The sequence below is a fragment of the Mus musculus genome, chromosome 12 (assembly GCF_000001635.26).
Source record: "Mus musculus strain C57BL/6J chromosome 12, GRCm38.p6 C57BL/6J".
Lineage (NCBI taxonomy): Eukaryota > Metazoa > Chordata > Mammalia > Rodentia > Muridae > Mus > Mus musculus.
The window spans coordinates 116,030,398-116,170,943 of record NC_000078.6 but is presented as its reverse complement, the minus strand read 5'-3'; the positions used below and the strand labels follow the sequence as shown (position 1 = coordinate 116,170,943).

At 43.5% G+C, this 140,546-nt stretch overlaps 2 protein-coding genes and 2 long non-coding RNA genes across 14 annotated transcripts; 2 read left to right on the top strand and 2 right to left on the bottom strand.

The window, feature by feature from the left end:
• Positions 1–22,306: 22,306 nt before the first annotated feature.
• On the bottom strand, positions 22,307–93,524 carry Vipr2 (vasoactive intestinal peptide receptor 2). 6 transcript variants are annotated; one of them, XM_011244102.2, is made up of 14 exons: positions 93,051–93,524; positions 90,812–90,911; positions 78,192–78,299; positions 76,126–76,223; positions 48,136–48,233; positions 40,702–40,843; positions 34,685–34,835; positions 33,571–33,631; positions 32,200–32,269; positions 31,705–31,796; positions 28,061–28,190; positions 27,953–27,994; positions 23,262–23,330; positions 22,307–22,327 (listed from the first exon to the last, which is right to left on the bottom strand). In XM_011244102.2, exons 1-14 carry the CDS (start codon positions 93,096–93,098, stop codon positions 22,322–22,324), a joined length of 1,215 nt encoding a protein of 404 aa, XP_011242404.1. In that variant the 5' UTR covers positions 93,099–93,524; the 3' UTR covers positions 22,307–22,321. The 6 variants fall into 6 exon arrangements, with proteins under 6 accessions (XP_011242404.1, XP_017170532.1, XP_006515869.1 ...); XM_017315043.2 differs by lacking the exon at positions 22,307–22,327 and having other exon boundaries at positions 23,027–23,330; XM_006515806.4 differs by lacking the exons at positions 22,307–22,327; positions 23,262–23,330 and adding an exon at positions 24,683–27,275.
• On the top strand, positions 59,231–68,162 carry Gm20658. Of its 2 annotated transcripts, none has more exons than XR_001780736.2 (3): positions 59,231–60,618; positions 67,358–67,468; positions 67,873–68,162. It is a non-coding gene; the product is annotated as a predicted gene 20658 (long non-coding RNA). The 2 variants fall into 2 exon arrangements; XR_001780735.2 differs by having other exon boundaries at positions 59,231–61,300.
• Positions 92,713–95,792, top strand: Gm46383. Its single transcript, XR_001780734.2, has 3 exons — positions 92,713–92,909; positions 93,440–93,573; positions 95,095–95,792. It is a non-coding gene; the product is annotated as a predicted gene, 46383 (long non-coding RNA).
• An 11,920-nt stretch (positions 95,793–107,712) lies between these two features.
• Positions 107,713–123,230, bottom strand: Zfp386 (zinc finger protein 386 (Kruppel-like)). Of its 5 annotated transcripts, none has more exons than XM_011244150.3 (3): positions 123,078–123,230; positions 116,127–116,222; positions 107,713–112,039 (listed from the first exon to the last, which is right to left on the bottom strand). In XM_011244150.3, the coding sequence occupies exon 3, from the start codon at positions 111,462–111,464 to the stop codon at positions 110,400–110,402; it is 1,065 nt and encodes a 354-aa protein (XP_011242452.1). In that variant the 5' UTR covers positions 111,465–112,039; positions 116,127–116,222; positions 123,078–123,230; the 3' UTR covers positions 107,713–110,399. The 5 variants fall into 5 exon arrangements, with proteins under 5 accessions (XP_011242452.1, XP_011242451.1, NP_001004066.1 ...); XM_011244149.3 differs by lacking the exon at positions 123,078–123,230 and adding an exon at positions 122,721–123,045 and having other exon boundaries at positions 116,096–116,222; NM_001004066.3 differs by having other exon boundaries at positions 107,735–112,039; positions 115,991–116,222; positions 123,078–123,220.
• Positions 123,231–140,546: the final 17,316 nt, after the last annotated feature.

Here is a 140,546-nt window from a genome sequence, read left to right as displayed (position 1 = left end):
AGGAGTGTGTAGTTTCATTTACCCCATCACTCTGGGGGGGGATAAACAAAGAATTGACAATTATGTTGTGCCTAGCTGACATTTCCTAAGCTACAAGGCCCATGATAAAAGCAGGTTCCCCGAATCTCTATCTAAATACATATTACTGGATGGATAGCCACCAGTGGGTGACAGGTTGGAAAGTGTCTTAGTTAGGGGTTCTATTGCTGTGAAGAGACACCATAACCATGGCAATTCATGTAAAGGAAAATAGTTAATTGGGGCTGGCTTACAGGATCAGAGGTTTAGTCCATTATCATCATGACAGGGATCGTGGCAGTGTACAGGCAGATATGGTGCTGAAGAAAGAGCCAAGTGTTCTATATCTTGGCCAGCAGGTGGAAGGAAGAGTAAAAGAGAGATATTGGGCCTAGCTTGAGCACTTTTAAATCTCAAAGTCCACATCTAGGAGACAGAGGCACCTGGTCCTCTGTGAGTTCAAGGCCAGTCTGGTCTACAAAGCGAGCTCCAGGACAGTCAGGGTGGTTATACAGAGAAATAATTTCTTGGAAAACTAAAACCATAACCAAAACCAAAACCAAACCACCACCAAAAAAACAAGTCAAAACAAAAAATAGAAAAACAAAAAACCCTCAAAACCACACTTTCTAGTTTCATAGGGCTATAGTACCACTCCCTAGTGACCAAGCATTTGAATATATGATACTGTGTGGGCCATACTTATTCAAACCACCACAGAAATCTATTTCATAAACCACACATGGAAAAACTTCCTAGACATCTGCTTCTCTGGGATAACCCTTCTCAATTTTAGAGCCTATGCTGTCTGGCTTTGCTTGTCTCTTCCATGAGAGAGCCTTCCTTCATGAGGAAGCCCATAATGGAGCAAAGCAACCCACTTTCTCTGCTAGATTCGTTCTCTGCAGGTCCTGACTGACAACCTCTGCTTGGTAACTGTGTTGTGTTTTCTATTCGTTCCTCTTCTTTCTAGAGAGGCTCTTAGTTTCCTCACCAAGCTTGCTGATTCTATCAGTGACTACAAATTTGGCTCCTGTCCCAATAATGTCTTGGCTGTCTCTGCATGCTCTGACCAGTGTAAACAGTGTCACCGCATCAAGTGACATACTCAGAAGATTGAGCAGACCGAACCTGGCTGGGACACTGTGGTTCCTTTTCACTCTTCCTCTTGAGTCCGGGCTTCTGTTTTACTTCTTACAGAAAATTTCCATCTTGCTGGCCTTGTTAAATAACAAAGTTTCCTTCCAGGGTTAGCAAAGAAAAGCACTGAGACAGATTGCAGGTGAAAGATTCTACTTACTTCACAGTTCTCGTGAGATTCCCCCCCTTTCTTCTTTATCCAGGAAATACTGCTACATAACACCCTTTCCTCTGGCTCTTATATTCATCTTCTGTGCTGTGCCTTGAGCTCTGGGGGATGAGCAGACACATATCTGATTCTTTTCTTCCATTTAGGGCTAAGCCTTGGGTTATCATTTCACAAGCACCAAGCAAGCATTTAGTCTTGGAGCTTGACCTGTTGTGATGCTGTGGTACAACTCCCACTGCAAAAAAAAAAAAAAGGAGTTTTCCTTCCATGGTCTATTAGAGGCCGACACCAACACTAACCTGCGAGCGGAAGCACCTATCAGAAGGCAATTTGACAAACACACCACATCTATCTAACAAAACAACAGTGTGGCCTCTGCACTGGATCCTACGACTTTACTAGCCATGGGCTTTTACCCAGCCTTATGATGTGAGTTCCCTCCTATTGATCCAGCCTTAAATCCGATTGGAAAGCAGTTGGTTGTACCCATAATACTCAAGCCACTATTCTAGTGAGCACAGAGCATGTGGAATGATAGAACTGAAGCCTTTAGGCTTTATGTCTAGCAGAGCTGTTGGTGGCAATTTTCTTTCAACAGTCCGGACATATGGCACCTTCCAGCACTGAAAGCTAGGGTACCTGGGAAAGGTCTAACAACTGTCAATTAGGAGTCAAGTTTCCCCCATCTTAAGCTTTTTTTTTTCTTTTTAAAAAGAAAAATAAACATGAAAAAGGTGTTTACAGTAAAGACATCCTTAACATTCAAGATGATTCAGCAGTGCTCTGGAATCCTTAATTTCTGCTTCAGTGCCTGAGGGGGAAACAAGTCCTAAAATGTCTCTCACATCAGTGGAAGCTCCTGGGAGTGTTATTGAATTTGAGAAGTCACAGCCTGTGCCCCAAGCCAGGTTCAACCTCTGATCCTCAATAAGACAATTAAAAGAGTCAAGTTAATAGTGGGAAGTGGAAAAGATTTATACAACACGATCACATTGGGAAGAGGGACAAAGAGAACCATTGAGCCTCTCAAATCCATCTTCAGGATCTGAAATGAGATTAAAGCTTCAATAGAGGGCCTGGAGCTATGACTGTCTAAGTAGACCCAGTCAAGATTTCCCCTCCCACCATTGACCCTTCATTGTCTGGGCTCCAGTCTCATCCTGTAAGGTGCTCTGACAAGCTGTTAGAATTGTGTGAGGTCTCTTTCCAAGACACAAGTTCCTGAGGACTTTTCTTTTGTGTGAGTTGAAGGCATCTGTGGTGAGTCAATTCACTCCCATGGATGAGAGTCACCAGTGGGTGTCCCTGCTGCTGCCCACAGTGAGCTGTGCGTGGCAGTCTCTCTGATAGTTGGATCATGTTGAATGAGCTCATTTTCTTTTTTGGACAGTGTGTGTGTGTGTTTGTGTGTGTTCGTGTTCATGTCTGTGTTCCTGTGTGTGTCTGTCTGTATGTTTGTGGTGTATGTGTGTGTGTCTTTGTGTGTGTGTCTCTGTGTGTGTTTGTATGTGTCTGTGGTATATCTGTGTGTATGTGTGTGTCTGTATTTTTTGTGTCTGTGTGATTGTGCTGCATTTGTGTGTGTTCTCTGTGTGTTCATGTGTGTGTGTTTCTGTGGTGTATGTGCGTATTTGTGTCTGTGTTTTGTGTGTGTGTGTGTATGTTTGTGGTGTATGTGTGTCTTTTGAGTCTGTGTTGTGTGTGTGTGTTGTGTGTAGATAGAGTCTTACTCTGAAGTCCAGGCAACTTGACCTCATTACAACCCTCCTGCCTCAACCTCCTGGGAGTATTCTTACAACAATATACATTTGTGTCATGTATATAAAACACATACATATACCACACACACACCAAAAGCCAACTATTCAATAAGAACAACCAAAAAACCAAGGTAGGAAGGGAGTTCAGCAAACTGAGCCTCCCAGAACCTTAACTAGCCAGTTCTCTGTGTAATCAGTATGAGCAGGAATTATGAGAAGCAGGGAAAGCCTTCTGCTGGGCTATTTCTTGTTGTTATGGCACTGGAGCATCTGGAAAAACCCATGGGATTCTGCAGTTTTCTTGGACTGCAGAAATTTGTGACTTCATTTTTATGACATTTATATATCTATCTTTTCTTTTTGAAAGGTGGCATGAGGTTGGCAGAGGTCTGGCACCTTGCCAACTCTCTGGCTGTTGATGAGTCACATTAAGCAGCCTGTCTTAGACTTTCCTTGTCCTTTCTGCCAGGCACACTAACTCTAGCCATCTTGTTTTTTATGAATAGCAAGTTGTTCTTCCCTTCCCTTCAGTTTGGTATCTTTCCTCCTTTCTGTTGGTCCCTGGTCAATGAAGACCTTATGGATAGGAGACATGAATACCGGACTAGGGCCAGTGAAGCTGACTGGCTGAATTTGCTTTATGCTTGGTGGTGATGGTAGTGATGATGGTGGTAGTGATGGTGGTGTGTGTGTGTGTGTGTGTGTGTGTGCATGCATGTGTGTGCGAACACTTCTTATCCCAAAAGGTTAAAATTTACATGGAGATCCATAGTATCTTGAAGACTAGCAAACATCACTGTGATGGCTTATATATGCTCAGCCCAGGGAGTGGCACTATTAGAAGGTTTGACCCTGTTGGAGCAGGTGTGTCACTGTGTGTGTGGACTTTACAACTTCATCCTAGTTGCCCAGAAGTCAGTCTTCTAGCAACCTTCAGGTGAAGATATAGAGCTCTCAGCTCCTCCTGCACCATGCTTGCCTGGACACTGCCATGTTCCTACCTTGATGATAATGGACTAAACCTCTGAATCTGTAAGCCAGCCCCAATTAAATGTTGTCCTTATAAGAGTTGCCTTGGTCATTGTGTCTGTTCACAGCAGTAAAATCCTAACTAAGACAATCATCCTAACTGGGTACAGGTGGCCAGGACTGGTACCTTTATACTCTCCCTTTTTTTTTTTTTTGTTTGGCCCATGCATCAGCTAAAACATTATGAAGACATTTAAAAATTTTATATGAAATTGTTTTGCATTTAAAAAAATTGGCCAGAGTTTCCAGGAGTCACTCTGATGAGTGAAGAATTGCCTTTCTGATTTAATTATAGATGCCTTCCATCTCTGAAAATCAAGGGGACAATGCTGGCCCCATAGGGTATGAGATGGTGCCTTACTGCTGGCATAAAGAGAAGCAAGAGAAGCAAGGGGACCACGAAGAGTTGCTATGGTGCCACTCCAACAGGGAATGGGGAGACACCCAGGCAGCTTACCGCCCTGTAGGAATAAAACATGTATTTACATATTTCTTTTTTCTTGAGTAGTTTCAGAGCGTAACTACTACCTGTTACTATCCTTCAGGTTTGGGTGTTCGCCTGAAGACTGGATGACGGTGCTGGGGATCACAGCCCAGACTGAACAAAGCAGGGAAGCAAGTGTTGTGAAGAAACGCAGGCACCCTCCTGGAACACAGCAGCATGGGCACTGTTGCTTGCTGTGCTCTAGAACTGAAGCCTCTGGCTTCCAGAGCTGGGTTTTTATTACAGAGGGATTCCCAAGTCTGCTGTGGCTCAGATGACTGTAGTCCCTTCCTAAGTACAGAATGTCACTTTCCACTTCCCCTCTCTGAATTCCTGACAGTTTGTATTTTGTGAGTCTCACAGCTGCCCGATGATGAGAGTTTTATCAGCACCTCCTCTAAATTCAAACTCTTTGGGGGCAAAGACCAGATTCCCCTGGAGTGAGTGCTGTACAGTGTTGGACACACGGCTTTCTAGGTGCATGATGGTGATGAAAAGGTCATGGAAGATGTTTCCCTGGGTCCCAGATTTTGGTAAGATACCTGCTTGGGAAGGGTTGTTGATCCCAAAGCCAGGGCCAGAGACCTGTGTTTGTCTAGCATACAGCTATCAAGGAGATCAGGACAGCTTGGCAAATCACATACCACAAAACTTGTGAACTTACTGATTGTTCAATAGATTCTGACATTGTTAAAAGACACATAACATGTTCAGGACAGCTGGGTTTCATAGATCTTCTCTTCTTATAGTCAAACCCACCAGCTGGAGCAAGCACTGAGTCATTGTGGTCTGGGAGAAGTTGTGAGGTGTTGAAGACAAGAAGGGCTACTGCTTCAATAGAAAAAGCATCAAATTTAAATTCCTTACAGATTGTGTGGTTGGGTTTTGTTACATACTCTTTCCTGATATTCCCTCATGATTCCCCAAACCTTTACAAGTCTCTGTCACACAGGAAAGTTCATACACACACACACACACACACACACACACACACACACACACACACACACACTGTTGTTCCCCACTGTTGACATTCTGTCTAAACTTCACCCAACAGTTACCTGGCAACAGCCAGGTAGGCCTGACTCACTATGAAAGGGGCTGTTTGCCCCCTCCTCCCTCTCTTGTTCTCTTGTTCTCCTGCTTCTCTCTTGCTCTCTTGGGCTTTTCCCTTCCTCCCTCCCTTCACTCTTCTCTTTCCCCTCTCTCCACGTGGCCATGGCTGGCTTTTAATTCCTTACTGTCTTCCTCTTTCTGCCTTTCTCTGCCTCTACTACCCTCTTAACTCCCCTCCCCATGCCCTGAATAAACTCTATTCTATACTACACAGTCCTGTGACTGGTCCCTCATGGGGAAGGGATACCTCACCACCCCCTATAGAACATACCCCATTTCTCCTTATCTTTTTATAAACAAATCACCCACTTACTGAGAATTTCTGTCCTCTGTGGCTGGCCAAGTGCTCAAGTATAAGAAAACAATGCAAACAGCAGGTGGATGGAAGGGTTCCGAGTGCAGTGGGTGAGAGGGTCCTGTAAAGAACTAGGCTTATACCCAAGTATGAGGAGCTGGTATTTTGAAGAGGAGAAATCTAGACAGAGTCCACAGAGGTGCTCTCCTCTGAGCACAGATGTCTCCATACAGTATTAGAGGGGTGTTTCTATGGAGACCACGTTGGTCCTGCCCAGCTCTGTAAGGATACATTCTCTGACTTTGTGAAGAACTCAGCTTCCTTCAGATAGAAACGCAAGCTCCGAAGCATTGCAATTGCTCCACATCTTTTCTCTTTCTCATTCGAGAGGGCTGCTCTTTATATAGGGACCTCTTGCAATATTGTGTAATAAGACTTTGGTGTCTGTGTCTTCTGGCATGGGACACTCATTCTTAGGCATCTGGCTGCTGTTAGGGAAGTGGGAGACTCTTCACATGGAAAGCAAAGTTTAGAGGGAGACCTCTGTGCTGGACATCGGTACCAAATTATGTATGTTTTTGTTATTACTCTTTTGTCTTGTTTTTTTTTTTTTTTTGAGAAAAGGGTCTTACTATGAGCCCTGGAATTCAATCTGTAGACCAAGATGGCCTTGAACTAGTTAGAGATCTACCTTCCTCTGCCTCCAGAGTGCTGAGATCAAAGGTGTGTACCATTGTGCTCTGTGTTTGGTAGCAAACATATAAAGAAGGTCCTGACACATGAAAGAGCCAGGCATACCAATGAAGATGTGATGCTGAGGGAGTAAATAAGCAGGTGGGGATGTTACAGGGAGAAAAGGTCCCACAGGAAACCAGTGGAGACTGGAAATGGATCCAGAGGAAAAAGAACCCATAACCTACAAAGTGAAAAGTTCAGTATTAAATTGGGAATAACACTAGGAAATACCTTGAAAAGCAGAACTAAATGACAAAGTGTTGTAAAAAAAAAAAAAGTTGTCATTCACAATCCTGACTTTTGGGAACCAGGAGAAACAAAAAGAGAAAATGATGGTTTTCTTCCTCGGTGCTGCCTACGAGGTGGCTGCCATCTGTTTTGCGGCATCATGGCTGCCCTCTGGTCTCTGGTGAAGCCCAAGATCATCAAAAAGAGGACCAAGAAGTTCATCAGACACCAGTCATACTGATATATGAAAATTAAGCGAAACTGGCAGAAACCCAGAGGCATGAACAACAGGGTGAGGAGAAGGTTCAAGGGCCAAATCCTGATGCTCAACATTGGTTACGGGAGTAACAAGAAAACCAAGCAGTGTTGCTCAGCGGCTTCTGCAAGTTCCTGGTCCACAATGTCAAGGAGCTGGAGGTGCTGCTGCTGTGCAACAAATCTTACTGTGCTGAGATTGCACACAACGTGTCCTCTAAGAACTGAAAAGCCATTGTAGAAAGAACAGCACAGCTGACCATCAGATGTTATCTCCTTCCAGCCTAGCAAGGCTAGCTGTGACCATCCGCTTAAGCAGAGCCATCTGCTGTGCTGCTCCTTTGATGTGCCACTACCTGCCTGAGGCCCAACCTGCCTGAGGCCGAACTGGTTCTCTTCCAAGATTTTCCGGATTTTGCACCGAAATGTTATCTTTGCGAGTTTCCACTAGAAGGCTGACCTATCTACTTCAAAGGAACTTTGCATGGCTAGGGATGGGCCTCCCCTCTTCTTTATAAAGCGTGTTTGCTGACATTAAAATTGAACCTTGATCAGATTGACTGTCTTGGTTCCGTCTCTCTCTCACGCCGCCTAGCCCCCCTCTTCTCTTCCAGGTTTCCAAGATGGCTTTCCAGACTAGAACCCAGACATGTGAGCTGCTGGCAGGACACAACAATCAGAGTCACCAATCCCAACGCCAGGCTACGCAACAAAGAAAATGAATAGATGGCTAGTGTGCATGTTTTGTGTTTAAATAAAATCGTAAAAACTGAGAAAGAGAGAGAGAGAGGGAGAGAGAGAGAGAGAGAGAGAGAGAGAGAGAGAGAGAGAGAGAGAGAGAGAGAGAGAGAGAGAACACGAATGGTGGAAGTTACTGAAGACTTGTAAAAAAAATCCCAGAATTAGAGGATGCTAAACCAAGACCACCATACTCACCAAATGCCCAGGATTATGAAAGAAAAGGTCCAAGGAAAAGGGCATAGAATACCAGGGTCAAAGAGACCATCTTTAAGATCCTGGGGAGGTATAGGGAAATAAGCCAAATTATAGGTTATCAAGGTGCAACTGTAGATTAAATGTTTTTCAGGGCTCAGGAAGATGGCTCAGTTGGTAAAGTGTTTGCCATGCAGCTGTGAGAACCTGAGTCAGATTCCCAGAACCTGTGTATGAAAGCCAGGTGTGATGGTACAAGCTTATAATCCTGCTATTTCCTGGCCAGCCAGCTACCTTGCCTAGCTAAATTGGTGATCTCCAGGTCAATTGACAGACGTGTATCAGCAAAACAAAGAGGATGGTTCCTAAGGAATGATACCCAAGAAAAACAAGACTATAAATCAAAGAGAGAAAAGCATGGGGTTGTAGAATAATGACACACATTATATTTCTGGACAAAGACAGGGTGGTATTCTGAGTGAATGCCACAGCAAACTGGGGACACAGGTGCTCATGGGAGAAAGACAAGGGCCCACAAGACATCTGAAGTGGTACTCTGATAGGGTTGAATGGAAAGGTTGATGTCTCTACACAATGGTCCTTAAAGGTTACTGTAAGCAATGACAAAGGCCTGTTCTGTGGGGCTGGGCCACCAAAGAGAGTCTTTTCTGTGTGTGATCCTTCCCATTGGTAGGTGTTTTAACAAGGGACACATTTCATGTTCTGTATGAGCATGCTCCCTTCAAGAGCCATAGACCATTTAACAAAATCTCCAATACAAGGCGTAAGAATCCTTCTTTGGAATTGTAGGTCAGGGCTGTCCAAGAGACTCCCAAATGTTATAGGGAATTGCTATTGCCCTAGGTTGTCTTCCAGAGTTGGAAGGTAAGTCTCTACTGCAGAAGAACATCATGCACACTTCAGGCATATTGTTCACAGGCCCCTGAGCTAAAACTGACCTGAAAACTTCCTCCCTGAGGGTTAGCCTTGATGGGCTGGAAGATGCTTGTCCCAAACCAGGGAAACAAGCAACAGTTTGTTGAACCACAGCAATGACCAGCATGGCATGGTAGCCCTAACGGTAAAGCAATGGCACACATATTTTGTTGGTAAGCAACACCTTTCTAATTAGGCTAAAGACTCACACAATAGGAGGGAAATCATGCCTAGGACAGGAAACCTGGCCAACTACCCAGGGCTAGTGAAGTTAGAGATCTTGAAGGAGAACCGACTGTGTCCACTTTATTCAATTAGCAGGATCCCTATTTACATACTAAATACTTACCCTTATACTGATAGATAAGTGTAGTCTTTACCACTCAACAAGAAACTTCTCTTAGAAACAGATAGAGATGTATACAAAACCATAGCCAATCAAAATGAAGAATTGTGGAGCTTAGTCAAAAAAGACACACGCACAATACAACTCTTGAGCCTAAAGGCCAGAGAACATTGTGGAAGGGGAAGAAGAAAGAAAGATTATAAGAATCAGAGGAACAGGAAGTTTGCTGTGAGATTGTGTTCTCTAGAAGTGTCAGAGGCTCCATCCATTTATAATCTTTCCAACATTATTGCCTTAACATGAGGTGAACAAGGTTGGCAATAAGAGGTTATGCTAAGGTGGATGGGGGAAATCTAAGGCCTGAACCCTTACTCAAAGCATTGCAGGCAACTAGTGAATGCTGGAAGCAGGAGAAACAGTTTTCCTAGGGAAGAACACACTGTATGGCTATATATATATATATATATATATATATATATATATATACACACATATATATATATATATACATACATATGCATATGTGTAACATTATACAGACTGAGCAGGTTATATTTAGATACTAGTATACACACTCACACATTTAACAACTATTAGTGAAAAAAAATCCATGAATTTTAAAGGAGATGGGAGGGTAGAAAGGGAAGGAGAAATAATGTAATTATATTATAATCTCAAAAAATTAAAATAAAAAACTGTGCAGAAAAACCACAGTGAAGTGGTCACATTTAGCCAATAGACAGTCATGATTACGGGGCAGGACCGAGGTGAGTACCTTTCTACTATGGCTATTGCATCTTGCTGTGACCTAAGTGGTCTTTTATTAAAGAAGAAATTGGGTAGCAGTGCCACGCTTGCCAAGTTTGATGGATTCCTCGCGTTTTTTCTCTTGGTCTTAGTCTTTTCAAGCTGCATTCTGATTTGTAGTGAAAAGCATAAACTAAGGAGATCCAAATGGGAGTGTCTGGATGATCAAGAATGAAACTCATATGCTAAAGGCAAATAGCTCAGATCTTCACTGCAATCAAGGATGTGACAGCTGAGGGCTGGGCGGTGGTGTCACATGCCTTTAATCCCAGCACTCGGGAGGCAGAGGCAGGCAGATTTCTGAGTTCGAGGCCAGCCTGGTCTACAGAGTGAGTTCCAGGACAGCTAGGACTACGCAGAGAAATCCTGTCTCGAAAAACCAAAAAAAAAAAAAAAAAAAAAGGATGACTTGCTGAATTCTCAACGGATTCATGTTTTCTCACAGGCTTTGCTCTTGTAGGAAATAGTAATCAGAAACGGGCCCTTCAGCTCTCTTGGGCTCCAAACCATGACTTATGCAGAAAGAAGTTAATTTTGGGTCTACATGCTTGTGTCACAGTGAGTGTTGGTTTGCTCTGCTGTCACATGGCCAGTATATGGTTAGGCCTCTCAAAGCCCCATTCAGATGCTGCTATGAAGGCATTTGTGGATTTGATATGCTTTCCAACAGGCTGACTTTAGTAAACTTAGACAGTCTCAGCAAACAACTCATGCAGAGAGCCTAAAAGAACACACAGATTTCCATGAAGAAGAGATTGTTGCAGTCTGGAACATAAACACCACCTACTGGCCTGGCCTGCTGGACAGTCTAAGGATGACAACTGCAGAAGCCAGTTAGCTAATCTGTGGTCAATCCTGAATCTATCTGTGTAGCTGACTGATCCACAGTGGATTATGAAAATCAATTAATATGAAATTATCTTGTACATGGTGGGTAAATAAGTAGGAAGGGTCATGCACGTTTGGTGGCTTGAATTCTGTAGCTGACGCTGAAGGATTATACACATTGTGTTGCTTTGCCCTGCTTCACACAGCCAAAATTCAGAGATCTCCATACATTTTTGAGGCCTGTTGCCATGGAGCAGCTGCTTTTCGGGGGATCTGAAATCTGTGTTTGGGGCTAGGTTGCTTGCTGCTCAGCATTATGCCAACCTTGTCAACTTCTGACATGGCCCTAGTCTGGAGGTCTTCTGAGATACATCTTAGATAACTTGGGCTATGGGAGTAAGCCGGCCTCGTCGTCATCTTGGCATGCATGAGCTGTACACTCAGGGAGGCAGTTGTAGGAGGGGCCACACTTCTCATTAGCTTGTCCTCTGGCGTCAGCTTCATGGAGCTGTCTCTGTGGAGTGATTTTTCAGCTGTTAATGCAGGCTGAGTCCCACTTTAGTAAATTATTTTATAAACAGCTTATGCATGTTTAAAAGTGATTTACAGTCCTCAAAATAGGACACACTAATCCAAAAATCCACGCACACCACAAAACTCGGTCAATGTACTGAAATAATATTTGAACAGAGTAGAAAACATATGCTTCGAAGGCCAAGACAAAGGCCATGTGATGAAAAGAATGGACTTTGCTAGGATAGATTGAGACCCCCTTTCCCATGATCTCCCATTACTCCCCTATTGCATGGTTTCCAAAACATTCACTCATAGTGATAGTGATGTCCCCGGGCAGTCTCTGTGTTCTAGGTGAACTTTCAAGACGCTTAACCTCAGCTATGGCTCATGTGTGGCAACTGAGCTTTTGATTCTGATGACGCTGAGGGTTGAGTAGATGTGCCCCAGGAACTGTCTTTACAAGGTCAAGAGACTTTTGAGAATCAAAAGGTCAAGGTCAAGAGGATACAATTCCTTTGTATTCTCAGCAGCTAGGATTTTGAGTTTCTCAGTATGGCTGCTGATCGATCAGAGTAAGCTGACAAATACTGGGCTGTGAGCCTAGCGATTAAAAATGAAAAGCTAGGCTAGAGAAAAAGGTTGAGTTTAGATAATGAGTTAGAAGGACATTCTCTACAGGTTCTGTGAAATATTACATTAACGTTCTGCTTAGTGAATGCACAGTGTTCTATGTGAATGGTGAGTTTGGACCTGGCAGCTGATCCTGTTGGCTATAACACAGTGGCGTGTGACTCTACAAGACTGCTAGCTAGAGCCAGATTAACCTTCCTATGCCTTTTTGACTTCTCTTTACCAGCCAGTCTCTTAGGAGACTGCAAGCTGAGCTCAGTAAGATGCCTAGTGTAGTTTCTACAGGGCCAGAGGGAGAAGGTATATCAAGGGTTTCTTGATTTCTGCTTGTCTGCAGACCCAATGGGGCAAGGATCTTCTTGATCTAGTGGATTGGTTCTGGGAATCAGGGGTCTCCTTTAGGCCTAGTTTTCTGGATTGCACTTGCGGGTCTGTTCTGAAGACAGGGCACAGAAGACAAATCCAGTGGCTTACACTCTTTAGTGTTATAGAAAATGTCACCTGCAAGTACTGTCTTACCAGGGTAAAGAAGGATCTTTTTTGAGCTGGAGCCAGGGGAATTGAGTTGATGCCTAGCCCAACAGATGAATGGGGAGGCTCCCATTCTTTTCCTCCATACCTAACACTTTCTTTCAAAACAGGCCACAGCTGGTTGTTACTTTTACTCAAATATTCACATGTGTCTTTTCTCTTGTGCTTTAGGTCCTTAAATAAATAGTCGAACAATTACCAGGATGGGTGGTGGTGGTGGTGCGGGGAGATGTTTACCATCTTCCAGGTACTCTTAAAACCAGGAGAACCATAGTCTGGTTCTCACAGAACTCACACTATGGCACACACAGGTAGCCCTCATAGTTTCCACCGTCATCGAGTGGCCTACTTAAACGAAATCTATGTTTGGAGAAAATGGGTGAACATTCAGTGGTGCCTGTTGCAAGTCACGACTGGGTGGGTGAGAGAGCCTTGCCTTACAAGTTCTGGGCAGGTCCTGCATGGCTTCACTCTTTTCTGGAGTATATCTCAGAATTTGCTTCTCCTCAGAATTATTCTTGGCTTCACCCAAACTCAACCTGTAAATAGATCAGGTCTGAGCCGTGAGTTTCCCTTGGACAGGTCCTTTGTGTTGGCCTGTACCTGGTATTAGGGAAGTCACAAACAGCATATATTTGCTGGGCACCAAGCCCTAGGGAGACTTCTAAGACTTGTACCCTCTGAGTCTCCCTCCTTAGAGTGCTAAGATCTGATACTCTGAGGCTCTATGGGCAAAGAGATTGAGTCAGCCATATTCCCTGCCCTGCACCACATGACCTGGATCTTTCGAGGGTAACTCCTCCCATTCTTGGCTCTTTATTCCTGAGACATAAATCCCAGCTGGGATAACTAATAAAAACTATAGTAAGACCCAAAGCTGTGTACAGTGATTAGTGCGAACAGATGCTAGTGCATGAGAGCTGCTTTTCTGTGGTCCTGACCTACTTCCAGTGTAAAAGCACTGCCAATCCCCACAGACTGGTGGCTGCAAAGCAGGCCTCAGCAGAGCCTTGATTAATCGGTACTTTGTTTTTCTACTTCAGCATCTAATGAATTATTAATCTCCACTGGAAATATATAAATTCCAACTTGTCTCACAGATGCAGACGCTAGGACTTTGTGTCAAGGTGAGAGCAGTGAGCTGTTGGAGCCATCCATCCAGCATCGTTAGGGGGATGGGACAGTTTCATGTATCTCTGAGGAGGCACAGAGAAGCACAGCAAAGGCCAGTGGGATGAGCAGTGTGAGTTAAAGAAACGACATTCAGGTCTAACCCAAGTGTCAGGTGGGTGAATTATAGTGAACGTGTACCAGCATGTAACTACTCTGGCCAGGCACATAGAGTCAAGGGCTTTGCAGTTTCCCCTCCTTGAAATGTTCCTTCTATGTGGCCCTTCCAACAAAACATGCCTATTCTGAGAATGTGGCACCCTTCAGATTGTTCTAGAAAAGAGAATTGAAGTAAGACATCCTTTCAGGACTAAGACCCCATACATCAGAAAGCCTGTGCCCACAAGAGGCTCTGAAAACTGTCCCACGGGGCACACATTCCACAGGTTGGTGGAGTATAAAGCTAGGTAATGTGTATGGATTCCTTTACATGATTGATTAATGGATGAGTTTCTCCCAAGTCTGAGTTGATAGAGTGTAAGCCAGGCAACAAATGAATAAGAATTACAAGGGAGGAGAAAGGGGAATAGAAAGGGAGTGAAAGAAAGAAAGAAAAAGTTCAGTTACTTCAAAGCAACTCTGCTTATGATGAGGCTCATTCACAAAACAGGGTAACACCTCTGTCTTAGTCAGGTTTTCTATTCCTCACAAACATCATGACCAAGAAGCAGCTTGGGGAGGAAAGGGTTTATTCAGCTTACACTTCCACACTGCTGTTCATCCCCAAAGGAAGTCAGGACTGAAACTCAAGCAGGTCAGGAGGCAGGAGCTGATGCAGAGGCCATGGAGGGATGTTACTTACTGGCTTGCTTCCTGTGGCTTGTTCAGCTTGCTTTCTTATAGAACCCAAGACTTCCAGCCCAGGGATGGCACCACCCACAAGGGGCCCTCCCCCCTCCCCCCTCCCCCCTTCCACCCTTGATCACTAATTGAGAAAATGTCTTACAGCTGGATCTCATGGAGGCCTTTCCTCAAGGGAGGCTCCTTCTATGTGATAACTCCAGCTCGTGTCAAGTTGACACACAAAACCAGCCAGTACACACCTCCCTTCGGACATCTTCGGACATCGTCGGACTTTGTGATGAGGGGTTAGCAGACAGGACCAGCCCAGCCACACCATCCCAAGGCCTATGACTGTTATGAACCTAAAATAGTTAATATCTGCCTATTCACACCAGTCTGCTGACCCCCGGGGACACGGTTTGTTCTGCTGTGTGATGTGACATCTGCAGCATGTGTCTGGGAGCAAGTGCCCTGTCTCAGAGGTGCCATATTCCCCAGGCACAGTAGAACATAGGAATCGCTTGCTTTGTTTCTGTCTCTCACAGTACCTGCTGGTCGCAGTCCCAATACCTCCTGTGTATCTCTTACAGGTAGCATGGCTGGGTCAATCCCTTGCCTGCTTTCTTACCCCGTCATCCTCTAAAACAGTCCTGGATGCTTTAGTCAAGGCCTTACTTGCCCAGGAGGACTCTGCACAGGGCAGGGACACCTGAACACAGGATTCCCAATAGGCTAAAGCAAGAAGGCTGGAAAGAGCCAGCGCTTCTGTGGCTTCATATGATCACAGATTCTCCTTGAGGGTGCTGCTTATAGAAACAAATGACCCAAAGGTGCCTGAAAAACAGGAAGGTGAGCCCTGAGGTTACCTCCCCAGATACTTGACCAGGATAGACAGCTTCTCCATGGGCTTTCTTGGTGCTGCACTTTTAATATGTTCCCCCCAAAGTTCATGTTTTAGAAACGTATTCCCCGAAGTCATGATGATGTTTGGAGGTAGGGCTTCTGGAAGGTGACTGAACTAGATAAAATCCTAAGGGTGACATTACAGCTTTTTGAGAAGAGGAACAGAAGGCTGAGCTGGCACACTTGCTCTGTTTGGCTATGGGATTCCATAGAGCCCAAGGTCCTTGAAGAGAAGAGATGAGAGGGTGCTCACACCATATTCTTGTCCCCAGTACCATGTTTGAGAATGGTTGGTCAGGGTAGTCAGAGTGGCTCCACGACAATATAGACTATGGTTCTAGCCCTTGGTTGCCTTGCATAGGTAAACACCTATTGCTGAAGGCACTGCATACTTTAGCATACAGGGTTTCAATTATTCCAGCTGGACTTAGCCTGAAAGCTTTCCTTCTGTGGTCTACCTTTCATGGTACCAGAAAATGCTATGAAATCTGTCAAGGGAGAGAAGCAATTAATAGTCCTGCCCAACTATGACATCTAAAAACCACAAAAATGACCAGCAATTTGTTGGTGGATTTGAGGGCTACTCAAGAGGAAGGGAGCAGTCCCCGGTAACTACAGACCCAACTGACTTCCCAGGCCTAGTGAGGTCATGGATCTTAAAAAAGAATCTACTACTGCCATTCTTGTTTGATATTTTCTTTTTGCATTTACTAAGTATTTTATAAATATGACCTTTGTTAACAGACACAAAACCCCCTTCTTTGTCAGATGAAATGTTTTAAGATTTTAGTTTAATCTGATACAATGATGAAATTCTTAAATTATGTGAATGATCTAGTGTCATTCTTTTAGGTGTAATTTCTAAAAATTAGCATAGTTTCATATTAGATGCAATCTAAAAATGTGCCTTTTAACAGAGAAACTAACCTACTGATTCGTTAAAAATTTTATCTGAAAAAGCAAATTATTTTTTAAAATAAGTAATTATTTTAAATACATAGGAATTTTATCTATTCTCTGATCAAAGTTAGAGGTTTATATAATAGTTTTTTTTTTTTTTTGAAAAGTCCATGCTCCAACTAAGGCCTATTTATAGGATACTTGCTTTAGGTTTAAAGACACAAATGGGACCAAGAGAAAAAGGATACAAAAGATGCTGTATACAAATAAGAAGCCTAGGACAATATGTGAATGAGACATGGTTGACTTTAAGTCAGAAAAATATACAGAAACAAAATATCAATTCATTAATGTCCAGTATATAAAAGATAAAAATTTATGACACAGTAGGATACCATAAAGTACGGAGAGAGGATCTTCACAGAATGGAAGACGCAGGCAATACTGACTGAAGATCTTAATATCGGACTTTCAAATTCATTCTAAAAATTCCTGTGGAATACTAAGGGACCCTAATGAGGCAGAGCAACTGAGAAAGAAGGAAGCTGAACTTCAAACCTATCACAGGAATCAGTCATCAACAGTGAAATTTTGACATACGGATAGACACAAGGACCAGGGCCAGACCCAAACACTGCACACATACATGGTCAGTGGTCAGGTGCTCCTCAGACATCCAAGACCATCCAATGAGAAAGAACAGCCTCTTCAGCTTGGTGCAGGGAAAACCAGTGTCCATATGCACAGCAATGATGCTGGACCCTAATGAGGTCATTGTGACTCAGTGATTTCTGTAAGGTCTCTCTAAACACAGCCTCACTCTGAATCCATTCTGAACCAGGGGCAAGGACTCATTGCACAAGTTCTTGGTACACAAGATGGCCAAAGCAACTGTTCGGTCTTAGTTAAAATGCAAGTTCAGAAAGACCTAAATAAAAAGTGTAGATATTTATTTTCAGAGGTAGATAAAGAGCACACCTCTTCCTAACCATTGTTCCCTGATTGTGTAGCGTCCTTGATGCTTATAGGAAGCCCATGTGTTACAACGAAGAAAGTGAGTGGTAAGACAGACCTTAACGCCAATCATGTGTACTGAAGTTCTGTGCACACACACTTGGGGAACTGGCTCTTTATCTCTCTGAAAAGGGAAAGATGCCAATGGCAGGATGGTGTCTGTACTGCAAAGAGACGCCATGCTGGTTAGCCGTATGGTCTACTCGCACAAAGATTACAATGCTGCGTGTGGAATAAGCCATGCTCTCCCCTTCTGCAGTTTATCTGATCCAAAGTGGCTGTCCTTCATTGTGTTACATAATATCATTGCTAGGTGAGTAACTAGATCATGTAATTTGTGCTGCATTACTCATGGTTTGCTTGACAGAGTTAATTACTATGAAGAATGCAGTGGTGGAAGTCTCAGGCTTCAGGCTGGGCAAGCAGTTTCCATGCTACTGGATGCTCCCAGGTGACACAGTATAGCGAGCTGGTGCTTCTGTGTATGGACAGTGCTTCCCATAGTACTGAGACCGTAGTCCTTGGAATCACCTTCTCCAAGTGGGCTGCAAAGCCAGAGTCTTTATTCTATATTCTTAATAACTATTTATCCATTTTTAAATGATGGAACATTAGATTATTTTTAGTTTTTTAAAAAATATATCATTGCTATGACTATGTTTAACTTGGAGTATTAAATTAGGAAAGAGTTCCAGAAATAAAATTACTGGGTTAAGTGCAATGTACACTTCAAAGTTTTATTTTTAGAAATTAGAGTAAATAGATTATTTATTTATTCATTTATTTTTATTTTATAACTATTTTTGTTGGTGTTTTGGTGGAGCCAGCTGAGGTGGCACAGGCAAAAGTCAGGAAGGGCAGGCCTGACAAGCGGTAGAATCACCAGCTAGGTACCCAATCCACAATGAGGAAACCTTTGTATCCTATCTTTAAGCATGAAACCCAACCATATAGTAGTTAATCTGAGCAATAGTCTGTCAGCCCAGGTTTGGCCAGTGCTATCCTGACCACAGCTGAATTGGTGGGCAGAAGAAGCCCCAGGATTGCTGGAAGCTCCTTAAATCCCTGGATTTGAAAGTGGCTGCATAGACAGCGGTGAAAGTTGTGCTAAAAAGCACCACCAAAACGCCTCTAAATGAGTGCTTTACTGAAATGCTGAAGAACATACAGGCAATGCCAGTAATAAACAACGAGCTTTGATGTAGCAGCAACAGCTAATGCCAGTAATAAATGGGTTTTGACGCAGCAGCAGCAGCAGCAGCAGCAGCAGCAGCAGCAGCAGCAGCAGCAGCAGCAGCAGCAGCAGCTAGCCAGTGCCAGAAACACAAGATTGGCCCAGAAGTTGGAGAATAGACCCTCTGTGCAGGCAGCATTAAAACTTAAGCAGAAAGAAGAGCTTAAAGCCTGGGCAAGAGTAACATCCAGGCACATTTAGGTCAACCCATAGGTGCCCTGGACAGGGGAGCAATTGGAGGCAGAGGCCTAAACACTCCTTAGAGCCGGCTGCCACTTCAAGAGTGGAGGAGCTGTAGCTCTCTGAATGGGCTTAAGACCAGGTTCAAGTTAAGACAGTGTTCAAGGTTGTGTGGGTCCTGGGAGAGGGGAACCTAGGGCTTGGAGGTATGGGTCATATCAGAATTGGTGGAAGAGCTCTGGTGTGATAGGTTAGAGAAATGGGGGCTTTGGAGGTAGAGCCTGCGGTCATAGAGGAGGAGAGGAGCCCTTACAAGAAACAGCGGGACAACCAATTGGATGCATACATGTAGAAATCTGATGTCTACATGGCATAGACAGAGACTGAAACCAGTGACTGACGCCTGATCGCCTGCCTGCCTGCCTGTTAGACTCTAGTTAAAGTCACCACTTCTATAAAACAGCCTTGAGAAAACAAGAGAAGACACCGATTGACGCTGTAAGGACCTGTCACAGTAGGCTGTGGACTTACCTGCAACCAACTGGTGCATTTAGTCAGTTCCATCTACTTTTTGATAGTGTTATATGAAACCCCACTTTCTCCTGAATTAGGAGTTTGTTTTGTTGTTTACCCAGACTTCTGTTTGAATGGGAATGCATTGGCTTGTGAACAGAACAAGTTTCTATCCTCTGCCTTACATGTCATATACTCTGACATTTTAAAAATAATTCCTATGTATAATTTTATGATCCCAGAAGGACCTAGTTTTCTCACTAGTGGGTGGTCTCTGGGATAGAGTTCTACATCTTTCTTAAAAGCTACTTGTTAATAATAGCTAGAGCCAGAGGTGTGTTTGCTATGTGGATGGTGAAGGTAGTAACCGTAAGTTCAAGCTATGCACAGCATGATGAAAAACATTTGGTGGTTTTAATATAGTGAATGGGCCATCGAATGGTTACACATGGTAGCAACTTTGATTTGATCAAAGTTAGTGCTGCCTATGGACACCACATAAATGGTAGCTGACATACGGAATATGGTATGTACAAGTTATACGTTAAAATAAGATTTTTCAGCTTTCCTCTTGGCTTTGTGTCATGTCCAAAGGCTTGTGCCCTCAAGAATAGAAGCAGCAGTCATTTGGTGTGGCAGACTGGCAGAAGAGACAGGATGGGAGACTGCTTACAAACTGCTGGGAAGAAGTCATGTGCTGTTAATGTGGAAATGCAGTTACCTGTGTTTATCCAGAACCAATCCTGGTCTAATCCACTTAACTGGTTGTACTTGACCCTCTTGAGATTTAAGTCCAACTGTATTTTGTCAGTGGCTCAGTTTCAGTGGAATCTTGTATTTCTGGTTCATTATAACGAATTGTTCTCCCAATTAAAAGGAAAAAAAAGAAATTAGAGTGAATAAACTTGGGAATTAATATGTTGCAGGATACAGAGGATATTATTCTATATTATGATAATTCACTATATTAAAACCACCAAATGTTTTTCATCATGCTGTGCATAGCTTGAACTTACGGTTACTGTCATTATTGTAGGCTACCAGAGCACCTAGCTTTAATTTACTTTTACTTTTTGGAGTTTGCATCCTGCCCTTTCAAGTTTTTGGTAAAAAGGTTATCAAGGAGTCTATTCTAGCACACACAGTGGCTCTGGAGCTACCAGGCAGGTCCTGGTGGTGACCGAGTGTAGGGTACATTTGCAGGATGCTGGGTGAAGGTCTCTCATCTGCTCTGGAACATAAGTCACGTTGGCCCCTGTACAGTGGTTATCGGAGTGAGACCCTGCAGGGAGGTCAGGGAACTGCTGTCACCGGAGCAGAGCTTGGTTCACTGGACCCAGAGTCTTGTGGAGTCTGTCATTCCTGATGATGGTCATTGACTCCAATGACCTGACCTAGCCGTGGTACTGTCCTATACATGCTGCTCTGACCACTGTGGCTCCCAGCAATGGAGCTGCTTCCACATTCAGGTGTGACTGACCCCAGGGAGAGCGGGGACTGCCAGCCACAAGGGTCTCATTCTGAACCTGGATGGGGCCTCTGAGAAGCCAGGGCTGGTTTGGGATTGAACTCCTGGCACCTGCCACCGCTCACCCTGTGCTTGGTGCTGCTCTGTAGAGGTCCTGCTTATGTTTTGGGACTGAGTTTGCCCCACTTTGCCCTGTCATGGTTTGAATATGCTTGGCAACCAGGGAGTGGCACTTTTAGAAGGTGTGGCCCTGTTGGAGTAGGTGTGGCCTTGTTGGAGTAAGTGTGTCACTGTGGGCATGGGCTTTAAGACCCTCATTCTAGCTGCCTGGAAGTGAGTGTTCTGCTATCAGCCTTCAGATGAAGATGTAGAACTCTTAGCTCCTCCTGCACCATGCCTACCTGAATGCTGCCATGTTCCCACTTTGATGATAATGGGCTGAACTTCTGAACCTGAAAGCCAACCCCAATTAAATGTTGTCCTTATAAGAGTTGCCTTGGTCACGGCGTCTCTTCACAGCAGTAAAACCCTAACTAAGACAGATCCTTAATCCCATGACTGCTAGTACCAGGACACTCCATGCCCCGGTTTAACTATGTGACCAGGCCAATGACCCTCAATCCCACAACCCACTTGGCTCAGTTCCCACCCTCACTGGTGTGACCTCATTTTTTGTATAACTTAGGAGATCACCCCCTCCTCTCTCTCTCTTTCTTCTCTTTCTTCTCTCCCCCTCTTTCTCTCTTTTTCCTCTTCTCTGCCCTTCTACCCGTTTCGCTGTCCCTCTACTGCACAATAAACCTCTCCCACGTAAACCTCTCTTGGCCTGGTCTGCTGTTTGGTTTATCCACTCAAAATAAATATAGATTAATATTGTTTGATATTAATTAACACATCAATGACTACCTGGACTTTGGGTTCTGTGTTACTGGGCTCTGCTGGCAATCCCACTTAGCCCTCTGGGTCACTCACTATTGCATCTTTCCCATAACCCCACATGGCCCCTCACCTCTAACCACTCAGTCTCACCCGCTGCCCTCCAACCCTGCCCATTTCTGCTGCTTTCCCTCACTTCTTGGAGGGTTTTCAATCTCCCAACGCATCTCCCTGACAAAGCAGAGCCCTGGAGAGAGGGAAGAGGCAGGTGCAGGAGGTGAGGGTCCAGGGATAATGAACTGGAGGCACTAGGGTGAGCGGCCCTCACAGGCGTCAGGTACTAGAGTTCAGAATCCACATCTATCAACTCACATACACTGGACCTCGATGAACCTTCAGTGCTGGTAGATTCAAGAACACTTTCTCTGGTATCACCCAAGTGGAAGGAGTATCTGTATTGCAATGTAAAAGCCAGCGCATCAGCAGCAGGAGTTGGGGGAGCGAGGAGTTATAGTGCTGTGTCTTTAAATCTGAAAGGAGGGTAATCATTTATTTTGTGATTAAAAAAATTCAGTTTATATTTTGTGTTTGTAACTACATTATTTGAGCCACAATAGCTAGAATTTTGAAAGGACATTGAATTTCTGTTCCTTTTGGAGATTTTTACATAAAACTTCACACTGAGGATATGAAAACCCTGACTTTTAAAAGGAGAGCAGTCTGTCTCTGCTTTGTAATTACCCTCCAGTGTTATCTCCAGCTGTTCAACAGAAGCTGCTTTTGAAAAAGGTCCTAAGCAGCCTTGGGGACCAAGTGTCCTTCCTGCAGGTCTAGAAGGGGCATTGTCTTCATCAGCCAGGTGGCCACCTGCTGACATGGCCACTGGCTCCACTTCCCTTGTTAATTCATCAGAGAACACAAAGGGAGGGTCCCTTTTCTTTCCATCTAAAAAGAACACTTTTCTATATAAAACTCGTCCCAAATCCTTTGTAAGGGCCAAGTCCCTGTAGCCCACGCTGAGGCACCTGCTGGCAGTGATGATGACAGCCTGAAGGAAGAGCTGTGACTTCCACTGGGTTCCCTCTCCTGCCCTTGTTACCATTTGCCAAGAATAAAGGAGTTCGTTTGTAAATGGCAGAGGGAGCAAAGGGAGGCTGCCCACTCATCCAGGCCCAGGTTCTGCTTTAAACTAGATTTAGAGGAAAGCTGTAGAGATGATTAGAGACATGAATGCCCTGGTGAACATTGTCCAAGCAGCCAGGGAAAGAAAAGAAAGAATCAACAGGACTGGGCTTACCAAGGGTGTACACCTCTAAAGTGTGGCAAGGGGCAGCCTTCTGCCACCCCAGGCCTCGGTTCTCAGGCTAGCCCAGAGATGAGTGCCCTCAGTTCTACTTAAGGAACTGACCCACTATTGGGCAATTGCTGAAAATATAGCTCTGAGTTAGGCAGTGGAAGACGCACCTCTGATCCCAGATACTCTGGAGGCTGAAGCAGGAGAATGAGGACTTGAAACAGAGCCTGGATCTTGGCCTGAAAAAGAAAAAAAAAAAAAAAGACCTTCCCTATGTTTATAAGGGAAAGACCTCCGCTCTGGCTTGCGTGAACAAAGCTGGCTTAAAAACCTGTATGCAGCTTGACCTAATTTCCATGATTAAAAGAGAGGAGAAAGAGAAGGAATTGTCTGTGTGACAAAAAAGGCCTGGGACCCGCATCCAGTTCACAGTGACTATCTCTGGGGCAGGAGGCTGAGCTCAGAGCATTCCGCTTTCTGCATGACAATTAGCTGAAAGTCTGAGGTTTCCTATCTCCTAAAGTTCCCATAATCTGAAGCAGCCGATTTAAAATGGCTGGCATTTGATGAGAAAGAAAAGCAAGCGCGTATATTCATACTGATGGGCTGGGGCTGGTTCTCAGTGTAGTTCCCAGCTGTTCCAGCAGGCTGACTCCCTTGGGCCCATCTGCAGAGCTGTCCTGTTTCAAGCACCTCATTCCAAGCGTCCCTAATTAGATAGGACAACTGTGATCCTAGAGGGCCCAGCAGAGCCCTCCTCTCCCATCCTGCTGCTTTCTCTGAGGAAATTTCCCAGAAGCTGTCTGGATGACTTCTATGTTCATGCTCTTGAGAATTTTATACCAGGGTCCAGTGTTCCTGACTACCCAGCAGCAAGCAGTGTGGTGTGTGGAGCAGAAACAGATTTTTATCTGTCTAGTGGCTAATGGTCAGTATCGACAAGCACCCACAAATAAGCACACACACACACACACACACACACACACACACACACACACACACACACACACACCAGATTTATATCTGAGCACCTCCACATGCACACAGATGTGAACTCCACATAAAATCGACGAACAACCATATACAAATGAGCACATGCACTTACATGTACAACATGTTGTTTCTTAAGCACACATACGTGCACAGGCATGTGCACATCTACAGACACATTTTAGCTTGCTCATGAACAACCATTTACAAATGAGCACATACACATGAGTATAACATGTACTTAAGCATACTAAGCACACATATGCACACAGGCATGTGCACATCACACACACACACACACACACACACACACACACACACACACCCAGACACACACACACACACACACACACTTCTGCTCGCTCTGATGACAAGGCTCGGATTCTGTAGAGCTAAGGGAGCAGATTATGGCTGCAGGGCAGGAATTGCCAGGTATGCTGGACACATCCTCAGGCTGCCACTTATATATCTTGGGTACCTCAGACACAACTTCTTCTATGAGTAATTGTAGGCAGCATGGCCTAGAGTCAGGGCACTCAAGAGTATAGCAGCAGGCAGCTGTGTTCTAGGGCCCCAGCATCATCCATAGCAGACTCTCACACAGAATGAAATAAGGTTTATTGAAGTATATACACAGCTAAGTTCCACTCTGTGTTTGTAGATATTCCACATATAACATGTAAGGTCACATGCTGGTCATATGGTTACTACACCTCTGCTATTGGTGAGTTCCAGCAGTGGCCGCTTTATGATCAGTCCATCTCTTTACCAGGGAAAGGACCCAGCTCTGTTTAGCATTAGCACATGCTGGGCTGAGAGAATGGTGTCCCTGTACATCTGAATATTCCCTGTGCACTCAGTGACTGCTTGTGTTCACATGTTCTACATGTCTCTTCAGGGTCATGGCAGAGTCATACCCAGTTGTTGATAGGACTCTTTCAGATATGGGAGAACTGTGTGTCCTCAGAACTGCTGACTAAGCAGTGAGCTCTGTATGAAGAGAGCCATGGCTGACACCAGGGCTTGTAGCATCCACCTATCGCCACTGCCAACAGCTCTTTTCAGTGTTCCTGAGCTAAGCCATTTACTCCCTATGACTTGTTCTCTAGCCTTGTAGCCCTGGAAGGCAGCAGGGTAGTGGTGTTTTCTAAATCATCTGAGGTGCCTGCCCCATGCAGTTGCAGACAAACTGGAGGCGTTTCAAGCGTTGATGGAGGCAAAAGTCCAGGGGCAGTTCTGTGGGACAGACATTCAGGCCACATGTCAGGCCACGGGGCCTCAGCTAGTCTCTAGATACTTCTTTTCTGTACTAAAGCCCCCACGTACTGGGAGTGGGGCCCCTACTTTGGTGATTTCCTGACCCCGCCAAGACCTCTGGCTCTGGCACAATGGTTGAGATCATTTGTATTCATACTAGCTGGGGCCTACATGCCACAGAAACCACAGGAAACACATTTTGCAGCTCGTTTCCTTGGTGTGTGTGTGTGTGTGTGTGTGTGTGTGTGTGTGTGTGTGTGTGTGTGTGTGTTGGGGGGAAGTTACATAGGCTGTGCCAGAACACTAGGTACAGAACCTACAGTCCTTGCACTGGACCACGACATAGTCTTCCAGGGTCTCTGAGCACTGCAGGGAAAGGCACTCTCTGTCTTCAGCTGCTTTTCCAACCACGACAAGCATTTCCTCAGGTCTGCTTGCCCACAGTTGCAAAAACATCGGAAAAATATGGATTGTTATTGGCAAGTATCGGGTAGGAATACTTGATGCTGTTTTATACTTTGATAAAACAATTCTCTTTTTAAACAGTTTTTAAGATGGCGATTTTCTTTAACAATGCAACAGTTTTCTATTGGCTAGAGAACAAACCCTGGGCTGAATGGACAAGTCACAAGGGCCTTCATGACAACATGGGATCCAGAGCTGCTCACCACTTGTAGGAAGCAGCAGATGCTAAGTGCCTCAGGAGGATATGAGTTCCTGGTTTGGCCAATGAAACATGAATATCCTCTTTGACTTATCTTTGGTCCAGGGAATGGCAAGGGTGTGGCTGTCCAGATGTAGTTCCACAGGACACAACTCAAGGCTAGGGGGACCAGGAAGCTTCTAGGATGAGAAGGTTGCTCTCAACTGCTTTCTATGGTATGCCATAGACTGAGGAGGAATTTCAGAGACATCCATAGGCATGCGTTGGGTGTCACAGGGTGGTGATGCTCAGCTGTTTCTGGACCTGGTTCCCCCTGACAGGAGGCAGTAGGGGAACTGGAATCTTCCTCCTTGTTCTCTTCATAGGTACTAGAATCCAGTTTTGATGTTCACAGCCACCTGGCTTCCTTGCTCTCTTTGAAAGTAGAATATGGCTGAGCCATATTATGAAGAAGATGGCTTAAAGGCTAGAGTTTGACAATAATAATTGGTGTTTCAATCAAGTTACACATGAGGATCAGAGTTAAGGACCAGGGCTGAACCAATAAGGCACCAGACACTGGGGCAGCAGAGGAATCCAGCAAACATATGTCAAACCCAGCAGCACTGACAGCTCTGTACAAGGGACACAGCTAAATGACTGAAGTCTCTGACTGCAGGAAGGACTGGGTGCGGGAGCCACGGTGTATCTGTAGGGCACTTTCTGAGCCATTCCGGGACATGGACCAGCTGTGCAGCCGGTAGTCCCGGCTCCCAGCTTGGGTCAGGCACAGGCCTCGCCATCTTCTTTTCAGTTCACACTGTACCTGGGGATGAGCGTGTTAGTGAAGAGTCAGCTTGAAATGCAGGAACTCGTGAATCCTCCAAAGCAGCACGTAGCGTGTATTCAACCACTAGATAGCAAACAGCTGGTGTGGTTTTTAGAGCTTTTCTCTAGTAGCCACAGGATGAGCAGTCTGGCCCATGCCCATTCCTGGCTCCAGGAGAGAAGTAATCCTCAGGCCTCAGGAAGGTGTTGGATGAGTGTGCAGGGTTGGGGGCGGGGTGTGCAGAACAGAGAGTTGGAGGATATAGATCTGGCTTTGATGCATATGAATGCCAAGCACCAGCAGGCTACACTGATGTAGCATGGGGCTGGACATAGGGGTGGTACACAGAAAGGATATGGCCTTGTGGATATTGGCGAGTCTGATTTAGTATGGAATATGTCTTGCCTTGGCTCAGCCCCATGGGTCCTTTAGGATTTTCATCAATGCCTTCCCCATTTAAAGACTCTGAGTGAAAAAAGTGTTGGGAGGGGACAGGGATGTTGATTCTGTAAAAGCCTTCCTTAGTGACTAGAAAAGGGGCTGGCTATCAAGTGAAGGTCATACAGAGAGAGCCAGCAACACATAGGGTGGGTAGATTCTAAGGATTGGAAGTTTATGGAAGGAGAGTTTACATAAGGTGAACTAGACTCTCGTGTGTCATGGGACAGTGATGTATCTCTCAACGAGGCCTAGCCTCTCCCACCAGCACCACACCTTCTTGGACTCAGTTCTGGGTTGAAGAGTAATATGCTGACAATAGGGATTGGAGAGATGGCTCAGAGGTTAAGAGCACTGTTTGCTCTTCCAGATGTCCTGAGTTCAATTCCCATCAACCACATGGTGGCTCACAACCATCTATACTGAGATCTGATGACCTCTTCTGACATGCATGTGTACATGCAGATAGAGCACTCATATACAGTAACTAACTAAATAACTAAATAAATACCTGATCATGAAGGGGCAGTTGGGTGGAGGACAGAGGCTCAATTTTGCTGGAAGGACTGGAAGTATTGCTAAGAGGGGCTTTAGGAAACCAAGTTTGGACTTGGTTGCATGGGGGCATAGCTGGGCAGAGGTTGATGATGGGGCCAATTCCTGACCCAACGTCAGTGCCAAATTCCAGCTGACAAAGGACTTACCTCACTGTTCAGGAAGCAGTATAGAACTGCTACCACCAGGCCCTGCAAAGAGACAGAGTGTCAGAGCTGCCCACAGTTTGCGGCACCCATAGCACCTCCCATACTTACCTGGAAGGAACCAACACATAACTCAAACAGGATCTGGTATGTGGATGAGATGCCAATAGGGAAGGCAGCAAACACCATGTAGTGGACGCCAAACAGGGGGATTAGCAGCAGTGTGGACTTGGCAAGCCTCCTAGTAGAAGGAGAAGGACATGATGCCTTGTGCCTCTCAATTCTCCCACCCAAGATCATGAGAGATTTGAGAGGCTGACTCAGTCAGGGAATATACAAATGCTTACTCTCTTTTTGTGCCTGTGAACCCGCTTCTTTGCACGCTTGGGCAGAATTTTCACATGTGGACATGCAAGTTTACTCATGAAGATGAGATTCCTACAGGGCATATTGTATGGCTCACCAGCTTACAGGGAATTTACTGTTCTTTGTCACAAGTGCCAACTGCTGGACCACACTACTCTTGGACAGATAGTTCTGGTGGGACTGGAAAGGAGCAGGACCCTGGATTCCATTCTCAGAACTGGGGGGGGGGGATTGCATGCAGCATCCCCAAAAACATATAGGGGGGTTCTTCCATTACGGATATAGGCACCAGTCATTATGGATCAGTTTTTCCTGGAATCTGAGTTATCTCAGCCAAAGCTTCCTAGACTTCTACTGAGTTGAAACCGTGTGGAGGCCTTGTGGCAGCTCAGATTCCAGGCCTCATCAGAATTATGAAACAGGAAGAGTTGGGCAACAGTCTGAAAATCTGAATTTCTGTCCAGTTGCTAGTGATGTCTGCTGTCCTTATCCTGTCCTATTAGCCCCACACTAGGGACCAGGTATCTAGCTTACCATCCCCAGGTGCCTCCAACTGCTAAGGAGTGAGTGCTCATCTTAGCAGCCAGCTGGAGGGTACACAGGCATGCGGAAGCCCTCTCTTGGCTTCTTACTATCACTAAGCACACAGCCTATCTCCTCTAGATTCAGCTAGGGGAGGCATGAGGCTCCTCCTGGTTCCTGTTCCTCTTTTTCATTTCGTTACCTTCTGTGATGGTTTGTATATGCTTAGCCCAGGGAGTGGCAGGATAAGAAGGTGTGGCCCCCTTAGAGTAGGTGTGTCACTGTGAACTTGGGCTTTAAGACCCTCATCCTAGCTGTCTGGAAGCCAGTATTCTGCTAGCAGTCTCCAGATGAAGTTGTAGAACTCTTAGTTCCTCCAGTATCATGCTTGCCTGGATGCTGCCATGTTCCTGCCTTGATGATAATTGACTGAACCTCTGAACCTGTAAGCCAGCCCGAATTAAATGTCCTTTTTAAGAGTTGCTTTGGTCATGGTGTCTGTTCACAGCAGTAAAACCCTAACTAAGATACCTTCTAACACAGGAGAAAACTTTCTCTCACTTATTTCAAATGTTTCCCTTCCAAGTCCACACAAGCTAGAGTTATCTGAAAGGAGGGACCCTCAATTGAGGAACTGCCTCCAAAAGATCACGTTGTAAGGCATTTTCTTAATTAGTGATCAATGGGGAAGTGCCCAGCCCAGTGAGTGAGGCAACCCCTGGGCTGATGGTCATGGGTTCTATAAGAAAGCATGCTGAGGGCCGGCCGTGGTGGCACTCGCCTTTAATCCCAGCACTTGGGAGGCAAATTTCTGAGTTCCAGGTCAGCCTGGTCTACAGAGTGAGTTCCAGGAGAGCCAGGACTACACTACACAGAGAAACGCTGTCTCGAAAACCAAATCAAACCAAACCAACCCAACCCAACAAACAAAAAAGAAAAGAAAAGAAGAGAAAAGCAAGCAAGCAAGCAAGCAAGCAAGCAAGCAAGCAAGCAAGCAAGCAGGCTGAGCAAGCCAGTAAGCAGTACCCTCCATACCCTCCAAGGCTTCTGCATCAGCTCCTGCCTCCAGGATCCTGCCCTGTTTGAGCTCCTATCCTGAGTTCTTGCAGTAAGGAATAGTGCTGTGGAAATGTAAGTCACATACACTCTTTCCTACCTAACTTGCTTTTTGGTCGTGAAGTTTTATCACAGTCTTAACTCTAAGACACAGAGTATGCAAATTCTAGAGATGTGTGCCTTCCTCCACATGTTGGGTTCTATCAGGTTGGGGATCAAGGGCAGGGTTTTTCCCATTTGATAACCTGCACAGAAGCCTGGTACTTTCTGTTATGGTCATGGTGCAAGTGGTAGGTATCTCTACCAACCGGATGTCACTGCAGCTGCTTCCTTGCAAATGCACACACTCAAGGCTCTGTGCCCAGCAGGGTGGGTCAGCAGGCTCTTGAGCACAATTCCTTTAGCTAAGGTTATATATGGAAGCTGCCAGGTCCTGACATTTACATGACCTATCTACACATCTGTCCTAGGAAAGCCTATAGGAGAGGAAGGACTTTAGTCTTTCTTTGCTACAACCCAAGGGGTGAAACAGCCCTCTGCCCTTCTCATCACCCTGGAAGAGCACAGACTTCATTACCCTATATAATTGTTTCCAAAATAAAAGTATCCATCCAAAGACCTTCTTCACTAACACTCCCCAGGAGCCCAGAGAAAAGGTCAGCACAGACACTAAACAGGATTTGCCGAAAATCCAAATCCAATTGAAAGGCGACTAAGAATGCCCGCCCTGCTTTCCAGGGCTGCAGAGGGGATGCATGAGACCCATTATGTCTGATCAGGCACCATGTGGCAGCTTATACCTTGTTATGTGTGGCCTGGCAGGTTTCTTCCACAAAGAGAAACTTATTTCTTGTATTTTGTGCACAGCATGACACAACTAAGACTTAAATGCCCACCAAGTCCTTTCTCTATTCTTCTGTGCCAGGCACTGAATGTCTTTCAGTTGTTTCTCAAACCCAACAGGCAAACATCCATTCCATTTTACAGGAGAGGAGACAGCATACAGGGAAGACCCCTCTCTGTTCAGCCATCCTGCTGGCTCAGCACCCACATCACGCTGCATTTTTTTTTTTTCTATGAAAAGCAGCCTGGGTGCAGGTGTTAACTTCCAACTGGCTGGGAGCTGATCACTTCCCAGGGTGATGCAGATCTTAGCCAGCACAGGATCATCTGAACCCAGGCTCCTGACCTGTACCAAATACAGCATCACCAAACTGAGCCCAGGCTCTGAGCTGCACCAAATACAACATCGCTGAAATCATGTTCACATCACACCTGAGCTGGGATATATTTTTCCTTTGTGAATTATGGGTAACCTACTGATTCCTTGGATTATCACAAATTAGCTGGTAAAATTCATGAGTCTGTGCCAGTCAAAGTGACACACCACTTGTCAGATTACTGCTAAAAGCAGGTCTAGGCACAAAGGGCCAGCTGTGCTTGTGTGGACCAGCCCCAAGTTCTGGTTGGGAGGACAGACATACGAAGAACAATGTGTGGTTAAAGGGAGCTAGATGTCAGGCTGTGATATCACAGAAAAGGACACACATTTAAGGAACACTCTCACATGAAGGCTCTATGCATGATGGCAAACATGAGAGAATGTTCTTATTTTTAGCACCATCATCCTACAGTGTGGTTTCTTGGCCCCTGTGAGTGCTGGGCCGGCAGACTCCAGTGTCAGTGCACGTTGAGCCTTAGAGGGCCACCTAGGTACCTTGAGGACCTTCTGTATCCTGGCATTAGGCTCTACTCTCCATGAACTTTGCTGCATATTTGCTGCATATCATGCTGGACAAGCAGATACTCACTTGTACTGTGACTGGTCATTGCCACCAACATCTGGAGAAGTTAGTTTCTGAAGTAAGATCCTTACAATGCTGATGAAGAGGGCAAAGTTGACCTGCACAGAGACAAGAAAGGACTGTGTGATCTGTGAGCACCTTTACATCTTATCCCTGATCACCCATCTATAGGATTTTGCCACCATCTACCCCAGGCACTAGGTCTGCCCACTGCACCAAAGAGGACCTCGTGTGGGCATTGAGGGTACTACTGCATAAAGTTGTGGTTAACTGAGCAGTTGGAAATGGGCAGCAGACTATTTTAATCTCCTCCAAGTCTAGAATCCTTCTGGTCTTATTGCCTTGGAGTCCACTCTTCCCTGGGTGTTTCTCTGGAGGTGATGGGGCCCTGTAGGAAGTTGGTAGCCACTTACACACAGTGAAGCAGGGTGGCTATACTCTGTATGGTACAGGTACACAAAAGAAAAGCAGAGCATAGCCTCTCCAAAGGCAGCTACTTACTACAATAGAAATTAGAATGGGCATCCGAATGACCCACCAGGGGATGCTGTGGTCGTTTGTGTCCCAGCAACTGTTAGAGAGAAAGAAACTGGTGTCACTCTGACTCAGCATATAAACCAGGCTCTGGGCAGAACTGTTTGGGTGAGGATTGATTCTCAGATGAAGCTTGCAGAACCAACTTTCCCCTTTCTCGGTCTCAATGTGCCAATCAGACTCTGATTGCACAGTCACCTCCAACTAGATCTAACTGCCCTGCATGTAGAGTGAAGCGGCTTTCCTGGGTGAGTCAACCTGACAGTCTGCTAATGGCGAGGTAGCACGGAGTGCAGCTCCTGGGCTGGTAAGTCTCACAGTTGTGATGTTAGTTAATTCAAGGCATGTGCTCTCACTTGCTCTGGATGCCATGAAGGCTCTTTTCTTCCTTCTGAAAACATAGTCCTCCAAATTGTTTATATCTCTGTCTCAAAGAATTAAAAATGTGCCTTGAGAGTGATTGAAGTGGTCTTGACTTTCAGTAGGGTTTATCTCCAGCAAAAAGTGTGATTTTGCAAGGCTACAGCTCACAGTAGGTGCTGACTGTTCCAGCAAGGGCAGAGTTCCATGGCCTAGGGCCCCAGCCTGTTTGGCAATGTGGCATGGGCAGTTGAGTTGGCTCTGAGACCTCCAAACCACAGAGCAAAGAGTGCCTTCCAGCCGACACTACCTCAGTTGTCAGTCCTGCTTACCGAAGGGTGACCGGGCCATTGAATTCAGCTGAGGAACAACTGCTGGGTGGGTGGATGGAGTTTCACTTTTGTTGTCAGTGTAAAGTCAGAGACTAAAGAGAAAGATTGGCTTAGGCCAACCACTCAGAGTGATATACTCTCCAGTGGACAGTTGTTACCCTGGGGTCTTTTGTGAGATACATCTAGGCTAGGGATGCCTGTTACTACCTCTAGGCTCAGAAGTTCTCAGAGGAGGAGCTCACAGAGGCTATCCAGGCAGCCACATAGCCTGATCTTAATGCATTCCCCCCTGGACCCCCCCCCCATAAACTTGCTTGTTTCTGCTTGGCTCTCTTGGGGACACCAAAAAGTCATGCAAAATATCACTCATTCTGCCTGGCTTGTCCCGATTTTAGCTAAATTTAGAAATGGCTTAACTTTCACCTCTCATTTGGGCCATCTTCTAAATACTGAGACTTGTAGTGAGTCTTGCCCATGACCATCATCTACATGTCTTTTAATCACGGGGTGCTAAATGTTGCCTAGAAATGCCTTGACTGGCTGGAAATCTTTTGTCTCTAACGGTACAAGTTTCTTTAGCTCTCAGATATTCTACCAGTACCAGCAGGCCTTGTTTTACAGGCATGGATGCACATATAGCACTTACCCTGTGTCTTCTAAAGAGAGGCGAGTTGCTGTCCATGCACCTATACACACACTGGGGATGCCTGTGGAGAGACCCCCATCAGATTTGCTCCTGTTCATCAATGGGAAGCACCACCCCTGGTACTCATGAACCAGAACATGTAAAGAGGAATTTTCAATCAAAGGACCATATGGAAGTTCTCACTTAATGTCTTCATCAATATGTGAAGGTTTGCACTTATATTTTACTAAGCAGCCAGGACAAATATGTCTGAAAGCCAAGAATCTGAAACCTATCTGTTGAAGACAGAGAGGCCAAGTAAGAGGGAGACACGCTCACTGGCTCTATTGTTGTCTGAGGGGCTGTGCGTTTTACTCCCTAAGTCATGCAAGCTTTCATCCCTTCCTGCTCTGGAAAGGGCTGGGCTCCCAGCAGGAGGTAGGTGTGCCCTTCGGCCTACTCCTCTGATTTTTTTCATTGCTGATATGAGCTGACTGGGAAAAGGGAGAGGAACAATTATTTTGCTACTTATTAGCAACCGTTTCATTTAAGGTAAGGGGGATGCAAATGGAAGTTGAATTCTAAAGGACTTAAAACCAGCTCCTTGCTGAAGGGGTTTGCAGCCCCATAGGAAGAACAACAAAAATCAACCAGCCAGACCCCCCAGAACTCGCAGGGACTAAACCACCAACCAGAGTGCACATAGAGGGACCCATGGCTCTAGCTACATATATAGCAGAGAATGGCCTTGTTGACACCAATGGGAGGAGAGGCCCTTGGTCCTGTGAAGGCTCAATGCCCCAGTGTAGGTGAATGCCAAGGTCGGGAGGCAAGAGTGGGTGGGTGGGTGGGTGGAGGAGCACCCTCATAGAAGCAGGGGGAGGGAGGATGGGATAGGGAGGTTCTGGAGGGGAAACTGGGAAGGGGGATAACATTTGAAATGTAAATAACTAAAATATCCAATAAAAACAAAACAAAAAAACCCACATAAAACCAGCTCCTTGTTGACATCAATGGAACCCTCAGTGCACCCAAGGTGACCATGGAGTATGCCCTGGAGTAGGGTTTTGCACAGAAACCTACATATTTTGGCCAAATGAGATAGGAATCAAGATGGAGAATATGAAGCCCTTACCCCATCCGATCAGAAGGTAGGCCAGGAAGCACCTGCTGGGAGGAAGGATGGCTACCAGGAGGGTGTGCAGGTAGAGACCCTCCACCAGAAGCCAGTAGAAGTTTGCCATGATACAGTACTGGAAGAATACCAGGCTGAGCTTGCAGCCAACCTGGAACCAGAGACAGTGAGAGAACATGCCAGTTGGTAAAAATAGTTATGGTAGGCGGGGCAGCGATCTGTTTGGATAAGTTGTAAAGCAAAGCCAGCGTGCTGACTTGGACAGACATTGTTAATATCTTGGCCTGGCAGAGGCCAAAAATGTGTTATACTGAGGCACAACCCTTTGTATACACAATGCCAGGGACCATCTGCAGGGAGCCTCTGATTCTCTGATGAAAGTATAGGCAAGGAGTTTCTGGCAGCCATTTGTTGGCCACTTTCCTGGATATCAGGCTCAGACATTCCTCCTCCTCTTCCTCTTCCTCCTCCTCCTCTTCCTCCTCCTCCTCCTCCCCCTCCCCCCTCCTCTTCCTCCTCAGTCCTCCTTCCTGTTGTGTTATTCCTGGCCCTCTGACATGTCCTTACCTCAGTATTTCCTACACTGCACACCTAGGTGGCTCACTCTCTCCGGGACATGCAGTGGAGAGCATGTGCTGGCTAAAGTGGCAGTGGGACACTGTTTTAGGGCTTCTATTACTGTCATAAAACACCAAAGGCAGTTTAGGGAGGAAAGGGTTTATTTTATCTTACAACTCTCAAGTCACACTTCCTCACTGAGGGAAGTCAGGGCAGGAACCTGGAAGCAGGAACCGAAGCAGAGGCCATGAGGAATGCTGCTTAATGGCTTGCTCCTCATGGTTTGCTCGGCCAGGGAGCAGAGCACTTTTACATCAGACATGGATCAAGAAAATGCCCACAGGCCATTCTGGTGGAGGTATTTCCTCAACAGGCCAATATGGGGGAGGTATTTTCTCAACTGAGATTTTCACTTGTCCAATGACTCTAGCTTGTGTTGAGTTGACATAACTAGCTGGAATGATGCTATGGACACTTGAGGTACTTGCAGGGGCATTTCCTAGGATATCTGGGAGGCTGTCAGTGTCTGGATGCTGGGGGAAGGGTAGGCTCACCCAGTGAACCTGCAGCTACCTGGCCTCACCTCCTGCATCTGAACAAATGATTAACACTGGAGAAGGTTGGCAGACTGTGATCATTTCCTTAAGAGAAGATAGAGATTCGGGGAGAAAAAAACAATGGGCCAAAGTTAGGTTCCTAGACTTTAAAAAATTTGACAACCTTTAATTTCATATGTCATTTTCCCTCCATTGATGATCATTTTAAACATCCTAGGAAAAATAGTTCATTTGCTATATTACTGTTGTTTTACACTTTATTTGCAACTCTAATTGATTACTCAAAATTTACATACCTACTCTTATAATCTTTTTCATGTATGTCCATGCATTGTAACTATACCCACCCCACATACAGATATATGTATTCACCTATATCACATGTATAAAGATATAACACACATATATGAATGTGTATATTATATATTTATATTCACATATATGAATATATATCATATGTATATATTGAATATATACACATCTTATACATAAAACATATCCATCCCACATGTGTATTCCATCTTGTATCCACAATACCAGGATCACCACACATGTATGTTTATTTTATGTATCTGTAGATGCGCATATTTACAAGCAGGTAAATGATAATGGAGTTGAAAGTGATATTCTTTTTCCTTTAAAAGCATTGATTTCCTAATTATGCACAAAGTTGAAATCCTGATTTATTAAATACCTGGCTATATGAAATGAGACCAAAGATTTAAATTTTAAACCTTTAATTTTAAAGGATTATATATTTTACATCACACACAAGAAACACGGAAGCCTTTCCAGAGGGCCTCCATGAGTCTGAGGGGCTGCTCTCAACATGCTGCACTTCACCCATGCCCCAGCCTCTTTCTCATAGCTATAGTCTTAAGCTTTGCCACCTCCTTTTTCTCAAATTAAAGTAAGGTACAGGACAATTCCTGTTTCTAGGAACAGTCAGACCCAAAGACTTCCTACTACTGTCCATCTTCTCCATCAGTGAGGATTCTACAGCTTCTGATCTTAGCATGGAATCCTGCACATAAACACCCCAACAACCCAGCCCTGAAAATGAGAAAACAAAGATGCAAAATTTTGTAACTTGTTATCACTCGTTGGGATAGTGAGTGAAACAAAGTACAAAATCTCTGAGAGACAATCTGGTAGCTGATAACCTGTTTAAATATATCTTTCTTTTTCAACACTTGATAAAGACTATCCTATTTTAGAACACAAAATGAGTAAATTACAAATGCATTAAAGGCATAAATTAACAAAACTGAGAACAAATATCCCTTAATAAAGATAGGAAACCTGAAACCCAAACAAATGTAATGCTAAAAGGCTAGGAGACAACTTTGAGTATACAAATACCCTGAAAACTTCTACCAAGTCGCAGACCACCAAAATGCAACTGACAAGTGGTGAATCTGAAAACACATTTGCAACAGAAATATAAAAGTCTCCTTTCAGCAGACAACAATCTAGACAAACTTGTCAAGGAAAGATAAGACCATGTTTTGGGAGGTGGAGAGAATCCCAGAAGGATGGCTGCTCTTGGCAGTGTCTTTGAAGGGGACACAGGCTACCAAGGAGAGAGCTTCACATGATAGTCCTCCCGGTGCCTCTCCAAAAGCAATCAGTTAATTTGCCTACAGTTTAAAATACACCCGCTCTTTGCATGGCACTAGCCCCAGGCGATGGCATGAGGAGGTGTTTTGCTGGGTAACAAGGTCACCCAGAGTGGAGCTGGGAGATGAGGAGGTGGTTGAAAAGTAGGTCCTTTCTCTATGACCCTTAAGAGATACCACACTGGCAGTGCTTTGGTCCTGGACCTTGGCTTCCAGAACAATAAGAAGTGGTGTCTGTGCTCGTGCGTCTGCTTAGGTTGCTGAGATTCTTTGAGCTGACTGCTCTGCCTGTGAGTTCCACCCCACAGGAACAGGAACACATCAGTGTGTGGAAGAGAACACCTAGAGAGATGACAGCAATGGGTAAAACCAGGATGGTTCCCCATGCTGGGGAAACTAGTCAGATGAATCATGCTGCACCACGTGGTCGCCATGACACGACATGTGGTGGCTATGACAGACAACAGGGCACAGCTGACTTGGGGGCATCTATATAGGAAAAGGTGCAGAGGGATGCTTATGAGGATTCCATGGTCTTGCTAAATGCCACCAGAAATGCTGCTTCTCATGTCTGTCCCTTAGCTCATTGGTAACAAGTATGACCTATGAGGAGGACCAGAGGCCTGAGCAACATGGAATCCTCTCTGACCTCTCCTTCTACAGCAATGCTCACAGAATCACGTAACACTGGAGTCCGTCCAGTATGTGTGTGTGTGTGTGTGTGTGTGTGTGTGTGTGTGTGTGCATGTAGGGGGAGGGGTCTGCTGTTCCCCTGCTAGGTCAGTACAGGGATTAACAAGGCCAAGCAGATCATTAGCAGGATCCTGAGAGACCAAAGCTCTGTTTGGGAGTCTCTGTTTGAGTATATACACATGTGAATACTCATGTGTCTGAGGTTCATATATGCACACAGGCATACCTGGGATGCATGTACACATGTCTGAACAATGTCTAGCATATGAGCATTTTGAAAATGAGTGAAAAACTGTTCATGTACAGGGTTTTGTATATGCTCTGCATATGTATGTGGGCAAACTCATTCACTGTTTCTGCTTTTTTTCCCTCTTCCATTCTGACATTAGCTGTGTGTGATGATGACCCCTAGCTGAACTTCCAGCCTGGACTTTTGGTCTGCTATCCCCTCATTCCCTTAGACACTCAATAGTCAAACAGAGCCTGTTTCTGTCTAGGTGACTGTCTGGGACTTGATGTAATGTTTGGGACTGCGGCTTATCCACTTCCCTCATCCAGACAGGCAGCACTCAGGATTCTTAGAATCTGCAGACCTCTAGAGAAATCTGTTCAGATCTCTAGTGATAAACTGCTCTGCGGAATGCAAGCTGCCCAGAAGTTGAGGAACCTACGTGGCCTCTGGCCACATGGAAGAGTTGTTCTGCCAGCCTTCCCCGGCCAGGAAGAGGCCTCTTCATGTGTGGAATCGTTCTGCTGCCTGGAAAAAGCAATTTGTCACATCGTGGGGAGCATTTCTGGTGGGCTGCTTGGGAGAGTAATGTTGGTTTAGTGAAATACATCCAGGAATAAAATGGAAAAAATGGAGTTGGAAGGAGAAAGGTTTCCCGTGGCTCATTCTGCAGTCTGACTCTATTTTGCTAATGTGTTCATAACTTTATCATTCTTCAGGCAGCACCGTCCTTTTCTTCCTCTCTCCCCTCCATGCTGGGTTCTGGCTTTCTTCTTTGGTTCCCTCTTTGCATCTTTCCCCCTCCTGACTGCCTCCTCTGTGTTTGAACCTCAGGGCCTTTAGGTACTGGATCCTCAATTCCCCAAAGAATAGCTTGGGAAGCAGGCTCAGGGCACCTGTCTCTGTTTTCAGCTCTCACGCCCAGCCTTTGGCAGTAGCCTGGGTATGCTGGCTGGTGCCTGACCTCGGGAGAGAAGCGCATACTCAGGGTGGATCTTCAGCACCTTGGGAAAACTGCAGGATTTCCTCAGCCTCATCTCATCATTTGTGATGCAGGCTAAGTCCTGGTTCAGCAAGTACTCACAGTGGTGTAGGGAAAGAGACTTGTCAGAAGGAACTCAACACTGTAGTGTGAGGTGGAGATTCCCCTGTAGGTTCTGGCAACATGGAGAAGAGGGTGGGCTGGGTGGTACTGCTGCTCCACCCTCTTCTCCTTCAGGGGTGCCTGCTGCCTTCTCTCTGCCTCTCCACATGAAGAGTTCAGGTGTTTGGGGTCTCCTCAAGGTAGAGTTAAGCAGGGATGCTTCAGATAGAGGTGGGTCCTGGGTGTCTCGAGCTAAGGAGTCAAAGGGAGCCCTGGGCACTGACGTGCGACACCTCAGTGTTCACCTCTGGCAAGCACATCTGGCAAGCACATCTGGCAAGCACATCTGGCAAGCACATCTGGCTAACACCCTCAGCTCAGGACAGAAGAGGCTGGTTAGTCTCTGCAGCGCGGCATGGGTTCTCTCACATGCCTGGCCCTTCGGCCTTGGCTCTGCTTGTGGGGATAATGGTGATAATTTACTACCTACTCAAGTCAATTGGACAGAGACAGCAAGGTATGCCCAGGGGCAGACTTTTCCAGGTGCTGGATCCCGATTTTGACTTTTCTATTATAACAGATCTCTTTTAAAGCCCACTTCTACATCATGAGCCTGGAGGATGCACGTATGTGTAGGTAGATGGTGAGGGCTTGCCATAGCTGACATGCTAGACAGCTACAAGGCACTATGCAGTGTCAAAACTAAACTAATTAAACTTTCTTCAGGCCAAACGATGTTAGCAGATGAATCGACTCACATACAGTGGGGGTGGGGAAGGTGGGGCAGTTCAGTGTCCTGTCTCTTTAAGTTACTGAGACCCCTGATCAGGAAGTACACCAAATTCCCAAATGTGGAGCATTATACGCTAGCGGAGAAAACCCTGGGAAGACTTGCATGCAGAAGGCTCTTAAATACCTGTCCCATCTGAGTTGATTTTCTGTAGGAAACGGGTAGAAGGATTCCCTGGAATCTGGAAGATTTAGACTAAAGTGTATGCTCATCTACGAAAGGATTTCTCACGTGCTCCTGCTGTGAGCATTGGCCACCAGGGCCTAGAGTCTTTTAATTTCCCAGCCCCACACAGTGGCTAGACACCAGTCAGCCTTCTGGTGGACCCCTGGTCTTGCGAGCTGACACAGGCCTGAACCCATCCAGCTTCTTTCCATTGCTCAGGCGTGAGAAGGACTATGATCCTGCTGCCCCATTGAGAGCAAAGAGGTTGGGAGATACTAGGGTCTCCCCATACCCAGAGATCTTGCCCTCAGGATAGTCTTACCCAGGAGGCTGGCTGGTCGTGGCAGCGCAGTAGACCTGAGCTGGAGTAGAGCACGCTGTCCTTGACCAGCACAGAGATGGCTCTCAGCATGAAGGAGAGGAAGAGGTTTAGGTGGATGTAGTTCCTTGTGCAGTGCAGCTTCCTGAAGTGGGAGAGTCGGAAACTGATGTTTAATTATCATCTATGGTCTTTCTTCTCGTGAAGTTTACCATTTATTTAACTTCAATTATCACAGTTTTTTGTTCGTTTTCAGTTTGCATCATGACACACATGAGCTCTCCTTTCTTTTCAGATTGTTCCCTTAGGTTGGAACTCAGTATGAATAAATAATGCAAAAGCCACCCAGAAGCTGCTTTGAGCCTGCAGTCAACTGTGTTTGTTTCCCCCATGAATGTGGGTGTCCCATTATCCTCATCTTCTGCTGTAGCTTGTGGTCTTCATGCTTATACTCTGAGACAGAGCCACAGCTGTGACCTCACCCATTTCTCAGGTGAAACTTGGTCTCAAAGGCTTCAACTCTAATGTATAATTTTCTGAATTAAGTGGGAAACTGCCTTCTGTACAAGTTAACTTTCTCCTTTCTATATCCACAGTAAGGGTAGTTTGATGTCTTCCATTGACCCCCTTTCTTGGCCACACAAGCTTTGATTTGCCCTCTGACTCTCTCATGGTCCTGGACCTGGGCAGACCACTCATTAGCTGTGAGCCACATGAACAAATGAGACTGAAATATGGCCAAATGTGGTCTGATTTAAACCTTTATGTATTTTAATTAATCTAAAGTAAAAAGCAAGAGCAGCATGGACCAATATTCTTTTGTACACTGTATTCTTGTCTTGGTAGAGCTATATTTCATTTTCACATATTCACCATATATGTAGTGTGTGTATGTGTGTGATATACACTATGGCAGTGTCAGGCATATGTGCCCTCTAGTGTTATACACAAATGTGACACTGAGGTAGGTTAACAGATTAATTCAGTTACAGTTATTTTCTTTTCTGTACACAAATGGAACATATGTTAATATTTTTGGAGACTGAATGAATTCTAGTAATAATTTCAAAAAATCATATTCAATTATTTGTGGAAATATGTTATTTTAGTTGTAAGTATTTCTTACTATATAAAATAAGTGTAGGTGAACCTTAGAATGTAAAGTGAGGCATACTACTGACATAGCAGCACATGAAAAGGAGAACGATTAGATGAGGCTATGTCATGAACAGCAGATGCCGTTTTTCTGTGGTGGAGAGATTTTGTTGAATTTAACAAGAACGTTCCAAAAGTTAGTCACCTGAAATTAGAATTAAAATTCCAACAAAGGAGCCAGTGGAAACAGTGGGATGGGGCCCTTGTCCAGCACTTCCAAGAAACCTTGAAACCTGGCAAAACTACTCAAACTAACCCTGTTGGAGCTCTGGAAAATAGTAGAGTTGATAGCTATGTGATCTCCGATCCCAGATGAGCACACTGTAGGTCAGCCTTGCCTTGTTCTATGGTACATGCCCAGCTTAGCATTATCCTGAAGACTATAGCTTATGTTTTTCATGGTTTCAGGAATTACCTACAGACACAAGATAATTTTTTTTTAAAATTTTTAAGTTCATTGAATGGGTGCGACCTTCCAGAACCCACTCGGATTGAGGAGCAGCTGTGAAGAAAGCCACAGTTTCTGGATGCTGCCTAAGGCCAACATTAACAGTTGAGGCAAATGACAGGCAATCTGGAGCCTGAGAAGAAAGACTGAGGAGAGAGGCTCTCTGGGGAAACAGGATTTTGAAAACCTCTCATATATGCAGAGGAACTTAGAAACCTGCATACATGCTCTGGGCAGGTCATATGCTCGCAAAGAGCTTTTACTGCTCTTTGGCATGAGCAAAATGAAGGTAAGGCAGAGTGGTAAACAGCCTGTCCAAGCATTAGAGGAGGGCTTCTAACACAGCCAGACTCCCCATCTGGGGAAGGTATGTTTTCTTTTCTTCCTTTGTTTCTCCTCTGACTGAGGATGTCTAAGGAAATCTCCATCAGTAAGTAACTGACTGCTAGCTAACAATATATAGGCTTCAGAGACTAACAGGGGCAATACAATCTCTACAAAATAGAAAAGCTTAGAAAAGTTACTAAATAAATGATTACAAGTTGGGCCTTCGTAACACAGAGCTGTCATACCAGCTACTCAGAGGCACGAAACATGAAGGTTGTAAATTCAGGATTTGCCTGGGACCAAGAGGGATTTCAGGGCCAATCTGAGTATTTCAGAGAGACCCTGTCTCACAATGAAAGTGAAGGAAAGGGTTGGGTTTCACTTCAGTGGTAGACTGCTTGTATAGCACTGAGTTCAACAATCTCAAGTACCACAAAAATAATAAAATAGAATAAATAATACAGAAACAGCTACAACTCATAACAAATGACAACAAAACTGAGAGACAAAATTTGATTGCCAGAGTTATCACCTTATATTATTAAAAAAATGTCCAATTTCAACAAAAAGATAGTGATGCATTAAAAGATGCAAGAAAGCTGGATTACTAATAGGAAAAAGAAAGAAATAAAACATTCTCTTTAAAAATCATACAAAGTAGCCGGGCGTGGTGGCGCACACCTTTAATCCCAGCACTTGGGAGGCAGAGGCAGGTGGATCTCTGAGTTCGAGGCCAGCCTGGTATACAAAGTGACAGCCAGGGCTATACGGAGAAACCCTGTCTCGAAAAACAAAAAACAAAAAACAACAACAACAAAAAAATCATACAAAGCTAAAAAAAAAAAAACCAACAACCCACGTGAAGCAGCTTTAGTAGACAGAGGCTCAAGGCCAAATGCTTTGAATGTGTTCAAAAAACAGAATGAAATAGAGCAATCCTTTGACAAACAGAATTTCAATGAATAAATGAAGTTTGAAAAAGTAACTAAAAAAATATTGGATTTAAAATGTGCAACTGGCTTTAGAAATTCCCTAGAAATGGCCAAGGAAAATCTAGGCAAGCAAAAGAGAGAATCAGTAAATATAAAGATCAAAGAAAATTACCCAGTGTTAGAAGCTGTAATGTAGTAATTTAGAAATGGAAACATTTCCTCTTGGAGTGAAGTCATTAAGGCCATGCACGTACACAAAACTTACCAGGCTCAGGAAATAAACACCTCACAAGTCTTAGGAAGTTCCTGAAACTTATGTTATTGACAAGGAACCTTCTCAAACAATAACAACTTCTGAGTAGAGGAGACTCACCAACCTGTTTAGCAGCCTGAAAGTTGAGAAAGGGAACTCAGGAGATTCAGCTTTTGTGAATTATCATTTATGCTCGAGTGGGTTTTCCAGTGATGCAATTGCTTTCGAGTCTTCCATGTCTCTGTAAATATCCTGTTGTAATTAGCCCTAGTAAACTCACTGGTTCACTAATTTAGACTTAAGGGGACTTTGGTCAGATGTAGGTTACTAACTATTTATTTACATCTATTTATGTGTTAAATACATGTTTGTTCATGCCTCTACAGAAAAAGTCAGATGTCAGAAGCAGAAAAATAAATAGATGGAAAAAAAACCAAAAGACATGGAATAGTACCTATCGATTGCATAACAGGGCCCTAGATGCTCATGGAAAAGTACCATGGGATTGCAAAGGATCTCAAATGGCCAGAACAATTTTTAAAAGAACAAAAGTAGAACGACTCTCTCTGGATTCCAAATTTTCTGGAGACTTTGGTGATCCAGTTGTATGGCTCTGCAAATGGCCCAGTACATTGACTGAGAATCTGAAAACATTCACATTTATGGCCGGTTGCCTTCTGATGAAGCCAAGAACATTTAATAGTCTTTTAAACTGTTGGTGTTGAACCACGGGGTAGGAATTGTGAGAGAAAAAAAAGCTAGACTCTTCCATTTCATAGCATATGAAAAACTAACTGAAAATGAATCAGTGACCAAAACACAAGAGCCAGAAGGATAAAACTATTTTGGGTTGGAAAAACATGACCTTGGATATGACAAATTTAAATGTTATACCAAAACCACAAGCAACATAATGAAAAAATCAGCAATGTGGACTCCATCAAAATTTAAAACTTTAACATATTAAGTACATATCACAAAGCTTAAGAGAAACCTAACTAATGGCTGAAAACATTTGTAGGCTAGACTTATGATAAAAGTTAGTGTCTATAAGGTATAAAACATTTTAAAAATATCATAAGAAGCCAAACAATTGAAACTGCACAAACATGGGACTAGAGAAGATATAAAGATGGTCAAAAAGCACAGGAGGAGGCAGGAACGATGGGTTAGTTGGTGAAGTGTTTGCTGCACGAGCGTTAGAACACAAGTCGGATTCTTTTGTGAAGAAGTCAGGTGCAACCCCAGGGAGGATGAGACTGGAGGATCCTTGGGGCTTGGGGCTTACTGACTAGCCAGTGTAGCTAGATCAGTAAGCTCAATGTTCTGTAAGAAACCATCTCAAAATACAGTGACGAATGACTGAGAGAAACACTAGACATTGACCTCTGTCCTCCACATGCACACACATGCATGAGCTCTTACACGCTTGTGCACACACACAAATAGGTGCACATACCATGCACACAAAGCACATGAGACTATCAGATACCACCTCACTCTACAGTCACTTACTGCCTGCATTCTGAATATTTGCAATTCTCTGTATTAACCAATACTCACTGCAGAAAGAAACCTCTGTGGTAAGGGCTAATAATTGTACTAATCTATGTGTATTAAGATAGGTATTTAGAACAGATTTCTATAAGTGTCCATTTTGCAAAATAACAGTAAAGTAGGTTTACCCCTAAGGCTTGTAAACTCTGCAACTGTAAGATCTTGGCCAGGTTTAAAATACCAGGCATGAGTTCCATCCTGTGTAATGGATCTTAAATCCAATCAGAAAGCAATTGACTAACCCCCCTTGTATAGTTTAAATTATATTGTTATGATAAAATGCCATGACCATAAGCAACATGGGACTTATTAAATCTTATGCTTCCAGGTAATAATCTATCACTGAAGGAATTCAGGGCAGGAACTCACGGCAGGAATTTGGAGCAGAAACTATAGAGGAGGGTTGGTTATAGACTCACTTTTTCTAGCTTTCCCACCTAGCTTTCTTGTATAGCCCAGGCTCACCTGCCTAGGGATGGTGCCACTCACAGTGGGCTTGAACATCCCACATCAAACAACAATTAGGACAATTCCCCACAGATAGGACAATTAACCAATTTGATCCAAACAATCTAATTGAGACTTCCTCTTTACAAGTGACTCTTTATTGTGTCAAATTAACAATAAAAAACTAGCTAGCATACCCTCATTAAAAAAAAAAGCAAAGGGCATGAATTTAAGAGGTGTGTGGTAGTGAATCAGAGGTGGGGAGGGTATTGAATGTAATCAAAATGCACTTTATACACGAAGTTTCAAAGAATACATTAAAATCATCTTCAAAAAGAAAACAATCTGAAATCTCTGCTCCTACAAATTTCTCTGATTTTAAGAATAAAAGAGATGTCCAACAGTAGATCAAACTCTGTAAACGACAGTGCCATGAACTGGATTTGTAGAATGTACTGGCTGGTTTTGTGTGTCAACTTGACACAAGCTGGAGTTATCACAGAGAAAGGAGCCTCCCGAGGAAATGCCTCCATGAGATCCAGCTGTGGGGCATTTTCTCAATTAGAGATCAAGGGTGGGAGAGCCCATTGTGGGTGGTGCTATCCCTGGGCAGGTAGTCCTGGGTTCTATAAGAAAGCAAGCTGAGCAAGCCAGGGGAAACAAGCTAGTAAGTAACATCCCTCCATGGCCTCTGCATGAGCGCCTGCCTCCAAGTTCCTACCCTGTGTGAGCTCCTGTCTTGACTTCCTTTGGTGATGAACAACAATGTGGAAGTGTAAGTTGAATAAACCCTTTCCTTCCCAATTTGCTTCTTGGTCATGATGTTTGTACAGGAATAGAAACCCTGACTAAGACATAGAGCATACCTAGATTAAAGTGGAGAGACATGGAAAAGATAGAAAAGATGGAAGGATGGTAAGAAAATATATGAGAACAGCCAAAACACAGAACACACTGAGCATGCTGATCCAGGAGAAGAGAATAATGGGAAGCAATATTTCAGGAGGCACCAGCCAAGGACTTCTGAAACTGATCAAAGAGAGTAACAGGTCAGACATTTCACAACCATAAGAAAGATACAAAAGTAATGACACTAAGCCCATGAACGTCAGCTTCAGAAAGTTAATAAAAACTCGCTTATTGCAACACAGGGAGAGACAGTTGAAAGTGGAAAAGACTATACTTTTAGGAACAGAGTCGAGCCACAAGCAACTCCTCAGGAGCCACAACCTTATCCTCAGTACTCAGAAATATTCCTTTAAAAAGCAAGTCAAAAGTATCTGTTTTATGCAAGCAAAGAATCTGAGAATTCAGTGCCATTACAATATGATCAGAGGTGCCTAGGCAGGCTCATGAGAAGCAGAGCAATGGCCCCAGCAGGGAGGAAAGTGTCAGAAAAATGAAGGGCAATATGTAAGCATGCTAAACCTTAAACAGCAACGTCTGTGGGATCTCATTATAGAATTAAAACATACAAAACAAACAAAAAACAAACAAGCATGAACAGCATGTGGAGTTAAGATAAGATGCTCTTGAATTGACTGGGAAAGTGGTGAAGAGCAGGTTAGAGGTCATGAATAAGGGGATGTGTCTGTGGCAGTGGTTGTGCATGCTTTAATTCCAGCACTTGTGAGGCAGAGGCAGGAGCATCTCTAAATTTGAGGCCAGCCTGATCTACAAAGCAAATTCCAGCTCAGCCAGTGCTACACAGAGAAACCCTATCTAGAGAGAGGGAGGAAGCGGGAGGGAGGGAGAGAGAGGGAGGAAGGGAGGGAGGGAGGGAGAGAGAGAGAGAGAGAGAGAGAGAGAGAGAGAGAGAGAGAGAGAGAGAGCACATTGAGCTGAAAAGCAGGATTACCTGTTTACATAAGAAATGCAAAATGTTTAGAGTCAACATGCTACCTTTCTTCAAGAGTGCTCTATATTTATTTATTTACTCATCTATCCGTCTTCTTTCTATCTATCTATCTATCTATCTATCTATCTATCTATCTATCTATCGTGTGTATGTGTAACTGAGTGAGTTTATGTGTACCATGTGTGCATGGGAGCCCAAAGAGCCCAGAAGAAAGCAAGAGATTCCTTGTAACTGGAGTTACAGATGACCATGTGACACAGATGGGTGTTGGGAACTGAATCCTAGCATGTCCAACAGCAAGTACTTTTAAATGCTGATCTATCTCTCTAGCCCCAAGGATTCTCTATAGGTTGGTACACAGAGGGTCAAGAGTCTAAACCTCTGAGTTACCAAATAACCTCTAGTGAAGTTTGTTCTTCTCATCATCTTTGCAGAATTGCTCATTTTTTTTGTTCCTTACCTGAAGAGGCAGATAATTATGCTTCCTGTTGTAAGAGACATCAGAGAAACACTGTAGCCCAAGGTATAAATGGCCTTCACCAAAATATAAAACGAGATCTACAAAGAAATGAAAAAACACATGTGTAAGCTGCTAGCCAAATGCATGGGGCACAGGACACTTGAGATTTCAATCACAAAGGACTCTCTCTCTCTCTCTCTCTCTCTCTCTCTCTCTCTCTCTCTCTCTCTCTCTCTCTCTTGCATGCCAAGTGCTGGAAGACAGGAGACAGGGTCATTTTATAATTCTACCTCCATCTTGAGCCTAGAAGGACCTTCAATATTTGAACACCTATCTTCTCTTACAAGCCACTATAAGCGAGTGGAAGACTTCTGTTAAAATTTTTTTATCCAAAGGAACTGTATTGGCTACCTTTAGGGCCAAGACAAAGGAAGGCTGAGATGAATGGAACTGACGGAGTCCCTGATAGAAGAGGAATGATACAGTTTTCCGGCAATGTGTTTCCAAATAAGATCAGGTGATATACACATTTGAACTCATGGAAAAGAACATGGCATCAAAGGTACACGGCCAGTTACTCAGAGGTCTCTCCTCATAGAGGGGCTACATCTTGAAATTTTTGTTTCTCATACTTCTTAGGTTATTCAGCCTCATGGCTGGAATCTAACATCCATGCAATCACTGGATATGGGATAGAAAGCCAGTAGTTACTTCTATAGGACACTACAAATACAAGGACTGTGTGTGTGTGTGTGTGTGTGTGTGTGTGTGTGTATCAAACCAGGAAATAATAGTAAGTGTGGGTGTTTAGCTGTAGACAGGTCATCTATACATCTTTCTATCCATCTAAGGTTCAGGGAACATTAGGGAAGAGAGGAAGGAAAGAATGTAATAGCCAGAGGATGAGTAGGAAAGTTGTGAAATACTGACTTCTGGATATTACAATAGCTATTGAACACATCAACTCCTAGCAGCTGTGGTTGCTTGTACATGCCTTGCAAAAAAAAAAAAATCAAGCTGGCCAAAATTTCATCATGGACTGGGGCATGTTCCCAAGACCCCACCCTAGCCTATTGGTAGCTGATGGCTGCTGACAGAGGGAGAGTCACTTTTCTTTGGGCATGTGGATCCTGGTAAGCTAATTGCTTATGCTCCAGTGCATGGCAACACACTCATGAGCATGTGGTGTGCATTAGTTTGACTCAGGGTCTAAGAACAACAATAATAATAGATAACGAAAAAAAAAAAAGAAAACATGAGATTGTCAGGGAGATCGGGCAGGGTGTTTGGAAAAAGTCAAGGAGAGGTTAGTAGGAATGGACATAATCAAAATAAAATTTCTAATGTATAAGATTATTAAATAAATAAAAACAGTATAAAAAGCTATGCAGGGACCTGTTTGCCTGTAATATATCACAGTCTAGTCATGTTTGAAAGCATCACCCTATTCACTCTAAAATTCAGGAATTCTCCTTGTTGGTACTGGAGCTGTACCACGAAGGGGGCAGGCCACAGAAGAGCAGAGAATACAGGGGTTCATCCAATCTTCCTCCATCTTCGGGGTGGTCATCCTTGCCTCATCTCTTCCTTCCTTCTGCCCTCATGCTTCATCTTTCCATTTCCAGACCTCATCCTCACCCTTCCCTCCTCTCCCCTTCTATGGAATCCACAGAGGTCTTGTCACTTTATGCTCCTCTTCTCTCCCCACCCCCATCTTATCTTCACCCTCATCCCCATGATCCTCATGTCATCCCCTTTAGCTTACATCCTCATTACTGCCCTCATCCTGCCTCTGTCCACTTATCCCTGACCTCTTGTTCTCATCTCCCATTGTCTTATGTCTTAGTTTCTTTTCTATTGCTATGAAGAGACACCATAACTAAAGCATTTTATAAAATGAAGCATTTAATTGGGGGCTTGCTTACAGTTTCAGAGGGCGACTCATGACTACTGTGGTAGGGAGCAGGCAGGCAGGCAGGCAAGCAGGCAGGCAGGCAGGAAGGCATAGTGTTGGAACAGTAGATGAGAGCTTATATCTTTTCCACAAACAGTAGGCAGAGAGATAAAGGATAAGTCTGGGCCTGGCATGGGCTTTTGGAACCTCAGGACTTACCTCCCAGTGACACATCCCCTACTCCCTCCTAAATATGTGATCAAATATATGAGCCTCTGGCAGCCATTCTCACTCAAACCATCACACCTACCTTTTCACTTCATGATCATTTCCCTGTGGCGCCCTGTTTGGATACTGTCGTAGCTACTTTTCTATTGCTGTGATCAAACATCATGACCAAGGCAACTTACGGAAGGAAGAATTTATTTGGGCTTATGTCTTCAGAGGGATAAGAGTCCATCCATGAAGGAGGACTTTAGAAACAAGCAGCAGACACGAGGCTGGAGCAGAAGCTGAGGGCTAGCATGAGGCAGAGAGAGCAAACTGGGAATGGTGCATGGCTTTTGAAATCTCAAAGCTTTCCCTCGGTGACATACTTCTTCCAGTAAGTTCACACCTACTCAGCCTACCCGAATAGGGCCTTAAACTGGGGACAATGGGGTTGTCTCATTCGAATCACCACAGTCAGCTTTCTTTCCATGAATTCTGGTGCTCATGTACTTACTAAGTTTACCCATGATTGTATTTGGCCTATGTAATTTTCTAAGTATGTACACTTCTTCTTGAGTTCTTAGTGCTTCTAGAAAAACTCTGTTGTGATTAAGCATCCCTTACCTCACCCTTACCTCCTTACCCTCTTCTGGCCTTGGAAATTGGCAGATCAGAACTCTGGAATGCTGTTGCTATTGTGGCCTCTTGGCTCATCATGGTGTCCAGTCTGGGAGGTCTGGAGTGGCCATGTGATTAGCTAAGTCTGGGCTTGGGAAAGTTGAGCTTGGAGCCCTGTCAGCAAACACACTGACATTGGTGCTGGACAACCTAACACAGCAGTTACCTGGGAACACTTCAGTCTTCCCTGTGGGGATGTGGGAATGCATGCGTGACTTACTGATGGAAGGGACTCATGCAGTAGGAAAGGCTCCAACTAGAGCAGGGGATAATGACAAGGAAAACCAATGTGCAAGTTTTTCTAACGAGCCAATGAAAACATAACATAGTTTGGTGAGGAGGGCATTTCAGCATAGCTGCATGCAGTACAAGTATCGCACACATTATAATAGGATTGCCAGAAATCTGTGAATGTCATCACTTCTGTAGCTGAGCTTCCATGACTCCTGTCCAAGGCAATGGATGAATATTATCTGAACATAGATGTACTAAAATCATGCCATTCATTATGTGAAAGTGGAAGAACACACACACTTGGCTAATCAACTATGGTTTCAAAGCAAAGACATCCATTACTTTCCTTCACCGAACACATATCATCAAGTGACCACTGGAGCCAGAGATGTCAGTAATGAAAAGAGACAGGAATCACAGAGACCCAAACCAACATCCAGGCTGGCTAGAAGAACCACACGGTATGTTACAGCCTATTACAGAAAGTAAGAATGTAGACCAGGGTTCACACCAGCTGCACTGACTGAGGCCAGTTGCAATCAAGACACTGTGATTAGAGCTGGCCTTGGGAAAGAGGAGAGCAATCTGGTAAAAGGAATGGGCAGTACAAAGGCACTGTGGCTGAAAGGGATGGGAGGGAGGTGTAGGAGAAGTGTGCTCTCACAGCATTTCAGTTGCTGAAATAAGCCCCCGTGTTCCATATTCAGCACCACCAACATTATACATGTGAGTATGGACTTACTCAATGCATGCATGCACACACACATGCACAGCACACACGTGTCAATGCACACATGCATCAGTGGATGAAAGCACACACACAAGTAAGCCCAAACAAAATGAAGCAAACAAGCAAAATAGCCCAACCTCAACATTAATTAGAAGACGTAGACAGTAGAGAAAGACTCCCTGATTATCTCCAGCCACCCCCCGGCCCCTGCATCTAGAAGCTATCTCTTCTGCCAAGTCCCCAAGGCCCTCTGATGAAGTCCCAGTTTCTCTGTTGGTCTACTTGGAACTCTTGGCTCTGGAGTTTCTCTGGCATCTCAGCCCACCTGTCATCCTCATCACAGCATACAGTTCCTACAGAGTTCATAAGGCTCTGGGAACCCAGTAGGCACCAGTACATTGTGTTTCACCAGTGAATGAAAGATGACCCACAGATCTGGGAGCTGTGAGGTTTGGACAGTTAGTGCAGCAATCATTTGGCCCAAGGAGCTGAGACAACAGCTGTTGGGAGCAGGCTCTCTCACTGTCCTGGCTCTTGGCTGGACTCAGGGTTCCAGAGGCCATAGGATTAGGCAGCCTTGACTGGTGGTGCCACACACCAGGCTTATTTGCTTCTGTTTTGTCTGTCTCACATCTTTATCTTAAGCTCGACCAAGAACTTGCCTTCCACAGGAAGTTCCTCTGTCTTATATTTGGAAGGACAGAGGTCAGCACTGGGAAGATCATTGTGGTAAATACTTTGTAAGAAAAGCAAGCAGTTTGCATCACTTGGCTCATGTGATCAAGGTGAATGTACACTTTGGTGTGTCAAATGAAGGCATTAGGTGAGATGTTAAAAGAATCTTTATGTCTCCTTGTTACCATGGTTCCTGTGGTAAGGAATATGCAGGTGCTTTCTGCCTACCTCTTGCTGGGTGAGGCCTTTAAATTAACCTATTTGAAGTTAAATAAGGTTTAAATCAGTTACTTGGTTACCCTGGCTGCATTTCAGGGCTCTGAGTACCAGTTGTCAGTGGCCTCCACCCTGGACCAACAGAGGAAGAGTTTTTCCATTCTGGTAGGAAGGCCTGACAGTGAATGCTAGCTACCATCCTAAGTTGTTATCTGGTTCTCATGAACACCTCCACCCGACTGCCATCAGACTAGGCAGACATTTGCTCCCACCTGAGCTTGCTTCCTTGTTTGTTTTCAAGTTCTTTCCTGACCTGGAGCCTCTGAGAAGTTACACAGGTTGCAGAGCTCTCCCTGCTGAGATACAGTCCCAAGGCAACAGGGTGCTGGTCTCATTACCTCAACCACAGCCTTTCAACAAGGGGACATGAGCTCAGTGTGAGTACCTACATCGGCAGAGAGGACGGGAACTCTGAAGGGCTTTTTGTAGCAAGTATGGGAAAGGGCCACACACGTTGCTCATACACATACAAGTGAGAGTCGTGGTGGAAACTAAAAAGGTTAACGGTTAACACATCAAGGCCTGGACACTGAGAAAAGTAAATAAGAGAACTTGTACTTAGGTGTAAGATAACCAAACTAGACAGATATGAGAAGTGACAGGGCTCTGGGCCAGTCCAAGCAGGCTAACTGCCCTCCTGCCCCAGCACTTGAGGAGCACATTAAAGACCATTATTCCCTCTTACATCCTGGTTTCTGATGCAGGTAATTGTAATAGACTAAATCCAAAGCAAACTTGGCTTCTAACAAGAGGCCTCTGCCTAGTTTAGGAAAGATGACCCAGGCCATCCCATAGACAAGGAATTAACTAAAATCAAAGGCAGCTACCTCTTGGTGTCTGTGAGAGCATAGAAGGTCTGGTACAACTGAGGAGATTTTAGACAGCTGCCAGGTCGGAGGGAGCAACAGCAGCCAGTGACTAACAGCTAGAAACATTAAAATCAACAGCTAATGAAGTGCAAATTAGAGATGGACAACAGGGGCATCCATCGCCCCTAACGAGGGTACACCAACTGAGCATGATCATCTCCTGGTTGGGCCAAAGGGACATGCATAGAGGGTGTGGGTCCCAAATAACTAATTAATAGAGATCACCTTGGTCTTTGTCCCATAAGACTCCATACAAAAAAAGGTTTGATACCTTTCCCTGTCTTGGAAACCCCTGGACCAGTTTTTCTTAATTTATCACCTTTCTTTCATTTTCTGTTAATAAAGTTTGCTTCAGCCTTATATACTCCCAGCAGTGCCCACATTTTAAATTTTCATTGATGTGAGACCATACACTCAGAGCTATTGTATCAGGTTGCCCTTTGGTGACTGTTGACTATCTGGCACCTTAGAGCCCTGGATCAGGCTCAGGTAATGGAGCTAGGAAAGGTTCTATCATCCTAAAAAACCCTTGCATCATGGTTATTGCCCACTAGAACCTTGCAGGAATGGCGCAACTGGCAAGAGAAGGCTGCGGAAGTTCATAAGCAGCAGCTAAGTCTCTGCAGCAAATGCTGGCCTAGACGTTGCAAGGAAACATTTTCAAAGCTTTGGAGTCTGGTCTTTTTGTAGAGCTGGGGTCCTGACACAGCAAACAGCAACAAACGACAACTCCAGGAGTTTAATGTTATATTTGTCCTTTCTAAGAAAAGGCAAATGTTCTGACGGTGTCACGAAGCAGCAGCTCTTGGATAAGTAGAGTGTTACCAAAAACAGGGTAAGGAAGTGGGTTCCTCTTTCAGAAGCTTGACCCAGAAGACTCAGGGTGAAGCTTTTCACAGAAGTGATCTCCCATGGGCTCTCAAGCAAGGACATCTGGGATAGACCACATTTCTACAAAGTATTAAGTATGTTTGCTTCTGACTCAAGGATGTATTACAATCCACCCATGGTTGCAGTCAGTGCTCAGTATGTCAGCTACCATGGCTGAAGTGAGGGGATGAATCCTGGCTCTGTAAAAAAAACAACCATTGTCTTCTTATATGACTTGTTCATCCTCTAGGAAACTAGATCTGGTTAAAAACATTCAGGTCTGGGTTGACAGAGCCATCAGTCTGAGCCCAAAGTTCTTTCTTCGAGATCTCCAGCCATCTCAAATGGTGGACTTCTGATCAGTGTAAACCATGATCTTTGGGAAGAGAGACTCTCTGTGGCATCTATGCCTGAATGTGTGGCTAGTAGCTGGTGATGGTCTCATGACTACCCTTCTAGTAATAACAAGACATTGACTAACAGCCAGAAGAAGAAAGCAATGATAAAATCACAGCAATGGGAGGACCAGAAAGGTGGCTTTTTTGTTCTGGAAGCTACACTCATCGGGCTTTTGTTTTCATTTATTAATAAGTGGAAATACCTAGAGCAGAGCTTGTACTAATCAATAATCAACAGATGTTCCTAAAGATACAAAGGCCAGAAAGCAGTTGTACTTGTAAGAAGTCTACAAGGGCACAGGTTTGGGAATAGGGCAACACAGTACTTATGAAGCACTAAGTCAGTGAAAAATGAGAAATCAATACCCAATGTAGCTTGCACATAATCACACATTTTAATTAAAGAACTCTGTGATAACAATACCAAGTCTTCAAAGAACTGAGTAACACTCTGTGCTGTAGACGTCACCAGGTTAGATTTGAATTAAGATCCAAATACCAAGAACCACAGTTTATCTAAAAGCTGGTGCTTGTAAGAAACTGTTTTTCTTTAGTTTTTACTCATGAAATAAGACACGAAGAAGAAAAACACTTTACACATCGGAAAAGGAGACACACAACTGCAGCTTGGGATGGGCTAATACACAAATACAGCCATGATGCAACAGCAGAAAGAATAAAACCATCATCCACACATGTGGCAAAATGTCTATAAGTAAACTTAAAAGAAAATTCCCTATCATAAGGACCTAAACACAAGATAAGACACCATACAGTGTGAGGACTCCACTGTAGGACAATGGTTACTACCCTTCATCCCAGGTAAGACTCCTATTACATCCAAGAAATCCCACTTTGAGTCAGGAAATCTGGGTTTTCTAGGGAATGGACACTAAGACAGTTGAAGGTGGGACTCAGCTGTGATTGCCTAGAGTGAGGATGAGCTGCCAGATTCCATGGTTGGCTTCCACAGGATGGAGAGAGCAGGAAAATTTATATGATTCTGGGAGAATGATGAACTTCTTGGTGAGAAATTATATCTGATTTATCAGAGTTCCTGCAAATACACTTCACGTATACTAGCTAGCTGGCGTGAAAAGTTGTTAAGAGGAGAGACAAGATAGCTGGGCCTAAGCTTGGGAATGGCCAAGGATAAAGGGAAGGAGAACTCATCAACTAAAAGGCAAGTAGATTGTGATTTGTACTGCTAAACTTACATTATACAGACTATGGTGACCAGTGTGGGGAAATACATTGGGAAAAATAAGTCAAGGTTCTTAGTGGATGAAGTGCTGAGTCAGTAAGGAGGAAAGCCATGTCTTCAGGAAAACTGGAAAGGGGAAGAAGCAAATAAGAAAGCAACATAAAAATCAACCAGGGACATCTTTGAGCCACATCAGTGATCAGCAAAATGTAATCAGACTTGTTATATTTGTTTTTACTTACCAATTGGCTATTTATTGGAAAATAAATAAAATTCTGTGTTCATAGGTACTGTGGCCTCAGTATCTGTGTCCCCATCTCAAATTCATGTATTGAATCTTTAACAATAAGGAGACAGAGCCTTGCTAGGTCCTGAGGGATGAGGTTATGAGTGGGGGATGCGTCCTTCCTCAGAGCAACTCCAAAGGGATCCACCAGTTTATCCACACCTGATACTTGTCTGGGGGCGGGGGTGCTCATCACACCCAGAATCTTCCAGTGCCCTGACCTTGGACTTCAGCTTTTATATCAGGGAGAAATGAATTTCTGCTGTTGGTATATACAGAAACTGATCATACAGAATATGTTGATCATACAGAAACTGGCTTATTAGAACCAACAAAAGATAAAGGGAAGCCTGCTGCTCCAAATTCCACCTGTTTTTAAAGCCTTTATAGTGACTATTGTTGCTGAGATACTGGGAGGCAGGTAAAGGACACAGCGCTAAGCTAGCTCCAGGGATGCATTAATCAGCCGATTTCCAGTAGCTTGGACTTTGGAGCAAGAGGGGGCTACAATCCAACCCAGGCTACACTAACAAATTGCTTATTTCATGTTAGCCTGATCTATGATTTCCACACATGGCCTTTGCAGGCGCTTATGAGAGTTTAGGAACTACTGTTTTCCAGTTAACTCCTAGTAAAACTGGGGTCAAGTTGACATGGTCCCTGAACCAACATCCCAATAGAAGTGGATGAAGTATCTAGTTCTTTGTGCTTTGGGTTGGTTAACTGCTGAGCTAGGGTCTATTAGGCAATGATGGGGCCCCTTGTCCCGGAGTCTACAACACAACAGAGTCTTGTGCCTTCTTGGAAAAATGGGTAAATTCTGAAGGGATAACCTGGACCTGTCAAGGCACTGAGGAACTGTCAGCTTAGTCAAGACTACTACTGGGGAGGCTTGAGAGAGTGTTGAAGTGTCCTGGGGATAGAGCTCCTACAGATAAAGTCACTCTGAAGGGATCAATAGGATGCAGAAATGAAAAAATCCACGGTTCAGAGTGCTGGGCATTGGAATGATAGTACATTTCAGCTTCCAGAAGCACAGCCTTGACCCAGCTACTCAGGGCAAATCGCCGAATTCTTTATTATACTACCGACGCATGCCTGATGTTTCAAATGGAAAGTTATGAGAACTCTGTTTCTGTCTATATGTCTGTATGCAAGGAATGTTTTTACCCCCGGATGAAAATTCACCCAGGGTAAAAGTAATCTGCAAAACAGTCTGTTTAATTAGCTTGAAGAAAAATAAGCACTTAATTATGTAAATATCCCCCAAAGTGGAAATCAGAAATGAAAAATCAAATTAGCTCAGAAATGTACAAGTTTCCATGATTTGGATAATCCCAGTAAATAAGAATTCTGGTGTTTAGTTTTAAAAAGATTTACATTTACAGAAGGCAGTGTCACATGTTGCACATAGATAACTATTTCTAACCAGTCAAACTGTCTTTGTGTTACAAAATTTCTCAACAAGAAAAATTTACCCAAATGGATTAAGTCAGCATCATTTCCAATAAGAAGAATTAGCTGTCCAGCTTATGTTTATTTTGCTTTTTGACAGATAACTGAAGAGAATTGGTTTGTTAGTCAATGTTCCTATGCCACACCAAAAGCAGAAAACAAAACAAACAAACAAAAAAAAGAATTGCTTACAGGCCAGCCAATCTACAGAGGGCTTGTGTGACAATTAGGACACATGGAAAGCTAGAGGAAAAGACAGAGGAGAGTAGACAGAGAAGGGGACAGAGGACCTTCTGTGGTAAGGCTATATATGAAACTATTAACATTTTAAAATTAGCATTATTATAAAACAATGCACAATAAGGCTTTGTAGTATATATATATACTACAAATATATATATATATATATGAATGTGAATGTAAAACAAGAATTTGCTCTTTTACTTTTTTAAAAATATATATATTTCTGTATTTTCTTTAAATGTGGGAGTGCTCTGTCTACATGTACACTTGCATGCCAGAAGAGGGCATCAGACCCCTTGGCAGATAGTCCTGAACCACCCTGTGGGTTGCTGGGAATTGAACTCAGGACCCCTGGAGATCAGCCAGTGTTCTTAACTGCTGAGACATCTCACCAGCCCAAGAAAGTGTTGTTGTTGTTGTTTTTTTTAAAAAGTATAATGCTGATTAAATTATCACTCTTTTCCTATCTTTCTCCTTGTTCTTTGAGTTTGTTGAGATGGTATCTAGCCAAGGTGGCCTTGAATTCAGGACCCTCCTGCTGGTCCAGTCCTGGCTTTACTAGCATGCTCCACCATTTCTTGACCTTGCTCATTTTTGTGTTCATTGTTGATGGACTCCATGGTCTTGAGTTTGTAAGCATGTAGGTAGCACTCTATCAGTGACATGCAAGCTCAGGGAAAATGCTCAACTCTTGAGGGAAGATTCTAAACGATTTTCTTTGCTTTTTGAATAATCTGACTAGGAAAGATTCTTTTTCATTAAAATAATTTCCTATGGCTCACTATTAAAAAGTTACATTTTCTGTCTTTTAAATAACTATGTAACTTCCTGTATTTGGCTTTGAAATCTGTCAACTGCTTTTGATCCTATTTAAACAATGCTTTCACATTTTTGATGTTTTTGACAAACTTCTGTAAATTGAATCTTCAATGAAGCTTTTTGATTTCAAACTAATTGAGTTTTTCCAGAGGCCTCCTAGCAAGCTCAAAAGAATTTGTTCTTTCTGTTTATAAACACAGAGAGATTGAATTAATTAGGCTTTTCTCAGTACATGATGGTTTACTTCCCTTACCTGATAACTGTGTGGCGAGATGCATTAGCTTAGGCCTGCCAGAAAGCGTATGAGACTCTTGGAAACCCAGTGTATCCCGAGACCATACTGTCAAGCCAGTTCTAGTAACACGTTGTTTATAGTGAGTCCTCCTCAGTCTATATGACAGCCCTCTGACAGCTGTTCTCCTCATCTGATGCTTTCCCAATAGGTTCTGCAAGGAGTGATCATACTGGCTGCAAGAGGATCCATGGGAGCTGGGCAAGCACAGCATTTGGACAGCTTCAATGTTGTGAATTCAGTTGGATGGGAATATTCAGAAAAACCAAACTGACAGATCCAGGAAATAACTTTTTGGTCTTTCTAATGTTCTGTTTCCTAGATTCAAAGAACCCATGTTCTCTTTACCCTGGAGCTTTCTGAAACTTTGGCAAAGTATGCTTTTGTAAACAAAATGAGCCGAGAAGCTCTTATTGCATAGTCTAACGTTTGTGGAATGTTGTGATTTGTGTAAATTCATGGCAGCTCTGTTCTCACTAACAGGACACAGTGGTGGGTCCTCGGCCCAGAGGAGCTTTTAAAAGCCTAATTGGAGACTCCTTGTTTCCAGAAAGTTCTAATGGGGTATGGTTGACCTTATAGAGCCAGTGGGCCTCCCTGGACATCACTGGTGCTGACTTGAAGTTCTTTTGCGGGACTGGGCAAATACTTTGGTTTAATGAAACTAGATTTACTCGGCTTAGTCACCTGTGTCTGCCTTTGGCAGGAGTAGGTGATCTCAGGGAGAAACCTGGTTAGTAGAGAACACCGATGCCCCCGACAATGACTCAAGCCCTACTTAGTATCTTCAACTTTCATTTTATTTCTAAACCATTTTCTTCCAACATCTTCCTATGACTATTCAAGATAACCTTCCATTTTTATTCCATTAGAATTTTTAATCACTGGAAAATGGGGCTGCCCCTTTCTTCTAAGCCTGAAAATTGGATCTAGAAAAGCTACTTCAAGCTTTGAAGAAATCACCACTCCCACATTGGCTGGCAATTGTCAGGCTGTGCTGCATAGCCACTCTTCTAGGACACATGATGCCACCACCAAGGATATTCTAGCCGAAACTACAATAACTATCAGCTGATACTGCCCCTCCACCCCATGCAACTTAGAGGTGCTGGAAGCCTTTTCCAGGGATTTTCCCAGTATGCCATTTGCACTGACTATTGACCTTTGTTTGTCTTTTGTTTCCATAGAAACATTTGTTAAGTCTCTAAGTGCACCATACAGACAGTTAACTTGGGAGGAAGCCCTATAGTGCTGTCTTCTGAATCGACACCTGTATCAAGTGAATACGGATTCCTCAACTAAAGCAATTGTTCACAGACTGTTTCTAACTGGTGTCAATATTTTCTGGAGGTAAGCAATGTTCTCCACATCTCAGAATTTACTGGAGAAGATGTCAACGAGAGGATGCACTTCTGCATTGTTGGAAGAGGCCTTATCTGCAGCAGCACAGCTGTGGCTTCTTTAGCTAGATTTGTATGACACAATCATTGGGCCACAGGCTGCTCACTGGATAAATGAGAGGTGGTGTTTTCGACACCAGTGGCAGTCTGGAAAAATCTGAAACCCAGCTTAACTTTATCTAAGAAAATGAAGACTGGCTGAGAAGCATATGCTGGCTCATTGGTCTTTCTTTTCATTAAGTTTAGGCACCAAGACCTGAGCTGCAGTCCTGTGACGATTCCTTCTTAATTCACAGAACCTCTGCTGTCACTGATCCCCATGAAAACCAGGCAGCCAAAACCACATGACCACAGCCACTCTAAGAATCTACAGGGATTTTGGTTTCTGACGTCCGTGTACATAGGAAAGGAATGTGATGTGAACATCAGTAATACCTAACAGCTGGGGATGTTCTCAATCAACAGAGAGGATGTCCAAAGGAGAGAGATGATTATTAAATGAAAATAAAATTAACCATGGAGGCCAGGACTGACCTTTGACTGAGTTGGCAGCTGCATCAGCAGAGAAACTCCCAGAGCTATCTTCCCAGCAGCTGTGGTAGCTCTAGCTTCAAGTCGTGGATGACTGCGTGGTATGTCTTAGCACCAGCTAGGTAGCTAACCACCCTAACCAATGAGAAAAGCATCTCCGTTGTCAGCACATCTCAGAAGCCTGCTGGCCACTCCTGTGAGGCTGTGTTTGGTTTTGTTTCCTCGTTCAGCAACAGATGGTTTCCCACTCAACAAAATTTTCATGTCAAGAATATCTCTCTGGATTTCTTTTGACACTGCTGGCCTATTTTCTGCATGTGCTGTTGCTACTTACTATTGTGGACTAGTTCTATTTTCTCCTGAAGACCGTGTGTGTAGCTTTTCTACTGTTCCTGACAGAAAGCTGACATTTACAACTCTATAACTACCATACCCCCAGCAGGCTGGTTAGTTTTGTTGATTTGACTCAAACTTGAGTCATCTAGAAAAAGAGAACCTCAACTGAGGAATTACCTCTATCAGATACCTTCGGGCATACTGATTCTTGATTGATGTAGGAAGGCCTAGCCTCCCGTGTGCAGTACCATCTCTGGGCAGGTGAGCAAGCTGCATTCTTCAGTGGTCTTTGCTGCAGTTCTTGCCTCCAAGCCTCCGTCTTGAGCTCCTGTCCTGGCTTTCCTTGATTATTGACTAAGACATGTAAGATGTAATAGCTCCTTTCCTCCTTAAGTTGATGTTGCTTATATTTTTTCCCAGTAAGAAAAAACAAAGTAGAACAAAAACCAGTATCAGAGAGTAGAATACTGCTGTAGTAGAGCTGCCCTTTTTGGGGAAAGATTGTAGCAGTATTTGGAAATTTGGGTTGGAAAAGTCATTGAGTTTTTGGAGCTTAATGGGCTACTGAGGAAACTTGGAATATAATGCTAAGAAAAATGAGTATGGTAGAGGTTTGACTTGTGAAGTTTCAGAGAATCACAAAGACTCTGTGAGGCTCCTCCAAGTGGTAATTTAGATTAACAATCATTTAAAAGAGTGTTTTATTTATTCCTCTCTCATACAATATATCCGGACCACAGATTTCCCTCTCTCCACGCCTTCCAGTCCCCTCCCCGTCTCCCAGATACAGTTTACACCTGTCTCCCCCACCAGAAAAGAGCAGGCCTCCCATCAAGCAAACATGGCACAGCAAGATGCAATAAGGTCAGGCACAAACCCTCACATCAAGACTGGGGATTCAACCAGTCAGAGGAAAAGGGTCCCAAGAGCAGGCAAAAGAGTCAGAGACAACTCCACTCCCACTTTCAGGATTCTCCCCGAAAGAAACGAAATCTTTGCTTCAATGGAGGCAATCAATGTGGCTTAGCTAGAGATGAAGAATCAGCTATGATTAACAAGAGACCAGCTTCATTTGGGTGAAATACCCTGGGAAGAATTTCCTCAGGGTTAGCACAATGAAACTGTGGTCGAAAAGGGAGCCACAGTTGCACCTCAAGCTGGCAGCTGACGTTGGCAATATGTGCCTTCCATGTGGTATGTGGTTGGCAATATGTGCTTCAGTGGTATGAAAGCTACAGGACTGAAAGAGTCATTGAAAGAAGCTTGGGGATTTGCACAGTGAGAGGTCAGGAGAGGTCAGTGATGTAGTGAAAACACCAGCATTGAATTCTGGGGAGAAGCCAAGGCAACACACTATGTGGCAGGATAGATATCCCTGAAAAGACTAAGAAAAGACACTGTTGAAGATGTAGGATCAGCTGAAGTCAAGACCTCAGCATATTTGAGATGCCAGGGTTGTGGGTTGACCATCCAGGTGTAGAGTGGAGCTGGCCTGAGTCTAGTAAACAAGTTGTGTGTGCTGTGGATGGCAGAGCCGGAGGAAAGGTTCTGCTCACAAACTCGCTGGAACCCAGAAGATTGTGTGTTCTAGATTGTGGACTGAACTATTTATATTGTTGATTGTTGGACTTGTAGTTTGCTTGTTCTTTCTTTCTTTCTCTTTCTTTCTTTCTTTCTTTCTTTCTTTCTTTCTTTCTTTCTTTCTTTCTTTCTTTCTTTCTTTCTTTCTTTCTTTTTAGGTATTTTCTTCATTTACATTTCCAATGCTATCCAAAAAGTCCCCCATACCCACCCCCCCACTCCCCTAACCACCCACTCCCCCTTTTGGCCCTGGCGTTCCCCTGTACTGGGGCATATAAAGTTTGCAAGTCCAATGGGCCTCTCTTTCCAGTGATGGCTGACTAGGCCATCTTTTGATACATATGCAGCTAGAGTCAAGAGCTCTGGGGTACTGGTTAGTTCATATTGTTGTTCCATCCATAGGGTTGCAGATCCCTTTAGCTCCTTGGGTACTTTCTCTAGCTCCTCTATTGGGGGCTCTGTGATCCATCCAATAGCTGACTGTGAGCATCCACTTCTGTGTTTGCTAGGCCCCGGCATAGTCCCACAAGAGACAGCTATATCAGGGTCCTTTCAGCAAAATCTTGCTAGTGTATGCAATGGTGTCAGTGTTTGGAGGCTGATTATGGGATGGATCCCTGGATATGGCAGTCTCTAGATGGTCCATCCTTTTGTCTCAGCTCCAAACTTTGTCTCTGTAACTCCTTCCATGGGTGTTTTGTTCCCAATTCTAAGAAGGGGCAAAGTGTCCACACTTTGGCCTTCGTTATTCTTGAGTTTCATGTGTTTTGCAAATTGTAACTTATATCTTGGGTATTCTAAGTTTCTGAGCTAATATCCACTTATCAGTGAGTACATATCATTTGAGTTCTTTTGTGATTGGGTTACCTCACTCAGGATAATGGCCTCCAGGTCCAACCATTTGCCTAGGAATTTCATAAATTCATCCTTTTTAATAGCTGAGTAGTACTCTATTGTGTAAATGTACCACATTTTTTGTATCCATTCCTCTGTTGAGGGGCATCTGGGTTCTTTCCAGCTTCTGACTATTATAAGGCTGCTATGAACATAGTGGAGCATGTTTCTTTCTTACTAATTGGAACATCTTCTGGATATATGCCCAGGAGAGGTATTGCGGGATCCTCCAGTAGTACCATGTCCAATTTTCTGAGGAACCACCAGACTGATTTCCAGAGTGGTTGTACAAGCTTGCAATCCCACCAACAATGGAGGAGTGTTCCTCTTTCTCCACATCCTTGCCAGCATCTGCTGTCACCTGAGTTTTTGATCTTAACCATTCTGACTGGTGTGAGATGGAATCTCAGGGTTGTTTTGATTTGCATTTCCCTGATGATTAAGGATGCTGAACATGTTTTCAGGTGTTTCTCAGCCATTCGGTATTCCTCAGGTGAGAATTCTTTGTTTAGTTCTGAGCCCCACTTTTTTTTTTAGAATTAATTTTTTTTATTAGGTATTTTCCTCATTTACATTTCCAATGCTATCCAAAAAGTCCCCAATACACTCCCCCCCCCCACTCCCCTACCCACCCACTCCCACTTTTTGGCCCTGGCGTTCCCCTGTACTGGGGCATATAAAGTTTGCAAGTCCAATGGGCCTCTCTTTCCAGTGATGGCTGACTAGGCCATCTTTTGATACATATGCAGCTAGAGTCAAGAGCTCTGGGGTACTGGTTAGTTCATAATGTTGTTCCACCTATAGGGTTGCAGATCCCTTTAGCTCCTTGGGTACTTTCTCTAGCTCCTCTATTGGGGGCTCTGTGATCCATCCAATAGCTGACTGTGAGCATCCACTTCTGTGTTTGCTAGGCCCCGGCATAGTCTCACAAGAGACAGCTATATCTGGGTCCTTTCAGCAAAATCTTGCTAGTGTATGCAATGGTGTCAGCGTTTGGAAGCTGATTATGGAATGGATCCCTGGATATGGCAGTCTTTATATGGTCCATCCTTTCCTCAGCCCCATTTTTTAATGGTGTTATTTTGTTCTTATTTCTACTTCGTGGGTACTTTCTTTTGGAGTAAGAAATTATTTAACTTGCTTTTGATTTTATAAGAACCCACAGTTAAGAAACTTTGGGTATTTTAAAGAAACTTTAAACTTTTAAAGTGTTTGAGATTTTTAAAGACTTTAAAAGTAATATTATATTTTATATTGTGGCAGTAACATTAAATATTAGGGGATAAATAAAAAAGGGAAGATTATGGTTTAATAGTGATGTGTTTGTATGTTATGCTGATAGTGGGACAATTATGCTGGTAAAAGTTATATTGACACAAACTAGAATCACCTAGACAAATGGAAATTAAAGAATTGGCTCTATTAGATTGGCTTTTGGCATATCTGTGGGGTATTCTCTTGAATAGTTATTGATGTGGGAGGGACATCCCTGGGCTGGTTGTATGCAACTCGGTTGTATAAGAAAGGAAGCTGATGACCTACTTTATCTCACTCAATATAATCCTTCTAGTTCCATCTATTTACCTGAAAATTTCATTGTTATTTATAGCTGAATAGTATTCTATAGTGTATATATACCACAGTTTCATTATCTAGTCATGGGACAGTTAGGTTGTTTGTTTCGTGGCTATTGTGAGTACAGTAGCCATGAACATGGCTGAGTAACTATTGCTTAGTACGATGTTGAGTCCTTTGAGCATACACCAAGGAATGACATAGCTGGGCCATACAGAAATTTTTTAAATTTAAAAAATTTTGAGAATTCTCCATACTGATTTCAGAGATGCTATACCAGTTTGCATACCCACCAATAGGGAATGAGTGTCCACCTTTCTCCACAGTCTCATCAGCATTTGTTGTCAGTTATTTTGTTGATTTTAGTAATTTTTACTGGGGGCAAGATGAACTCTGAATGTTCTTTTATTTTGCATTTTCCTAGTTGCTAAGAATAATGAATAATTTTGAGGTACTTATTAGCCATTTTATTTCTTTTGTTAAGAACTCTCTGGATCCCTAGTCCATTTTAAAATTGGTTGTGTGTTTTTCTGACTCTGGTTTTTTTGCTTGTTTGTTTGTATATTCTGGATTATTAAATCTCTGTTAGATGTATATCTGGCAAAGATTCTCTTTCATTCTGTGTGTTTCTTCTTCATTCAATTGATTAGTTCCTTAGCTGTATGGAAGTTTTTTAGTTTTATGTGGTCCTAGGTGTCAATTGCTTGTCTTAGCTCTTTGGCAAATGGAGTCCAGTTTAGAAAGTCCTTTCCTACACCCATATCTCATAGGATACTGCCTATATGCTGTAGCAGATTCAATTCTTCAGGTTTCAAAGTGAGGTCTTTGATTCACTTGGATCTAATTTTTGTGCAGGGTGATAGATATGGGTCTAATTTAAATTTTTCTGCAGATGGAAATATAGTTTTCCTGGCACCATTTTTGAAGATGCCATCTTTTTTCCAGTTTATAAATTTTTACCTCTTTGTCATGTATCAGGTAGCTATAGTTATAAATACTCATGTTTGTGTCTTCTATTTTATTACATTGACTTACATATCTGTCTTGTGCCAATACCATATTATCTTTATTACAATAACTGTCCAATATATCTTGAAGTCTAAAATAGCAATTCCTCCAGTATTCTTCTTTTTTCTTTTTCTGAGATTGATTTGGCCATCAAAGTCTTTACTGGTTCCATATGGATTTTAGATTTTTTTCCTGGTTTTGTGAAGAACATTTTTGGTATTTTTATTGGGTTGATATTGCATCTGTAAATTGCTTTTGGTAGAGTAGTCATGTAGCCCTTGTGTGTCTCTCAAGGGTTGAGGCTTGGCCCTTATTACCAAAGATTCCAACCACAAGGACAGATATAAGCCTTGTATGACTCAAGCTGGATCTGGCTGAAAGCCTCTTCCCTGTGGTCCTGCCTCCACCGTTTCAGAAAATAATATCCAAGGAAACTTCCAAGGGAGGGAAGCAATTAAACTGTCCTTCTCAGCTGTAAAACCTATGAACCACAGAAATGACCAGCATGGCAAGATATGCATAAATGTGCGAACAGTAGCACTCTTATAATGTTGCCAAACAACAGCTGTATAATTGGACTTACAGCCCAGTTGTCAGGAGGGAAATCATGCCTGGTATTGGAATCCTAGCCAGGTTCCCGGGGTTAGTAAAGTCATGGTACCCACTTCTTCAAGCATGGTGCTGGGGAGGTGGGTTTTCAGAGATGGTGGCAAGGAGGCATGAAATTTTCCATGAGTTAAGTGTATCTTGTGTTTGTGTTACAGGTTGTTATTCTTTTGTTCTGGACTGTGTCTATATCCAAACAAGCTACAGAGGAGAGCTGAACAGCCACAGCAACACCCATGGTCCCAGTCTCTTTTTATGCCCCTCCCCAGGTAATCCCTTACTCCCAACAAGGCCCCCTACCAGTCACATCATCTACCTGTGGACCACACTGTACTCTCAAGAACACAGTCTCAGATGTGGCATAGAAAGCAGCCTACAACAGTGTATCAGAAGTGAGGTCTAGGATCCCAATTATACTTTGAAGAAGTGAATAGTTCATTTGCTGAATTCATTTTATAGATGGAGAAACAGAGAGTTGCCTACTTATCTCAGATTTCTGCACTGATAAACATGTATCTAAATGTAGATACATGTTTATCACTAGCCATCAGTCAGTGTAATGACCCTTCTCGGAGCTTATTCTGCTGCTTAATGCCTTACACTGGTGGTCCAAATCCACAGTTACTGAGGAGTATGTGGCTTAAAAATCTATTTTCAACTGTTTCCCACACAGTAAAATGGAAGAGAGAGCACTTTTAGCTCCGCTGAGGCTTGATGGAGATAGTCTACAGGCAGAACTGGCCATGGTGCTGATGACTGGAGCCAAGAGGATGAGGTCTACCACTGTTCATAGCCACTGTTTCAAATCTGATGAAGCCTGTAGGCATAAGGCTTTTGTGCACTGCGTAAAGGTTGTCCTTGTATTATTCAAATGCTTATTTCCCTGCCCTCATTTCTTATTTCAATCTGGATATGGCATTGTAATGCTTAGGTCAATAAACTACCCCCAGCCCTTCTTGTTTGTGCAAACAATTCTTACCATTTATTCTGTGTTTTGTCAATAAATGCTGATCACCGAATGGCTTGGAAGAAGAGAGAATATGGCATAACTTCCATCATCCAGGGAAAGGAGAAAGAGAGAGGGGAGGAGGTTTGGATTGGCCATGCAGAGGACAGTGTTCAAGAAGACACCATGTGAAGAAACCATCTGAAGCAGAGATAGCTAGAACAATTTTAAACTTCAAGTATCATGGGGATTGGAAGTAGCTAGATTAGTGTAGGAAGTTAAGGTAAATCATATAACTGCCCAAGTATTGAGGGGCAGCTTGAAATAAATCTTGGTTTCTCTGTGTGATTATTGGGGACCAGCTAAGGTAAAGAAATCTAGTCACCAGATTAATAAACTGTTTACACTTACATTAAAATAATTCATCTTACAGATGCTTCTGAGATTCTGGTGGTCACAGTCTCTGGAACTATAGGAATGGGTGATTAGCCAGGCAGGCACAAGCACTGACCTGGAGAAATAGGCTCTGTATCATCCCTTAGTACACATGGAGACAACTTCCAGGATCTCAAGACATAATAAGTTACAGATCTCAAGTCCTTTGTATAAGTGTTGCAGTATTTGCTTCTTATAACCTGTGCAATCCTTTCACACACTTACATCATCCACATGGCTGTGCTAACTAGTACAATGTAAACAATGTAAGCTCTGTGTAATAGCTGTTATGAGGCACTGTTTGGGGGAAAATGACTAAAAAACATCTGTCCATGTTCAATATAGGCATCATGGTTGTGCGGCACAACAGCCATGGGACACTGCTTTGCATCCGAGTCTAGTTGAATGCAAGGGCAAAGAACACGTGGATACTAGGACAGAATATGTACCCAGGATGATTAAATCATCCACAAGTCAAGGATACCTTTTACCTTACTCAGGAAAAGTTTATTTTCCACAACGAGCCCTTCTCTCAGTTGGAGGTTCAGACAACAGGTTTTCTAGTGCTGAGTGGCCCCAGACACAGAATCTTGAGTCTGAAATGTTTTACTCCTCCCACAGATTGCAGGAGACCTCAAGCCTAGAAGGGTGGAGTGTCACATCTGTATATTCACTGGCTTCTTGTAACGGAGTCCTGATACCACTCTGTAACTTCTCTTTCCGAGGTCTTGATTAAATCTGGTTGGGTGTTTTAGGGTATGGGGAGGGGTTCTGAGCTTGGATTCCTACCTGTCAATGGAAGATAATTCCAAAATCTTGGGAGATTTCTCTGTCATTTAAGAGGCAATGAGAGGTAAGATGCAGACCATGTTCCCTAGTCTTTCTTGGAGGAGGCTCTTCCCTGAATAGTATCTTCTAATCAGGGCTGAATTCACCTTCCTTGCTCTCAGAGTAGCAGTGGCTTCTCCTTTAGCCTCAGCCCAAGAATGTTCATAATGTGTTTACCCTCCAATCTTTTACCTCTTCATCAGAGGAAGTGGGGCTGCTCTTGGGTGATTTTGGGACAGGCTCCAAGCTACATTGGGGTGATGAAGGTCAATGGTCACTTAGATATTCAGGGGCAGACATGAATGTTGGCTGCTCATGATCAGAGGTTACTAGGTTACCAGCTCAGCTGCTGCAGGAACCAAGCCTCTCAAGAAGAGTCTAACTTCTCATGGAGATATGGTGTCTTCTTACTGGGACATCGTCTTTCCTAAGGACTAAGCTTTTTTTGAAGACAAGGCCTCTCCTTGAGGACACAGACACTCCTGGGGATACACATCCTCCTGCGGATATAATTTTTCTTGAGGACGGCAAAGATATCCCAGGAAAGGAAAAATCCATGTAGCCAGCTTAGGGGAATGCTGGTTTCTAGTGGTGAGGTCTTCTGTGTGGTCACAGTTCCCATGGAGATTATGAGCCCAATTCAAGGGTGGATGCAGCATGAACTTGAGCCTCTGTGTATCTCTAGGGTGATTTTGGGCATGCTCAGGAGCTATTGGGAAGCTAGCCCACAATCAGCGTGACATCCTTTCTCCTAACTTGTACATCTTTTAAATAGAATTTAGTGTTTCTTTCTAGTGCTAAGATGAACAAGGAGAGAAATTTATTTTAAAACCCCAATGTAGAATTTCTGAGGTAAGAAGATAGTCAGAGATATTTGGTAGCTTGTCCCACTGAGCATTTTATACATATGCAGAGTTTATGATTTTAAAACAAGAAGGCAGCTGACCTAGAGCTGGCAGTCTTTGCTTTATTATAAAAAAATTCTGACATTTAATTTTAAGCTTGTGCCTTGAAGACTATCAAATGTAATTGCTATGTGACCCTATCAAGACCAACACAAACAGGGGGTATCTGGTATCTCCAGACACTGGTGTCCTGACAGGAAAACAAATGGTTTTCTAGGATTTGAACCTAGGGTCGCTTGGTCTGGCATGAACTAGGCTCTCCTCAGTAGATGTGTTCTCCACTCTAGGGAGGTGAAGAAGAGCTGGGAATTTATTAGCACATTGGAAGTGTGAGATGTTCTATCTGTCCTCATGAAACTTCAAGATTTATAACCTTTCTTTGAAAGATCTGCACCCACCACAGAGAGATGACACAGGTAGGAGAGGGCCAAGAAACTCATTGAATGCTGTCATCTAGAAAATTGTGTTTAATCTGTGTGGGACACTTATTCTATCTCAGCAATAATTCTTGGTAATTTATCTCAAGATCAGCTTTTATTTTTATTAAAGAAAAAATTATTTTGACTGAAGATCTCAGAGGGATCAAGATAGGCTCTTAAAAAGGAAAGAGGGGACTCTGAAGACTGAGACAGAGAGATGACTATAGCTTGTATTTTCCCTGGGTGGCCATCTTCATAGACTGCTTCTCAACCCTTTCATTTTCTGGTTTTCATCAATTTCCAGCTCTAAGGTAGTATTTCTTAGTGGAGGGGATTTAAGAATTTAGAAAGCCATTGAATGTTCCTGGGCAGCCTTTCTGTGTCTTATTTCTCCTTTGGCCTTAATGGTTTACTGCAAAGCATCAAAGCCCATGTGTGAAGCTTCTCTTAAAACAGGGGTAAGCATGTCTGATAACTCAGTCTGTCTTCACAAGGCAACTTCTTGATCACCCTTGTGTGAGTCCAAGGTCAGCCACAGGCCCCTGTGGGTAACTGTAAGTCCCGTTCTCTGCCACATCATCTGTGGGGTAGCTCCTTGCCTAGCCTTTTCGAGTTGCCAAGCCTATCTTGTCCACAGCTCATCTCACTCTGCCTTCTCTAAACCTTTTTCTTCTCACTACTATCTGTCATTAAGCTTGGCCCACAATATGCCTTAAACACTATGAAACGCAAGCCCTTTGATGCACGGAAAAATAGAGACACCACAACATGGAGTCAGTATAACCTATACTGAAATGAGCAAATGCCTCTGTCCCTGTGAGCTCCTGCTGGAATCTGTCATCTGGAGAGCACTGGAACTCACATCCTGATATATCCCTGTAGGTGGCAATTCTGGATTGCCACAGAGGCTCCCTGTGAGTTCCTCCTTCCCCTCCTAGGACTCCCTGCCTATTATTAGGCTGTTAGGGGTCAAGTGCCTTCATGGAACCAGAGTGTTAATGGTGTGGTCTGTGCCATCAGCGTGGTAAGTATGAGGAACACTATTAGGGAGAGTGGCCTAGTGTGGAGGATGGTGGGAGGAGACGGTATAAATATTTTTAGGAATATCAAATAATATGGAAGAAATGTGTTTACTTGACACCAGTGCCAAAAGCTCTCTTCTAAATTTAGCCAAAGTGATTCTTTATTTGAGATCCAGGTGGGAAGGCATAACAGAGGTGGCTCCTTGTTCCCAAGTGAGTTATGGCCATATAGGCAGTTTGGGGTAGTATGCTGAAGGTGCAAGGACCTCAATATCTCTCCTCGAAGAGTTTCCTTGAACTGTAATTTGATCTAATCATTCTTCCATATGTAGCCAACCCTATGGGTTTTGTTACATGTATTTATTTTTCTTAATATATTCTGAAACAATGATAGCCATCCACATAACCCTCATGGGAGAATATGACTACATGTGAGTGGGACACCCCACCACACAGATCTGAGAAGAAAGTGCAGTGCTGAGGAAAAGCTCAAGTTGTTTCAGGCAAGAAGATCTGGGCTTTCCCCAGGGCTACGGCTAGTCTAGACTCAGGCTCTCGGCTACCTGAGCAGTATTAGGCATGGGCTCCATCTTGTGTGCTGGTTCCTAAATCCAATTAGAGAGTGATGGACTTAGGGGTGGCTTTGTAGTGTTTTTGTTTCATTGTGCTTTGTTGGGGGGAATTTCCTATTTACTGACCTTTTACATGTATCTTGTGGTTTCTAATTTTGTGCTTTTGTGGATTCTCTGTCTGCCTGTCTGTCCCTGTGTGTTTCCTGTACCTTTTCACCGCCTTTTTTTTTTTTTTAAATCTGGTTTCTTTGGCTTTTGAAATTGCCTGTTTGTTTTTTTAAAAAATAGAAAGAAGCCATGGAGTTGGATCTGGGAAGAGATGGGAGAGGGAAAACACCATCAGAATATATTGTCTGACTTTTCAATTTAAGAAAGACACAGAAAAAAAGCTGGCCTTCTACACATAGTCATCTCTCAGAAGCCTCTGCAATCCTTGACAAGGGGCCTCAGCTTTGGTCATGTGTGTGTACGCATGCCCAGAGCCTGTATGTAGTCTGCCCCATGCTCAGCACATCTATGATGGCACTGTGTTTGCCATAGTTTTATATTTCAAGGAGTCTGTGAAGAAACCTAGTATCTAAAGTATTTAAAGTGTGTAAACTGCAATTTGGAAGCATTACTCATTTTGACTTTGGTCCATCATTTCTATTGCCTTCTGCATTAAAATATTTTGACTTTTTTAATCCATTATTATAAATTCATGCTATTTGAAGAATTTCTGAAATGTTTAATTAAGAACAAAAATAGTTCTTCAAAACAGACAGAATGCATGAGGGATCAGAAGCCATGCCTCACACAGGCAGGGTTTAATTATAGTCTCCTCAGAAGCATCGAATGGGCCTCAGGAGTTTTCCAGTGTCTGGAAATGCTCCCTGAGTGTGACCTAGGAGAAATCAAGGAAAAGAGAGGTCTTGTTCTGCATGGACACACCGGAGCTTCTTACGTCCCTGTCACTCTTCATAACTGGGAAGAGCTCAGAATGCAGGCTCCCAAAGATCTTTGAACACATGAGAGGTGAAGGTGTGTGTGTGTGTGTGTGTGTGTGTGTGTGTGTGTGTGTGTGTGTGTGTGTGTGTCCCAGGCCTCCCTGAGGAACCCGAACATAGGGCTAGGAAGAGAGTGTTGAAGCAATCTCAAGACACTGCTCAGCACCAGTTCACAGAAGCCCCGAGACTCATGGCTGCTTGATCTGTCTCCACGGCCTCTAACCAGGTGACCTTGTCCCATCTGACCAGCTTCAAAGGGATGGGGTTGAAGCCATGGCCGTCATCCCTGCTCTGGACCAGAACTCAGAACGGGACTTAAGAACCATCTCTGCAGACTCGGAGCCTGAGCTCAGGGGATGCTCACTCCCAGAAGGCCAGTGGGCAGCTTCCTAGAGACAACGCATCAAAATGCTTTAGGGCAGTTTAAAATGCATTCGTGTCTTCTATAAAAACATGTTTCAGATCTTATTCCACATGGATAGAGCCCTGAGCTTCCAGATGGGTGTTTTGCCTATCTCTGTGTGCAGACAAGGGGCTACTAAGAATGCAGCCCTCAGAGCTGCAGGCCAGAATGTCCAGAGTTTTGCTTTTTGTGATTCTACCAAAGGCCCTTGTGGGATTTGGGTCCATATTTGTGGGGATCCAGTATTATAAAAGGGTAAAATGATAAGCATCATTTGGCATCAAGGTGACCCCGAGGATGGTGCCATTAACTGAGGGGACAGAAACAGCCATTTCAGGGATTTGGTAAATGAGGAGGAAGCAGGGAAGACTGAGATTTTGGGCACCTAGTCACACATGCAGGTGACCTAGGGTGGGGACATTTCTGCTTCAATAGTCTCTCTGCACCTTGACTTCAGCTGCATCCTAAGTAGCTGCCTTTTGTTTGCATTCTCCAGGCTTGTGAGCCTGACTCAGCTTAGTGAACCTCTTGAAGTTGGTCTCCAGGATATGTGGGTGGGGTTCAGCAACACGAAATTCAGTACACTCTGTAATCACCAAGTCCAGATCACACAGTTGTCCTGTGTGCTCAGCAGCCATTCTAGGGGGATGGGCACCACCCACAGCTTCACCAATAATCATAGCCCCAGAGAACACGGGATACACTTGTCACAGAGAAACTAAAGGCAGTTATTACACACACAACGGAACAGGCAGGCAGCACCACAGTGTCACCAGCCAGAAAAGAAACCTGTTTTCTTTGGGAGCTCATCAAGTGAGACCAGACAACAGAATTAGGTCATCAGAGTGTGCAATGCAGCACAGGGGACAGAGAGGACACAGGTGCCCAGTTCCTACATTTGACCAGGGGTTTGTATATGGGCTCCTGAGTGGGGTAGTGGGTCAGAAGTGAGCTGGCATCTATCCAAAAGCAAGGAGCTGTGATCTTCAATATTGGTTCACCTCTCAGCTTCTATTTGCTGCACAGGATGCAGTGTAGAACCCTCTCCATGGTATTCTGAGTGTGCTAGAGGGCTGGAACCCCAGCCAACATCCCAGTCCAGAGCTGAGACTTCTAACAATGCAGCTGAAGAGGGTAGGAGACCAGTGGGTTCCCTGTCTTGTGGAAATGTCAAAGCGTGTGTGGGAGGAAATGGAAGGTTGCAATGTCAGAAAGATGAAGGCCAACACATCACAGCGTCTTTTCAAGCTTGAGTACCTGGTCTGTGGAATTGGTGCCATCAAGCCTGAGTGTGTCTGGTTCTTAGGACACAGGCAACTGTGCAGCTGCTACACTGCTATTGTCCAGGAATGCTGCCCTCAACTAGTGGAGCATTCACAACAACGTGGCGTTTTCTTTCCTTGAGTTTCATAATCTTTTGGCTTTGAATTATAAAGCTTAATGAAGAAAGGAAAGCAATTAGTCTGGGGCAAGGGGCAAGTGGGTCAACTCCCAGAAGCAGAACTGCTGCCACGGATGGAGAGAAGGCACCGTGATAGACAGGAGGTGACATGAGTCATGAAATGACTGTGCTCTGTGGCTGTGTGGAAGGATCTGTGCTTGGCTGTTTACTGGGTTTCTGTAGAGCCTCCCCTACATTCAGTACCTTACTTAGTGGTCACCATGTCTGTACGTAACTGAATGTGGGTTTGTAAGGAGCTCAAGTCCTCCTTACAGAGCAAAGGCACCCAGGCTGAGGGGGAAGAGGAGGAGACAATGGTCAAGCACAAAGGAAGGTGATGCCGGGATACACTAGGCTGCCAGGGTGGAGATGGAGCCCGGCAGAGGTACAGGGCTGAGTCAGGAATGTCCAGATTCCCAACAATTACATCCTTACAGAAAGATCTACTCATGGGTGTAGTACTCTACTTTAGAAATGGATGAAGAGTGCTGTAGCCATGGCTGGAGAGACTCTTGACAGTTGACCTGAGAGTGGCCTGAGATAAGACACCAGCAGCTACGAACAGACCCAGCTTCAGAACTTACAAAGACGTTTGGCATTGGACTCGTGTGCTGAGGGATCAAATCTGCTTCCCAGGAATCCAGATAATGGCAACTCTATAAATGGGATGAAGAGATCCAGATGGTACAAAGGATGTGGTGTTCAGAGGGTCCCAGAAGAGCTAGTCTGTGGCAGGAATAACCCACTCACAGGAGTCTCTCCCATCCAGACATGCTGACAGGTAAGGAAAGCCTTCCTTCCTGGGCCTCCCAAATTATGCTGAGTCGGCAAATCGCAAATGCCAGAGCATATCAGAGACCAAGTGTGGATCAAGAAGCTGCGCTGCTACAGAGGTAAGGAGACCCATAGAGAATGTTGTCTGTTTGCAGTGCCCACGAGTGGAGCTTGTGTGGCGGGTCGGGCACCTACCTTACTCTCATCCTCGGGGTCGTTGTAGCCACACGCATCTATGAAATCTGGAAATGTCTCTGACCATCCATCGCTAGTGCAGTTTTTGCTTATGTTTCCTGGAAAGTAAATTTCGCATGTTTGGTCCTTGGAAGCTAGATATGACAAGCTGAAGCCCTAATCAGCAAGCGACTAAGGCTGCCCAGAAGTCCTTCCTTAGTTGCCCTGCACAGCTTCCTTCTTGAGACCTCCCTGACAGGGTCCAGTGAACACACTGTATCACAGAATGGTAAAAAGCAGGACTGGAACTGATCGCAACTGCTAAAGCCTCAGAGCTGGTATTCGGAAGCTGAATGACAACCCTTAGCATATTCTGATATCTGCGTCTACTAGAGTGCTGGTGGCCAGGCCCAGCGCTCTGGAGCGACCTCTCTTGTTCTTCTTTAGTTTTTAATCCTGGTCCCCTCTCCATTTGGCCTGTCCCTCACCCTTCGATGCTTAAGAAGCAGTGTAGGGCAGTTTCTGCTTGGTTATCAGTTGGAGGAAAACACATGATTGAGATTTAAATAGTAAGAAATATAGCAGTTTTGTGATTTTAAAATCCCATTGTTTATTCCTAAATAATCTCAAATTTATCCAGCAATGAGGCATTCACTCTATTTACAAAGAATGTGGCAGGTGACCACACAAAGCAGAAAGAGTATGAAGCTCTGGGCAGACCTGCTGGGAAAGGGAAAGACAAGGGCATTAGTCATTCCAACTGACCAGGCCCGATTCTTATTCAAGGTGCCCAGGGTACGACACATGTCCTCATCCTCTGTGGCACTTCTGTCCCTTGCCCAGGCTACTCGTGGGACCCACAGGTTATGGGATGTTTCAGTTTACAAAGGCCTTTCTTTATATATACCTTTACTTTCGGAGTGGACTTGTGAGGTAGGTGTGGTTTATATTGCTGTTCTCTTTCTACAGGTGGGGCACCAAGGTCCTGCAGACTGGGTAATTTTTGGGCTTGAGCAGGAGATAGGCTTTCTGACCCAAAGGCCCTGCAATTTTTTCTATATGGTGATGGTCACCTGTTCACTGGTAGTGAGCAGTCACCAGGCATTGAGAGCTCATCTCCTCTGGCAATGTACATTAGCAGTTCCTGACAGGCTGGTGATCCTGAATCCAGCACTATTGGGCAGATGCAACTCCATAGTCCTTAAAGGACTTGAGCTCCCAGTCTCCCATCACCTTCCCTGGGGACCTTCTGGTATCCTCCCTGAGGCCTGGACTCAGGCCACACCTGACCCATTGACATCTGCAGTGGACTGCCTCTTTACACTCATGGCCAAGCCCCTGAGGGAGATGTTGGTGATTGGATGAGAGCTTTTAGAGGTCAGAATATTGAGAATGGTTGAGATTCCCTAACATGGCCACAAATGACCAAAGAGGTAGGTTAGGGACCCAGGTTCCAGTCAGAGACCAAGTCCCTGATACCATTATCATTCCTCACAGCCTCCCCCCTCAGCATCTGACCAGATAAAACTATTTTCCAATTCTCCAAAGCACTGCGCTTTCCTCATCCTAGTTGTGTCTTCTAATATCTATTTTTCTACACAGATGCCTCTGTGTTATGAAAACCTGGATCCTGAGACATGCATAAAGAACTATGTACGACAGAGGCGCTGATGGCACCAGATTCTCTAAACTCTAGGCAACAGCAAACTAGTCAGCAGGAACATATTTTGTGCAGTGGCCCAAATTCTGTTCCTAATCCTTACAACCTTGTGCTAATCTCTCTTGGGTTTACAGTCACCTTCTTTCTCCCTCCCCCCTCATCTCCACTATCACTCGTGAACACTTTTCCTGCTTTGTCCCCTGAGAGTTTATCATCCCGTTTTCCCCTCTGTATCTGCCCTGCTTGCCTACATAGGCTCCAGAGGCTGAAGTATTCCTGCTTCCTTAAAGAACTCACCCAACATAGTCCCTTGGGACTAGGGAGTAAGAATATAGCTACAAAAGTAGCAAGGACCAGCTTGCTTCTTTTGGGAAAAACTGACGGCTGAGAGGAAAACCCCTGTAAACCTAGGAATCAATGCAAATACCTGGTCTGCTGTAGAAATTGCTGAATACTTTGGGGCAGGGCACTGTGACAGTTTCCCCAACGTCTGCCGGGCGCCAGCATGTGATGTTGTCCCAGACACCGCTGCAGGCTAGAAGGAGAGGCAAAGAATTAGGTGCAAATCATGGGCCATGAGAACTCACTGCTTAGAAGGGTGGCAGGAGAATAAGCAAGTCTGAACAGTCCGCAGGAAGAATACTGCTGTTAGACAGCCTCCTGCCCAAGCCTTTTCCCTGAGACACTCACACAGCGCTGTTGAGGTAAGAGCAGCTTGTGTGCTCACTTTTTGCTTTTGAAGAAGGCCTGTGATTGAAAACGTGTGAATAATTCAATGTACACTGTGTCGTTTTTAAAAAGGCCTATTTATTTTTAAACGGATGACTAATAATTATATATACTTATGGGGTAGATGAGATGTTTGATACAATGTATACATTGAAGGATGAATGAATTAGTGTATCTATCACTTCAAATGTGATTTCTTTGTGATAAGAGTGTTTAAAAGGAATTATTTTAGTATTCTAGTTGACATTAACTATAGTCAACTCACTATGCAACAGGTCATTAGAACATGTTTTTATTGCCTGGCTAAAACTTCATGCCATTTAAATAGCATCCAAAATTGGCCTTTGGTGACACCATTCTACCTTTTGTTGTATGAAACAGACTTAGATTCCACATGAGTGAGTTCTGTGGTGTTTGCCTTTCTGCACCTGGATTATTCTACTATGTGTTAAGTCCTCTGGACCCATCATGTTACGGCAAATGACCTAAGTTTCCTCTTTTATAATGTTGAACAAGATTTCCATTGTGTTTCCATACCACATTTTTAAAATAAAAGAAAGTCCTTGTATTTTTCTTGCTGATTTGCACCTGACTCCTCACAGCATTAAGTCTTGAGGAGACCTAAGTCTGGGAATACGCAGGCAAGAATTGGTAGTCTGGTGAGCTGAGCCTTAAGACAGGGGTTATTATTTGCATACCTTAAACATTTCCAGACACTTAGGATATTGAATGACACTGCCTTGGTTAGGGTTTCTATTGTTGCAACAAAACACTAAGACCAAAAGAGCAAACTGAAGAGAAAAGGATTTACTTGGCTTACACTTCCACATTGCTGCTCATTATTGAAGGAAGTCAGGACAGGAACTCAAACAGGACAGGATCCTGGAGGCAGGAGCTGATGCAGAGGCCATGGCCAGGTGCTGCTTACTGGCTTCTTCCTCTTAGCTTGCTCAGCCTGCTTTCATATAGAACCCAGGACCACCAGGGATGGAACCACCTACAGTGGGCTGCCTCCTTCACTGATCATTAATTGAGAAGGTGCCTGGATCTCATGGAGACATTTCCTCAATGAGCCTCCTTCTTCCCTGATGTCTCTAGCTTGTGTCAAGTTGATACAAAACCAGCCAGTACAGATACTTTCCTTTGGGTTTGAGCTGACTGCTAGGTTTGGTGATTTGGTTCTTCCTGTGTGATAATTCTAGATATCTAGGTATTCTGCTATTCATGCATTTGAAGGGGCTGAAAAACTGAAGGTAGCACATCACTAGGACCTTTGCAGTTTTTCCTTTTTAGCTTCATTCACTTCCCCCTAAAGTCCTCCCACATGACTTCCTTGGCTGGAGAGCGGATTGTTCTGGAAGGGCTGAGCTCACTAGTATGAAGGAACCCAAGGAAGTCATGTGAGAGCTGTATGGAGGCTTCTTGGCCCTTTCCTCCGTGGTTGTATGCAGTATGTGCAGCCAAGGAAGACACGAGTCAGTGTGAGCCGTGCCGTTGACAGAACAGCAGCCTTGAAGAGCAGCTCCCCTTCCACATTCAAAAGGCTTAAGTTTAAAATCACAGAGGCAAAAGTTCTCCAAGGAGCGAGGCAAGGAAGGTTGGTGCAGACAGTGCTCATAGAGGCAAGGAAGGTTGGTGCAGACAGTGCTCATAGCAAGCTCAAGTTGTGTGGCCTTATCAGTCCTTATGAGTTCTCGAAATCTCACAACAGATTCGGGGATAAGGAGTGAGTGCTCTTCTGAGCAGCCACTGGGATGGGGTCCTATGTAAATGCCATCCACCCATGGGTCACTTAGTCTCCAGAGGCCATTCTCTGCAGTCCCCTTAGCTGTCCAAGCAAGCTGTCCAGAAGTCCTTCTGAGGATACTATCCAAACAATTCTTTACTGCCCAGTGGTAATAGGAACACCCCTGGATATTGTTTTCCTGCTTTAAGAGGCTGATGTGAAGCCTGACAGCTGGCCACAAATATCTTGGAAATCAGGTTGGGAAACATGCTCTGATGTAGCAGACAGAGGGGATCCTATACACCTTATCTCACATTCCCTTTGGGCATCGGGTCCCATCTGAGCAATGAGTTTGTGAGTGCAGGGGTGTTCTAATGTGAGGAGATGGGAAGGATACAGAAGAGAGAAAGAAAAAAAGTCCCTGCAACTTAATAATAGGAATTAAAGGGGTCAGGGCCTTAGATGTGACAGCTCAGCTCAACTGGCTCGTGATGGAGACACAAGATAAGGTCAAGTGTTTATTATAGAAAGTGGTTTTTTTTTTTTTCTTACCTCAGGAGGAACCAGACAAAGTACTTCTTGTACCCTGGCCATTCCCTGCATAGAATTTGCTGTGGCCAGAAATGCCATCTGGCAGGACACAGAATTAGAGTTCCTCTTGGATCCTATAGATGTGCCAAGCTTCCTAGGTCATGATCCAAAGAGGTGAGCCAGGAGCAGAGCAGATCCTCTTGAGAGTACCGGATAAATCCTTCAGGCCCATACCTCCGAGTGAACTATCAAAGGAACTCCCACTTCATACATGACGTGGCTGTGGTCCAGCATTGTCTGCTCAGAAGTTCTCTCCCTGGAGCTGCCTTAGTGCTACCCTTGGTATCACCAAATACCACGGGAATTCAGCAGTGCCCTGCAGGCCATCTTGCTGAGCCATCTTAATCTTCACATATCACACGACAAAGCTCCCACTTAGCCTTCTCTACTCAACAAGCACCAAGATTCAGCTGTTATCTCTAACTCTCCCTTTCTCCCAGGGCAGTTTCCCTGCACCATATTAACCAGCTGAGGAAGAAGGACATGACATTTCATGTACTAACTAGTACTAACTAGTCACAAGCCGCTGGGGCAGGTGCAGAGAGAAATCTCAGCCCAACCTCTAAGTCCTACTCAGGGATATGGCCTCAATGGGTCCTCCCGACACCTGCTTCCACAGTCCCAGACTCACTACATGGAGAGGTGTCACGGGACTTCTTTTTACAAGGAAGAATTATTATTTATTGTCTTCCCATATAGCTGGGCTCTCACATTTTTCACATGATGTGTATATAATATGGTTATCTTCACTGGCAGTATGATATTCCAAAGTCTGAATTTAACAGTTAAATATCCATTTCGCAACCTTAGCATCCACTATGTTTATGAAATAATTGATAGGAAATACAATAATTAAGTGATGAACAGGGATAAAAAGAATGCTTGCCTTTTTAAAAAGGAGTTGGCATCCTTTCCCAGCTGAATACTTGCCTAAGAACACTGGTTGATGACTATATAAAAAATGGTCAGAGTTAGAGAATCAACATATTTTTCCTACAAACAGTAAATCCAGGTACGAATCATTAATAGATACTGAAACAGATGGTGCTAAGTGCTTCGGAGGCCCTGCTGTTAAGACAACCCAGTAGCAGAGCCTACACTAACACACCTAGTAATCCTTAGGTGTGCTGACCTGTGCAGGGTATATCTTCTTAGGCCTCACATATGCAGGGTGTAGTTGTGCAGCCTTTTGTCTTTTCTCTGCTCAGGAGACCGTTGAGCAAGAGGACTTTTGTGATTTCGCTAAGTGCTACAGTTTTAAAGCAACAGTTTTTTAAAAAACTAATCATCATCGTGCCATCAAATCCACCGATTCTCTCTGCCTGTCATCAGCCTCAGAGACAGAGCTGGATGGAGTTGGAAATTGAATTGGGAAAGGTAATTTTTACAAGTGGCTTGTCCTCCTCTGAACTATGCTCATCAATTTTGACCTGGATTGTCTCAGGCTTCTGCTTGCTGGCCCCACAGAGATGCTACATTGTCTTGGTAAAGGAGGATGCTGGCTTCTCTGCATTGTGACCACACAGAAAGTAAATCCTCAGTGGTCTTTTGAAGGAGCCATGGGGAAGAGGATGTAATGCAGTTTCAGTTTGGCTGCCTCCTCACTTGATGCATACACCCAAAGACCATAGGGTTGGCCTAGGCTAGCCTGGCCCTCAGGCTGCTCACAGTCTAGAGGTCAAATCAGATCTGTGTGGAGTTGTTACCCTCAGCCTAGTTGTGAGTCCTGGAGCCTTGCAGGGATAACTGAGGCCCACAGATATTTAGCATGCTTTCATTATCACTTTACTTGGCTGGCAGCTCAGAAATCTCAACTACTGCCACTTTTGGACACCTAGTATTAGGTGGGGCACTCAGGCCCTCCACCTGACTTGACAATGCAGAGAAAATGCTTTTACTCCTGAACAAGGAGGCATAGTACAGATGTGGATGCTCTCTGAACAGCTGCTCTACAAGCTGCCAAACTGTTGTGTAGTTATTTTCTCCAAATCTGAACACTTTTTCTCGTGTGAAGGAGAGAGGCCACAGATGCTGGAAACTCATTAAAAGACTTATGAGGTCTCTCCTCCAAATGATATATAATTATTTATGTAAATAATTTCTGGGGGGCAGGAGGAGAGAAGATTATTCATTGTTGCTACCAGGAAACTGTACAGGGGATGACAGTGTTGCTACCATAAGTAATCCAATAAGCATAATGGTTCATCAAACTGGCCTTGTGCAATGGTTTTTTTTTTTTTTTTTTTTTTTTTTTTGCCTGTTGTTGGTCTTTTGCCTGTTGTTGGTGCTCTGTCCAGGGTAAATATGTATGTTCTCATACTGCCCCAGTAAAAGTCTAGAATCCACAGACATCTTACAACCAGGACTTTCTTGTCTTAATGTTCACTGTACACAAGGCTCCAAAGCAATGGATAAATCTACACAGAAAGCAGGAAGTGGACCACCTGGGTCTGAATTTCATAGCCCCTAGGAATGTGAATGCAATGTGCTGGCTCTCTCTGTGGATGGCTGTGGATGCAGGCTACTCAAGTTGCTAATTGTAACAACAGTTGCTATTCTGGGGGCTTTGGAGTCTCAGTTAGTTGCTCTGACTGTAGACAGAGGTTACAGGAGCTCTGCTGAGAGGATTCATCCCTTTCTTTTGTTCTGAGGATGCTTCGTTTGTTCTTAAAATATTGCCAGTGAGATCAGAACTCCATCTATGCATTAGCTCATCTAGGTATGTTGCCAAATGCCATTTTAGGAAAGCTGCAATTAGGAATAATGACAGTAACTGAACTGGGAGAAGCACAGCAAAGAATCCTTTTGAGGGAAATACCCAAAGCAATAGCCTGTCAAGACTCATGAATGAAGCACCCAAGGAAAGCACGCCCCTCTCAGGAGACAGTTAATGTGGTTATAGATGAGCGCACACTGGGGCCATAAGAGATCCCAAAGATTATGCATGGAGCAGGCTTAGGGTCCATCAGGAACCTGGTTACCCATGGAGACAGAAGCTAGTCAGGACGCTGCTCCTTCCTATTGGCCCTGCAGTTTTAAACGTATTGTGGTCATGCTGCTTATGTGTTGGGAATCATGAGGCTTTCACAAAGGGTTTCTAAACACCTACTATGCTTGGGGCCACACTGTGGACACAGTAGCATTATCTTAGGACAGTCTTGACAGAGAGCCCTTCCTACAAGGAAGGGTAGTAGAAGCTTAGCCTGGAGCATGCTGATGAATGAGACCACTCCTAGTATTAGAGAAACGGTGGCAAATCAGGCCAGGTTAGAAGGTTCTTCAAAGCCAGGACTCCACGTGTTTGGAGTGCCACAAGACATTGTACAGGATCCAGGTAAAAATGCTCACATCCCTAATCAGGGGATGGCTAGAATTTCATCCTCTGTCTCTAGGGTGAAGTATTAGCTAAGACCTGGAAAGACCATTTACAGGGAATTACTGCTGGATGGCATTGGAAAGTCAGCTCACATCTGGCTTTTGAATCTAAAGCAGGTTTATTTGGGGGTTAAGGTGGATCCCAAAGGTTGAAACCAGATTCTAGAACACGGGCTAAGTTTGCACCATGATTCAGACCCAGAAGCAACACAATTTGCTAAATGAACAAAAAGGGTTTTATAAAGTAGTATGCAGATCTGGACAGAGCCTACATTTTTGACAGGGGAACTCTGCCAAATCCTATAAAACCCCAATATCAGTGCATTCCAGCAGGAGTCACTATAATCCATGTGGAGAGACCTGCTTAGTCACTGGCACATAAAGACTGAGTGCAGAACCTAGCCCTTAAGATAGGAGACTGTTTACTACCTGACAGGTCCAGGTCCTCATGTAGTACCATGTGGACAGTGGGTAGTAAGGGGACACAATGTGGGTACCTAACCAATGCATGTGCTGAATATTTGCAAAATGTTGACCCTCTGACTCATGAGGGCATTCACAGTGCTCGGGCTGATGGCGTAGTTTCCTCCCATATGAAACACTCTAGAAGCTTTTCTCCAGGTTCTACCATGGCTCAGGGTCTGGCTGTTACCGTCGGAAGTTCAAGACTGGGCAGAGCTGGGTAATATTTTTCATAGCAACAGATCCCATCTGGAGATCCATCACTGGCATGAGACATCCTGCCCATGGATCTCAAGATAATCTCCCTCAGATTCATGATCAGGACTTAGTGACGTCCCACAACCACGCCAGTGTATCTACTAGCAGGCCCTGACATATCTAGGCAGGAACTGACCCAGGCAAGGAGACCAAAGTTGTGGCTACTCTAGGAAGTTGTGACTTCAACCCTTCACGGGAGTTAATGCCAAGCCACCATCCAGCGGTAGCCAGGACAAAATTGTATCAATGTAGAACCAGAGGACTATGTTTTCCAGGGTGCCTAGGCCCTGGAAAGTCAGCAGTCAGTGCTTTGGGTTAGGATTCAGTGATGCCATCCCACCTTCTTGGGAACAGACCCTGTCCCTCAACCCCTCAAGGCTAGTTCTGAGGAGTAAGTACTTCCTGTTCTGGCCTCTGTCGTGAAGGGCTGACATGTCCCTGAGATGACTGGGCTGTGCAGCTAGAACATTCTCTTTTCAGCTAACTTTGATCCTTCCTTCTGTACAAGGCAGAAGGAGTCTGAGCATTGTCTGTCACTCCCTGCTGAGCACAGCCCCTGATGGATCTCTTCCTTCACCATCCTTCCTCAGGCATAGGATCAGGCTTAGCCAACCCCACAGAGGCCATTTCCCTGAACTCTGAGTGGCTTTCTTCTGTGGGACACCGTAGGGCAGCACTGCACATTGTACCCTCCAGGCCTTTCTGCCCTTCTATCCTTGTAGTTCGGCCTCTTGCTCCCCGAAAAGGCTTTGGGGAGTTGCTGTCCCCCACCACTTTCCACAAGAAACATTTTCATTTCTCTTCAGAATGCTATTGGCTTGTTGTGTTTCTTTATTTCCAAGGATGCCCTGACCTCCCTAAAGCATAGCGCATACCGAGACACTGCCCTCCAAGGCCCTCAGTGTATCTCCACCCTCGGGGCTACACATATCCACTCTGCTCTCTTTCCTCATCTGTGCTGATGTCCCTAGCCTGCCACTGCCACAACCCCCTCTTACTTCCTACATCTGAGATCAGCCTGGCACACGTCTCTCATGCCATTACCAAAGTCCCAGGTGGAAGTCCCCTCTCCCCTTCCTTGTAAATCCCAGGACATTTTTGGCGCAACCATGTGTGCGTGTATATGTTCACAGAGTGCTTACAGATTACAGATTAACCTCCTGGGGGGGGTGTCCACAAAGTACCACACAGCTTCATGGCATGTGTTTCACTCTGATCCATAACTTGTGGCCTACTGTCATACTCAAGTCTTCTCAGGGCAGCTCAGGGAAGGTTAGGCAACACCTCATTCCATACTTAAGCAACCCAGACTCTGGGGTTATCTGTACCACCTCGTGTGGTGTCTGTCCAGCGAGTTGTCTCATCTAGAAAAGCCACAGCTGCTCCCAGAAGCCTTAACTTATGTCCAGAAAAGATGGAAAGAGGTTTATGTCAAGGTTATAATGTGGAAATCAACACAGAGAAGCAGCCAGATCTAGACCTCAGAGAGACGAACACAGGGTGCTGCCTAGAGCCTCATAAGCCAGCACAGGTCCAAAGAAAGAAAACACTCATTTCAACAGGCAGGTGGAACTTGCAATCTGTGGCTCAGCATTTAAGTGGCACTCCTGCCTCTGAGCAGACACAGAAGAATGAGGCAATGTCCTTCTAGAAAATTCTGCTCTGTTTCTAACAAGCAATAGATACAGAGCCAGCAGGTGTAGACCTAGAAAGCCCTCCTGTCTGGACTCAATGTCCTTACCCTGAGGTCTTGGGCTTCTGGAAGCAAGTCCAGGACCCCTTACTCTTACCAAACAGAGAAAGCCTCAGGTAGCACAGGAGTGCGCATCTTCCTTTGTACTGAACACCCCGCAGTGCCTACTCACTGTGTCAGGCCTGTGCCAGGCACATGACACTGTTTCTGGACCCCAGCACCTGCTGGGAGTACACAGCACGGCTTTCCTCTTGCTTTAAGATTTCTCCTCAGGGTCCAGTCGTCACTGACCAAGAGGGACTGCATCATGCAGACCTTGCTACTTACATGGTCATGAGAAACTGACTTAATTTCATGATTAGTTACTTGAAGTCACTATATGGTGAGTTATTTTATTCCTTAGAACATCGTTTCTAATAGGGACGTATTGTCACTCATCTGAAAGTTCAATAGCTGAAAGGAACCAAAAGAACGTGCTAGATATTACGTAAACTCAAAGGAGAGTGTAGAGATGACACAGTCTAGTCTCCAAACGAAAGGAGAGAGGGGAGATCAAGACACAGAACAAACACATGGATGGTTTTCAAGGGCACTGTGCACCAGCACTGTCAGCCTCACAGGGCAAGGCAGGAGAGGCATGGACACACTTCTTACTGCAGTACTTTTTTTTCTGTGTTCATAGTCACTAATTTCTAACACTAATTTTGGATGTAAAAATGTTCATTCCTTCTGTAAAAGCCAGTTGAAATATTTTTAAAGGCATGGTGTAAGATTTGTGAGATGTAACAGGAACCAAACATGTTCTCTTTGTCTCTCTCAAGAACAACAGGGTAGAAGGATTAGTGGCCATGTGCTGTGGTCACTGGTGACCACACACCATTCCTGGATAATAAAAAGAAGCTGTTTCAGTCTGCTAAATGCTCTCCAGTGTGGGCTTCGGAGCCCCTCTTCTAAGAAGACTCTAACTGTTCGCATCTGCTTCTCTTCTGAGGATGTCACATGCAAACAGCCTTGGGCAACAGAGGCCGTGTTTGTGTTCCTCTGGGCGGTCTGGCAACTAAGGCACCCCACACACTCCCGGATCCTTAACTTGCTGTCAGGATCCTAACAAGCTGCTGTGGATGCTGTGGATTTACTAGGGTGGGGCTGTGACCCAGATACATGGGCCTTGGATCTGAGAGTCTTCAAAGTAGTAAACCATGGTGAGTGCGAAGCTCCTGCTCTACGCCGTGTGAGAAGCAGGGAAGTCTGTCTGTCTCTGGCCCAACATTTCCCATCTTCTGCTGTTACCACGAACCTGTGGCTGGCTACTCTCAGTCCAGCTCGTCAGCAGGGAATAACAAGGCCCTCACAGTCCCTCCAAGGAGTCCAATGCTCTGTTTAAAACAAACCAACGGCCACTGCTCAGCACCTTTTTTTACCTGGTTCTAAGTAGATTGTAGTAAAACACATCCTTTGGCAAACACCACCTACTTTTTCAGGGAGGGGGTCATCAAAGCACACCAGTCTAACTTTTGTGCTGCCAATTCCTGGAGTAGCCATAGATGCCATAAGAAAGCCACAGGAAAGTTCCTATACTGACTTCCCTGAGAATATTCCTCCACCCTCAACCATCTGTGACGTTAGGCTCCTCATCCTCATATTGTCAAGATTAAGTTTGTCTTAGCAGTGAATCAAAATTCAACTACAGGACTCCAAATACCTCCACAGCTTTCTGAGTCCTTTTTAGAACTGGTTTTGTATGGATTTACTACATCTTTTTGTTTTGTTTTGTTTTGTTTTGTTTTGTTTTCTTGATACATCATAAAACAAAGTGGAAGAGTTCCATATTAGGATTGTGGAAGTTATTTTGTCAACATCAAAGCTACTTTATTTCTAATTTCTGAGGTTCTTCTAGACCAATTACACACTGCCACCGATTATGAAAGTAGCGCTCACAGATGTTAGGAGCTCAGCAATGTCACTTGTGACTTCATGAGGATATGTCCTGTGGCCTTGTCCTACCAGAAGTGCTCTCTCAGCTCTGGCTCTGCACAGCCTCTGGCTCTCAATGCCTGCAGCATCTTCATCCTGGTAACCTACTGCTATTTATACTCTTGGCATTGGAACTCTGCATATTTCAGAGAGGACTAGGGTCACAGGCTATCTCTTCTGAGAGCTGCACAGTGGCTGGCTGATGGTCAGCTCTGCTCTCCTGAGGGTGGCTAGCTAATGACCAAGAAGTTCTTGCAAAACAGAAAGGTGGATGAATCAGATATACATATACTTTTCTCGTAAGCTAACACTGAAAATAAGAGCCCACAACATGAAACGTCCAAGTAGGCATCCGTTCTTGCAAGAAAAAGCAATGAGGTTTGTCTGTATGACAAACAAGGGTGAAGTCCCACAGACTTGATCCACCTGGCCATGCCAGACAAGCACTAAGGAAATCTGAGCAGTTTTCATAGACTCTACCTAGGATGTCCATGCAGGTTGTCCCCTGGGAACCCAGGAAGCTTGTCACAGGAGGTCATCTTTGAGAGGGCCACTCATCAGGAGACCATTAGCAGCTCTAGCCATCACTGGCCACAGTGGTCTGCCAAGCTCCCATTTTAATTTCATTTTTTAAAAAAATACTTATTTCAATTTTACATGTATGAATGCTTGCCTGGAAGCATACACACATATTACGTGTATGCAGAAGCCTATGGAGTTGAAGAGGGCACTGGGTTTCTAGGAACTGTAGTTATAAATGTGATGCCATGGGTGTTGGGAACCCAGCAAGTGCTCATGGCTACTAAGTCATCTCACCAGCCTCATGTCTAAGTTCCTTTCCTCTTCCTCCTCCTCTTCTTCATCTTGTTATTGTTATAATCATTATTGTTGTTGTTGTTTGGTGTGTGTGTGCGCACGCGTGCGCCTTTGCCACAGGAATGCTTTTCTGAACTCTGAGGTTTTTACTGAACAGAGCCAGCCTCGGTGACCACAGTGCTGACCCATAGCTCTCATTTGTTGCCAACTGAAGTCAGTTTTTTAGTGCTAGCCCTTCATTGGAGCAGTGAGACTGACTGATTATATTTGTGTCGACAGACTGTGAGGTCAACTAGACAATTTAGGGAATGTAGCTCCAGAACCACATGTGTGCTGTAAAATCACAGGTCATTAAAGGAAGCTTTGAGCTGAAGCCTTCATTTTCAGAGGAGGAAACAGGGGTCTTAGACAGGTAGAAAAAAAGGTGCCTATTTAGAGCCCTTTCGCCTAGTGTGGGAGCCACTGACTAATCTGTGGTACTGGAAGCTTGAAAAGTATCGCAAAAGGTGAGGTGCTAATAACATTCTTTAAAAATGTACTATGTTATAAGACTTAACAGAAAGAAAGAACATAGAAACAATGATTTCTTGTTGTTTATAAGTCAAAATGATTAGGCCAATAATTTAAGTTAATATAAAATACATTATTAAGACTAATCTCACTTTTAAAAAAAATTGTTTTAATGTGGCTCCTAGAAATTTCGCATTAGTGATGTAGCTGTAACTCTTTTGTTAGGTAATAGGTTCAGAGTGGAGTGTTGGACTTGAGTCTTGCTAACAAACACCAGACTATGGACTTTAATTTCTTTCTTGAAAAAGGTGTACACATGACTGTTGAGCAGAAAGATCCCAGACAAAAGGTTGTGCTGTTGATACCTAGGCTGATACTCAGGGGCCTTTGGGTCTGTGACCATGACGGAGGCACAAATCAAAGGCCTAGTGACTCAGAAAACTTTCAGTTCCACTCAGAAGACAAACTCAACAAACTCACAGTATTACAATAATTATGTCTTCAGAAACCTGAAGTCCCATTTTCCTGTTTGCTTCTGATAAGTTTCTATTATTCTTAGATGGACCAACTTCAAGGATAGCTAATATTTTAGAGCCAAGAATTCAGACATGTGCTATTATTCCCTGGGAACTAGAGTCACCTTTTCAGAGCATTCCAGAGCCATAACATTATGTTAGGAACAGTTACCTCAGCAAGCCATGGAAACTGTTGGTGTAAAGCATTGAGGTTTTCTTTTAAAAGGTTTGCTGAAATCCCCACTGTCACAAGGCTACATTAGTTTTGCTTGTGGCCCACCAGAACAGTAGCAAGTGGTTCTAATTTTTTTTAAGGTGTAGGTGACCTCCAACCCCTCAAGGGGCTGAGAAGTATAGACAGCTAGGATCCCACTCCCAGACTTAATCCCCAAACCTACCTCTCTGATTCTCCGTTTGGCTGCTTAGCAGCTCTGCACATTTTGTCTCTTCTTCTTGTATTTCTAGATGAAAGCGACATTCTGGATGGATGCTGCTCACCTGTTCAAGTGAAAGAAATAGAAGTAACTAAAAATGACACAAGAGAGGGTTAAGCAAAAATCTACAGGAAGATCCAACGCTTCACCTTTCTAAATTTCTTTGAAGCTGAAATTCATTTCAAATCAGCTATTTCATTTTCCTGATGTGGTTATTTAAAAAAAAAGAAGAAAAACTTTACTATTTTGTGAAACAAACATAAAATCCAATAGAATACTTTTTCTGAGCAGGAGAGTAAACTGACATTGTATGTTGTTATTACTAACTTAAGAGCAATGGGCTGTTAGAAATGTTCATCTCTCAGAATTGAAGAGCTCCCATTTCATAGTCTATGGTTTGCTTAAGTAAAGCAAGTTAACTCTTAGTGGCTGTGGGTGTGCACAGACACTCTGTGTACCTGGGGATCCTCTCTGTGGTCACCCTAGAGTCAGAATAGGTTAAGTGAACTTTCATACGCTTCAGGGCACATTCAAAACTTAACCCTACTCGTACTGGTAACATTGTTATCATTGAGCAGCTTGGTGTGAAACACTTTTTTAAGAATGAGAGGGATTGGATGGAAGAGGCAGCGCTGAGAGAAACAGATCTGATCCAAGGAGCCATGGAAGGTTTCTGCAAAGCTTTCACGGAGTCCTTAGGCACTGAAGCTGAGCGCCAGCCAGAGAGTATAGAGAGCATCTGAGCTCGCAGTCCAGGAAGGCAGCATTTTCTGATCGCTGTTCTTATAAAGACCCAGTGTCCTTCCTCCCAGGCTGGGCTCCTTGTGGAGCACTCACTCTCATTACTTGTCTGTCTGTCTGTCTGCTTCAGTTTCTCCCTGTCTTAACAAAAATTTGCTTTTACAAGACAGTAATGCAAAGGAATCCTGCTCAGTTAGGTATGGCTATCTCTGTGTTTAGTTATCCTACTGTTGATCTAGGCCAGCTAGCATCCCAACGAGGAATACAATTTCCCAATAGAATCAAAGGACAAAACTCAATGTTGAATTTTTCTGCTACATTCACTTCATTTAAAATCACTTGAGGTACCTTGGATTTACCAGCTCATTGCTACACAACCACTAAAATGCAGAGATTCGGAGGTCAAGCAATAGCAACTCACTGATCTGAATTTCAGAACTGATGAGATGATAAATTAAGGTGCTAAAAGCCTGGTATTGCTGACATTCCTGGAACATGGGGAACGATGAAATGTTGGGATGTCTGAAAGGTTAAAGTGATTGGAGTCCCGAGGATTCTCGAGCATCCTTGGGAAGCTTCCCTCAGCTGCCCGTGGGGGCAGAGAAGATATGCTCCAGAAAACTGAAATTTCATCAACAATGACGGATGGATTTCCTTAAACATCCCCTCCCCTCTTGCTGCACACACTAAGCTTAGTTGGCTCCCTCAGCCGGAGGCCTAGATATGTGTGGAAACCTTAAGCTCCACAGGGATACAGTTCTCAGAGCAGAGAAGCAAATGCAAGAAATAAGGCTCAAGCCCTTCTTTTTCTTTCTTAAGAAAGGTTTTCAAATAAAGGGTAGAGTTCCGGAGAACTACATAAAACCAATGCAACCCATGTAACAAACTTCGGTTCAGGGGTTCTTTTGGCTCTCTTAAGAAGAAGAAGAAGAAGAAGAAGAAGAAGAAGAAGAAGAAGAAGAAGAAGAAGAAGAAGAAGAAATAAAAAAGAGAGTATTTCCAAAAGGAAACTTTCTTAGCCACAGCACTTTCCTTCTGTCACATACTAAACAAACACTCAGACCAGGAGATGGAAAGAGAAATATTTAACCACAGAGTAACAGCAGTTTCTATCGGAAGCAAAGTCAGAGCAGGTGGCCCGGGCAGCGGCCACTCTTCTCGCTGGGTGCTAGGGGTGTTCCCAACTCCAGGAGCACTGCCAGACCAGGACCCAGGTCGTCCCAGGGGCGGGGGTCGAGGAGAACTTCAACCCCACTTCTGGCGAACCCGCAACGGCGGTGGGAATAGGAAAATTCCCCTGAGTCCAGCAGCCCAGGGTTTGGTAAGGCTCAGTAGGAAGCATTCTGCTCTGGATTGTCTCCCCTGGCCCCACGCTCCGCCCGCTCGTGCTGGGACTCGGAGGTGAGCCCCGCGGTCCACTGCAGGATGCGCCTCTTCGGGAAGTGGGCGCGGGTTCACTCACCCGCACCAGCAACCAGCAGTAGCAGGTCAGCACCACCGACGCCCTCATCTTGGGCTCAGCGTGCTGCCTCGGTCCTTGGCGCCTCAGCAGCACGGTCCCCTGCTCCGGGCCTCCCAGCGCGGATTTCCTCAGTCTCGCGCCTATCGCCCTCTCCGCCTTCCAGGCTGCAAGTCCCGGCCCCGCCCCTCGGCCCAGTCCCCGCCTCGCGCCCCTTTCTCCTTTTTGCGGAGTCTCTCTCTGGCACTCCGGTCCACCAGATCTCTGTCCAAACGTCCCTCCTTCCACCCCTACTTCCCTCTGAAGTGCAAGACCCTGGGCCTCACCCCGACCCCCTCCTGGCCTGGGTACTTCCCTTGTCAGCCCTGCTCTCTCGCGCTCCTTCCTCCCAGGCTCCCTCTGCTAACCGAGCTGTACTGCCTCCCTCCTCTGCGACCCCACTGTGGGCTGCCGTGTTCAAGCCTTTGGAGAGCTGGTGGCTCAAGTAAGCAGATGCTCACCCACAGAGGGCATTGCCCAATTCCAGGTAAGGGAACTTGAGCGCTGAGGTAGCATCTGGCACCAACTCCCTGTGCAAATGCGAAGCCTGTGTGCAGCACAAGGAAAAAGTGCAGAAAGTGGCTGGACGACCATGGTTAGGTCTGCACTGGTGTGAGCAGAGAGAAAAGAGAAAGCTCTTGCATGGCTCCCCTTGAGAGCCTAAGGCCAAGTTGAACAGAAAGCAGAGACTTCATCAACGCAAAAGTGGGTCTGCTCATCGGCACCCCAAACCCTCAGGTGACACGTGTGTGGCTCATTGTACACTAGGCTTGTGGAGACACTGCCACTGTTCAGCTATGGTTTGGCTGTCTGTCGACAGACCAGTCTAGGGAAGAGCAGAAAGCTACCAGCAGACAATAGTACTCCATTAAGTAAAGCAGGCAAGTTTTAAACTTCTTATTCAGATATAATTTCAAGCCCAAAGTCAGAAGTCTGAAATAGTACAAAATGTATCCTTCACACTTTGGGGTGTCTATCTGCCCATTATTTTTCTCCCCACTGAGTTCATCATGTGCTCCATGACATCAGAGCCCCGTGTACCCTTGGACCTAGGTTTCTATCTGTTTTCTGTCACCCTTCCACTATCTGTGCATCTGCCTGTGTTTGTCCATCAGGGGATTTTATGGAGGAGAAGGTCTGGGCACTAGGTCTGCAGCTTGGGGCCAGGAAGCTTGGGCTCTGGCTTTGTCCACAACCCCTGTCCGCTGTTTCAGCCAGTGAACCTGATCCACCTGCACATTTGTAAATCACAACATCGACCCCTGCCATTGCTCCATCCCAGAGGGTTACAATTAGAATTAGGAGAGCTGATACACCTGAATTGTTGTGAGGGATGCATTCTAAAGTCACGTCCGGATGTTATTGGTCAAAACTGGGTGAGACGCCAGGGTTCCAACCACAGCAATGGCATATATGATGAGATGAAGTGATAGTCCTGACAAGGATGAGATACAGGCACGGGGAGACAAGAGGGACTTGTTTTCCTGGGGGTATCCTGGAGGAGCGAAGGTCCTAAAAAGACTGGTCATGTCTTTCAAGGTCTCTCCATTCTTCTGAATTGGGGTAAGGAGAGAGAGAGAGAGAGAGAGAGAGAGAGAGAGAGAGAGAGAGAGAGAGAGAGACTCTTGTGCCTATGGTGACTGCTTGGTTCTGATGGGACTTCACATTGTTCACAGCCTGGATATGAACCTGAGTTCAGCCTTGTGTTGTGCCCTCCAGCATCCTCCAGACCTGCTCTTAGCCCCGTTTCATCTCTACCTACTGATGTCTGGCCTTCCTATCCCTTCCCCACTGACATCCTCTTGGGCAGTTTCCTGGCACCTTCCACTTGAGTGGCTGCTCTGGTTTCCAGACTCTAGGGTTTCAGTCCTCACTATCACGGAGGCTTCTCATACCCAAAGCAGCAGCAGCAGCAGCAGCATTTGGGGCAGAGTTCTTCACAAGCCATTTTAGCTAACCCTCTGTTCTCTTAGGATGTGGTCACAGAGTCCCTTTGCTTTTTTGCCAGTGAAGTTTTGGGTCAGCAATGACGGCCAAACAGCTAGCACCTTCCACATGGAGTGGGTCCAGTGATGAAGCTTATCAGAGACATTAGAAGCCTGTATGAGCACATAAGAAGAGGATCCTCAGGAGCTGACAAGACAATACCCAGTAACATCCGCTGACTCCCCCTCAGAAGTGCTGCTGCCTTCGTATCTACAAGAGCCTGGTGTTCAACATAAAATCTTCAACAACAACAAAGAATGAAAGCGATTGTTTCATCTCTGTTTGTCTTACTTTTACAAAACGACAGTTCTTTCCCAGCACTTCCTTCTGACACCGCCCTGTAATAAGGGGAGCAATTTCAGGGGAGTACATAAACTGAATCTATTTGCTGTGCCTGGAGGGGGTGGTTATGAGAGACACTCGACCCATTAGGGGCTACAGCTGCGGTTGTCTCCAAGGCTTCTGCACCTCTCATGTGCACAGAAGGAAGACAACACGCAACTGATTTGTAAAGGGCAAATCTCCTTTGCAAAAACGCATCAGATGATGGGTTGGTGGCTCCTCCTGACTCCTGCTAATACCCTGCAAAGCAAACTAAATGTAAGATTTATATGCATTTCATATTGTTATGAGTCTTTAAAGTGAAAATGAGTTTTACCTAATATCCTGTCAAAGCTGGGGAAAACAACCTTGTAATTTATTTTATTATACAAATCTGAAAGGCCAGCCTTTGTGTCTTTTTTTTTTTTTTACAGAGGTAGTCAGTGAATGGAGCAGGTTTTCATGGGTGTCTCACCTCACTATCAGGTCTGACCCACCCATACCACAGGCTCAGTTTTTCTAGAAGGTGAGCAGCTCATAGTACCTGTAAAAATATATATATATGTATATATTTTTAAATTTAACTTTCCTTATAATTTGTTTTTATATTGAGCTTAATGGTAATCTAGTAATACATGTGTGTTGAGCACAAACGCCTTTCCAGACTCTGAGCCTAATCTTCCCTGCATGGTCAAGGTTCTCCAGGACATCAGAACCAAGAAGAGAGGAAAGAAGATTTTCTAGGGCTCTGTCTTACCTGAGTATGGCGGCTGAGAAGCCCCACAACAAGCTGTCTACAAGCTGCAGAAGCAGGAAAGCTGGTATCATGGCTCCATCTGGGTCTGAAGGCCTTGGATCCAATGAAGCAGCTGATGCAATTCTTAGCCCAGGCAAAAGCTCAAGAGCTTCTGGCTTCCAGAGTTGAGATTCTCAACCTGGAGTTCTGAGGCCCAAGTCAGGGGACCCTGGATTCTCAATACAATCAATAGAGAGGAAGACAGCTTGAACTCCAAGAATCAGGGAAAGGTAGGTGGGGGTGGAGACGGGCCATGGCTGAATTACTCCACAGCTACCTTCTTTAGCCAGATCTGAGCTCATGAACTCTGGTTCAGGTTCGACTCAGTTGTGTGTTATCAGTACTGAAAAGAATGGATTTGCTCTTCAGATTTTGCAGTTGAGGCACAAGTTATGCAGAATAAATAGCCCAGTACTTAGTGCTAAGTTTTTCCTACACACAGGCCAGAGAAGGGATGCTCTATATGAAGATTCAGGGAATCTCAGAATCCAGGAGCTCCTTCTCTGTCTTCGAGCCTTCAGATGGACCCCTTCCACACACGCTGTGGGCTGTTTTGTGATTGTTGTGCTGTATTCGTTTTCTAAGGTGGTCTTATGTAGCTTGATTGGCCTCAGACTCTGTTCTGCATTAGCTAGGACTGACCATGGATTTTTTTTTATCTTCATCTCCTCAGCAGTGGGATTATGAATGTGTGCCACTATGCCTAGCCATAAGACTCTGAGTTACACCTGAGAAGCACTGCACCTGAGCAGATCGAGAAACCAGCCCGCCCCAGTGAAGCCAGCAGAGGACTATGGTGTCTCTGTCTCTGCCATTTGACATGTGCTGGTGTGCACAGAGCTCTTGCACGGTTTCAGGTTCACAGGCCACCACGACTTTGCAAACTCACTGAGAGCTTGTGACCTACCTTTATCTCCCTGTCGCTGAGCTGTCTGAGTAGAGCTTGGGTGTGGTGTTTGTGGCCCTAGTGTTGACTAGTCTCATTGTCTTTGCTCCTGGCCTGTTCCTAGACAATCATTCAGAAAGCGAGAATGTCCTACAGACCACTCAATCGAAAGCAAGCGTTTATGCAGCACTCCAACTGTTCTGGGTGCTGTGTTTGGCCATGCAAAGAGAGCCCAGGCTTGTTATTACGGGAGTGTGCTGTCTGCTGAGGAGATCAGTATCCACACAGAAGTCACAGGGCAAGCAAACATGCTTTCTTGTGGTTTTGCCCTAATAAGTTAAACTTATTGGCTGAACAGTTAGATGGACAGATAGCAAGTAAAAATAACATTGTGCTTTTAATACAAACCTTCTGAGTGGAGGTTACAGCTGAGTATTCCATTTGATGCTCTGTAAGTGAAGAACTGGGAGGGTGGCTAGCCTATGGTGCTGCCCACATTTTTGCTGAGAATTCCCCTTTACTCTACCAGAGGACCCCTGGCTGATTGTTTTGACCGGTCTCCCTCCCCACAGGAGTCACATTCTGCAGTGTTTGTCTCCACACAGTGGAGTTTCTTTTGGGGTAAGCATGGTTAAGGAAGAGTAAGAGAAAACCAGAAGAGGGAGCTAAAAAAGCAAAACTCAGAATCCACAATCCAATTACTTTTCTTCTTCCTCCTCCTCCTCCTCCTCCTCCTCCTCCTCCTCCTCTTCCTCCTCTCCCTCCCCCTTCCTTCCTCCCCCTCCCCTCCTTTCCTCCTCCCCTCCTTCTCTTCCCCTCCCCTTCCTCTACCTCCCTTCCCTCCTCCCCTTCCCCTTCCTGCACCTTCCTTCCCTCCTCCCCTCCCTGTCCTTCCCCTCCTTCCCCTCTTCCTCCCCTTCCTTCTCCTCCTCCTCCCCCTTTCCCCTCCTCCTCCTCTTCTCCTACGCTATCTATAGGTGTCAAGGAGTTTATCAGAAAGACAATTTGTTTCGACATTTAAGAGAAAGTGTGCATGATAGCCATTGATCTATCTGAGTTTGTCTGATTTTATCATGCATTTCTTTTTTTTTAAAAGATTTATTTATTATTATTCATTAGTACACTGTAGCTGTCTTCAGATGCACCAGAAGAGGGCGTCAGATCTCATTACAGATGGTTGTGAGCCACCGTGTGGTTGCTGGGATTTGAACTCGGGACCTTCGGAAGAGCAGTCAGTGCTCTTAACCGCTGAGCCATCTCGCCAGCCCCCTTATCATGCATTTCTCATCCAGGGCTTATGGGTGACTTTACAATGGCCTCAGGATCCTCATAGTTTCATCAAGTTTAGAGCCCATGGGTACCATGAGACATCTGAGTGTCCCTAAGCATGAACAAAGTGCTTCTTGAAGAGTGCTTGGGGAGCTGTGACAGCAGCAGTGGACTCCTGCTTTTTCCAAAGGATGCATCTTGTTTTTCTGGTGTAAATGCCCTTCTGATGCTGAGGATTCTTTAAGTGGCTCCCCCAACAAGCCAAGTGAGCAGATAGCCTTTGCCACAGTGTAGCGATCATCTCCTGCTGGTTGATGTTTTCTTCTTCAAAGAATATTGATTTGAATTTGGAATAGTGAGTTTGAAGATGCTAAGTTCCCTCTCTTAGCATCTCCAGGACAGATGAGAACACCAGGGCTAGTGGGGGTGGCCCTGAGAGCCACAGATATTGCCCACTCTGTTTTTCTATTGGGAGAAAAAGATCTTGTTTTAGTCATGATTTATTTAATTACAAAAGTGTGTGAAACATCAAAGGTGTGTGAATTAGTTTGGAGCAAACCTTCAATTTCAGGATATAATCAGAGTTCAGTAAGTGAAATTAAAAAGCTCTGAGGCCAACGTTGCCTTAGTTTTGTTGTCTTATTCTCTTTGAATAAGAAAATATTCAGGGCTGGGAGCCAATGGGAGCGCTTGTCTGGAGTTCATGATGCCTTTGGTTCCTTCTTTGATGCTGCAAGACAGGAGAGGAAATAATACCTTCATTTTCTTACATTTCTTGTCATGAAGTGCTCCTTTAAAAGTAATGTTTTAATTAAATTCTTAATGAAATGAAATGAAATGAAATGTAAAAATGGAGTCTTGTGAGCCGGCAGCCGGGACAGACTGGAACATGAGGTGAGAGGGAGGTTTTGGGATGCTGTGCAGGATGTGAGCCTCACTCATTTTCCTTTTTAGCGGAGAAGAACTTACTGAGAATCGATGGGGTTGGAGTGGACGCACTGGACTCCACTCCAGGTGCGTCACCCCAACCCCAACCCCAACCTCTGGTTCTGGCAAACAATACCTCTCATTCCCAGCCACATTGTTCCTAGCTTAAAATGTATGGGTAGATGCCTCGTGCCCCAGTCCAGGAAGTGCCGCAAACACTCATGTTCCCACCCCTGGATCGAAGGTACTCATGCTGGACTCCCTGTGCAGTAGCACTCTTGTGTACCTGGGTAGCGCCTATAAATATGAATGTTCTTGTGCACCATATATTCACAATCAGGACTGTGTAGCTGTGCCCTGCCCTTTACCTATGCAGCTGCCTCTATGCAATGCCCTGCGGTGGTGTGTGAAATCTTTCCATCTGGGCTCTCTCCTGGGTGCTTCCTGAGGCTATAGTGTTCTGGCCAGGGGAGCACTGCCCCTCAGTGGACAATGTCTGCCTCGCACTATCTTCTGATTGGGCAGGGGATTCCCAGTGTAGAGGTGAAACAAGAGGCCTTGAAGAGTGGGCCATGGGGAGGGGCACCAAAGGTACTGCCTGCCTGACAACAGGGCTAAAGGAACATTTGAGCTGAGAGGCCAGGACCTGTGTGAGCAATATTGTTAGAACCCGTCTTCCTCCCAGCAACAGAACAGCATGATATGTGTGAAACCAGGCACGAGGGACAGGGGTTTGAGCTGTCTCTTGTAAATTCCAGGCAACGTTTCCTGGGAAAGATGCCCACCAAATGTGAAAGAGGGCAATGCAGAGACTCAGCTTCATTGAAAGTTAGCTCTATATCTTGGAGCTATAACATCCTAGAGAAGATGCTCCACTCTCCCCCTATCCCCCAGAGACAGTGCTACACCAAGAACAGTAATCACACACGTCAGTGATCATTCACAGATTCTAAGTAGCTGTGATAGTCTTAAACATAGCAGATCAAAATAGTTGAGACTGACACATACCCTAATAAGTCAAGTTCTCAGGATAGGGAAGCTGTCATTCATCTATGACTATTTGGACACATGTGTATGTAGGTGATGTGATACATGCTTTTGTGTGTATGGTAATGTGTGCATGAATACATATATGTGTAGCTAGTATGGTGATATGTCTGAATGTAGTGGGGCATGTGTATATTTGTGCAGTTGATGTGTGTGTGTAGTATGGTGTGTGTGCAGTTGGTGTGGTGCATATGTATCTGCATATGTGTCTGTGACTTATGTTATATGTAGCTGGCATGGTGGGTGTGTTTGTGTGGCTGGTGTAGAATGTATGTATGTGTTTGCAGCTGGTGTGATATATGTGTCTGTGTGTGACATGCTATGTGTATAAACATGTAGCTGGTATCATGTGTCTGGTGAGATGCATGTATTATATATTCATGTATATATGCTGTGGTATGTGTAGCTGGCAGCTTTTTTATGTGTGTGTGTGTATGCATGTGCTATGATGTGTGTGTTTTGTGGTATGCCTCTGTGTGTTGTGGTAACTGGCAGCTTTTGTGTGTGTAGCTATGCATGTGCTGTGATGTGTGTGTTGTGATGTATATGTTTGTATGCTGTGTTGTGCCTGTGTGTGTTGTGATAAGTGTAGCTGGCAGCTTGTATGTGTGTATTTATGCATGTGCTGTGATGTATGTGTTGTGGTGTGTGTCTGTATGCTGTGGTGTATGTGTGTATGTTGTGATATGTGTGTCTATATGCTGTGGTGTGTGTATTGTGGTGGTGTGTCTGTATGTTGTGGTGTGCCTGTGTGTTGTGGTGTATATGTTTGTATGTATGTGCTGTGCTGTGTATGTTGTGGTTGTGTAGTGGAGTTGCATGTGTCTACTCACCTCATGGTCACTATTTCTCAGCACTTTCAAGCCTGCCATCTTTGTGTCAGAGAAAAATAACTTCACAAGGGAGCAGATGGCATGCAGGGAAGCCTGGTCTCTTTGCAAGAATGTCATTGCCCCCAGGACTTTAGGGATTTTCAGACATTTGCATGGGTTCAAGGACAGTAAACACTACATAACTGAAAGTCAATAAAATATTGCTTAGCTCACTAAACAGACCAGGGGAAGCAAGATGTTAAATGCCATCCCTCTCTCCCTCTTCCTTTTCCTCTTCTTTCTTCTTTCTCCTTCCCCCATCCTTCCTCTTCTTCCCTTTTCCCTTTCACCCCTCCTGTTTTTTTCTTCTGCCGCTAAGTCAAGCTTCTTTTAGGATGACCTGCTGCACAGCTGTCATCTCAAATTAGTGTTTAAAAATAAAATGAAATTAAAATAATTACTTGGGTACTTCAGACAAAATATACTCTTGCATATTGTGTATATTTTGTGCATGTCATATGTGTGTTCTAGTATATGAGTGTAGACATATATGTGGAGGTCACAGAACAACTTCAGGTGTCTATCACCTTGTTTGAAACAGAGTCCCTTGTTAGCTGCTGCATGCCCCGGGCTAATTGTGAAAACTATCCACATGTCTATTGACAGATGAGTGGATAAATAAATGGTATAAATACACATGGGAATACTAACCAGAATTTTAGAAGTAGGAAATACTGTCATTTGTCACAATATGATAGATCCAGAGGATTTATGCTAAGGGGAATAAATCAGAAAGATAAGTATGATCTCACTCAGGTAGAATCTAACTCACTGTTCTGGGGACAAAAGCTGATGACTTTTGGCAATTTCACAGAGAAAGTAAAAAAAAAAAGAAAGTCAAGCACACTCGCGTGTGCACACGCACACACACACACACACACACACACACTGGCTGAGCCTGAGCACCTGTTTCATCAATTTCACAAGTGCACATGCATGCTTATATACATACACATACCTACATAAGTATGTATTCACATACTTATATGCAGAAAGACAATATATAGGCATACTGTACATACATACAGACACACATATATAATATACACATATGTTTATATGTATACACACACAGATACACACACACACACACACACACACACACACACACACACACACACACACGGTGGATGGAGCAGGAGCAGAGGCCCAACAGCCACCCTTTATTTCTTCTCAGTCTTTATACCTTCTTAGACAAAGTTCTTTATAAAATTACCTCATAGATAAAATGTTTCACAAAAGGGGGGGGGTTACAAAAGGATATTGATAGTAAGTTCAAAGCAGTGTTTCACATTATAAAGCCACAGTTTCACATGGCCTTGCTTTATCATAGTGCACACCTCATTCTTGGACCTGACCTAGAATGAATGTTTTTCCTTGATCACAAATCTGTCCCAAGCCTGTTTCTCTTCTTAGTGCAGTTTATGAAAGCTCATTGTGTTCCTTATTATGCAACCTTCACTTTGTATTTTATGAGGAGGGTCACATTCTATTCTTGATTCTAACTTTATTTCATCTTTCTGGAAAAACAACTAAAACCATCTCCTTAGAATCAAATCAGGGATTCTATAATGTTATTAATTCCTCTAAACAGCACTAATTTATGAAAGTTTGTCTTCATGTCGATCCATAGAAAATTTTCCCAATAGGGTGGGCTGATGCCCATGAATCATTAGGCCATGTAATAATGGCAGGAAGGGCAGGCATATCAGCAGTGAGAAGCAGTCCTGGGATGAAGTCTCTGGGGCTGTACCTTTCCAGAGTGCACCCATCTCAGCCATGTAAACCATTGGGCTATCTCCAGGAAATTCACTTGCTTGCCATAACCTTCCCTAGATAGCTTCTGTCACATACATAACATACATTTGTACACATACAAGTATAGATATAAACATAAATGTCCACAAACATAAATACACACATGTATACACAAACATACATATATCAACATACAAATGTACATATGTATACAGATATATACCCACAAATATGTATTTTTAGACATATAAATATATACATACATACATACACACATAAATATACGATATACACACATACATATACATATGCATTAATATACAGATGTACATAGACACATAAACAGATACTTGTACATGCATAAATATACAGTTGTGCACACAACTATAGACATACACATGTATACACAAAACATGTACACACATAAATGTAAACATTGATACACGTGTACACAAATAAATATATACACATAAACATATACATGTACACATACTTAAATATATCAACATGCACACTCATCCACATTTACACAAGCACATAAACCCTAACAATAACCCCTAACCCTAACAATAACCCTAACACTCTAATTCTATCCTCCCCCCAACCCAGCCTTCATTTTCACACTTTCAAGCTTTGGCCTCTCAGGGAATTCATGAAGGAATTCCTCTGCCACATCCCTGTCCTCAGTGGCTTCACAGACGATGATTCTACATTTTAATGACTATATCCTTCAAGTCTCTAAAGCTAGGGCTTTTGAGTGCAGCCTATCCCCTTTCACTGAATAAGCTTTCTTTTGATGTTGCTTTTTATGGGTGGAAAAATCCCCAGGCCCTCCTATTTACGGAACAAAAGCTAAGTTGGGTGGGTCTTGCCCTGTTGGGACACCTTGCTTTACAGTATTTCTTATTTCTTTCAGCACAAGCCTTGCCTCTAGCATTTAATTTTCTGTTGTTCTTTTACTTTTCAAATGGTACATTTTGTATTTCTTTTGGCCTTGCTTGCTTTTTCATTATAGACCTGAATAATCATGATTACTAGTAACCACACAACAGAATCAGTATTAGGTTGTCTTGAAATCTTCTCTTTAAAGAAAATTAAACCAATTCTTTTCAGTTTAGTCTTAGGCAGTTTCTAAGTATAGGAGCGGAAAGCAGCCATATCCTTTGACAAAATATCACAAGAATTGCTGCTCTATCTCAGTTGCTAATACTGTTTGCAGAGGACCTGAGTGCTTAGACAAGCATTACAGAAACCAGAGCTGTTACACAAGCAGGGCCTTTTTTCTGCAATAGAAGAAACTGACACCTATTTTCCAACCAGAAGGCAGGGAATAAATGTGTGAATACCTAGTAAGCGCTGCTATCCTGTAAAGACAGCCCTCATTAAAATCTTCCAGAACCTTGAGCATTGTTTCTCAGTCAGTAGAACTGATTCTCAAGAAAGAGGCGTCATATACTTTGCTATTATGCTTAGTACAAACCCTTCCGGCCTAGGGTGAGAATCCTGAGCACTGTTTTCCGGTCAATAGACCCCATCCTTATGCTCATTACAAAACCTTCTCCATAGGCCTTTGTCTTGAGCACTGTTTCTCAGTCATCAGAAGTCATTCTTGTATGAAGGTCACAGGTACTTTGCTTAAAAATGGAACTTTGCAAAGCAGTTTCAATGTAGCCGTGCCTAAAGCTTTGTGGTAATAACTGCCATTTCAAAGTGTTACTGTGTTTAAATGTGTAAAATCTGCCTCTAGACATTTTGACAAGCAGCTGCTAGGTTGTACTGACTTGAGTTTGATTCTTACCTCACCTGGATGCTTTGGCAGCTGGCCGTGATGATTGCAGGGACACCCACAATTGTTTCCCTCTGAAGCCTCTTGTGAGCCTCCATAAGCCACCTTACCAGCAGCACAGCTGTCTTCAAAGTTCTTATTAGGAGGTTCCATTAAGCTGTGCTTACTCTGATTAAACAGTTTCCTGGCAAAAAGGCTCAAAGTCTACCACATTCCTCCAAAAGCCATTATGTTCCGGCCAGTCATAGCGATAGCTTACTTCCTGGTACCAACTTCTTGCTTAGTTACTTTTCTATTACTGCAATTAAACACATTAATAAAGGAAATTGATAGAAGAAAGAGTTTATTTGAAGTTTATGGTTTCAGAGGTTTGGGATTCATGCCCCTCATGGCAGGGGGAACATGTCAGCAGTAGAGTAGGCATGATGCTGGAACTGTAGCAACAAGCTCACGTAAGACACAACCACAGGCAACTGGGAATAGCGTGAGCTTTTACAACTTCAAAGCCTGACCCAGTGACACACCTCTTGTTACAACAAGGCCACACCCCCTAATCCTTTCCAAATAGTTCCACAAAATATATGAGCCTATAGGGTTCTTTTCCTCATGCAAATCACCACAGTGGCATTATAAAATCCTGTACTCCTACTTGTTGATACCTTTGCCTATTTATTTTGTGACAATTAACATTGCATTTGATACTAAATATTTTTACAAGGAAGCTCTTTGGATTTAGTTGAAATAAATATGTTTTTCATTTTAGCATATCTATTTTTTGATAAAATATGGAAAGGGACTTTCCACAGTAAAGAAGGTGAAGCAAGACAATATGATAAGAATGGTTACGGAGTGAACAACGTTTCAGATTTCAGATATAAATAACTGATAGGTTCAATGTATGGTCATGTGTTTTCCAAATGCAGATCCACTGATGCCCATTCTAGTTTGCTTTATGTTGCTGTGAGAAACAACACGAACAGAAGCAACTTTTGGCAGAAAGTGCTTAATTTTAACCTAGCCCATGTTTGAGTAATTTCAAGGAGGGACTCAAGGGAGCCCAGAGACAACCATAAAGGAAAACTGGTTACTGGCACTTGCTTATCAGATCAGACTCAGAAAACTTTCTTATACAGCTTAGGACCACCTGCCCAGGGATGGGATTGCTTACGCTTGGCTTGTGTACCCCCCAACCCTGATGTCAACCAATAATCAAGACACTTTCCAATAAAGATAGCCACAGACCAATGCAATATAGGCAATTCAGTTAAGCTTCTCTCTTCTTAGCTGTTTAAGTTACATCAAATTGAGAATAAAAACTCACAGGACAGTATCTGAGTTCTGTGTAAGCAGATACCACGGTAGTGTTTTCTGAGAATGTTCTAAAGCAGAGAGATTTTCATTCAGTCTCTGACATCTAGCTATGCTTCTGATATGCCTGGATAGCTGTGTGGCCTCACTCTCCCATTTGGAACTCAGCAAGAATTTGGTATCCTGTTCATTCAGGTTCCATGCTTGCCTCCCATCTGAGCTCAGCTAAACAGACTATTCAGGAATGGTGGTCATCTTCACTTTGAGCTCATGTTTTCCTCTATGAAGTAGTGAGGTCTCCAGTCCCACTCTGACCTTGTCACGCTAGTCCAATGCTTATTTTCCTGGATAGAAATTGTTTCTACCTCATAGCTGCAATCATTGTTTGAATATTCTTAACCTTCAGGCAGTGTACCTCATTTTTCTCTTCAACTGATGGTCATGCCTCATGTTTTAAGAGTTGGACTAAATGCATCATTTCACATTATGATATGGCCAGCAGCTCATGGGAGTGAGGGAGTAGAGTGTATATGTTTGAATAAAAATGTCCTCCAAAAGTTCTTGTATTTGAATAATTGGTCCCCAGCTGGTGGCATTGTTTGGTGGAGGTTGAGGAGGTACAGCTAGCTATGTGTGAAGAAGCCTGTCATTTGGGGCTGGCTTTCAGAGCCAACCACTCTGACTTGGTCTCATAAAAACAAATGGTTAAATGCTAGTAAATAAAGCTAGACAACCAACACAAACCAAAAACAAAGCATGTAGCAGTGTACCATGAAGGCCTCTTACCTGTTTGAATGTGAACTACTCAGAAAGCTCATTGGCACGTGAGATTCAAATTTTATATAGAAAAATCTTTCAGATTGTTATCATTGGCTTTTACTTGAAATATTAGAACCCAAGTCGTGGAATGTTCTTACCCAACAACCTACCAGTTTCAAATTGGCTTCTTAGACAAAATTAATTTTGCCTTTCTTTAGCTTCCAGAACAATAGAATTTACTATAAAAGTTGGACCACAGAGAGGCCAACTTCTAATATCCTGCATTTGGAGTACCACAGCCATGAATCAGAGTGCACCTCCCTAACTGTTCTTCTTTCAGTGACAGCACAACTCTTAGTTTACTGTTGGAGATCCCAAGTATGGAGGAGTGAGAAAACTCATCTTGAATGTTTCTCTCATATATTTTGAGTTGGTTGGATGACTATACAATGTATGCATGTGTGGAGCTACCAATGTCTTCATTAATGTGTCCAATGATACATGTTAGTACAAAATATACATATTTTGCCCAAGTGAAAATAGCTTCTATAATTCACTATTTTATTTTTTTCCTCCTCATTTTTTTGTTCTTTCTGGATACTGAGACTGAAATATCTGCTCAAATACACTATGTCTCATGAATATAAAAATGCTGTGTTCTCACTTATTTTCACATTTAGCTTTTTCTTGTGAAAAATAAGATTAAATGTGTTGAATGGCAAGATGAGAACAAGAAAAGCTCTGTCTGTAAACTGTGGCCCCCAATAACATCACCAGGAACAAATCTACTCACATTTTATTAAAAAAACATAGAAGCTGGGGAGATAGCTCAGTAGTTGAGAGCATTTGTTGCTCTTTCAGAAGATTCCCAGCACTCACATGGCACAATGACCTGTAACTTCAGTTCCAAGGTATGGAACAGTCCCTTTCAACTTTTGTGGGTGCCACACACATGCGCAATGCATACACATACATGCACGCCACACTCATACACTACAAAAAACAAAAACAAAAAACCACAAAGCCAACCTCTACAGCTAAACGAGACTTCACAATTTTCACACCACTACTCTAGCCCTTCCAATGATTTTGTACATCGCTTTCATTGTTTCTGATGCCAGAGAAAGCAATGGAAAATACCCACTGAGGACACATATGCCCATCCCCATTAGAACTGAGGCTGACAGATTCACTTACATTTCAGCTAAATTCTAATTAGCAGGAATCACAGGCAGAGGACTCTACCCACCCTGTGAACCCACGCAAGTAAATTTCTCAACCTTTGCAACTTTAAAGGGTCGAGTCCACCTGCACTTCATTTATCATGGATGCTATTCCTATTTATGAATAATGAAAACTTTTTTTTTTTTGTTAAAAGGGCAAATGTCTTTGAACTGTTTGCTCTGGATGCTTAACCTGAGGGCCCCATTAGTTTGTGTTGCTGTGATGCAGTTTCCAGATAAAAGCAATTTATGGGAGAAATAATTTCTTTTGGCTTATAATTTCAGGCGTGGTCTGCTTTGTCAGGAAAGGCACAACAACAGGAACAAGAAGCTGGCTCAACACTCAGGAAGCAGGGGGCGGGGCAGGCCAGAAGAGCTCTAAGCCAGAAAACTTCAAAACCTGGACAACTCCTGCTACTTATTTCCAAACTAGAGTCCCTTCTCATGTTACATCCAACCTCTTTGGCCAACCATATCCTACAAACTCTTCACCCAGGGTAAGCCTGGCTCACTCTGTTTAAATTCCCCTCCATACACCCCAACTTCTGTCTATTCAGGCTAGGTCTCATATCCAGTGTCCCAACATAGACTAAGCACCACTTGGGACACCACAAATCTTGAGGTTCAGGTCAAGATCCTTTTGGTCTTAACAAATAAACACATTAACTTCCACATCCAACCACTTAACCTAGCCCGATTCTGCACACCACTCATTAGGGTTTAGATGACTGATCCTCCCCTCCCTAGATGGAAAAACTAACAACTCTGATGCCCGCTGCATTGCTGTGCAAAAAGGTCAGTTGAAGCTTCAAGCAGGTGGCCTTTTACACTTCAAACAAGCTCTCCCTTTCACCTATGCAAAACTACCTGGGCTAATGTGGTCAAATCACAGGTGCTTATGCAGCCCTGGGATCCTTCCCGTGTGAACCCTGTGGAGCACATGTGCCCTCCTGGTTCGGTAATCTTGCACGTGGGACCAACACAGAACGGTCATATGCCTATCTGGCAGTGGACTGAGCCTGTGTTCCACCAGGCTGACTTCAGATGATACCAACAGAAACTTTTATATTGTGCTGCTGCCTTGGTACCACCCTTCAGTCTGTTCAAGAAACACCAAGACCTCTGGATTGCTCATTCTTGGCATGTGGTGTTTACTTTGTCTAACAGGGACTGGGTGTTCAGCAAGTGGTGGCTGTATTGGAAGCTTGTCACAATTAGAGGCTGGCACTGTAAGAGAACCTCAAGGGTATTTTTCCTCCCTCCTATTCTGGGCAGGTGGCAGTCTCAGTTCACAAATATTCTGAAACCTCTCAGCCTGCCACATCATGCCAATTTAGGAAAGATCACTTAAAGATCCTAGGAGTGAATGATTAATAGAATCCCTTCATTGCCCACGAATTCATTAGTAATATTTGTCATCTAGCACTCTCTCTTGGATAAGAAAAATACACTGTCCAGTCTTCAGAAAAACACTCTTCACAAGCACTTATTATGAGTCTTGTTCTTCTGATGCTTTTTGGTGCTTTCTCATTTCCCTGGGTGAGCACATTTAGAAACTTTTAATATGTGATACAATCATAGGTTTTGAGAATGAGTTATTGATGGTATTCCAGGAGAGCTTTGAGAACCAATTTCTACCAGAATTAATAGTGTAAACTTTAAGCCAAAGATAAAGGTTTTAGAACATTTATACTTGAAGACTTCTATATATCAATTATATTAAGAGCCTGTATGTTAATCAAGGTCTTCTATTACACTTATGCTTGCACAGAACAAATATTATACTGTTCTTTGAGTTGTGCACTTGGGACAAAATTGAAATTTTTACTGTGTTCTCTGATGTTAAATAGCTTTGTGCCTTGATGTAAAGGCTTTGAAACAGTTATGTTTGCAGTGTTTCATTCTAGTATAAACTCAGGGGTTAAGGTATGCAAAATGGTAAAAGTTTCACTTTTTCTACACTTGTAGGGTTTGTCTCGTGTGTGATTTTCTGTATTTAGTGAAAGCTGAAGAGCTATAAATAACTGTCCAGTTGTGCACATTTGCCAGTTTTTGTCTCATGCGTGAATTCAAAGTTTAGTAAGAGATGGCCAACAATTAATTTTTTTCCACATTAAAAAAATCATTTGTGTTTCTAAAGTGAATTCTGTGGTGTCTGGTAAAGGATTTTAAACCTTCAGAATTTGGCATTTTTCAGATTTGTAGGGTTTCTCCCAAGGAACAATTAGTTCTCTGATAGTGACCTGTAAATAAGTCAGACTTTGTTACATTCACTACCTCTGTAGGACTCCCCCCAGTTTGAATTAGAGGACATTACACAAGTTTTTGACTATGGATCAAAGATTTACTAGATTCTTGACATTTGCTAGTTTTTTTCATGTATGAATTCTCTCATGCTTTCTAAGGTTTGAACATTGACTAAAGGATTTCCCACATTCATTACATTTGTATGGTTTCTCTCCTGTATGGATTCTCTGGTGTTGAATAAGATTTGTGCAGTGGATAAAAGCTTTGTCACAGTCTTTACATTTGTAAGGTTTCTCTCCTGTGTGAATTCTCTTGTGTTTAGTAAAAGATGAGCGGCAGTTAAAGGCTCTGCCACATACTTCACATTTGTAGGGTTTCTCTCCAGTGTGAATTCTCTGATGTTTTCTAAGGCTTGAACATTGGGTAAAGGCCTTTCCACACTCTTCACATTTGTAAGGTTTCTCTCCAGTATGAATTCTCTGGTGTTGACTAAGTGTTGAGTTTTGGGTAAAAGATTTGCCACATTCTGCACATCTGTAGGGCTTCTCTCCAGTGTGGATTACTTGGTGTTTCTGAAGGCTTGAACACTGAGTAAAGGACTTGCCACACTGTTTACACTTGTAGGGTTTCTCTCCTGTGTGAATCCTCTGGTGCTGACCAAGAATTGAGTAGTGGTTAAAGCTTCTGCCACATTCTTCACACCTGTAGGGTTTCTCTCCAGTGTGGATTCTCTGATGTTTTTTAAGGCTTGCACACTGGGTAAAGGATTTTCCACATAATTTACATTTGTAGGGTTTCTCTCCTGTGTGAATTATGCTGTGTTTTCTGTAACTTGAGCAATATTTAAAGGCTTTGCCACATTCATTACATTTGTAGGATTTCTTGGAATGCTGAATTTTACGCCTAGTAACGTTTAAAGTTTTATTAAACATTGTGTCACAATCTATACTCTTGTAATGATTATCTTGAATATAGTTACACTGCTGGATAGTAAGCTTTGAACATTGAGTAAAGAAATTATCACAATTGAAAAGCTTCTTTGGAAGATTACATTGATGGTTGTTGGGACTCAAGCAATGGTCAAAGTCATTCTGTACTTTGTCACGCTGACCAGATTTCTCTAAGATAACCACATCATTGCAACTATTTAGTAAAGATCCACTACTAAAACCTTTGCTAATTTCCTTATACATGTAAGGGGTTTCCCAAATATCTGTATCTAGATTTTGGCTATGCAATAATGGATCAGTAGCAGGCAATCCACAATCATTAGTATTGTGCTTTTGGCCACAGGAGACTGGTATTTGCTGACTGAAGAGTATGGCTCTTCCAGGATAGGAAGACTCGACTTGATCACTTTTAGAGATCGGTCCTCTGTTTCTTAATTCTTTGTCTATGAAATTGCTTGAGTGAAAAATTAATCTATCTATCAGATCTTCCCAACTTTCTTTCAAAGTTAAGTCATGTTGAAAAATTTCCTGTGGATATTTACAGTTATAGACACATGGCTCATCAAAAGTATCTGTCCTTGCATGAGGTTTTTTCAGAGCTGTTTTCTGTTCTTGATTTCTGTTGTCTTTGGTATTGCTTGTGATCAGACATTGCTTATGTCTACCATGGCAGGCTGCTGCTTTATTCCCACCTACATTTGCACAATCTTCCCTTAAGTATAAATGCTGAAGGCTATAACTTCCATTAGTCACTTCTGTGAAGGAATATTTCAGGATCTGCTCTGGTGAAAAGTTCTGGGTACAATGATGAGAAAGAGCTGAAATAAATAAAAACAAACAAATTAATTTAATAGATACTAGTTATTGCAGTTGGTAAATACATGTGAAGTTATACCAGGATGGAACATCTGGAGTTCCATATCTGAAACATCTGGAGAAATCACAGTAGCAAAGGTTGAAAGTTAACCAACAAACAAACAAACAAAACAAAAAGACAACAAAAAACCCCAAACCAAACCAAACTGAAACAAACAAACAAAAATGATAAAAAAAAACCCCAAAAACCTAAAACAACAAAACACCTTAAAATTAAACTTGTACACCCTCCCATAACCAGGTAAGGAATCACGGCCCCCCAAGTAAGCACAAGGCCAAGCAGGCTCACTGTAGGAGGAAGTGAAGTTTGTTACTTTTGTCAAGCACAGCTCTTCTTTTCCCCATATAACATAGCTAATTAGGAAAAATCAAATCTCCATCACCATAAGGAAAAAAGAAAAGAGACAGAGGACTTTTTTTTTTTGCTTTTGTAGAGCCTGTATGAAACCTGGCTATCTACAATGGCAGAGAGTAGGAGATACCAGGTATATTTTACGTAACAGTTTTGTAAAACTGAGACCAAAAGCAAATACTATTCTGTTACCCCAAACTCTCACCCATCCTGTAAAAAATAACTTTCTGAATATAAAACAAATTACTATTGTTTGTTGTTGATTTCACTGAAAAATAAACTCAATCTACTTATATACAGCATGCTATTTTTAGGTATATATTTATACTGGGATGGTTAAATCTACTTAACACGTTATCATTTCAAAAAAAATAATATTTGTACTTGAACACTAACCACCAATTTCTCTAGTATTTCCCAAGAAATACATATTAAATACACCTGTGATCTGTAAAATTCTGAATGCTTGTTCTTTTTTTTCAATTAAGTCTAGATCTTTAAAAAAACAGCTATTGTCTAGTAGCCTTATGCTTATTTCAGTAATATTCATCTTTGACCACCACTACTTCAACAATCCCCCAAGGTGACAGTCACTGCTCATGTACCAATCTGCACTCACTTTTCACTTCTGAGATTAACTTTTCAGATTGCACATTAGGATGCTCATTTCTTGTGTCTGCCTGATTTCATTTTAAGTCCTGCACTTTTACCCATGCTGCATAAAATTAAGTGATTTTGCTCATCTCTTTTATATTACTGAATATTAATTCACTGTGTACATGGACGACACAACCTTTTAAAAATGCTTTTTATTATTTTCAGAAGTGTATGTGTGTGTGTGTGTGTGTGTGTGTGTGTATGTGTGTGTGTGTCAGTGTAGATGCCTGTGAATACCAGAGGCATCACATCCCACTGAACTAGAGTGACAGGCAGTTGTGAGTTGCTCAGTGTGGGTACTGGGAACTCACAAGAGTGGTTTAAATACTAAGCTGTCATTTAAGACCCCGAATAATTTATGCATTTGTACTAACATTAACTTTTATTTTGGCTACTTCAAATCATGTCGCACTAAACACTCTATTAGTGGCCTTATCGACAGAGTGACCTACTATTGCTGGGCTTTGCTGGAACAAACGCATGTTCAGTTTTTAAGGTGCTTCCATGTATCCCCCACGCTTGTTATAATCTGATGCTGATACTTTTTTAAAGGACAAATTTCAATGGATGCTAACATAGTAAATAGAATTGACTGACTCAGAGGGAAGAACATGGAGACAATGCACGAAAACGATCCATGCATTAGACTCTATGATCCACAAGTCACAAAGGTAATCTGGAGAGTGGTAAAAGTGATGTGGCTTCTCTATGATGCTCCAAGGTGACCTCAGCGGAGCTCTTAAAAAAGGCATTGCAGTCCAGACATAAGATGGAGGTCACAGTGAATGTGCTGAAGGAACAAAGTCTAAAAATACTGCATCCAGACAGCCCACTCTTCAGAGTCAAGGAAAAATACAGGCATATACACTATCAATGACCACCACCACTAGACTTCCCTACTACGGGCAACCCAAATAATAAAACTGTAAAGCTCCGTGGAATCAAACACAGAGAAATTGAATTCCATGGATTTAGGAGGGTACACAACACACTTTTAATTTCTGAATAAAATTGAAAAGACAAAAGTGAAAGCTTAATTATAAACCTGTTAATACACACTGACACACTCCAAACAAAACAGCTGTGTTACCAATAATATCACAGGAAAGAGAAATGTAAGTATAAAGAAAATTTGTAGAGACTAAAGATTACTTTGTCATTAGTGTATACAAAAAAAGGGGGGGGAAGAAATTTATGCTGTATCATAGGTGACTCTTTTAAATGTAAGGATTCAGGTATGCTAAAAATCATGAAGGGGTCAAAGAGAGCTGATATATGGCCATAATTATGGTATAAAAAATACACTTTCAGAAAAAAGAGATGTGAAAATAAGATACAATTTAAGTTAGAAATTCTAATGAAAGAAAATAACACACTGACATTTTCTTTTTTAAATCTTTTCTTTATCAACTAGACAGAAGCTAGAGACTTCTGAGAAGAGGGCACCTCAATTAAGAAAACAGCTCCGTTAAGACTGGCTTGTGACTAAGCACAGGAACGGATGTGGGTGAGCCCAGCCCATTACTGGTGGTCCTGGAGTGTATATGAAACAGGCTGAGCAGGCAGCAAGGAGCAAGCCAGGAAGCTGCACCACTGTACGGGCCTTTCCTGTCTCCTCATCCCTGCCCTGTTGAGCTCTTGCTGACTTCCCTCAGTGACACACTGTAATGTAGAACTGTATGCTGAAACCCAAGCTGCTTTTGGTAATGGTGTTTTATCAAAGCCATAGAAACTATAACAAAGACAAACACAAATGGCCATTTTTCTAGCAGAGTATAATTATAATAAATACATTACAATACACTTCCCACTTCTCAAATAATACTATAAGCACTGAGAATTGAGGTAAGATATTGAAAGTACCAGGATAATATTGACTTTTACATCCCTAGTTTTCATATTGTAAAACAAAACTAGATAAGAGTACTAATCAGGAAACAAACCCTGAAAAATACTATAAACAGTTAGATTTATAGACACAAACAAACATCAACCTGGATATCCTGGTAGGACACAAAACAGGTCCTGGCAGATAGGAAAGTACTGATGTTCATTTCTGACTATAATGAAGCAATGGACATCAACCCAGGAAGAGAAAAACTGTGATGGTACCAAAGCGTGCCACAATAAATACTCGGTGATGTCCAAACGAAGTCCTTAAGGTTTTTTGCAGCATTATTCCTAACAGCACAGTAAGCACTCCCCCCCCCCCAACCACAGATAAAGACAATTTGGAATACGCATGCAGCGTAGAATTACACAACCTTGTAAGTGCTCCTTGACAGATGTCCTCCTCACCTGTGTGCTCTGCTTCATTCCGTCCTACCCACCCAACTGGGAACACTGCCACTGCTTCATTCGGTCCTACATATCTACCTACCCACCCACCTGGGTACACTGTCTTTGGCCACTTTACGTCCCAAGGCTCTTTTGTGTGTTTCTAGAGAGGTAACCAGGTGTGACTTAGAGACTATAAGGCTTGGTTATCCCAAAAAAAAAAAAAAAAAAAAAAAAAGAACAAGACCTATATTATGCTTGAACCTGTATCAACTGAGGTGCGTGTCTCATTACTGTGCTCAACAGAAGAGATTCAGAACAACAACACTGGCACAAATATGATTTCTCAAAAGACATATAAGACAAGATTTTCAATTCCCAAATGCTGACCTCCACTTCTAACTACAGTCAAATCAAAGCTGAGGGGGAGAAAGTAGACTTTAATATGTAGATCAGAATGTTATGTGGCATAGATTTGTTGCAATTACCACTAAGCTAAAGGCAGGATGTATAGTGAGTCCAGAAAGAGGAAAAGGACAAAGATGAGAAGAAACGGGAGCATCTTTTATGTGTGCCAAGGATCCCACAACTGTTCTTTAAAGCTCACGTTTGTACTGCTTATGAAAAGCACAGGCTATGGCAGACATTTTTGAAAGGAAAGGCATGAAATGGTGGCAGTGCGTTGGGAGCTCTGCAGGGATGCTGTCCTCACCCACAGAGACCAGGTTTCTGTAGTTCTCTACCATCACATCCCTATACAGCCTCTGCTGAGGAGGGTCCAGGCATTCCCACTCATCCGGAGAGAAGTCAACGGCCACGTCGCGGAAGGTCAACTGCTCCTGAAAGAGAAACGAACACAAATACCACACTGTCAGAGTTCTGTGTTATCCAAGATGGTCAGAGTTCTGTTATGCAGGATGATCCGAGTTCTGCGTCAGCCAAGAGGAAGTGAGAGTTAGAATGGTGATGATTCAGGAAACTGAATTGTTCCGCAAGGGCCTTTTTATATTTATACTGCCAAACCAGTGTAAATATTACAATTGTATGACTTTAGGTAGCAGAGCATTACTGTCAGAGCATGCGCTGTATAAACTCACAGACAACACTATCTGCTGTGTAACAGAGGAAATGAGACTAGAAAGCCACAGTGAACTAGACGGATTCTGATTCTTATTCAGGTGTTCTGGACTGGAGTCAGAGTTCCTGAGGACACAGCTCAGTAGTAATGCTGACGTCAGTGTCCAAGGCTGCTCATTAGCAGCCGTGAGGTGCAACTTGATTTTTAAAGTGATCATGCATTTTATTATAACAGGATGTATAGCTAGAATAATTTTTTTCATGGGAATGGTTTTATGTGGTTTTTTTTTTTCCTCCTACATTATTTTGTCAAAAAATGGCAAATGGTCAAACCTAGGTTCTAACCAAATGCACTTGGTCCAGGATTAAGATGGAAACGTAAAGTTAAAAAAACTAAAATAAGCTTCAAGCAGTTTTCCCATGTTGTTGGGAATGGAAATATATTAAAAAGGCAGCAAAGAAAACTGATCAAATAATATTTATACTTTATTTCTAAAGATAAAAATAGTAGCCATAAATCCAAAACAATACACAATGGCTGTGTGTATTTCCCAGTGATACATAGTACATAAGGCCCTGGGTTCCTCCTGAGGACAGACTAAAACACACACACATGCACACGTTGATATACCAGTACCCTTAATCCAGATGTGGGGGCACACACTTTTAATCCTAGCAGTTGGTAGGTGGAGGTAGAAGGACATAAATCCAAGGCCACCCATAATGCCACAGAAGTCAACAGTGCAAACTGAACTATATTCTATTTGAGGACGATTCTGTTTTTTTTTTTTTAAATACTTTTAAAAATATAATACCACTGAGAATGTATTTAAGGGTGTCAAACTACAATCAAAGCTGTAGCTTTTTAGTCATTTTCTAACTATTTTGTATTATAAGGTCTAATTTGAACATACTTGGAAATGGATTTGTTTCTTTGGCTAAACGTAAGAGTGGTAAAGAATTGTGTATATGTGATATTGAGCAGGAATAAATATATTGCACCATGTCTATTTCATATTAGAAGAGGAAGTAGCTTAAGATAAAAACAAACAAAACCATACTAACCAGAAGTAAGAAAGGTAGAGAAACAAACATCTCCAAATTCTGAATATGGGGTTCCACTGCCCCTAACCAGAGACACGTTCTCCTAGGAATCTCTTGTCTTCCATCCCTGACGACTGATCGAATCATCTTCACGTATTTTAGAAATAATCTGAATTACCTCTGATGGAGACTATGGGGACCTGAGTGGAGGGACCACGGTTCTGCCTTCCATTTGATACTTTGTAAAGTACTCAATACCAACTCTGGAGATAAAAACAAATGACACACACACATACACACACACACACACACACACACACACACACACACACACACACACACACAATTTTAAAAAGAGAAAGGTAAAAGAGGAAGAGAGGGAAAACAGAAGCCTGTCTGCATGGAACAGCCTAGCAAAGCCAAGGTTACTTAAAGCAATGAATATAATGTATACGATCAGGAGGTGGATTGGTCTACGAGACCTGTTACTTTAGGAAGTGAGGTTTCTGTAGGTCACAATATGATGTGTAAAATAGAGGCTTCCTAGTTTCTTGTCTTGTGTGGCTCCATTTTGAGTGAAAAAAGCAAAATGACTGTGTGGCTCATCTGTTCGCTAACCACGAAGCAAAAACTAGTAACTGGTCATACAAGTAAAACAGCTTTCAACTATCAGTTTAATAAGGTAGACTGTAAACTATAGTGACCTGTGAGCATATTAAAGTTGTATCAGAAAAGTCAGGCCTGGGAACTAATTTAGAAGTCCAGATGAATCAACAACGTAACACACGCTCACCTGGAATCTATCGTAAGGACACCTGAGCACCCAGTTTATGTGTCAAGGAATCATGGAATAATCCCAGATTTCCCCTGGGTGTCATTTTCTATGGTCTTCCCTGTGAATGATCTCGATCCTTAGAAAAAGGGAGCAGAGCCTATGGTGGGGCTCTTGTGTTTCCTCAGCACTTCTACTTCTGGGTTCATTAATATCAAGCCGGACAGGCCAGCCACATGGGGGAAACTGAGGGAACAAGGAAGGCAAAAGGAGCCTCTCACCCTGGAGTCTGCTTGATGTCCACTCAGATAAAAGTCACAAATTACAACCTAACAGAGTCTGCTGTGAAAGCTGCTTTCATAGAGACAAAGTTCCCTTTATACTCGGATAGTTCAAATAAAATACTGAAACACCAATGGACAATGCTTAGGACCTAAATACAGCCAATCTCCAAATACAGCCTTCGCCCTTTTCCACATGTTATCTGAGAACTTCACAAAAGACTATTAACTGCAGTTTACATTAAAAACACTAATTATTCATGCATTCCTCACAAGCTATGTTAGCCAGGGCACAACAGGAACTGGCCTATGATCTTATTTAAGTTTTTCAGCAACCTTTTGAGGTGCAACTTCAGAACACACTGACATCTGTTTACTGTAAGGCAATTATTACAGACTGTAAAGAAGTCTATGTCCACACGTGGGTGTATCTTCCCCTTTTAGAGAACCTGTTTCTACTGACCTTCATGCTCCAGTTTATGTTATAACCTCTTCCTAACAAACTCCAAGTCTGGTACATACTGGCTCACCCTGAAATTCCTCTCTGTGATAAACAATCCCAGCTTTACCAGAGCAGGGGCTTCTTTTACAAGAACCATCATGAAACTGTTTACACCTGTGTACACCCACAGCTGCTAATATCTTCGCCTATAATGGCCTTTTAAATGTATCAGCTTTTTAACCTCTGACTGCAATAAGGCCTCTTTGAACTCTGTAGCCATTATATGATACACACGCGAGGGCGCGCGCGCACACACACACACACATAATTATAATGATAATGCATATTATAATAAAGATAATGCATATTATAATAAAAGAATCTGTGATTGCTAATGGCAGCTGTCAAGGAATATCTGACTGCCTGGTGGATAGCAGCTAATAGAACTAGCTTACTTTGTAAAAGTACTCAGTTTTGGAAACCTATGTATTCATGTTTCTGACAAACCACTTTCATGACACCAGGGAGAGGGAGCTTAATTTCTAGGGTTTCATTGGAACAAGCAGGAGATACTTGGGTATCAAGGCCATCCCCACACACATGGTACATTCTCAAGCGAACATATGTTTTATTAGTGTTTCTTCAGTTCTTCACAGACCTATAAGCCTAGATCAGAACACAGCTCAGACGATGGCTATACTGACAACAGAATCCTTTTTATACATACGGTACATAACACAATACAGTTTGCAAATGCTGTTGACAGCTAAGACCCCTATCTCACAAAGATAGATGTAACCAGAAAGGGAGTCCTCTAAGCTTATAAATCTACAGAGAAAAACCTACACTCCGCTTTAGTCTCCTGTTCTCATCCCTTGCACAAGTTCTCCAATGCTGCTCTCAGGTAACTATCAGTTCTTTCTCTGACATCAGCCCCAGGCCACGGAATGAATAGTATACAGAACTGACTGTGACTAGGAAGCTCATGGAAGAATTCAAGATTCCTGAACCGAGAAGCACAAGTTAGTAGGCGAAACAATAAAGTTTCGTGGTATGAAACAATTATCTCTTCCACTATAATACAAGACAGAGATAACCAGGACTAAGGTAACCCTGGTCAATCAGGCAAGAGAAGAAAGAGCAAAGAAACACATTAATCATTAGGTCTATCACAAAGACAATGTGGCTGCTCATATCCCTAAGAGATGGGATGAGATGGGGGCATCCTGAGACTCGATTCTGGGACTCTGCCTACCATATCCTCCTTCATCCCAGTTGCACAAGGCATGCAGGAGTGAAAGGTTAAGATGCCATGATCCAGCCTTTTACGTCCTGGACACACTTTGTGGAATGAGACTTCTCAGTGCCACAGCAGCTTTGCAGGTACCCATATTCCTATACACAAACCCAATGGATTCACTGGCTTCCAAAGCCAGGTTCAGTGGAGTCCCTGCTTTACTCTGAGCACGGTGCCCTAACTAGACTGATTACACTTTTGTTCATATCTGCCAAGGAGAAGAAATGCAACAAAGTTTGTAGGTTTTGAAAAAGCTTCAGGGTTTAAGTGAGGAAAGGACACACTTGGCTGTGACTCAGGCCCCCGATCTGTGTTAAGTCAGCTCTTGTGGACATCTGAATGCATTTACTTGCCACCGCTCACGTAGCTGAGTCTACTGGGTCACACACCTCACCGCCAACTTTGTGAGGTTGCATCTTTATTGCTTTGTGATGAGGTCTCACATGTAGACCAGACATGCCTTGAGTTCTAAATTTTCCTGTGCCTTACTCATTAATGGGCTTCTGGAAGCCTCAGTGTGAGTTCTAAACTCTCCAGGCCCTTTTCTCAAGTTGGCAACACGACTTGACTCCAGGCCTACCTATTGTTCCTAGAAGGAGCCTATGTGCATAGTGAAGGATCCAAGTTAACACCTTCCATTGGACTATATCCTGAACGTCGAGGCTCTGGGAGAAGGGGCAACTGAACGCATGTTACATCTTCTGGCTTAGATGGATGGGCAAGGTTTCTAAGGGCTACAACAGCACCACCTGCTGTTTACTCCAAGAAGAAGTTTTGCAGCACATCCTACCAGTGGCTACCTAACACGATGGATTCTAAGAACTTGGATTAGTGATTCAATACACAGGGAACAGGTGCCAGGCCAGCATTACGAATAAGTGTCCCATGAACCACAGAATCAACTGATCAGAGCTCACAGGGGCTCACAAAGACTGAAGTGACCATCAGGGAGCCTATAAAGGTCTGACCTAGGTCCTCTGCATATCTGTTATGATTGTGTAGCTTGCTGTTCTTGTAGAACTCCTAACAGTGGGAGCAGGGCCTGTCTCTGACTCTTCTGGGACCCCTTTCCCCCTACTGGGTTGCCCTCATCCAGCGCTGACATGTGCCTAGTCTTACTGTAACTTATTATGCTGTGTTCAGCTGATATTCCTGGGAGGCCTGCTCTTTTCTCAAGGGATGAGTGGATCTGGGAGAAAGGGAAAGTGGGGGTGGGCTGGGAGGAGGGAGGGAGGGGAACTGCAGATGGCATGTAATATGAGAGGAGAATTTAGAAAAAGAAGTACTCTGTAAACATCGGGTGTGTTTGAAAGGAAAGCTGGGCACAGAACTGTTTAAACTACAAATGCAGTGCAGCTATTTTTGAAAGCACGAAGCAGAATGACCATATAACCTAGCAGACACTAAGGGATTGAAGTCACAGTGTTGAAAAAAATGGCTACTCCACCATGTTGACTTCAATACTGTTCTTGGTCACCAAGACATGCATACAACAAACAAAAGGGCTTCTAAGGTCAGAGTCTACGAGCCTGAGGGCATCCAGCTGCTCCCTCACTGCACCTCGAAGCTCAGGCTGTTGTCTAAGGAGTGGGCACAGAGGTCAATGTGTGCTAGATAATAAGCACACAGCAGTTGTGGACACAAGGTGCCAGGCCCAAGTGCAGGAAATCACTAAAGCTGAGGGTGGGGGTCACGAAAGGGGAAAAACTCAACCGAAAAACATTGTGGGAAGGTATCTGTGGCTTAGAAGGCGAAAGGAGGAGCGTACAAAAACCAAATCAAAAGACTTAAACAAACAACCAGCCTGGGTGTTGAAAGGGTGAACTGTTAAGAAGCAAAAGACGCAAAATTTCTACAAAATGGTATTCTGAGGATATCTCACATGTATGACAGCAAATGTGATTAAATGCGCAGACCTGCAAAAGACTGGACCTAACAATACTTCCTTGTCCTCACCCCTCCCTGAGGATTTGTGGGCAGTGAACAGTTGGTAAGTGGTTGAGAGATATTTTCTAGTGTCCTGTTGCCACTAATTATATGCCCGGGCTCCTGTAATTAATCCCTCGGTAAATAACCCTAACGAAGTTCCTTGGCTTACCAAACGATAGACTTTTGTCTATCCTAGAGCAGCTAGGAAAGAAGGGAGTTATCGTGGGAGAGGGACAGGAAAGAAACAATGGAGGATATGTTCAAAATACATATGCATGTGTGAAAATGCCATAATGAAACTCATTAGGATGTATAATTAATATATACTGATACAAAAACTTAAAGAAAGCCAACGATAAAGCGCCATTCATTAAATCTTTAGAAAAACGATGTCAAAAGCCATCTGATTGAAATACATCACGGTAACCCATCAGTTGATATTGATTGGGAATGGCACACAGAGTTGCAGGGTGGGGAAAGAGTTTCGGATCTGACCTATTTCTGGTACATCCACCAGGCGCAAGGGGGAAACGGGAAAACTCTGGGAGGCGAGCGGGAGCCCCGCTGCTGTCCCGCAGGAACCTCCGCCACGGAGACTGGATTATCTGATGCTCCTTCAGGCCATCTCCCGCAGTCTGCTGGCTGCAGACACAGAGGCCGCTGCAAGGCAAAGGCCTGGTAGCAAAATCAGTGTTTGCTCTGCTCCTCCCTTCCGGGGCACCCGAGGACGCCAGGTCCGTGCAGCCGCCCAACTCCGCCCTAGGCCGAGCCGACCAGGCCCGCCCGGCGCCCCCTCGGAGCGCAGACTCCCGCCTACTCAACCCTCCGCGCAGCCTCGCGACCATTGCTCACCATCTCCATGGCTCTCCTGCATCTCCAGCACCCGTGATTTCGTAAGGGCCACCGGGGCTTCCAAAAGCTGGAAAACACGCTCACATTTTCCAACACAAAGGTCGCGTACGGGATGTGGACTCGCGATATTGTCAAGGCTCTGTGAACTTGATTGGCGGGTTCTCAGCCAATACTTTTCCAGCAAAGTGACTGCCATCACTCCCGCCCCGCCCTCCTGATCTTGATTGACATCAGATAGCACCAACCCACGGCCGAATGAGGTCCGAAAGGCAAGTTCTAGGATGAACCTGTTTTTGAGGCGGGCTTCGACGGATTTAGTTTCCAGGGCGACCTGTGGCTTTTCCTTCTTCGTTATGCCTTGCGACTCATCACTTGTACTTGTGTAATCATATGGTCCACAAGTCAGGGAACATAACGACAATTAATTTTATATTTCCTAGACCATGTTTGGACTCGGATCTCCTTCCTGGGTTTTGAGATAGGAAGCATTCCCAAGTCAGCAGTGTCCAGTACAAATGAGAGGTTCAGTTTAAACTATTCTAGTGTTCATTTTAAGAAATTTAAAGAGCGGTGTGTGCTAGAGCACGCTTCATATCCGAGTGCTGAACAGGCATTAACATGTTCAGGGGCCAGTGAGGATGTACCCTTCCCTCATAATCAGCTTGAAAGGAGACCCTTCTTTCCCTGGTAGCACTAATTTTTTTAGAAAAGGAAGCATCAAACGGATGTTACAAATGGCTTGGGATATCAGGATTGTACCTAATATGATGCTAGTAGAAAAGGGAAAAATTCTTGTGTTATGCTTGCTTAAAGATTTTATTTCATATAATACAGTTTCTAATGTGACAGTTATCAAGGGCCCTTCAAGATTAATGACACTTGCTAATATATTAGTGGAGAATTTAGTAATTGATGATCCAATTATGGACTATGGCTAGAAGGATGGTTTAGAAGATAGAAAGGGTTGATGTCTTTGGTCCTAAATTCTCTTGTAATTATAATGGAAATATTAACTGCAGTAGGATGCTGCTTGCTTGCTTGTTTTCTTCCTTCCTTTCTTTTGTCAGTGACCTTTTAAATTTTTTTTAAGATTTGTTCTTATTTTGTTTATTCTTTATTCTTCTATCATATATTTTACATCCCCATGGTAGTCCTCCCCCCAACTTCCCTTCTCCCCCATATCCAACTAGCCTCCTCCCCTCAGGGAAGAGCAGACCTCCCAGGGACCAAACACTGCATACAAGCTACAATAAGACTTCACTCACATCAAGGCTGTATGAGGCAATCCAGTAGGATGGAAAGGGTCCCACAGGTAGACAACAGTATCAGTGACAACTCCTGTTCTCACTGTTAGGAATTCCACAAGAGACCAAGCTACTCAACAATAACTGATATGCAGAAGACCTAGGTCAGATCCCTACATGCTCTCTGATCTCTGAGAGCCTCGACGAGCTCCAGTCAGTTGATTCTGTGGGCCATGTTCCTGTGGTATCCCTGATCCCTCTGGTTCCTCCGATCCTTCTTCCTCTTCCTCCACCTCCTCCCACAGCTCAGCCTAATGTTAGTCTGTGGGACTCTGCATCCATCAGCTGCTGGATGAAGTCTCCGGATGACAATTCCGCTAGGCTCAGGTCCCAGAAGACTCTGCAAATAGGACAAACTGTAGCTCTAAGGTTTTGTGATTGGGTTGGTGTTCCAATCCCTCCACTTGAGGTCTTGCCTGGTTACAGAAGATGGCGGGTTCAGGGTGTGGCCCCCATCACTAGGTCACTCTCATAGAATCCATGGCATTTCTGTTGCACTAAGTTTCCACCTTGCTCCTGAAATGCCTCTTCCACAATCCTGTTTATTTCTCCCAATATATTTTCTCCCCATTGTACTTGATTCCTCTGTTCCCAAGCCCACCTGCCCCAGTCCACACATGATATTTATTTTGTTTCCCCTGCCCAGGGAGATTCTTATGCACCCCCCCCCCACGTGTTACTTAGCCTCTCTGGTCTGTGGACTATAGCATGATTGTCTTTTATACAGCTAATGTCCTCTTATAAGTGCGTACATACAATGTTTGTCGTTCTGAGTCTGGGTTACCTCACTCAGGATGGCCTTTTCTAGTTCCATTCTGCATTATTTCTTGTATAAAGGAGCTTAAACAAACAAACAAAAATCTTCATTGAAACAACAACCAACAAACAAATGTCCAAAGTGTGTTAATATAACCTAATATTTTACCTATTAGAACAGACTGCCCATACTATGATAGTTAATGAATGCTACATAAGTTTTTTTAAAAAATTAATATAAATCTAAAAAGATTGATAAAGTAAAGGAAAAAGAGGAGGGAATTATAGGAAGCAAATGTTTCACTTTCAGTATGAGGTACATTTAGATCACACAGAGTCACAGATAAGAAGAGACACTAAGGCTTTGTGTCCTGTATCAAGTAGCTGGCCCTGCTTAGCTAGTAGGTACCCCCAGTTCTCCACTGACCTGAAAAGTACGCTCACAATGCTCACTCTGTAAACGCACTGATTTCCTAAAATAGATTTTAGTGGAGCGAGCAGGCATTTGTTTACATTGACCCAGGGAAAGAAATCCAGGAACATATGAATTCATTAAAAATGTCTTCTATGCCTTTAGAAGGGAATTATTTACCTGTTATACCCATCGTGCTGGATAGTGCTACTGGATAGTTCATGTCAACTTGATATGTTATCTAAAAGGAGAGAACCTCAATTAAGAAAACGCCTCTATAAGATCAGGCTGTCGACAAGCTCGTTTTCTTAGTTAGTGACTGACGGGAGAGCCCAGCCTACTGTGGGTGGTGCCATTTCCGGACCAGTTCCTGGGTTCTATAAGAAAGCAGGCTAAGCAGGCCATGGAGAACAAGCCAGTAAGCAGCACAGCACTCCTCCATGGCCTCTGCAGCAGCTCCTGCCTCCAGTTCCTGCCCTGTTTGAGTGCCTGCCCATACTTTTCTTTTCTTTTCTTTTCTTTTTCTTTTTTTTTTTTTTTTAATGATAGACTATGATGTGGAAGTGCAAGCCAAATAATCCCTTTCCTCCCAGATTGCTTTTAGGCCATGGTGTTTTTGTTATAGTAATAGTAATCCTAACTAAGACACCCATGATTCTCCCCCCTCACACTTCCCACAAAGTCCTATTTTTTTAATTCCCCTTTTTACTAACAATAGATTCGTTTCTCATATACAATATATCTTGATTATAGTCTCCTCTACTCATCCCAGTTCCTCTCATCTGGATCAACTCCCTTTCTGTCTTTCCTTAGAAAAGAGCTCAGATAACAAAACATAACAAAATAAAATATAAAATGAAACAGAAATCATCACATTGAAGAAGTCAGACAACAAGCCCCTTCCGCTCCACTCGAGCCCCAGGCTATCTTGCCAGCGGAGTCGCCTGACACCCGCAAGGGCCCACACAGGATTCCACAAGGGAGCCTAAGACCTCTGGTGAGTGGAACACAGCGCCGGCCCCAATCCAATCGCGAGGAACCTGAGACTGCGGTACATAGGGAAGCAGACTACCCGGGCCTGACCTGGGGCACAAGCCCCTTCCTCTCCACCCGAGCCCCGGGCTACCTTGCCAGCAGAATCGCCTGACACCCGCAAGGGCCCACACAGGATTCCACAAGGGAGCCTAAGACCTCTGGTGAGTGGAACACAACTTCTGCCAGGAGTCCGGTTCGAACACCAGATATCTGGGTACCTTCCCTGCAAGAAGAGAGCTTCCCTGCAGAGAATACTCTACCCACTGAAACTAAAGAGAGCGCTACCCTCCCAGGTCTGCTTATAGAGGCTAACAGAGTCAACTGAAGAACAAGCTCTTAACAGAGACAACTATAACAGCTAGCTTTAGAGATTACCAGATGGCGAAAGGCAAACGTAAGAATCCTACTAACAGAAATCAAGACCACTCACCATCATCAGAACGCAGCACTCCCACCCCACCTAGTCCTGGGCACCCCAACAAAACCAAAAATCTAGACCCAGATTTAAAAACATTTCTCATGATGATGATAGAGGACATCAAGAAGGACTTTCATAAGTCACTTAAAGAATTACAGGAGAGCACTGCTAAAGAGTTACAGGCCCTTAAAGAAAAGCAGGAAAACACAGCCAAACAGGTAGAAGTCCTTAAAGAAAAACAGGAAAACACATCCAAACAGGTAATGGAAATGAACAAAACAATACTAGAACTAAAAAGGGAAGTAGACACAGTAAAGAAAACCCAAAGCGAGGCAATGCTGGAGATAGAAACCCTAGGAAAGAGATCTGGAACCATAGATGCGAGCATCAGCAACAGAATACAAGAAATGGAAGAGAGAATCTCAGGTGCAGAAGATTCCATAGAGAACATCGACACAACAGTCAAAGAAAATACAAAATGCAAAAGGATCCTAACTCAAAACATCCAGGAAATCCAGGACACAATGAGAAGACCAAACCTACGGATAATAGGAATTGATGAGAATGAAGATTTTCAACTTAAAGGGCCAGCAAATATCTTCAACAAAATAATAGAAGAAAACTTCCCAAACATAAAGAAAGAGATGCCCATGATCATACAAGAAGCCTACAGAACTCCAAATAGACTGGACCAGAAAAGAAATTCCTCCCGACACATAATAATCAGAACAACAAATGCACTAAATAAAGATAGAATATTAAAAGCAGTAAGGGAGAAAGGTCAAGTAACATATAAAGGAAGGCCTATCAGAATTACACCAGACTTTTCACCAGAGACTATGAAAGCCAGAAGAGCCTGGACAGATGTTATACAGACACTAAGAGAACACAAATGCCAGCCCAGGCTAATATACCCGGCCAAACTCTCAATTACCATAGATGGAGAAACCAAAGTATTCCACGACAAATCCATATTCACACAATATCTTTCCACGAATCCAGCCCTTCAAAGGATAATAACAGAAAAGAAGCAATACAAAGACGGAAATAACGCCCTAGAACAAGCAAGAAAGTAATCCCTCAACAAACCAAAAAGAAGACAGCCACAAGAACAGAATGCCAACTCTAACAACAAAAATAAAAAGAAGCAACAATTACTTTTCCTTAATATCTCTTAATATCAATGGACTCAATTCCCCAATAAAAAGACATAGACTAACAGACTGGCTACACAAACAGGACCCAGCATTCTGCTGCTTACAGGAAACCCATCTCAGGGAAAAAGACAGACACTACCTCAGAGTGAAAGGCTGGAAAACAATTTTCCAAGCAAATGGTCTGAAGAAACAAGCTGGAGTAGCCATTCTAATATCGGATAAAATCGACTTCCAACCCAAAGTTATCAAAAAAGACAAGGAGGGACACTTCATACTCATCAAAGGTAAAATCCTCCAAGAGGAACTCTCAATTCTGAATATCTATGCTCCAAATGCAAGGGCAGCCACATTCATTAAAGACACTTTAGTAAAGCTCAAAGCACACATTGCACTTCACACAATAATAGTGGGAGACTTCAACACACCACTTTCATCAATGGATAGATCGTGGAAACAGAAACTAAACAGGGACACAGTGAAACTAACAGAAGTTATGAAGCAAATGGACCTGACAGATATCTACAGAACATTTTATCCTAAAACAAAAGGATCTACCTTCTTCTCAGCACCTCACGGGACCTTCTCCAAAATTGACCATATAATTGGTCACAAAACAGGCCTCAACAGATCCAAAAATGTTGAAATTGTCCCATGTATCCTATCAGACCACCATGACCTAAGACTGATCTTCAATAACAACATAAATAATGGAAAGCCAACATTCACGTGGAAACTGAACAACACTCTTCTCAATGATACCTTGGTCAAGGAAGAAATAAAGAAAGAAATTAAAGACTTTTTAGAGTTTAATGAAAATGAAGCCACAACGTACCCAAACCTTTGGGACACAATGAAAGCATTTCTAAGAGGGAAACTCATAGCTCTGAGTGCCTCCAAGAAGAAACGGGAGAGAGCACATACTAGCAGCTTGACAACACATCTAAAAGCTCTAGAAAAAAAGGAAGCAAATTCACCCAAGAGGAGTAGACAGCAGGAAATAATCAAACTCAGGGGTGAAATCAACCAAGTGGAAACAAGAAGAACTATTCAAAGAATTAACCAAACGAGGAGTTGGTTCTTTGAGAAAATCAACAAGATAGATAAACCCTTAGCTAGACTCACTAAAGGGCACAGGGACAAAATCCTAATTAACAAAATCAGAAATGAAAAGGGAGACATAACAACAGATCCTGAAGAAATCCAAAACACCATCAGATCCTTCTACAAAAGGTTATACTCAACAAAACTGGAAAACCTGGACGAAATGGACAAATTTCTGGACAGATACCAGGTACCAAAGTTGAGTCAGGATCAAGTTGACCATCTAAACAGTCCCATATCACCTAAAGAAATAGAAGCAGTTATTAATAGTCTCCCAGCCAAAAAAAAGCCCAGGACCAGACAGGTTTAGTGCAGAGTTCTATCAGACCTTCAAAGAAGATCTAATTCCAGTTCTGCACAAACTATTTCACAAAATAGAAGTAGAAGGTACTCTACCCAACTCATTTTATGAAGCCACTATTACTCTGATACCTAAACCACAGAAAGACCCAACAAAGATAGAGAACTTCAGACCAATTTCTCTTATGAATATCGATGCAAAAATCCTCAATAAAATTCTTGCTAACCGAATCCAAGAACACATTAAAGCAATCATCCATCCCGACCAAGTAGGTTTTATTCCAGGAATGCAGGGATGGTTTAATATACGAAAATCCATCAATGTAATCCATTATATAAACAAACTTAAAGACAAAAACCACATGATCATCTCGTTAGATGCAGAAAAAGCATTTGACAAGATTCAACACCCATTCATGATAAAAGTTCTGGAAAGATCAGGAATTCAAGGCCCATACCTAAACATGATAAAAGCAATCTACAGCAAACCAGTAGCCAACATCAAAGTAAATGGAGAGAAGCTGGAAGCAATCCCACTAAAATCAGGGACTAGACAAGGCTGCCCACTTTCTCCCTACCTTTTCAACATAGTACTTGAAGTATTAGCCAGAGCAATTCGACAACAAAAGGAGATCAAGAGGATACAAATTGGAAAAGAGGAAGTCAAAATATCACTTTTTGCAGATGATATGATAGTATATATAAGTGACCCTAAAAATTCTACCAGAGAACTCCCAAACCTGATAAACAGCTTCGGGGAAGTAGCTGGATATAAAATTAACTCAAACAAGTCAATGGCCTTTCTCTACACAAAGAATAAACAGGCTGAGAAAGAAATTAGGGAAACAACACCCTTCTCAAAAGTCACAAATAATATAAAATATCTTGGCGTGACTCTAACTAAGGAAGTGAAAGATCTGTATGATAAAAACTTCAAGTCTCTGAAGAAAGAAATTAAAGAAGATCTCAGAAGATGGAAAGATCTCCCATGCTCATGGATTGGCAGGATAAACATTGTAAAAATGGCTATCTTGCCAAAAGCAATCTACAGATTCAATGCAATCCCCATCAAAATTACAACTCAATTCTTCAATGAATTAGAAGGAGAAATTTGCAAATTCATCTGGAATAACAAAAAACCTAGGATTGCAAAAAGTCTTCTCAAGGATAAAAGAACCTCTGGTGGAATCACCATGCCTGACCTAAAGCTTTACTACAGAGCAATTGTGATAAAAACTGCATGGTACTGGTATAGAGACAGACAAGTAGACCAATGGAATAGAATTGAAGACCCAGACATGAACCCACACACCTATGGTCACTTGATCTTCGACAAGGGAGCAAAAACCATCCAGTGGAAGAAAGACAGCATTTTCAACAATTGGTGCTGGCACAACTGGTTGTTATCATGTAGAAGAATGCGAATCGATCCATACTTGTCTCTTTGTACTAAGGTCAAATCTAAGTGGATCAAGGAACTTCACATAAAACCAGAGACACTGAAACTTATAGAGGAGAAAGTGGGGAAAAGCCTTGAAGATATGGGCACAGGGGAAAAATTCCTGAACAGAACAGCAATGGCTTGTTCTGTAAGATCGAGAATTGACAAATGGGACCTAATGAAACTCCAAAGTTTCTGCAAGGCAAAAGACACCGTCAATAAGACAAAAAGACCACCAACAGATTGGGAAAGGATCTTTACCTACCCTAAATCAGATAGGGGACTAATATCCAACATATATAAAGAACTCAAGAAGGTGGACTTCAGAAAATCGAATAACCCCATTAAAAAATGGGGCTCAGAACTGAACAAAGAATTCTCACCTGAGGAATACCGAATGGCAGAGAAGCACCTGAAAAAATGTTCAACATCCTTAATCATCAGGGAAATGCAAATCAAAACAACCCTGAGATTCCACCTCACACCAGTCAGAATGGCTAAGATCAAAAATTCAGGTGACAGCAGATGCTGGCGTGGATGTGGAGAAAGAGGTACAGTCCTCCATTGTTGGTGGGATTGCAGGCTTGTACAACCACTCTGGAAATCAGTCTGGCGGTTCCTCAGAAAATTGGACATAGTACTACCGGAGGATCCAGCAATACCTCTCCTGGGCATATATCCAGAAGATGCCCCAACTGGTAAGAAGGACACATGCTCCACTATCTTCATAGCAGCCTTATTTATAATAGCCAGAAGCTGGAAAGAACCCAGATGCCCCTCAACAGAGGAATGGATACAGAAAATGTGGTACATCTACACAATGGAGTACTACTCAGCTATTAAAAAGAATGAATTTATGAAATTCCTAGCCAAATGGATGGACCTGGAGGGCATCATCCTGAGTGAGGTAACACATTCACAAAGGAACTCACACAATATGTTCTCACTGATAAGTGGATATTAGCTCCAAACCTAGGATTCCCAAGATATAAGATACAATTTGCTAAACACATGAAACTCAAGAAGAATGAAGACTGAAGTGTGGATACTATGCCCCTCCTTAGAATTGGGAACAAAACACCCATGGAAGGAGTTACAGAGATAAAGTTCGGAGCTGAGATGAAAGGATGGACCATGTAGAGACTGCCATATCCAGGGATCCACCCCATGATCAGCATCCAAACGCTACACCATTGCATACACTAGCAAGATTTTATCGAAAGGACCCAGATGTAGCTGTCTCTTGTGAGACTATGCCGGGGCCTAGCAAACACAGAAGTGGATGCTCACAGTCAGCTAATGGATGGATCACAGGGCTCCCAATGGAGGAGCTAGAGAAAGAACCCAAGGAGCTAAAGGGATCTGCAACCCTATAGGTGGAACAACATTATGAACTAACCAGTACCCCGGAGCTCTTGACTCTAGCTGCATATGTATCAAAAGATTGCCTAGTCGGCCATCACTGGAAAGAGAGGCCCATTGGACACGCAAATTTTATATGCCCCAGTACAGGGGAACGCCAGGGCCAAAAAGGGGGAGTGGGTGGGTAGGGGAGTAGGGGTGGGTGGGTATGGGGGACTTTTGGTATAGCATTGGAAATGTAAATGAGCTAAATACCTAATAAAAAATGGAAAAAAAAAAGAAGTCAGACAAAGCAAACCAACAGAAGGTAAAGAGCCCCGAGAGAAGACCCAAGGATCAGAGACTCATTCGTTTACATACTCAGGGGTCCCATAAAAACACTAAATTGAAAGTTTTATATATATATATATTATACCTAGAGCAGACTCATGTAGGCCCTGTGTTTGCCCGATGTTCTCCACCACCTCCCCCACCCCCCCAGCTCATGCACTTTCTGCCTCTTTTTCAAGGGGTTCCCTGAACTCTGAGGAAAGATTTGACGGAGACATTCCATTAAGAGCTGTAGCCGGGCACACCTTTAATCCCAGCACTCAGGAGGCAGAGGCAGAGGCAGAGGCAGAGGCAGAGGCAGGCAGAGGCAGAGGCAGAGGCAGAGGCAGAGGCAGAGGCAGAGGCAGAGGCAGAGGCAGAGGCAGAGGCAGAGGCAGAGGCAGAGGCAGAGGCAGAGGCAGAGGCAGAGGCAGAGGCAGAGGCAGAGGCAGAGGCAGAGGCAGAGGCAGAGGCAGAGGCAGAGGCAGAGGCAGAGGCAGAGGCAGAGGCAGAGGCAGAGGCAGAGGCAGAGGCAGAGGCAGAGGCAGAGGCAGAGGCAGAGGCAGAGGCAGGTGGATTTCTGAGTTTGAGGCCAGCCTGGTCTACAAAGTAAGTTCCAGGACAGCCAGGGCTGTAGTCTCCCCTCCCCCATCCTGAAACCTGCTTGCTCAGGGGTGGAGCTTCCTGCTCATTCGTTCTGCCACGCCCACTGCTGGAACCTGCCGCTTTGCTGTTCCGAAGCCATCACGTGCTCACCCTACTACAGGACCTGAGATTATTCGGCAGGAATCGGGTCCCCTCCCCCTTCCTTCATAACTAGTGTCACAACAATAAAATTTGAGCTTTGATCAGAATGACTGTCTTGGCTACATTTCTTTCTCTCGCCACCTAGCCCCTCTTCTCTTCCAGGTTTCCAAAATGCCTTTCCAGGCTAGAACCCAGGTTGTGGTCTGCTGGCTGGACACAACACAGGGCTATACAGAGAAACCCTGTCTCAACCCCCCCCCCCCCCAAAAAAAAGCTGTGTGTTCCAAGACCTCACATTCTATTTATGATGTCTGGTTGTGAATCTCTGCATGTGTTCCCATCTTCTTCAGGAAGAAGTGTCTCTGATAATGGCTGAATAAGGAACGGATCTATAAGAATAGGAGAATATCATTAAGAGTCATTTTATTATTTCTTTTTTTATACCGATGTTACTCTATTTTATTCTAGGTTTCTGGACTACCTACTGTCTGGCTTTTGGTCACCCAAGCAGTGTTGTGTGTGGGCTGCGTCTTGAGGAGGAGTGGGCCTTAAGTCAGATCAGGCATTGGTTGGTCCCTCCTACAAGCTCTCTGCCACCATTGCCCTAGCATAGCTTTCAGGCAGTACATATTGTAGATTAAAGTTTTTGTGGACGCCTTGGTGTTTATGTTCATCTTTTGGTACTTTCCTGAATGAAGACACTAGAACGTAGGCTCTATGTAAGCTCCAGCTTGACTTCTCCAGGTTCAGTGAGTTTTGTGGGTGTTGTCTTCAGCAGTGGGCCTTGCTGTCGGTTTGTGGAGAACAACCTAAATTCTTGGCAATGGTCTGGGTTGTTTGTGGATTTTCATCAGACCCCTTTGGCCAACAACTCAATTGGATAAAACCCAGCCCTAGCACTGGAAGCGTCATTTGGTAACAAGAGATGGCCAGTTGAGACTCAATCTCCTTCAACAGGACCAAGTTCAGGTTTTCCATATAACCCCTCATATGCCCTTCAATTCTGTCTTTCCGGGCATTCCCTCTGTCAGACCCATCTCCCCCCACTCCCCGCAGGATTCTCCTATTCCTGTACCCCCTCTTATTCCTGTACCCCCTCTTCCCTGGCCTACCCACAAGATATATTCTATTTCCCCTCCCAGAGAAGTCCATGTGTCCATTTTCCCCAGTCCCACCTTCGAAAGTTAACCTCTGTAATTTTATGGATTGTAGCTTATCATTTAATGACAAATATCCACATAGAAGCAAATATACAATATATTTATCTTTCAAAGTCTGGGTTACTTCATTTAAGATGATTTTTTTCTAGCTCCATCTATTTACCTGCACATTTCATGATGTCTTTTTTTTTTCTTCATATTTTCAACAGAGTCTTGGAACACTTTCAAAAGAATGACCATTGGTGGCTGTCCTTAAAGCCGCTGCCTGTCTGTGGAATCTGCTCCCTAACTCGGCTTCCTTGTCTAGCCTCAGTGGGAGAGGATATGCCTAAACTTGCAAAGACTTGATATGCCAGGGTAGGGGGATTCCCAGGAGGAGAAGGGGAAGGGAATGGGAAAAGGGACTCTGTGAGGGGGACACCAGGAGAAAGGGCAGTGATTGGGATATTGAAATGAATGGATAAATAAATTAATGGAGAAAAAAAAAACCAGAGCACTAGTAAAAACAAAAAATGACCCATGGTGAACAATGCCTTGGGGCATCTGTGAGAGAAGCTCCAGAAAACAACAAACTGCTTCTGCCTCCGCCGCTGCTGTCGCCGCTGCCACTGCCACTGCCACCACCAAACAAATAACAGAAGGCTTTTTACCTCAGGTGCACTTTGTTCCCTGAATTGTTTTTGGATGTGATTTTGTTCCTCCTGTGACAAACGTTTGCATTTAATTTATGAGACATGTTTATTCTTGTTGGATATGAGAACATTGCTATAAGAACTTATTCCAGTCAGTGTACCCCGGACCTTGGCCTTCTGCCCTGCTTTCATGCCTTTCCAGATATAACCTATACTTTGTGCCAGGCAGTTGTGTTTAAATTCGTCTGTCCTGAGAAAGTTCTGGGAAAGAGCTGCTCTGTTCATATTTAGTATGGGTTGACTGGAGGTTGTTTTCATGTTTTTCTGATCGTATGATTTTTTTTTTTTAAACTCAACATTCCTTGAATCATCGCTTGTTGTTACATTTGTGTATAAAAGTACACTGAAACTGAAATAAAGTTGTCTACAGCATCAGACTGTATTTTGCTCCTTCCATGTCCTCAGATCCCAGGTTCAGCAGAAAAGATCTGCACAATGGCTGAAAAGTCCAAAGTGGAGCAGTGCTCCATTGTGTAAATGTACCACATTAAAAAAAAATACACTCTTCGGTTGAATGTTTCAATAGAAGGTTTCTAATCTAGGTTTCCAGTTTCTGGCTATTACAAAAAGAGCAGTAATGAGCAAGTGTCCTTGTAGTAGGGTGAAGCACCCATTATATATATATGCCCAAGAGTGGTATAGCAAGTTGTATGTAGGAGTATACATGTATATACATATATGCATGTAACAGGAATTGATGAAAAAAAAAGACACCATGGATTTGAAAAAAAAAAAAGGAAAGGCATATGGGAGGATTTGTGGGAGGAAAGGGTAGAGAGAAATGATGTACTTAAAAATCTCAAAAACAATAAAAAGAAAGAATTACAGGTCATCAACTTTTCCCTGACCTCAACTGTACAGAGAGTCAGGTGTCGGGTAAGATTCAGATTTCTTTTTCTTTTTCTTTTTCTTTTTTTCTTTTTCTTTTTCTTTTTCTTTTTCTTTTCTCTTTTCTCTTTTTCTTTCTTTCTTTCTTTCTTTCTTTCTTTCTTTCTTTCTTTCTTTCTTTCTTTCTTTCTTTCTTTCTTTCTTTCTTTCTTTCTTTCTTCCTTCCTTCCTTCCTTCCTTCCTTCCTTCCTTCCTTCCTTCCTTCCTTCCTTCCTTCCTTCCTTCCTTCCTTCCTTTCTTTCTTTCTTTCTTTCTTTCTTTCTTTCTTTCTTTCTTTCTTTCTTTCTTTCTTTCTTCTTTCTTTCTATCTTTCTTCTTTCTTTCTTTCTTTCTTTCTTTCTTTCTTTCTTTCTTTCTTTCTTTCTTTCTTTCTTTCTTTCTTCCTTTCTTCCTTTCTTCCTTTCTTCCTTTCTTCCTTTCTTCCTTTCTTCCTTTCTTCCTTCCTTCCTTCCTTTCTTTCTTTCTTTCTTTCTTTCTTTCTTTCTTTCTTTCTTTCTTTCTTTCTTTCTTTCTTTCTTTCTTTCTTTCTTTCTTTCTTTCTTTCTTTCTTGTTTTTTTGAGACAGGGTTTCTCTGTATAGCCCTGGCTGTCCTGGAACTCACTTTGTAGACCAGGCTGGCCTCAAACTCAGAAATCCACCTGCCTCTGCCTCCTGAGTGCTGGGATTAAAGGCGTGCTGTAAGCTCTGGGTTCTTTTTACTTGCCCAGTGTTCAAACCATCCTTCTAGAGCATGAAGCAGGCACCTTTTGGATTTTGCTCTTTTGCCACCCAATACCATAAAGCAGAGTGCAAAGGTCCGACCCACGCGCACAGCACTTCCTCCTGCGTCTTGTCTCAATACCCAAATCTTGTTGCTTTGAAGTTGATGTGATGGTTTGTACATGCTGGGCCCCAGGGGTGGCCCTATTAGAAGGTGTAGCCCTGTTGGAGTAGGTGTGGTCTTGTTGGAGTAGGTGTGTCACTGTGGGCATGGGCTTTGATACCCCAGCTCTAGCTGTTTGGAAGCAAGTATTCTGCTAGCAGCCTTCAGATGAAGATGTTGAACTCTCAACTACCCCTAAACCATGCCTGCCTGCCGCAGACCCCTTTTTTGTCTCCTGTCTGCGTAGAATGGGTCTCTAGTTGTAGGTGGGCAAGGAGTCAGCGAATGACAAACAGAAGTGACACAAGAGAGTGTGTTGAATCTGAGTGTAATTTTTCAGATTGAGCATCAAACATTTTATACAGAAGAAAATAGGGTTTTAGGTGACACATCGGCAAGGTACAAATGAGGTTACTGGATGCTTAATGACTCTTACACAAAACAGAGGAATGTAAACACAAAGACTGGCAGGAACTGGGCAATAAAACAACTGAGACAAAGTCAGATCTAAGGTCAGCTATAGTCTTAGAAGCCAGGTGTGAGGTCTTTACACTCCTAGGGCAAGGGCTTTCACACCCAAGTCATGGTTCTAATTAGGGAGTTCTGCTCTAGCTAATCATCTCATGAATAATGCAATACTCTAAAATCACAGCCCGATCTACTTCTTAACCATTGTAAATTCCTGTATATGGGAGTGACTTGGCTCTTATTCTAAGTGATAGTGGAGGGGGGGACTTTCTATTAATAAGTAATGTAGTCTGCCATACATAACTATAATAAGAATTCTAAACTTATGTTGCTAAGCTTGCCCTGAGATTTCTAACTCTATGTAGTAGATAATAAAGCCTGACTTCTTTCACTATCTCTCTTACAATACTAGAGGCAATTCTGAATGTCACTGAATAGGCAACATTCTTACTGAATTCCAAGCCCATGGTCAGCTCAAGGACTTTCTAGGACGTTGGAACACTGGCGAAGGCTTAGCTATGTCAGAATTCAATCTTTAAAGGCACTTATAATAAAATAATACTAAAAGAGAGCACGTGGATCCATGCACCAGACTAACACGGGGATAGGGTATGAGTGTACGGGTTATGAGAATGCCAAGGTTCCAGGAGGTTTAAGTTTCTCTGAAACTCTTTGCCTCGTGAGTGCTTCCAGGCCTCTCGGCCTGTCAAGCAGACTTCACTGGAGTGTGCGTAGCACCTGCCTGGATGCTGCCACATTCCCACCTTGATGATAATAGACCAAGCCTCTGAACCTGTAAGCCAGCCCCAACTAGATGTTGTCCTTATAAGAGTTGCCTTGGTCATGGTGTCTGTTCACAGCAGTAAAAACCTAACTAAGGCAGTTGGTATGATGGCTACTCTGTAGTTCACACTGTATGCATGTCGTCAATGGCACCTGTCTACCTTCAGACAACACTGTTTTATTTGAGGTCAGATATATAGACCTACAAGACATCCTCACTGTCAATCCTCCTCTGGTTAATGACTCTCTTTTCTGCCACTCCTGCATCTATATGCCACTGTTATTCAGTGAACCACTACTCTGTGTGCATCAGCAGAGGCACTGATGGGAAGTGGTTAATTAGGGAAAATATTGGATAAAACTCCTCTAATGTTGTTCAGTCTCATATGATTTACAGTATAACCGAGTGTGATATTAACCTTAAGATGTAACAGGGTGAGAGTATTACAAAAATATCATTTCTAGGATCCTGCCTCACATGGCTTATTTGTGCTTCAATTTCTTCAGGACATTGTTACTAACAATAATGCAGGTAAGCCAGGTTTTATATTCTATTAGATAATTTTTCACATATTTATTGTTTGAATTTTAAACTAACTATTATAACCCTTGCTGTACCAGTTTTAGTAAATAGCTTTATGTGAAAGGAGAAAAATAGAAAAATTTAAATAGGAAAATGCACTTATTATCCCCAATTCACTGAAAATGAACAAAAATTTCTATAGAAGTGCAGAGACCTCCTAAGAGATTGCAACTAGCATACTTTTAGAGTTAATGAGCAGTGAAGACACAGAGAGCATGACCTTTGACCAGTGAGGCATTTGGCAATTAGGATGTCTACAGGTTTTTTTTTTGCCTTTCAAACATGTTTCTTTGCCGGCTCACAGAAATATTCCTTATAACATCACGCTAATGTAAGGTTATGGTAATCTCATGTAAACAGACGTCTCACCAAGTTGGGAGGAAATGCTTCAGGCTCCCATTAGGGATCCTCTTCAGGGCAAGGGGGATGCTTTCTAAGCTTGCAAGCTTGACCAACATTCTTCAGTTGTGGCAGGTGAGGATAGTACTGTTGGAGGTCCCAGAAGATCCCTGAGAGCAATGGCCGGTGGCTAGCACTATAGGTGGGCATGTGTGAACTCAGTAATGGTATCTGAAACTCTGTGGTTTCTAAAGCCAGAGCCATGCAGTGGCCAGTCTCAAAGTTCCCCTTGCCAAGGAGTATCAGTGCAGAAACTTGACTTGCTGTGCCTCAGGAGCACAGCAGTGTGAGTTTACTGTGTAGTTTAAATTCTTAAAGCTTTTGGGTGTGTCAGCACATGGCTCCTCAGGCTTGCCATGTATTTGACTTTGGGTAAATTCTTTGCACATTTTAACAAATATTTTCATTAACTTTTTGGGCTGCCTCATCAATTGCTCTCTGGTTGTCTTTTAGGCGAGTTGAGAATTGTTGTCAGACCTATCTTAGTAGTTTTGGGATCTCATATCCTCATTAGGGTTCAATAGTGCTATTAAACATTAAGTGAAAAGAACTTTGCTGGTACAAATCATTAACACACACTTTCCAAGATTCAGTTAAGTGTATGCATTATTGGTTAATATATAGTTGTGTTGGGTCTTTGCTTTTATGTGTGACATGGTTTTGTTATAGTATCTAACTATATCTAAGTTGTTGAGGGAACAAATAAGCCAGTCTTATGGTGCTGGGAGCCATGGCCTTGTGGAAAATTTCTAACTTACATAAACATCCCTGAGAGAACATTCATGGTCATAACAGTAAGAATGTTTGTGGGTAGAGAGGACACGATGACCGTTGGTTCCAGGAGCTGAAGATTGCCACCTGACTTTCAGAGAGCCCCCAGGCTCTCTCCCCACCTTTGGAGCCTCCTGTTGCTTATGCTTATATTGCCACTCCTGAATAAAGTTTTTGAGAGCTTGATCAGTCTAATTGACTTGCTCTCCTTTTCGTGTTTCTTGTCCCTCCCACTCTCTCTCTCCCCCAACCCCTGCTCTACATCCCCGCTGATTATCCCTGCAGGTCAGGGCATTATGGACCAGTATTTAGGTGCTGTTTGCTATGTAGGTGAGCAAAAAATGTCTTCCCTAAATCAGTGTCTGATATGGGACTATAAGGAGCAATGCAAAGCTCTGTGTAAGGTGGATTAAATTTTTAGCATCAAAGTAAGAGGATGCAAATTATATCTGATTACCCAAAGACTATACATAAGAGCCTTTTAATTCATGAGGCACATGTAAACTTCAAGGCTAATGAA

What these genes read in the sequence shown, in the direction of transcription:
- Zfp386 (NM_001004066.3), bottom strand. An exon ending in TTTTCATAAGCAGTACAAAC is followed by an intron (nt 112,040 to 115,990) that starts GTGAGCTTTAAA and finishes TATTTATTTCAG; the next exon opens with CTCTTTCTCATCATTGTACC.
- Vipr2 (NM_009511.2), bottom strand. Translation starts at nt 93,098, where the DNA reads ATGAGGGCGTCGGTGGTGCTGACCTGCTACTGCTGGTTGCTGGTGCGG. An exon ending in ACGACCAGCCAGCCTCCTGG is followed by an intron (nt 34,836 to 40,701) that starts GTAAGACTATCC and finishes CTCTGGTTCCAG; the next exon opens with GTTGGCTGCAAGCTCAGCCT. An exon ending in CTCTCTTTAGAAGACACAGG is followed by an intron (nt 32,270 to 33,570) that starts GTAAGTGCTATA and finishes TCTCTCTAACAG; the next exon opens with TTGCTGGGACACAAACGACC.